Genomic DNA, 126,357 nt, shown 5'->3' with positions numbered 1-126,357 from the left:
AAAAGATTCTGGTAATTTTTTTTGACAAATAAATTCCTTACTAGGCATGTTAATACAGAACTTTGAGTAATTCATTTAAACTACAATACAGAAACATATTTCCTACAGCTGTCAGAAGTAGTGCAAAGGCTTGGGGGAGTCAGGGGTAATGGAGGAGCTGAGGGAGAGGGAAGGAGCCTGGAGTGAACTTGGTGGATTGTTGGGTATGGGTTGGAGAAGTATGGAGCAGGTTTTTTGGGGGGTGGGGGGGCAGAGGAATTGTTAGGGAGTTGGGTAGCCTCCCCCGTGGCTGACCCCAAGCCTCTCCCATTCAATCAGGCACATCTGCCCCTGTCCCCACACCTTCCATACCCATGTGGCCCTACACACCCATTCCCATTCAGCCCCTGGCTCAATGCTGTCACCCCACTAGCTCCTGAGCCCACACCCTAATCTATTCCCCTTACTAGCCGTTCTGAATCCCAGTCTGTGATCCCCACAGCAGCCCTGTGTGTCCCACTCTGTCTGACCTAACCTGGCTTCACGGGCAGGGTGCTTTCAAGAACTTCTACTCCTGGGGGAATTCTGCGCCACTGCGGATAGTGCTATCCATGTGTTTACACCCCCCCCACTGTCCATTTCATGAAAGGTCTCCTCAGTACCTTCCCAACAGTAGTCAAGCCCACACCCCTGTCGGACAGAATATACTCTGCCCAAGAAGTGCTGCAGTTCCACCTTTTACCCACCAGAGGCTGCTGTGGTGCCAGAACAGCCATTCAGTTGGCTGCATTCCTCTGCCTGGAATGGGCCCTCTGTGGAGCCAGGCTGGGAGCTGCAGCCACACACAGAGCCTGCCCATGAGATGCAGATAGGAGGTGGGGTGGCCCTAGGTGAACAGGGGTATGGCGACCAGACAGCAAATGTGAAAAATCGGGACAGCGGGTAGAGGGGTAATAGGAGCCTATATAAGAAAAAGACCCCAAAATCGGGACTGTCCCTATAAAATTGGGACATCTGGTCACCCTGGAACAGGGGCGGGTGCTGCTGCTGATGTGGTGTCTCTCCAAAGCAGAGTGAGCCTGGTGCTCCCCACCCTAAGCTGTTTTCATTTGTAAAAAGTGGGAGGGACTAGTGCTCCCACTTTTAAAAGTGAGGGGGGCATGGCCTCCTTGAGCCCTCCATTCCAGTGCCCCTCGATTGGTTGGCAGTGGCTACAAAGAGTTTTGGCAATGTGCAAAAGGCGCAGGTCCTATGGAGGCAGAATGCCATTTCATGGCAGACGTCAAGGGAATGCAGCATCCTGTCTATGTGGGAGGTGTGAGGTTTTGGACAGGAGACATGTAAGTGGATGCACTGATTTAGGTGGAACTCTGACATTACCTTCGGGAGCAATTTAGGGTGTAGCTGTAAGGAAACCATCCACCAGCTCACTGACCTGTCTGGCTGAGCTAATGCCGCTAAGGACAGCACCTTTATGGAGAAATGACAGAGGAAGCCCGTTGCCAGTGGCTTCATGAGGGTGGAGAGAATGAGATTAAGGTCTCACGGGGGTGTGGGCTTGAGTACTGGTGGGAAGGTATTGAGGAGACCTTTCATGAAATGGACGGTGGTATTGTGTGTAAACACATGGATGGTGCCATCCACAGTGGGGTGAAAGGCACTAAGTGCTGCCAAATGGACTTGTAAAGGCTGAGGAAAGGCTTGATGTTTAGAGCTCGAGAAGGTAGTAGATGACAGGTACAGATATCGGTGGTGAGCCCAGGAGGTGAAACATTTCTATTTGGCTTGGTAGCAGGCCCTGGTGGATGCCCTGATTTTGGATAAGGATGAGTCACACTGGGGAGGAGCATGTGCTGTATACCCCTGAGCACCATCCAAAAAGACTGTGAGATGGGGATGCCAGATCTGGCCCCAATCTTTGTGAGGAGATCCAGGAGCATTCGTGGGTGGAAAGTCTGAGGAGGTCCATGTACCAAAACTGACAGGGCCAGATCAGGCCTATAAGTATTATGGTAGCACAATAACAGCAAATCTTGCTTTTCATTTGCAGGAGGAGGGGGATGGGAGGGAAAGGCATAGTGGACGTTGCATGTCCAGGGGAGGAGGATGGGGGGAGAAGGTGTGGGTCTCCCCCTGCGGCACCTCCTGCTGGTCTCAGGGAATTAGCTCTTTTCCAGCCTGAGCGCCCTCTGCAGGCCGGTGTCCAGCTTGCCGCTGGCCCCATGTCCCTCCCGGACCCCGGTGCCCCTTTCAGGCTGGGATGTTTCCCCCTGGCAGTACCCCCACAGATCTGGGTCTCCACTTCCTAGGGAACCCCCAACCCTCTAATCCCCACTTTGCCTCAGTCTGGGCTACTGCCAGTCATCACCAAGCCCCCACTCCCTGGGGCAGACTGCAGTGTAAAAGCCACTCATCACCGGCAAGGGAGGTTTGGACCTGCTGACTCTACCTACCCTTAGGCTACCCCTGCAACCCCAGTACCTATTTGGCCTTATACTAGGCCTGCAGGGGTTTCCAGGCCAGAGCTCCCCTGCTCCTCTGGCGCTCCCCTGCTCCTCTGGCTCTCCCCAGCCCTGCTTCACTTCCACCACCCTTTCTGCAGGCAGCCAGGCCATAGTCTCTCCCAACCTGGAGAGAGACTTCTGGGCCGCTGGCTCACAGCCTTTTTATACAGGCCAGCTGTGGCCTGATTGGGGCAGGGCCCAGCTGCAGCTCCTTCCCCAATCAGCCCAGCTTAGCAGCTCTCAGCCTCAACCGTCTCCCAGGGCTGACTTTAACTCTTTTTCCGCTGGAGTGGGGGAGCCGCCCCACTACAGGGGGGAAGGCGTAGTGGAGGTCGCATGTCCAGGGGAGGAGAAGAGCATTGCCCTGTGAGTCCTCCCTTGTGGCTCCCCTGGAACAATAAAGGAGCAGCTTGCAGTTCTCTTGAGTAGCAAACAGATCCCAATGTGGGGTGCCACATTCATGGAAGAGGTATCAGAGTGTGGCAGTGTGCAGTTTTCATTTGTGGTTGAAATAGAATGTCCTTCTGAGTGCGTTGGCCAGGAAATTTTGAATGCCTGGGAGATACGTGGCTTGGATCATCACATTGTGTTTGCTGCATCAAATTCCAAAGGTGAATGGACTTGGAACAGAGGGAGGGAAACTTTGCGCCACCCTGTCTGATGTATACTACTGCTGTGATGTTGTGGGAGACTAATTCAATGTGTTGGGACCGAATGAGAGGGAGAAATGCCTGGCACACACAATGGACCGCCCTCAATTCCAGGACGTTTATACGCATCCTGGACTCTCAAGGTGTCCAGACCCCCTGGGCTGTGTGATGGTCCAGATGGGCTCCCCAACCTACAAGGGAGGCATCCGTTGTGATTGTCTGCGGGATGGGACGTTGAAGGAGGTACCAACCATGGCTTTGGAAGGGTCAGTCCACCAGGTGAGGGAGGCAGAGGAGGATTAAGGTTTTGTGGGGCCCTAGGCTAGAGCAAGTGGGGGGCCCCTCCCCACCCCACACCTTCCATCTGCAGTTCTGCCCTTTTCCACCCACGGACTGTTTGCTTCTTTCTGCTCCCCCCCGCACTGTGTCCCCAAGACTGGAGAAACTCTGTTCCCTGCCCCGCCACAGTCCTGGGGCCGCAGCAGGGAGTGAGAGTTCCCCCAGCCCCGAGGCTGCAGCAGGGAGCTAGAGCTCATCCAGTCCCAGGGCCGCAGCCAGGGTCTGGGGCTGGGACTTCCCCCCACCCCAGGCGCTCCTGCCGAGGAGTGGGGTTGGGGCACAGCGGGGGCTTCCCCCGCCCGCCCAGTGCTCCTGCCAGGGAATGGGGTCGGGGCATGGAGGTGCCTATTCTTCCGGGGCCCCCCAATTGGCCAGGGCTGTTGGGCACAGGCCCCGTCAGCCCAGTGACTAATCTGCCACTGGAGAGAGGCCAGAATCGTCTGGGAAATTATGACTTTAGCCTCCAAATGGTCCATGTGGGGTCTGTAGATGGAGAGGAGCTACTGCTGGAGGCAATGCATGTGCGTGCAATGTCACTGAGGTACAGGCTGCTTTATGTCCCAGGAGGGAGAGACAGCGGCGGACGATGGTTCGTGGCATAGGTCTATAATTATACTGGACAGGTTGTGTTTTGGGCTGAAAAAACAGTTTAGACTTGTTTTATTGAATAACAACAAAAGATAGTAGCCATCCCAGGAGAACAGGGTATATTCCTTTCTAAAAAGGTGACACAGGGAAAGAAAAAAAATTGATTTACTGTCTTTCTGAAAGACATATATTTTGACATATGTCATGTAAGGATTTCATTTCAGTTTAATAAGGTTAATAAAATACAAAGTGGTTATTAAATGTTTGTTCTTGTGATTAACTTTGTGACCTTTAAAAGTTTTAACTTGAGTAAAGTGCTTGGTTCTGTTAATTAAAGAATTTGTTTTATGCTAATGTTGGTTTTTAAGTGGTAGGTGGTAAACATGGCAAATAAGGGTGATTAAATAATGAACGTATACTGTATTTGTGATTTCAAGTATACTGTTATTTAAGTACCACTAAAAATCAGTAAATCCAGAAGATAGACCTATGCCTATTATTAATTAATAGTATTAAACCTTTTGCTCCCTCCCCAAATATAGAAGTCATACTACACCTGTCAAAGCATGTGCGGGTCAGTGGACACTGCTAAGAAAACCTTCCGGCACATGTGCAACCATGTTTAGAATACATATAGGGACCATCACTTGCAGAAAAACTATATATTAAACTTGCAGTCCTGCTGTTACAACAAAAAATATAAATATTGGCTGCAGTCTTTTCAAATGAGAAGTTGTAGTGCACTTTTTTCATGGGGGGGGGCGGAGTAGGACAATAAAATAGGGTCTAAGCCCTACAGCATGCATTTTTGACACATCAGATTTGCATTTGCAGCTATTTTAAATTATATTTTAAGAAGTATTTTAATTAAGCAGTATTTTAATTGATAATGTTGACATGCGCAGTATATTTAGAAAAGGATGTGATTTTTTTAAGCGTAATTATGTTTCCACGTGTTTTGAACAAATTGCTAGATGCTGAAATGTAGTAATGAAAGGTAAATGAGGATGTTACCAAATTGCTGCTGTTATGATTATGAAGCACTTAGAGCCATATTTTATGCCTTACATTAGTACAAAATTCCTATTGACAATTCCTTCTGTGCATGGTCAAAAGATTATGGTTTTGTCTCAATGTCCTGTTTTTAAAAAAAATTCACATTTCTTTTCTAGCATTTCCTTTTTAGCATGTCATGATATGAAATGTTTGTTTACATAAATTGTATACAGCGTGTGTGGTTTTTTTGGCATTGCAGCAAGTTCCCCACCATGTCACCCTAAACATGTTTCTCAAAAGCACTTGGCAGAGTTAGCTGACCCTGGTGTGGCCAGCTCTTGCACTCTAGTAATTTTGGGGTGGTTTTTATCATGTTTTCATGAGACAAGTAAAAGGCACCAAGTCACAATTTTTTCCTTATTCCAAATGGCTCTATCACCTATGACTGTCACTGGGGTTGAAACCAGAAAGATGGCTACCATTTCTCTACAGTCTATGTGCACATGGAATGAGGCTGCCCACTTAATAAAGTTGGCTGCCACCTCCCCCTGTTTTCAGGTGAGATTGAAGCCATGCCCATAGGCAAAATGGCTGCCACTCTCTGGTTCAGGAGGCTAAACAGGGACTATGTGAGGAGCAGCAGAGACACTGTGAAAGGTGGATGGGGAGAATGAGGGGCAGCAAGGCCCCTGGGTAGGGTTGCCAACTTTCTAATTGCTAAAAACCGAACACTCTTGCCCCGCCCTCTGCCCCACCTCTTCTCCTGAGACCCCACCCCTGTTCACTCCTCTCCCCCTCCCTCCATCGCTTGCTCTTCCTCCATCCACCCTCACTCTCTTCCGCCTCTCCCGGGACTCACCTGCTGCCTGCAGAGCCAGGCTGCGAGGAGCGGACGTGGAGCCTGCTTGCTTGCCCAGTTGGGCACAATGTTGGGCTCTGGCTGAGAAAAGGAGCATAGTTAGCACTCTCAGCCTTTTAACACTCCCCTTTCCCATTCTTTCCCTTTCAATGTACAACTGTATTGAGCTTTTCCTGATTTCACTTAATCTCCCCATTGACTTATAATTAAATTAGAGCCTGGTAACATAGTACACAGGAAAATGATGGTGAGATTTTATTTTTTGATTTGATCTGATCTGTGGAATAATATTTGCATAAACCTGAGATAGATGTTTAATTTTTTTTCAGGGATAACAAAAAAACATTAGAACAGAATCAATAAAGGTATATTGAAACCTAATCATTTATCAAATCTAGGTCCTTTAGACAAAACTTTTCAAACCTCACTGACTAAAATTAGGCATCTCAATTGGACACCTTAATAAAGCTAAGTAGGTTTATTAGACCCACAAAACCTTTGAAAAATCAGGTTGCTTTTTTGTGTGCACTTTAATGTACAGTTAGGTGCCAAGTTTTAAATTTTTGAACGTCACCAGATGCTGCATAATCATTTCTTCCAAACTTTGTATCTTTATATTTCAGAAGTTAAAAAAACAAAATAAAACAAAAATAGTGCAAGAAACTCCCTAGCACAGCCACAAAGAACTTTCATGAGAGTGGCAATTGAAACTACTTAAATTTATACTTCTGATCTTTTCTTGCTGCCCCCACAAGCTCCTTAGCTGCTTCTGTCTTCAAAAATCCAGCAAACTCAGCATGTCATTTTATAGTTGAAGTGCACGAATAGCTCAGCTTTTACCATGTCCACTTGGAGCCGATTCCTTTCATCAGTCCATGTAGTGGGATGGTCATCTGCTCCTGCCCTGAAGGGTTCAAAATCAGCCCTGGGACAGGGCTGAGGCTGCGTGAGGGCTGCGGCTAGGGAGAGCTGCAAGCCTCAGCTGATTGGGGAAGCAGAGTTTTTGCGGAAATAAACCACTTTTCCAGGTACTGTAGTACGCGTGTGTATGCCCGTTGGGCATCTCCAACAAATGTATTCTGTTCATCAGGCAGCAGAACTGTCACCTTGTACCCATAGAAGCCTCTCTCTTGTCGATTCTGAATCTCTTTTATGATAACCGGACTTTTGCTGTCCGCTCAATACTTCTGACTGCACAGGTCCTTTTAAAACTGGACTTTTTATATTATAATATTTTATCCTCTATAATTTGTCATAAGCTATTTTCCTGTTTTCAGTGGCGCTAAAGTTAACATAGTTGTTTTGACCAGCTTGTGTAACATCCAATTCTGCAAGGACATCACTGTATGTTTGGATCAGTTCAGTTAGCACCACCCTGGGAACAGCACTAACTGCTGCTAACTGCACATCAAACATAAAACTGCATGCTTACAATTTCACCATTTTTCATGTTTAGTACAGTTTTATTAAGCCATGACAAAACGATGTGAAAGCTATAAGATAACAATATAATTTATGGATACCAGCTATTCTCAAGAGTAACAAAACAAGGCACTAACATTGATATATTAAGTCAATTGTATTAAGATAATATATTCTGAATTTTGTGTAACTTTCGCACCCTCATGGCCAAGATAGTCTGCTCTGCAGGCAGCTCTGGCCAAGAGACGGCGTGTGCAGGAATGCAGCAGGGAAAGTCCCTTCCACCCCAGGCACACCTGTTCCAACGCCTCACCTCTCTTCTCCCCCCACCCCGAGTGAACACATACACACACACGAAAAGTACAATGAATATAGGAAAAGGAAATATTTATTTACAGAGGGATGAAAGGAGAAAAACAAAGGGGAAATGTAGGGGAGCTGTAAAACAGGGTTGTATTCAACACCAGGCCTCACAGGCCCCCTGGTACCACAGTCTGAAAGGGCAGACACCGAGCATGCTCTCTGAACCCCAAAGGGTTTTAACCTTTTAGACAATAAAAATCCCACCCAGCAGAGAGCAGGGTTTAAAAAATAGGAATCTGCCATATCGTTGTAAGATGAGGATTTTCAGTGGTTATCATCATGTCCTCTTTTGTATAACATTTAGCAATAACCACTATTCTGGTAGAGGTTCCAAATCCTATAAATTAGGGGTCACACGTCTCAAGGGCACTTTTGGCACCCATAAAAATAGCACCCAATTGCAACTGCCCATCACTAATATAGTCACCTCATCTCAAAATAGCAACATATTTGTGATGGGCAGTTGCAATTGGGTGCTATTTTTATGGGTGCCAAAAGTGACCTCGAGATGTGTGACCATACCAGAAATGGTGGTTTACTTGTACAATATGGAGTGAGGGCAACCCCTAATTTATAGGATTTGGAACCTCTACCAGAATAGTGGTTATTGCTAAATGTTGTACAAAAGAGGATACATTCTAAGTGGAGAAAATGCATGTAATATCAAAATAATTTTAAAAAGTCCAATTTTTGTACAAAAAAGCCATGTTTTAAAGGTCTTACATACATACAGATAAAGGAAAACAATAGTACCTGTAAATTTGGTTACAAATGGCCCTGGGTAGATTTCAGCAACATGAAACTGCGTTCTGCTAGCTAATTATCATTACTATTAAACATCTATTTTAGTGCAAAATACAGCTTAGGAGCTTTAGGACTCAGACTAATCAAGAAGCAAGATTAACCACTGATGCAGGTCATCTTTTCCGTAACTCAGTTGATACAAAGCTGCTACTCATTGCTTTTTCCCCACAGAGTAATTTATATTGGAAAAAATAAAAGGATACTATTCTCTGTTCTGAAATATTGGCATAATTACATTTTTATTATGTGGAGATCAGTCACAAGTCTCACTGTATACCCATTCCAGTGCAAAAACACTAGCTATATAGAGGGAAGAGAATTAGATTAAATCCAATGATATATCTTCTAGGCCAGTGGTTCTCAAACTTTTATTTTTGCAGACCACGTAAAAATTTCTGAGGATCTTGGCGGACCACTTAATGATCTTTCCAAATGTTGTTTGTACCATTAGCTAACTATTGTAAAGTGCTTTGGATAAAAGCGCTGTGTAAAAAAACCCGTAATAATAATTAACTTTTTTTGTTCTACAAATAAAAGCACAGAACTCATATGTTAATATCAGTAGTCTTACCTTTCTAATGCAATGGATGTGCCCTCTCTCCCCAGCTGTGGCAGTCCCTGAGCTGGGGCTGGGAAGGAAGGAAGAGGGTCTCTTCCTCTCTCCCCGCCACAGCAGCCCCCGAGTGGGGCTGGGAAGGAGGGGGGTCTCTCCCCTGCCACTGCAGTCACAGAGCTGAGCCTGGGAAGGAGGGCTGTCTCTCCCCAGCAGCTGCAGCCCTTGAGCTGGGGAAAGTCACAACTTTCTCTGGCTGCTGCAGCCCTACATGTCCCAAATTCCCCCACCAACTCTTCTCACCCCACTGCTCCCTCCCACGTTCCCCCTCCCACCTATCCCTTATTCCCCCCAAGGGCACCACCTCACCTTACATGTGCATCTTCTCCAGAGTTCAGGCACCTAATTAGTGGAGCCATGCCTGCATGGCTCCACTAATTAGGTGGGTGGCCCTTCATTCTCTTATGTGCGGCCGCCCAGGCACGCACCTTAGAGGGAACCATCCGCGGACCACCTGAATGGAGTTCGCAAATCACTGGTGCTCTGCAGACCACAGTTTGAGAACCTCTGTTCTAGGTTATACCTTTTATAAAAAGTGCTACATGGTTCCACCTTAAGTGCTCAACACATTTAAGTAACATTGTAAACATTATTTGTAGCATTTACACCAGACAATTGTGCTAAGCAATCTACACATATAACATACAGTCGCTGCCCCAAAGATATTACAGTCTAAATATTAGACAAAAGGAGGATCTAACAAACAAGCAAGCTTCTCCATGTTGCCATAACTAATATGCCTCAACTGTGCAATGGAGCCTCCCAGTCATGAGATATCTTGATGCTCTTGATTCACACTTGTAGCTCTTTGCTGGGAGTGCCAGTTATAACAAGAATGTGGGACTGAATCTAGAGCCTGATGCTGCAAACCCTTGTTCACCTGATTATTCTTATGGAACTGAATGAGACTACTTACTGGCCTACAACCTCAGCTGGATTCATACCCTTGACCTGGAAATGAAAGGGTCTGGATCCTGTTACCAGTTCTCTGAGCCATCTAGTCTCCCAGCCCTTCAGTGTTGTGAGACTGTTCTCCACACTAATATAGCATAAAAATGAAGAATGAACTTGCAATATGTCAACCATTTCTAATTTCTTTGTGTTCTGTTTTTCTGATTTGAAAGACCATTACAATCTACTTCTGAAGTTGTTGTTGCATCCATACTAGAGCCCCAGTGATTCACACACAAAAAAGCAACTGTACTATTTCTCCATTATTATGAAAAATATTGTCTCACAAGCTCACAAACTTTTTTTCTATTCATTTTTTTTGGTAAGTCATTAATAATTGATATTTATGAGCTGGTTCTCCTATCATTTCCACTGGTATAAAGCCAGAGTTGCTACATCAAAACCAATGGAGCAGATCTTCAACTGGTGTAAATCAGAAAAGCTCTGTTTTTTGGTGTTTTTGTTTTGTTTTGAGGTATGCTACTTTACAGTAGCTGAGGATCTGGCCCAGTGGCATTATACCAATGTAATACCATTGTGCGAGGAAACTCAAGCCCTTGAATACAGTTAGCATTGACACTTAAAAACTCTTCCCCTTTTTTTTAAAGCTATCAAATACTATGAGGTTGCACATACTTGCAAGGCCTGCTTAGCACAAATATACTTGGAGAATATCACAGGAAGTATATAAAAGGATCAAGACTTCATTAAGATTAGATGTCTAAAGATGAAGTTAGACATTTTGAAAATCCCACTAGGTGCCTCTCTCCATCTTTAGGTACCTAAATACCTTTACAAATCCAACCCTTACCTCCTCCAAGATCAAGACGGGGAGAGCAGGCAAGGAATTATGATGCAGACTCAGTTAGTGCTCCGGTTTGTTCTTGCACCAGTGCAGCTCTGCATCATCCTTCACTCTGGGCAGACAGTATCATTGCCATATAGCTCCGAGCAAACTGACAATAGGGGCTCTTGGAGGTAACTCCAGCCCAGGAAAAAAAATTCTCAGAAAAGGAGAAGGGTTCAGCAGTAGGATTGCCAGGTGTCTGGTTTTGGACTGGAACATCTGGTTGAAAAGGGATCCTGGCAGCTTATTAAACGTCTGATTGGCCGAATTAGGCTGGGGTCGGGCTGCACAGAGGGCAGCAGGGCTAAGGCAGGCTCCGTGCCCAGCTCTGCATAGCTCCTGGGAAGTGGTGGCAATGGGGGAGGAGGGAGGAGCAAGGGCATGGCAGGCTTGGGGAAGGGGTGGAGTGGGGGCAGGGCCTATGGCAGAGCCAGGGATTGAGCAGTGAGCACCTCCTGGCACACTGGAAAGTTGGCGCCTGTAGCTGCAGCCCCAGAGTTGCCTCTACAAGGAGCCGCATATTAACTTCTGAAGAGCCGCTTGTGGCTCTGGAGCCACAGGTTGGCCACCCCTGGTCCAGCTAATGATTTTTCATCTTTTCAGGGGGTCTGACTCATGATTTATCATCCTTTGAGGTTGGCAATACTGTGGTGCTGCAACTGTGTTGTGCATGCAGAGCTCCCATTGAAGAATATGAAAATCTTAAATACAGGTCAATTGCAGTGTCAGATAAAATCTTGCATGTCTTGCAGTATGTTATTGAATAGTTTGTTAAAACAACACTGTCAACTTGGGAATCACATTTGTCTGAAAACTTGGTATCTACTGTCCTTCCAATAACACCTGCAATTACTGTAACAAAAGAAATTAGTGGAGGGGAAATTTCTTTTTCCCCCCCTATTTTGTTTGCTTTGTGCATTTGACAGGACTTTGTGCATACTTAGTTTCCCTGTGTAATCAGTTAGAGGCTGACTCTGCAAATACTTAGTAGTTTTACTCATGTGAACTTTGCAGGAAAAGACCTTCCTAAACATCAAAATCGGACCAGAAAATCCCTTATAAAGAGTATTTTTAAAATAAATTTTAAAAATAAAGAAAACCAGGACATTCCATTTAAAAGCAGAATTTTCTTTGCATTTTGTCAACTTAAAATAAAAAATTCAAGTTGAGTTGTCCTTTTAAAACAGGAAATTATTCTAATCTTTTCAAACCTCAATTACCTAATCTAAAAGGACAACTTTATTAAGAATAAACTGGTTCTGAAGTCAGCCATCAAGTTCTAATTTATGGTTATAGATTATACGCGATGCTGTTTGCTCTATAAATGTCATCCTGGGGGCTTGTATGCATGTTCAGACATAGCTTTTGTTCTCTGTGTATTATATGCAAAATCTCCATTAAAAATATTCTCCCAAATCTCTACAAAACATGAAGGAGTCTGAACATCATCCTTTTAAAAATAACCTATGTACTTGAATGTGAATTTTTATAAATGATGTATAGATATATGTATTCAATGCTGCCAATAATAACATACATGTATAAACTACTATTTTATCAGAAAAAGACAGTGTACAAATGTGAATATACTGAGTAGTAGATGTATTACACATTCACAGTCATATTAACTCAGGATGGGGTTCCAAACAGTTTAGGGGATGATAGAGAATACTATTACACCTCTACCTCGCTATAACACTGTCCTCGGGAGCCAAAAAATCTTACCACGTTATAGGTGAAACCGCATTATATCGAATTTGCTTTGATCCACCGGAGTGAGCAGCCCCGCCCCCCCAGAGTGCTGCTTTACCACGTTATATCCGAATTCGTGTTATATCGAGTCACGTTATATCGGGGTAGAGGTGTATATGTATCTACTACAACTGCTAGAGCAGGAAAGATAAAGTTACTGCATGATTTTCTGAATCTGCACATCAAGCCTAATCAGCTATCTGTGAGATCCTTCATGCTTTTTTCAGCAGGTAGGATAACTTGATTTATGATTGCCACCAACAAACTCATTGCTTTAAAAACCAATACACATCCAGAGATTTTCAAGATATGAAAGAGTTGTGCCAGTACGAGTCCTGGGTGTAAATCAGAACAATGCCTTTCCTAGTATTGTGGTACATGACTGATCTTGCTATTTTCTGATCAGTAACATATTCTCTCATGTCACACGTAGAATGCCATGTGAAATTGAAAGTTTGTGTGTATGCTTAATTGTACATTGAAACAGTATAGAAGTAGGAATTACATACTGTATACTGAGAAGTGATGACATTGTGGCAAGGTTAATCTCTCTTCCCCTCCCTCCTCTCCCTCATTCCCTGCAGAACATAGGACCGTCACCAGTGCTTTCCATTTTTGTAGGTGTCCTGCTGCAGTCTTAGCTTCTTCCCATGTCGTTTAACAGTTATTATGGGTTAATAGGGTTAATGTATTCTTTCCAGGATTCATAGATACACATGAATACAATACATTTCTAACCTAAATTGTATCTCAGTTGACAGAAACCATATTAAAATACATCTTTTTATTGCCAAAGTACTGTTTATCCTGAAAATATTAATTGTGTTGGACTGCTCCAGTTCTACTGGCCCTTAGTTCACTCCATTCTGATTCTTGAGGTGTTGAGAAGGATTTTAGATTTTTTTAAGATTAGAAGGCTTTAAATTTTCCTAACATTAGTAGATCTGGATTTTATGAAGGTGCATAATTCTGACACTATGTATATTCTGTATCTGACTTCCTAATATGGAGCCAAATACTGCCCTCCCTTAAACTCTCTGCAACCCCATTAAAGGCCTAGGAATACATGGAGTTACAGGAAGGCACAAACTTAACCCATGATTTATTCATTTATCTCTCCCCGCATGGTTTTACTGTGTTGCATTTCCAGTTCACCTACAAGAATGCATGCCCTCCTCTGCTCTGGATGTGCAGTATTTATTCATGGCTGGGATTCCAGTGGTCCCCCCTCATGCTGGTATCCAATTGTGACAAAGTTACTCCTCTATCTTGGTGGGTCCTGCACTTATTAGCGGATTTTCTTGCCTCAGAGATTCACCATGTGGGTTGGAGAACAGCCCAGAGACCTTCCCCTCTGGAAGAACCCACAGTCCAGGTCAATTGGGAGGTTTGGGGGGAACCCAGGCTCGCCCTCTACTCCGGGTTCCAGCCCAGGGCCCTGTGGACTGCAGCTGTCTATAGTGCCTCCTGTAACAGTTGCATGACAGCTACAACTCCCTGGGCTACTTCCCCATGGCCTCCTCCAAACACCTTCCTTATTCTCACCATAGGACCTTCCTCCTGGTGTCTGATAACGCTTGTACTCCTCAGTCCTCCAGCAGCAAACCCTCTCAGCTCCTTGTGCCTCTTGCTCCCAGCTCCTCACACTCCCACCACAAACTGAAGTGAGCTCCTTTTAAAACCCTGGTGCCCTGATTAGCCTGCCTTAATTGATTCTAGCAGCTTCTTCTTAAGTGGCTCCAGGTGTTCTAATTAACCTGCCTGCCTTACCTGGTTCTAGTGGGTTCCTGATTATTCTAGTGCAGCCCCTTCTCTGGTCACTCAGGGAACAGAAAACTACTCATCCAGTGACCAGTATATTTGCCCTTTACCAGACTCCTGTACCCCACTGGTCTGGGACTGTCACATAATATTTCTGGAACTAATTCAACAAAAATCCTGTTTTGTTCCGAGGTCATTACTTTTTATTAAATATCAAAGTACATTTTAGTGTTTGTTGGAGTGTATGGATCTAAATTCAATGGGTGAAATCCTAGTCCTATTGAAGCCAATGGAAGTTTTGCCATTTATTTGCAAGGGGCAGGATTTCACTCCATTTGTTTTGTGGGGATGAAAAATAGATGGATTAACTTTGGCTGCAATGTACAAATATTTGCTTTTCTCTTACTTTGTTTCCCTTTCAATTTATTAAACATATTCTGTCTGCTGTATGACCAAACATGTTCCTGATTAAAAAGTTTAAACCAAAGCAGGGGTCAGCAACCTTTCAGAAGTGGTGTGCTGAGTCTTCATTTATTCACTCTAATTTAAGGTTTCGTGTGCCAGTAATAAATGTTAACATTTTTAGAAGGTCTCTTTCTGTGAGTCTATAATATACAACTAAACTATTGTTGTAGGTAAAGTAGATAAGGTTTTTAAAATGTTTAAGAAGCTTCATTTAAAATGAAATTAAAATACAGAGCCCCCTGGACCAGTGGCCAGGACCCAGGCAGTGTGAGTGCCACTGAAAACACTGCTCTACAGCCAAAATGCTTCTGAAATAAATGTAGTCAAACTTTACTAATTCTGGGTCACTGAGAACGAAAATTATGCTTAAAATTGTTGATTGGCTCTAGTTTTCAAGATATGCTATTGGGTCAGTATACACGACCCTTGACTTGGGAATGGTGGAGGATAAGTGAGTTATAAAGGGAAGGGATCTCAATTTAAACCAGAAATGACTAAAATACATCTTTGACTGGATCTATGAATAAATCTATGACTGGGTTTGGACAGTACTTGCTTTTTAGGCAAAACAATGAATGATGCAATCTGAAGCTGGTATTGCGTCATACATGATATGAATTGCATCATGTTATTCCTAGAAGTCATGGATGATGCAATCATAACGAAGCTTACATCACTCTGCTGAACAAATTGCCCTATATCAGCTCTAGAAATCATACAGTGTCGTGCTCTCTTATTTGTCGGTGTTTGATTTTGCAAAGGGACACATTTCTGTTTAGCCAAAGTGAGCAGAGATGCCTCGTACTTGTGTGAACAGTGCAGATAACTTCTGCTATGTTTGTGGTGAAGTGACTTTTGCATCACAAAAGCGCAGGATAACCACTATGGTTAAGAAAGCCTATCACCTTTATTTTGGCTGCAAAATTGGAGATCAGGACAAGAGGTGGGCCCCACACAAATGCTGCAACACTTGTGCAACAAATCTTCGCCAGTGGTTGAACAGGAAAAGGAAATCTATACCTTTTGCAGTGCCAATGATTTGGAGAGAGCCAACAAATCATACCAGCAATTGTTACTTCTGCATGGTGCCTCTAGGTGGGAAAGGTGTGTCAAAGAAGAAAAAGTGGACTGTGCATTATCCAAATATTCCATCAGCTATACGCCCAGTACCCTACGGAGAAGGACTGCCAGTTCCTGATGCACCAGAATCATTCTCACTTGAGTCAGACGAGGAAGAGGAAGAGGATGAAACTTCTGGTCCTGAACCATCGATGTCACAGGACCCACATTTTCTCCCATCCTCCTCCTCTGAACGACACCTCATAACACAAGGTGAAATGAATGACCTTGTCAGGGATTTGGAACTACCCAAGAGTAAGGCAGAGCTGTTGGGCTCCAGACTACAGCAGTGGAATCTCCAGACTACAGCAGTGGAATGGCAGGTGATGTTAGGGTTTCCATGTTCCGTGACCGTCAAAAGGATCTTGTCCCATTCTTCTTCATGGAAGGTGATCTTGTAGCCTGCAACAACATCGACGGTGTGATGGCAGCCCTCAACATCGTTCACGATCCAGATGAGTGGAGACTGTTCATTGATTCATCGAAGAGGAGTCTTAAAGCTATTTTACTGCATAATGGCAATGTTTTGCCATCAATTCCAGTTGGTCATGTAGTCCATATGAAGGAAACCTATGACAACATGAAACAACTTTTGAGATGCATAAACTATGACCAACATCAGTGGCAGCTTTGTGGCGATTTGAAGGTTGTTGCTCTCTTGCTTGGTCTGCAGACTGGATACACAAAGTACTGCTGTTTTCTCTGTGAATGGGATAGTCATGCAAGAGATTCCCACTACATCAAGAAAGATTGGCCACTCCGACAGTCATTGGAGCCTGGGAGGAAAAGTGTTCAGCATCCACCACTTGTTGAATCAAGGAAGATTTTGTTACCACACTTACACATCAAGCTGGGTCTGATGAAGAACTTTGTCAAGGCCATTGACAAAACACAAGCAGCTTTCAAGTACCTCTGTGGAAAATTTCCAAGGTTAAGTGAAGCTAAGATAAAGGAAGGTGTCTTTGTTGGTCCTCAGATTCGTGAACTTCTTCGAGATGATGCATTTGACCATGCACTGCGGGGCAAGGAAAAGACGGCATGGAAAGCCTTCCAGTTAGTGGCAATAAATTTTCTCGGAAACAACAAGGCAGACAACTACAGGTTGTTGGTGGAAAACCTCCTTAAGGCATACAAAAGCCTTGGTTGCAACATGTCACTAAAGATACATTTTTTTGCACTCTCATCTACATTTTTTTCCACCGAACTGCGGAGCAGTGAGTGACGAGCACGCAAGCGATTTCACCAGGAAATTGCAACAATGGAGAAATGCTATTAGGGCAAATGGAGCCCATCAATGCTTGCAGACTATTGCTGGACAGTGACAAGAGATGCTCCATTTAATGAATACAAGAGACAAGCCAAGAAGCGCCGAGTAGACACTGAATAGGACTAAACTATGTACAGAATAGTTTTTTGCCTTTTGTTTCATAATAAAATTTATTTATATAACCCTTTTGCTGACTTTTAAAGTGTTACATAAACAGGACAGGTGAAATATTATTATGTAAAGCAACCATAAACACATAAAAAGACCTAAGTTTACAATTTATGATTAAAACTCTATCTACACAATATACATAGACATAAAATGTAAAAACTTAAATATCTTAGAAACAGTAGCCAATCAGTTGTTTTAATTGTCATATTTGAATTCAGCACATCAAAATACATAATAAATAGCACATTTTATCTCTGAAGCAGACGACTTCTCAAAAATTGTAGACCAGTGAAATCAGCTCCCGTGCAGCCTTCGGCACGCATGCCACAGGTTGCCTACCCCTGAACCAAAGTAAATCATTAATAATAATTAATAAAAAGCATTAATAAAATACAACATACATATATAGATATTGGAGAGAAAGTGTTCATTCTACTAGCTCTCTATAATTGGAGGATAATGCTTTCATGTCTGGAAACCCTTTGATTATAACCAAAGATCTCTGCTGAAAAACTGGTTAGCCCACTGATCCAGATGTTGGAGGGAGGGATGAGGAGTACGGGGAGCCAAGAGAAATTAAAAGCAAAGCTGTACAAAATAAGGGAAAACTCAAACCATAGCTTGGCCTTGGCTTACATTAGGAATGGATAATTCTATAAAGCTTACTCTTTTCTATGCAACACAGTGCAAGTGATTTCTTAATATAAAGTATTAACTTGGTTTGTTCCTAAAACTATTTGATTCAAAGGTTTGGTAGTAAGGTTTGAATAAACCACTGAACATGGGGGTAGGGTGCCCATTATTGTAAAAGTCTAGGTAGGTGCTGTTATGTGATATGTTTGTGTGTGTGTTATATTTCTTCCTAAGGAGAAAAAGGACACTCTGCTATATGGGATCACTAACTCTCAATCACTTGGTTTTTGTGATTTCAGAATTTTACCATGTACATTCAGTCCATACATTCATATGGAATTAACATAATTGGGGGCTGTTTTTTCTCTTTATTGTGTCTGTTTTTGCCTTTGCCTGTTACATTGTGTGCTTTGTTAAACTCTTATTGGTTCCTTATTAAATGTGATGGGATTTTTTTTGTAAATGGGTAAGGTTTATTGCATTACATCTTACTCTACCTCATGGATCATCAACAGTATAGCCAGCTAAATTTTGTTTGTATATAATGACCAGCAATAAAGATTCTGCAAAGCAGTAGAAATACAGCTTGATTTTTTTACATATCAGGTTAAGCATGCGCTGTGCTGATGAGAAAAAAATCTTAATTTGTAAACTTGATGTGGAAGTCACTGATAGAAAATAAATATGGAATAGCAAGAGATCATCGTTACAAAGTCACTTTATTGACAGTGGTTTCATTTTAAGACTGACCTTGCTGAAGTCATGATCAATTTCCATCAAGCTAACTCTGTAAATGTGGGTTAATAAAAAATCCTGAAGCTCATTCAGTCCTTACATGCGTGTTTTAAATATTAGGACCGCAAGTTCTCAAAAAAGCATCAGTGATACATATTGTGTTACATCTGCACAACCTATTAAGGCCATTTAAAGACACAATTCTGAAGCCATTTTTAGGAGATGATATCGTAGGTTGGTGGTGAAATTCCTTATGTCTCAGTAACTGGGCAAAAAACCCTCAAACCTTCTCTCCCTTCAGAGGACTGGTTTAGACTGTTGTCTCAAATAATGTATTCTGGTTTATGGCAATGTGATGGTATCTCGCTATACAGCTCAATATGAGAAACTCTTATTTTGATACTTATACATTATTTGAGCAATACATTCAGTTTAAAAAAATGGGTAACTTTCTGAATCAGAAATACATAAAAACACAGGGCCAAATCCCTAAATTCTTCAAGTATGTGTTTATGTGGATCCCCTTGTATATGTGCATGCACCTCGTGCCCATGGGATCATAATCTTTTGAAAAGAACTGTCTATCAGGGTTGCACATGCATCCTGTGCCTCTTTGTGCTTCTCTATAAGGTCATAAATGGTGAGATGGCCCTAACCGTCCCTCAGTTCCTTCTTATCACTTGTGGTAGCATCATGGAACCTGGCAAGTGTCCAACCTACTAATCCTCTCAAATTCTTCACAAAATTTTCAAACTCTTTTGATGCACTGATTTGATGGCCGTGAACACTACTGACCTAGCTGAACTGAATATTAACAGCCAGACTTCCCCATATGGCTCCTCAACAAGGTAGATTCAAAACCTGTGGGCTACAAACCTGGCCCATCCTGCAACGGACTAATTCTATTGAAAGATTGGCAAAGCAGGTGCCCCTCATAGAATCATAGAATATCAGGGTTGGAAGGGACCTCAAGAGGTCATCTAGTTCAACCCCCTGGTCAAAGCAGGACCAATCCCCAACTAACTCATCCCAGCCAGAGCTTTGTCAAGCCTGACCTTAAAAACCTGTAAGGAAAGAGATTCCACCACCTTCCTAGGTAACCCATTCCAGTGCTTCACCACCCTCCTAGTGAAAAAGTTTTTCCTAATATCCAACCTAAACCTCCCCCACTGCAACTTGAGACCATTACTCTTTGTTCTGTCATCTGGTACCACTGAGAACAATCTAGATCCATCCTCTTTGGAACCCCATTTCAGGTAGTTGAAAGCAGCTATCAAATCCCCCCTCATTCTTCTCTTCTGCAGACTAAACAATCCCAGTTCCCTCAGCCTCTCCTCATAAATCATGTATTCCAGCCCCCTAATAATTTTTGTTGAGCTCCACTGGACTCTTTCCAATTTTTCCACATCCTTCTTGTAGTGTGGGGCCCAAAACTGAACACAGTACTCCAGATGAGGCCTCACCAATGCCGAATAGAGGGGAATGATCACGTCCCTCAATTTGCTGGCAATGCCCCTCTAGTTAGGAGAGTCTCATACTGTATAGCTGCTCAGTATGCCTAGCATTCTCCTTATATAACCTATAAGTCAAGAGATGCATGGTTGAAGTATCATCTGAAGAAATCTGTGAAGGTTTCTTTAGACCCCGAGGAGATGAGCATCAGAGTCCTGGTAGCAGACAAACCAGCTTCATTCAGCATCTCAACAAGCACACAAGTGACACAGAAGACCAGCACAGAGAAGAATGCCAAGAAAAGACCTGGTACTGACACAGACACCTCTTGCCACAGAAGCCAACTCCACTAGTGCCATAGACACCATTGTCACTAAAGCTGATGCTGACACTGAGAGGGACAGTTCTGAACACAGAGGCAAAGACTCCAGGCAGAGCTGAATGACTTCCTACTACAAGGACAGAACACTTATCAGGACATAAAACCATCAAACCTTGTTCAGTGGCTGGTGATAAGAAGCAACCTGCAGCACAGTGTGAGACTTCTCCGGCACCCACCTCAGCTCTACCGATGTATTCTTCAGCATTAACGCCTACAGCTGAAGATGTGCCTCTGGAAGAACCAGGACTATCATTGGTACAGAGGCACCTACCTTTAGACCCAAATACCGAGAATACCTTGCAATTGCCCCTAGATGAGGTTTATTCTTTCTGTCACTGGAGCACCTTTGAGTACAGAACCCTCTCCTCTGACATCCATGGCAACACCATAGAAAGTCCTGTTTGCTTTTGCTACAAAACCCAACTGCCCTCTCATTAGAAATGGCACTGCTCAATATCAAACAAGCTAGTCCCATTCCTCCAGCATGCTACCATGGCCCTACTGGGCTTACTCAGGTCTGCCACTGCATGCCTCTAGGAGCTAGTGTCCACTGCACTTAAGGAGTTGCACATCCCTCCACTGCACTTGCCCAATTTGCTTCTCCTGCAGAACAGACAGGAGACAGGGAGGACTACCAGGAAGAACCAGGCAACAATAGCATCCTGTGTCCACCACCAAAGGAACTTTCATTTTCATCATCCGATGAAGCACTGTCCTCCAGATGGGATGACTTCAAGGCATTCTAAGAGTTCCTTGTGAGAATTGCAGAGACTCCAGAGATAGAGACATCAGTCATATTAAAGAAATCTCACTAGCTGTTCAATATTCTGATAACTCCTGATCCAGCCAAAATCATCCTCCCCATAAATAAGGGGTTGTTTGACCTAGCTAAGGCCCTGGGCCAGACATTGGCTATGATAACACGCACTGCAAAACTGGTAGAGATGCAGTACCAGCCCCCTCAAAAAGGGGTTGAGTACTTTTATGTTCACACCAACCAGGGCTCCTTTAGTTGTCTTGATAGTACATAAAAAATCTAAATCAAACAAGAATACCCCTAAGACAAGGACCCCAAAAGTCTTGACCTGTTTGGGAGAAAATCTTACTTCTTGACTGCCCTGTAACTGTGAGTGGCAAGTTGCTAGGCCTGACTGGCTAAATATGACTTTCTGTCCCAGGCCAGAGTGACACCTTTTCTATTCTTTCAAAATTCCCACAAAAGAAAAGGAAGGAAACCTTTTGTTTATTTTCACCCCTAGCAGGTCTCTGTTGTGCAAACTGTATGGAGTATGTATCTCAAAGTAAGCTGGTGTCTGGGGGACTGGTGTCATGCCTGCAGGGGTGATGAACTAGAGGGGAAAAATCAGAGTGTCTGGTGCTTAAGAACCTGTGAAGGATGGAATTGGAGAGTCTCAAGACTGGAAGGGCTGTTAGTGTCATCTTGCAAGGAGTAAGGCTGGTGGGAGTCAGGGTGAGACTTTCTGCTTGTGGGCAGGCTGCTGGTGTCGGTGATCTGAGCCAAAGCAGCACAGCTTAAGGAACTCCAACGTTACAGGGCAGGCAGTGACAGAACCTTTTCCTGGCCTTGGGTGATCCCCAAAACATCACACCTACATCGGCCAGGAAGCCATCAGGCTTTGGACATGATGTCATTAACAAGGGGTAACCCCATTGGCTCTACATCTTCCAGGAGTCAGCAATGATCTAGCAGACTTCTTGAGCAGACATGTGGTGACCAACTACAAGTGATCACTGCAGAAGTCCATCACAGAGCTGATATTTCATCAGTGGGTGACTCACACAATAGACTTTTTTGTCACAGACAATAACACCAAATGCTTGACCTTCTGCTCCAGAGGAGACTTGAGCCTGGGATCACCACTGGATGCTTCTCGTCTTTGGTGGTCTCAGGTTCTCCTATATGCCTTTCCATTGATTTCCTTGATCCCCGGGATAATATCCAAGATCAGACAGGACAAGGCTATAGTGATCCTGAGAGCACCCTACTGGGCAAGACAGTTTTGGCTGTCATATCTATTGCAGATGTTCAGGCAGCCTCCCATACACCTCCCAACTGTCCAGACATAAAAACTCAGCACCTTGGTCACAGACTGCATCCAGACCCACAGTTGTTGCACTTGATGGCTTGGACAGGGCTGGCCTTACCATGAGGCGAACTGAGGCAGCCACCTCAGGTGCCAGACTGTGTGTGGGGGGGTGCCACTAGGACCCAGAGTATAGAAAATTGTGTCTGCTGCTGGTGCATATGTATTCTTGCAGCTCTAGATGCACAGAGATGGTGGAGTGCTGGGCCGGAGCTAGGAGGGCACAAGAGACATAACAGGCAGGCAGGAGAAAAGGCGAAAGGGAATAACAGAAAGCAGCAGGAGCTGCAGGGAGAGAGAGAAGGAGGAGCCTCTTATGTACCCCTCTAGCACCCCCAGGAGCCTGGACTGATTAACAGTTTCTCAGGGAGCTTCCTGTTTCCTGTTGCTTCCCTGAACCCACTTGAGGAGAACAGGCAGTCAACTGAAGTAGTAGGAGCCAGTTAGGCCCTTAAGACGCTGATATCTTCCCTCTCTCAGGCCCTATTACCAGCCTGCTTATTTGTCCCCTTCAATTGAGTGGTGAGAGCCACTATAGTTGGCACAGAACAGCAATCATGCGTGAAAGAAGAAAACGCCCCTCTGGGGCAGCATTCAGAAAAAGCAAGCAAGCAAAGGAAGCTTTTCTATCTAAGCAGGAAGGAGCTCTCCTGAGATACATAGACACAAATGTTCACGGTGAGCCTTCCAGCCCCAGTGAGGATGTGAGTGGTGAGGAGATGCCTGATTTTCCAATTAGTCAGAGTGCAGGTGATCTGGCAGCTACTGCAGCATCCATATCTCCATCTCAAACGGATGTAACCATGTACCTTCCTGAAGAAAAGTGTAGATCAGAGAAGAGTGTGGTGGAGGCACAAGAAACAGCTGCTGCTGAGTTTAGTTCCTTAAGTCTAGATGATCCAGGACTGTGGACCCACTTGAGCAGTAGCCTGATGGACTTCCTTGTACTGCATGGGCCACAGCAAGTGAAAAACTTCATGTTCCCCAAAGACAATGAAAATAGAAGTTTCCATCCAACACATTACTGGCATGAAATTCTCAATGGTGACAAAGTGGAGAGGCCATGGCTTATGTACTCAAAAACCCAGAATGCTACATACTGTTTTTGTTGCAAACTCTTCCAGTCTAATGTTCCAGCCACATTGGGTTCTTCAGGAACAAAGGAATGGAAAAATCTGGCTAGAAATCTGGCATGCCATGAGAAGGCAGCAAATCACCAGAGAGCATTCCATAGGTGGAAAGAGCTTGAGATGAGACTAAGGTTAAAGGCCACCATAGATGATCAGCATCAAGAGAAGATTGCATCAGAGTCTCTTTACTGGCAAAATATTCTGAAAAGGCTCATTTCCATTGTGAGAATGCTTGCTACCCAAAACCTAGCACTGCGTGGCACTTCAGATCAGCTGTATGTGTCAAACAATGGAAACTTCCTTAAAATTGTGGAGCTGATGGCCGAGTTTGATGCTGTATTCCAGGAGCATCTAAGAAGAGTCACCACCCAAGAAATGTACACACACCACTACCTTGTAAAAACAATTCAAAATGAGATCATACAGTTACTGGCAACAAAAGTCAAACAGAAGATTGTGGCAGATCTGAAGTCAGCAAGGTATTACTCTGTTATTCTGGACTGCACGCCTGACATCAGCTATATGGAACAAATGACTTTAATGGTGCGTTTTGTAACAACAACTGAACCTAGTGAAAATGTCCCTGCAATGGTGACTGTCAGAGAGCATTTTCTAGAATTTATTGACATTGATGATACTACAGGAGCTGGTATGACAAATGTGCTTCTTAAAAAGCTGGAAGATACGGGAATTGCGATAGCTGACATGAGAGGTCAGGACTACGATAATAGTGCCAACATGAGAGGAAAGAACAGACGGGTGCAGACATGGATCCAAGAGTTAAACCCTCGAGTTTTTTTGTGCCATGCAGTTCTCATTCATTGAACTTGGTGGTCAGTGACGCAGCATCAGCTTCTAGTGAGGCTGCTGAATTTTTTAATGTAATTCAAAGCATCTATGTATTTTTCTCTGCATCAACTCATCGATGGCAAATTTTGAAGCAACATCTGGGAACATCCTCTCTGACACTGAACCCACTTGAGTGCCACATGATGGGAAAGTCGAGTGGAGGCGATAAAGCCTATCAAACACTATATTGGGAAGATAGATGATGCCAGAGTTGCCATTATGGAAGATAATGCTATGACAGGAACTGTTCATGGGAGAACAGTGGCAGAGGGAAATGGAATCACTAGAAACATACATAACTTCAAATTTCTGTGAGGCTTAGTGTTGTGGTATGACATACTGTTTGAAATAAATGTTTTAAGCAAGAGACTCCAAGGTGTTGACCTTGATATATCTGGAGTAATGGAACATCTGGACAAAGCAAAGTCATACCTATCGTCTTACCGGTCAGATGAGGGATTTCAAAACGTTCTGAAGAATGCACAGAAGTTGGGAGAGCTATTTTCCCACCCATTCAAGAATACAAGAGTCACCGAAGAAGAAGACATTTTGATTATGAGGCACGGGATAATCCCATAAGAGACCCCAAAAACCAATTCAAAGTTGAATTCTTTAACCGGGTGCTAGACTGTGCAATACAGTCAGTTGAAGAACGTTTCATGCAGCTCAAGGAACACAGCAGTATATTTGGGATGTTGTATGATATTCCAAAACTCCTCACTATATCTGAAGAAGACCTACACCAGCAATGCAGGGCACTAGAGACAGTGTTGACACATGATGACATGCGCAATATTGATACGAGTGATTTAGGTGATGAACTGAAAGCCCTTTCAAGATACATTTCAGCAGGATCAACTCCAAAGGCTGTTCTGGAATATATGTGCCCCAATAAGATGACCACCCTCTTTCCAAATGCTTTTGTTGCTCTGCGCATACTTCTAACACTTCCTGTAACAGTTGCCAGTGGAGAACGCAGCTTCTCCAAGCTGAAGTTAATAAAAACATATCTATGCTCCATAATGACACAGGACAGGCCGGTCGGTCTTGCAACCATCTCAATAGACCATGAGCTGGCCCGGACTGTGGACCTTCAGGAAGTAGTTCAAATCTTTGCAACTAAGAAGGCATGGAAAGCACCACTTTGATTATTCAAACAGATAAAAATGCCAGTGTTTACTATGCAGGCAAGAAAAGTTACATTTGCTGTTCAGGTGTTTGAAAGTTAAGTGTTACTTAAAATTTTTGAACAAGGCATTTTAAGTTGTTAGTTCTCCTTTATTGGGGTAGGTAGCAGAGCAGTACCATGAGAGGAGCAGAACAGAAAGAAGGCAGAATTGAGATCTTTCAAAGTTTTGGCCCAAGCGAGGGGGGATGGGGGTGTCATTTGAGCTCCCCGCCTCAGGTGCCAAAATGTTGTGGGCCGGCCCTGGGCTTGGATTTTGGCTGGCTGAGCACTCCTGACAGAGACTGCTCCCTGCAGATTCAGTAAACTGTTTTACAGAGCAGGAATCCTTCCATTAGGAAGACCTATTCCTCAAAATGGAAAAGTTTCTCCCAGTGGGAAACCTAACACCAATCTAGACCCGGTAGAGGCCTTGATACCAAAGATCCTTGACTACATGCTACACCTGAAACATGCAGGACTAGCATTTAGATCTCTCATGGTCCATCTTGCAGCAACATCAGCATGTCATGCTCCAGTACAGTCGTACTTTACCTTCTCATATCTGATAGTATTAAAATTCCCCAAGGGCCTCTTTCATACTTACCCCAGATTAGAGACCCGATTCCATGTAGGAATTCACTGTTGTCCTAAAATTCAGAGGGCAGCTCTCAGATTGTTCAGTACACCACCTTAACCTCAAGACAGTTGTTCTGGCTGTCATCACCTTAGCATAGAGAGTCAGCAAGCTCTGACAGACACTGCTATTCAAAAGAATCTCATCTTGTGCACATGAGTGCATGTATACTTACCGTGGGATCCACACTGATCACAACATCCCAAAAATTCAGTTACCATACGGTGAGTAACTGTTCTTTTTCACTCCGTCCATATTAAGTCAAAACTTCCATTGACCTACAGAGTTTTGCTTGAGGAAGAACTGTGGAAGGACTTCAGGTTTGCTCACAGTGCACAAGAGGCAGAAGAATTAGATATGTAAATTCAAGTGTTTATACATAAACCACCACCTTTAAAAAAAGCAATGGTGCTCTTTAATGAAAGAGTACTATACTTGTGCTCAGTTCTATAAAGGGAGATCTCAAGCTCAGAACAGATAATAATCCAGAACTCCTACGCCAGTACTGGGAAATCAGAGCAACTAAATAAATGAATTTAGTTGCTCCAAGAGTGGGGAGCACAAAGTCGGGCAGGGAGCAAGAAGGATTAAGATGGGCTGGAATTACTTAGTTAAGTGATTTGGAATCAGTTACATAAATGCAGTTGCCCCTTTCAACCACATGAGGTCTCCTTTATCCATAATTCAGTAATAGAGCTATGATATTGTACATGACCAGAGCTCACTCTTGTGGAGCTCTGTTGTATTTCCTAAATTAAATCTTTTCAGCAGCATTATGTAAAACTGTTTTGATTATTTTTACCAGGGATTCATATCTGTAAATGATTGAGATCTGTGATTATTAGATTTTCCTGCATGTATTGTATCTCAATTCTCTGATCCATCCCTTTGTTCTGTTTCTCTGATAAGGGTGCTTTTCCCTAGTCAGTTCTCTTCATATTCTTAATTTAAAAGGTGTAGTGGTTTGTAGCCATATGGATTATGTTTCTGGCAGTCAAAATTATTTTTCAAGGCTGTCCTTTAGCAAAGCAAGATAAGCAAGTACTTTGGAGCCATATGGTGGCCTCAGCAATTCACAGCCTGATTCCCTTGGTCATGAATGGTTGACGCTACTAGGGACTCCTCCCCCTCCCAAGAACTTCTGCCTCAATTTTCTACTCCACATTTCTGGCAGCTAGAGGGAAGGTGAAGACAACTCGCAGTGTGATTTCTATCACCAACTGCAATTTGGCCAAGTACATTGCATAATATGCATTTTCCTTTATGTGCTTGTCATTTTAAGTGTCAATAAAAAAATAAAAGCAGCATGAACCTAAAAGGACAAAAGTCTTCTTTACATCTAGAGTAAATATCATATGGAGGGGAAGAGGGGTAAGCAAAAGAGGGGAAAATGTAGATAATTTTGCCACATGTTTCCAGAAAATTGAAGAATTTCCCAATTTCTGTCCTGTTTTTGTTTGCCCTACATGGTGAAGCTAATTCACACATTATAAGATTGATTTCCCATGCAATTATGGTAGACACTTTTTGCTTTTAATTTATGTAGAGTGAGGAGAAATCTGAAGAGAAATGTCAGAATCCACTAAGCTCTCAGTTAACGCACATTATAAAATATAAGGGATGGTCTCAAAGACTTGTAATGCCACAAGAGCCTTATATCTAAAATATAGTATTTATACAATAACAACCTCAGCAATGCAGAAGACCAAAGCTCTTGTCAGACTCAACAACTCCCACTCCTCAGCATGCAAAGAAGCTGGGAACCATAAAGATGTCTGCTGAGTCTCTAAAAACAAAATGCAGGCTTGATCAACCCACAGCACCTCTGCCTGGTAATTTATACAGCACTTTACAGCTATAATTAACAAAGGGGACATAATTCCAACCTGGAGGATGTGCATAAGGTGCACATTATGATAATGGCCCTTGCTCACAGGAGGCAGACTCTGAAAATTAAAGCAAGTTTTGACACACAGGAGGCAACAGAAAAGGAAGTCATTTCAGTGTTTATCTATGGGTTTCTTTTGCATTGCTAGTTCAAATTTTAGGGCCAGTACCTGAAGGGGGAGGGAGAGAGAGAGAGAGAGAATTTATGTATGTGTGTGTACACCAACTTGTTTAAACCATCTTGGATCATTGGGTACAGTGTCTAGAACATTTCAGAGGTTTTTTGGTTGATTTCCAGAATTATTTGCTTTATAGTTATAGAAAGGTCTAAGCCGCACAATTTTGATCTGAATTTCTCCAATATTCAAGGATAATCAGATCTGGGGATTACGATTCTGTCCCTCCTATCTAAGTAAGATATAAAAAGTAAGAGTTTGCTGGTTTTGCTGCTGCTTTTACTTTATCATTTGGCTTTTGTGTCAAGGTGGTGATGTAGCATTAATGCCAATTGCTAAGAGAAAAGGAAGATAGTGGGGGAAAATACTAAAGATAAAGGGGAAGAAAAATTCCAGTTTTGCCAGGCGTAGCAATATGGCAGAAAATCCTTGCGTTTACAAAGACTTTTATCCATGGGTATTTGGATTGTGCTCTGATTTCAGAGTTAATGTACAACATTGACCAACAAACATTAGGAATGCATATTCTGAAATGAAGTTTCTCTTGTGGTTAGTACAAGAAACTAGGAATCACAAGTAATGAGTTCTATTCCCAGCTCTGTCACATTCTTTGTATGACTGTTGATGAAGTTACTCAGCCTCTTGGTGCCGCAATTTCCCTCTCATTAAAAGGGAATTAAACTTAATCATGTTGCCTATGCAAGCTTATCTACCCTTTTGTGAGTCCAAGGATCTTGTGAGAAATCTAGTATGCGATCATGTAATTAAAGGTTGTATCATAATGTATATGCACAAGGGAGCAAAATTAAGGTTGCCTGGGCAACCATAAATCTGGTGTTTCCTACCTTTTGAGTCTGACTTTGTAAACTAAATTTTCTTTAACATTGTTTTTTTCTTAAGTAATTCCCTAAGATTTTTTTCCCCAATGGTAAAAACAAATTCTATGGTAGGTACAGCTATCTCCCCGGCCCCCATTATATATCACTCGCAGGCCTAAATCCAGAACCTTCAGCATTGTGGCTGTCTTCTTCCATTTGAGTTACAGGACTAACTATGTTAGCTGGTAGCAGAAGGCGGTTATGCCAGTGGGGCTGTGGGCCACTGGCACCGTATAGTGGTCTAGAAGGATGGGTGGCAGGCGTTTGGACTGCTGGCTGTCTTTCTCTCCCCTCCTCCATACCCAGAAATGGTGAGCTCCTTCCCCGTGTGTTGCCCTCAGAGGGCGTGGGGAATGGAACACTAGATCTATGTGTTGGAGTTTAGTTAGGGGAAGGGAGGATCGACCCTTGCTGTTTTGTTGGTCTTCAGATGTTCCCAGTACACTACCTACTCCTGCTTTGCAATATGCCTGACTCTAGCATGTTTGGGAGGGAGGGAGGGAGGGTGGGTCGGGCGGAGGGGTGAAGGTTGTTTTGACGGGCTGCCAGAATTTTACCACAGAACACAACAGGAAAAGGAAAATAAAAATTTTGAACAGCTTTTAAGTCAACTAAACCTGAATGATGTTTCATGAGACAAATGAATGGCACTCCTCTACGCCAAGGACTTTCTTCCCTGACACATTTCAAATGCCTGTGTTAGATTTTTTCCTCAAAAAAACCCAAACCAAAACAAATCCCAAAACAACCTACCTCCAACCAAAAAGCTACAATAATATTTTATAAGGGAAAATTTTACACAACCTAAATACAGGAGGTTCCTGAAGCAGGAATGGCTCCTGGTAGTTTTTGGCATCCTGTAGAGAAGCAAAGCCAAAAAAAAAAAAAAAAAAAAAGCTGAGCAGAATAGCAGTATGGCACCCCCTGGAGATAACACCCAGGGCAACCACCCTGCTCAACTGCCCCTAGAACAGGTCCTGTCTAGAAACTCCCATGTCATACTAAGGGCTTGTCTACACGTAGAGAGCGCTGCAGCTTATTGAAGACGCTACCTACACCGACAGGAGAGTTTCCTCTTGAGAAATATGTGTTTCTCCTGTTGGTGTAGGTACAGGGTATTCCACCTCACTAGTGAGATGGCACTATCTACACATGAGTTTTGGTTGGTATAACTGCACTGCTTAGCTATATGGATTAAAGATGGTCTCTTTAAACAATGTTGTCCTAGAGACGTGGATTACAGATGGTTAAATAATACAAGGAGGTACATTTATTGCCAGAAGTTGGGATAGTGCAAATTTTATTTGACATCTGAAAATTTTAAGGATACAAAATCTTGGCTTGCTCAATGTGCTGTTTGACCAAAGGTTAGCTCTGACTTGTAGGTGAGTGGGCTGTTCAGTCTCCAGGTTCATTTGGTACTATGTGTCTCTGATATTACAACCAGCTATTGCTGGCAGTAGTACAGCTATTTTTATATCCAGTGACCAGGAACTTATTTTAGGTATAAGTTATTGAAAACCAGTCACTCTTGTGCTGGCCCCAGTCATGTTCAGGCTGTTCACTTATTTCCAGATACTTTACTGCAGGGGTCGGCAACCTTTCAGGAGTTGTGTGCCAAGTCTTCATTTATTCACTCTAATATAAGGTTTTGTGTGCCAGTAATACATTTTAACGTTTTTAGAAGGTCTCTTTCTATAAGTCTATAATATATAACTAAACTATTGTTGTATGTAAAGTAAATAAGGTTTATAAAATGTTTAAGAAGCTTCATTTAAAATTAAATTAAAACGCAGAGCCCCCCGGACCAGTGGCCAGGACCCAGGAAGTGTGAATGCCACTGAAAATCAGCTCGCGTGCCGCCTTTGGTACGCGTGCCATAAGTTGCCTACCCCTGCTTTACTGGTATGACAATAAGTATTGCCAGAGTGGAAAGGACAGATTTCTGTCAGAGGTATGTACGATAACTCACCTAGTCTAACCCAAGGCAAAACTACACTATGAGGTTTTACCTCTGTAGCCTATAGGACTAACCTGCTTGCTTGTGTGTATATATATATTTATAGTTTAAGTATTTGGTTTATTGTAATAGGTTTATAAATTTATATTAAAGTAAGTTTGGCTGTAATGCAAGCAACCTACTGGCCATATCCTGTATGTTAAGCTAAGGCAAAGTTAGCATATCTATATCAAAACCTTTTACTCAAAAAGCAAAGTTAACCTATAGCTTGTTACCTAAATAAATGAGTACCTACGCCTATGTCTATAACCTTTTATCTAAACCAATAAACAATGAAAAATGGCATAGGGGTTTTTCCCCACAAACTTAACAAGTACACCACAAGAGACTGATGTGCCTACATACCTGCCATCAATACGCACATACATACTAGCCAATGGAGTAAGTGTACCTTTAACATTTCTGTGGGTGAGAAATAAAATTTGGGCATAAGAGGAAGGATGTCCGGCATTTGCCCTATAAAAAAGGTTACCCACCTCAATAAAGTATCTCCATTTCTCTCTTTGTTCTCCATTTTTCACTATCTCCATTCTCACTTTACTCTATTCTCATTTACTTCCTCCACTCTATCTATTTATGATAACTGCTACTATTTGTAGGCTATACTTGTTCTTCTTAAACTTTAAGTTTCAAGGGAACTAGGCTAAGCTTGGTTTCCCTAAATTTTATTCTTAGTTTGTTTATTAGGTTTTAATTTAAGTTAGTCAAGTAAACCCTAGTCAGCTTTGATAGCACTTAGCATTTTCTAAGCACTGCATCCCTCACTCAAAAATTAAAAAACCTAAACCCCAAGGCTGGTCCTGTGTCTCTTACCACCAGGTTATCAAAAAAGGGTGTAAGTATGTTAACCAAAGCTCTGTTGCATGTAATACTATATTATCATATGTATCTTTTAAATAGCAGTAATGCAATTGCAACTTTGTAACTCTGGGTATTTTACCATTTACTTACTATTATTAATTTTAATAAGTCTTTAAGGCTATATCTGTCTCAGTGTAAGCTTCCTGTCATACCCCCGAGGATCCTTTATAAGTTCTGTGGCGCCTGATTCAGGACAAAAACTTTTATCTTCTAATCAAACAAATTGGCAAGCCTAAAACCCATACTAATTAATATTGATAATAATTATTAATATTAATAAATTTAAATCAAATAAAAATAAATTAATAAATTAAATTCCCATATTATCCAAATTATTTTCAGTACACCCTAAATCAGGCTACACCACCTCATATGCCATTCTTGAGCATATATGCTGTAGGTATAGATGGTCAAGAATAACAAATGAACAGAAGGTGCGCGCCCCCCCCCCACTCTCTTGCTTTTTTGTCAAGTGATGCACAGTTGTTCCTTGCTGATCTTTCTTGGAAGTATCAGACATAAAACTTTCATACTTTCATTGAGTGTCAGAGCCTTCATTCTATTTTCGATTATAGCTTCTGTTGTCCCTAGTTCTCCAGTACTTTTTGTCCATTTGCTAAACATCAAGTTGTGGAGTGTTTTCTCTATGATAAATCATATTTCTCAAGAGGTAACTGACCTTTTCAGACATAAGATAGTTCTAGGGTGACCATGTTTCCGAAAGAGAAAATAGGATACCCCCAGCCGTTCTCCCGAAGCCCCTGACTCTTGCAAGGCTGTCGCCCTTTGTTGGAACCCTAAGGGGGCCCCCTCAGGAGGCTGCTGCCCTTTGCTGGAACTGTGCCATATGCCCCATGCTGGAATGCTGCCTCCCCCCTGTAGGGGGGCTGGCATCTCCACTCCCCTGCCACGTGTTCGCTGCACCCCATTTTTTTTGGCAAAAGTGGGCATGTCCTGTTTGCTCCTGCCAACTGATCAAGTCAGCAAGAGAAAATACCTCCTTTTGAAAAAAAAAGTTGGGATGGCCAGGACAGGACCAAGGCTGCCCGCAGGGGCGGGGAGGGGAGCAAATGGGGCAGTTTGCCCCAGGCCCCGCAGGGGCCCCCATGAGAATATAGTATTCTATAGTATTGCAATTTTTTTTTTATGGAAGAGGCTCCCAAAATTGCTTTGCCTCAGGCCCCCTGAATCCTCTGGGCGGCCCTGGACCAGGGCTGGCTCCAGGCATCAGCCCTCCAAGCATGTGCTTGGGGCGGCTCCTGGAGGGGGGCGGCGCTCACCCGGGGAGAGCGGAGCCGCGGCGGGCTCGCCGCCCTCCCCCCGCGCTCCGGCCGGCCAGGGAGAGCAGGTCCGCGGCCGGGCTCGCCGCCCTCCTCCCGGCGCTCCGGCTGGCTGGGAAGAGAGGGCCGCCCTCCCCCGGCGCTCCGGCCAGTTGGGGAGAGCGGGGCCGCGGCCAGGCTCTGCGCCCTCCCCTGCTGTGCTCCCTGCCGGGGGGCAGGAGGGGGGGGGGGGGCAGCAGGAGGCTTTTTTGCCTGGGGCAGCAAAAAAGCCAGAGCCGGCCCTGCCCTGGACTGGACTTAAAAAAGGGGCTTTCAGCCAGAATGGAACATATGCAAAAGCCCACAGGTAAGTGGGGAACATGGAGACCGGGGAGATGGGTCGGAAACGAGAGGGAGTGTGGGCTATATTGGCAGAGAGAAAGGAGGGTTAGGAGGGTCAGGACAAAACTGGGAGGAAAGATCAAACCAGTATCTTAGATGCCTATATACAAATGCGAGAAGTATGGGGAATAAGCAGGAAGAACTGGAAGTGCTAATAAATAAATACAACTATGACATTGTTGGCATCACTGAAACTTGGTGGGATAATACACATGATTGGAATGTTGGTGTGGATGGGTACAGCTTGCTCAGGAAGGATAGACAGGGGAAAAAGGGAGGAGGTGTTGCCTTATATATTAAAAATGTACACACTTGGACTGAGGTAGAGATGGACATAGGAGACGGAAGTGTTGAGAGTCTCTGGGTTAGGCTAAAAGGGGCAAAAAACAAGGGAGATGTCATGCTAGGAGTCTACTACAGGCCACCTAACCAGGTGGAAGAGGTGGATGAGGCTTTTTTCAAGCAACTAACAAAATCATCCAAAGCCCAAGATTTGGTGGTGATGGGGGACTTCAACTATCCGGATATATGTTGGGAAAATAACACAGCGGTGCACAGACTATCCAACAAATTCTTGGACTGCATTGGAGACAACTTTTTATTTCAGAAGGTTGAAAAAGCTACTAGGGGGGAAGCTGTTCTAGACTTGATTTTAAGAAATAGGGAGGAACTCGTTGAGAATTTGAAAGTAGAAGGCAGCCTGGGTGAAAGTGATCATGAAATCATAGAGTTTGCAATTCTAAGGAAGGGTAGAAGGGAGAACAGCAAAACAGAGACAATAGATTTCAGGAAGGCAGATTTTGGTAAGCTCAGAGAGCTGATAGGTAAGGTCCCATGGGAATCAAGACTGAGGGGAAAAACAACTGAGGAGAGTTGGCAGTTTTTCAAAGGGACACTATTAAGGGCCCAAAAGCAAGCTATTCCGCTGGTTAGGAAAGATAGAAAATGTGGCAAAAGACCACCTTGGCTTAACCACGAGATCTTGCACGATCTAAAAAATAAAAAGGAGTCATATAAAAAATGGAAACTAGGACAGATTACAAAGGATGAATATAGGCAAATAACACAGGAATGCAGGGGCAAGATTAGAAAGGCAAAGGCACAAAATGAGCTCAAACTAGCTACGGGAATAAAAGGAAACAAGAAGACTTTTTATCAATACATTAGAAGCAAGAGGAAGACCAAAGACAGGGTAGGCCCACTGGTTAGTGAAGAGGGAGAAACAGTAACAGGAAACTTGGAAATGGCAGAGATGCTTAATGACTTCTTTGTTTCGGTCTTCACCGAGAAATCTGAAGGAATGCCTAACATAGCGAATGCTAATGGGAAGGGGGTAGGTTTAGCAGATAAAATAAAAAAACAAGTTAAAAATCACTTAGAAAAGTTAGATGCCTGCAAGTCACCCGGGCCTGATGAAATGCATCCTAGAATACTCAAGGAACTAATAGAGGAGGTATCTGAGCCTCTAGCTATTATCTTTGGAAAGTCATGGGAGACGGGAGAGATTCCAGAAGACTGGAAAAGGGCAAATATAGTGCCCATCTATAAAAAGGGAAATAAAAACAACCCAGAAAACTACAGACCAGTTAGTTTAACTTCTGTGCCAGGGAAGATAATGGAGCAAGTAATTAAGGAAATCATCTGCAAACACTTGGAAGGTGGTAAGGTGATAGGGAACAGCCAGCATGGATTTGTGAAGAACAAATCATGTCAAACCAATCTGATAGCTTTCTTGGATAGGATAACGAGCCTTGTGGATAAGGGTGAAGCTGTGGATGTGGTATACCTAGACTTTAGTAAGGCATTTGATACAGTCTCGCATGATATTCTTATTGATAAACTAGGCAAATACAATTTAGATGGGGCTACTATAAGGTGGGTGCATAACTGGCTGGATAACCGTACTCAGAGAGTTGTTATTAATGGTTCCCAATCCTGCTGGAAAGGCGTAACGAGTGGGGTACCGCAGGGGTCTGTTTTGGGACCGGCTCTGTTCAATATCTTCATCAACGACTTAGATATTGGCATAGAAAGTACGCTTATTAAGTTTGTGGATGATACCAAACTGGGAGGGATTGCAACTGCTTTGGAGGACAGGGTCATAATTCAAAATGATCTGGACAAATTGGAGAAATGGTCTGAGTTAAACAGGATGAAGTTTAACAAAGACAAATGCAAAGTGCTCCACTTAGGAAGGAACAATCAGTTTCACACATACAGAATGGGAAGAGACTGTCTAGGAAGGAGTACAGCAGAAAGGGATCTAGGGGTTATAGTGGACCACAGGCTAAATATGAGTCAACAGTGTGATGCTGTTGCAAAAAAAGCAAACATGATCCTGGGATGTATTAACAGGTGTGTTGTGAGCAAGACACGAGAAGTCATTCTTCCACTCTACTCTGCTCTGGTTAGGCCTCAGCTGAAGTATTGTGTCCAGTTCTGGGCGCCGCCTTTTAAAAAAGATGTGGAGAAATTTGAAAGGGTCCAGAGAAGAGCAACAAGAATGATTAAAGGTCTTGAGAACATGACCTATGAAGGAAGGCTGAAAGAATTGGATTTGTTTAGTTTGGAAAAGAGAAGACTAAGAGGGGACATGATAGCATGATAGCAGTTTTCAGGTATCTAAAAGGGTGTCATAAGGAGGAGGGAGAAAACTTGTTCACCTTAGCCTCTAAGGATAGAACCAGAAGCAATGGGTTTAAACTGCAGCAAGGGAGGTCTAGGTTGGACATTAGGAAAAAGTTCCTGTCAGGGTGGTTAAACACTGGAATAAATTGCCTAGGGAGGTTGTGGAATCTCCATCTCTGGAGATATTTAAGAGTAGGTTAGATAAATGTCTATCAGGGATGGTCTAGACAGTATTTGGTCCTGCCATGCAGGTAGGGGACTGGACTCTATGACCTCTCGAGGTCCCTTCCAGTCCTAGAATCTATGAATATGGTCACCCTAGCTAGTTCTGCTTCCCCTGCCCATTCTCTGCTTCTGCGGTGGAAGCCTGTTCTTCCCCTTGCAGCCTTTCCTTGGGCTGCTGTAGGGAGGTCAGCGCTCAACAGCCTCTCGCAGGCCATCTCTGCGCAACTCCCTGCAAGACTAGCCTAGGGGTGAACCACGACCAGCTCCACATCTCCTGCGCCACCTCACCCAGCCTACCTGACCCAACCCCATTCACTGCGAGCCTCTGGTCTTTACTCTGTTCTCCTTAACCAATAAGAACAGGCCGTGGGCGTGGTCTATAGCCTCTAGGCCCAATCAGATTCACGGGAGACACAAAGTAGTGTTCTTTGCACGCGCTTTCAGAGCCAGAGATAATTGACATAGGCAAAGCCCAATCGGTATGGCGGGGAGGCGGTAATCGTTGATAACTATAACCAATAGGACGGTGGAGGTAGCCGTATCAGGTGGTGTGGGCCAGGCACGGGAGAATGACAGGCGGTTGGCCTAATAGCACAGTGAGGCAGGCGTTAGCGCAAGCCAGCCCCAGCCAATGGCGTCCATGTGTGGGCGGGGCAGGAGGCCCCGTGCCTGGGCTCTGTGATTGGGAGATCGAGACAGAGAGAGCCCGGCCGGGCAGTGTGTGCGCTGCACGAAAATGCACTCGGATGCCGCCGCTGTCAGTGAGTAGCGGCCGGGCCGGGCATCCTGCTGCGGGGCGCCCGCAGGGGGCAGGCTGCGGGGGTCTCTGCCTGCGGGTGGCGCGGCTCGGGGGGGGGGGGGGGGGGCGCGCCCCCTGGGGGCGCTGCCTGGGGCCGGGGGGGGGGAGTCCGTGGGACGGGGGCCGCGGGGGGCCTTTTGGGGGCATTTGCGGGGGCATCTGATAGGAGCCCGTGAGACCGCCCCGCACCTGAGAGCCGCGGCGGGGCCGGCTGGGCCGGCGGGGGAAGGTTGGGGGATCCCGCAAGTGCCGGGGGGCAGGCGGGTGCCGGCTCTGCGGCATCGGACATTCTGCCAGGGAGCAGGTTGTGCCACTACCCCGGGCGCTGACAGAGGCTGTGACGCAGTTTCTCCAACCTTGCCCGGGAGCCCCGAGTCCGGCCCCGGCCCCGCAGGGTCCCACTCTGGTGCCGGGCGTGCTGGGAGCGGGGTCCCGTCCGGGCGCCGCCGTGCGGCTCGTTCCACCGGCGGTAATTTAACGGGTTCAGTGTCAGCCCGGTGCGGGAGAAACGGGCTGTGAAGGGGAACGAGCCCGGTGCATTGTGGGAGCGGGAGTCTATCCTGCTGCACAGCGCGTTTGGCCTCAGCGCCGGGGGGGACTCCAACTCCCAGCATGCACCGCGCCCCAACTCTCCCCTGCTTGGGTGACTGCAAGTTGCTGCCTGATGCTCTGGGGCTAGTCCGGGGGCCCCCGCAGTGGGGGTCGGCCTAGGCACCTTGCGTGGGGAGCGCAGGCAGGGACGTGCTCCCCACACCGGCGTGGGCGTCTGGGAGACGAGGCTAAAGTTGTCCCAGAAATAGCTCTCTTGGGGTGGGGAGCAGGAGGGGAGGCTGGGCAGCACGCTGCCCATTGCAGGGAGGGCTTTCTCTCTGGGGTACGATGCCCTCCGAGGTAGGGTGCAGGGGTCCTGAGCACAGGCAAGGCTTTGTTTTAGGAACAGGTTGCCTGCTGAGGTGCAGGGGGGCAGGGATACTGAGCACAGATAAGAATGTGCTTCAGGATCTTGTTCCACCTCTAAAGGGTGGGTGGGAAGGAGGCTACAGTCCCAAGCACAAGACTGTCTCAGTAACATGAGGTTGTTGCCTGTCTCTGATGGGTAAAAAGAGACAACACTGAGAACAAGCACTTATTTATCTCATGGCAAAGGCTGATCTAGAACATCACTATTTCTTCATATGCTCTTTCTTATTTTGGGTGATCTCCGCAAGTCTGAAAATAGCTATTAGAAGAGAAACTGTGTACATCTTGGATTTTCTTAAACTCATCTTCTACCTTTGAAAAATTGGAGGTTGGAGAAAAGGAGCCTGGCATAGGAACATAGTGTATATTTAACCATATAGGGTTGTGTCATTGCACCAGCAAGTCTGATTATTATTAATTTGTATTGCCATAACTCCTGGGAGCTGGTAACCAGCACTTGTTGCTTCAAAGGAATGTAAAAATATACCATCCCAAAATTTACATAGCTAATGGCATAGTAAAATGTACATTGGTAAATAAAATTCTCTTGAGCCCTACCTACAGTGCATAGTTTATACCTTGAAGCTTGAGGTTACAATCACCCTGTTTTAATATATATAGTGCCATATATTTATCATAATATAGACAAATAGTAGGATAATTATCCCCCAAACACATTATCTGCAATACAGATACGGGCACATAAACGTGTTTCATGTTCTATTCAATCTTTTCAGAAGTTATTGCTAAGAAAAAAATGTGAAAACCCTTATTCTGAAGATATGTTAGCTGGATCTGATAGACACTTCCTTCTGCTCCCTCATTTGGGACGTTCTAGGTTATCCAATGCCCACTTAGGTCTTTTTTTTATTTCTCAGTAGGAAAGTTTGAGAGTACTGTTCCAGGTTTTCCAGCTGTCACTGGCCTTGGGTTCTCACTGTCTTTCTCTTCCACAGTGTGCATTGAAATGCAACTGTCCCTGACAGTTCTGTGGATTCTCTTCTCTTCTCACTTACATAAAATCATTTGGGTTTAAGAAATCTCTATGCCAACTAATCAAGCCATGCAAAACTTTGCTCCTCAAGTGTGAGTAACTCATTTTCAGTATAGATTTAAAAAATAACTTTTTTTTTTTTTATCATTAGTATTCTGGTTTGAGTAAGTAGATGTCCTGGGCTGGTAAGCTTTTATGGTAATTTTACAAGACTTAATCCTTTGATTTTTCTTCCCTCTTGCACCTAATCAGGAAGGACTTAATTATTTCTCAAGCATCTCTGATATTTTCAAGACTAGAGAAGATATTAAACTCTTTAGTGATGGCCATTCTTTAACTCCTTGCCAATTTATAACCTTGTATGTCTACTTACATATAAATATTTTCCAAAATTAACACACTTTGTTGTCTCTAGTTTATACTTCTATTCTCGTTGATTAAAGTGGATGATTGAGATAAGAATTAACTGTTCTCTTAATAGAATACCTGTACATATATTGATATGAGTCTAGAACAAGACTAAGATGAGACATGAACAATCCTCATTCTTGTATTCTTTCCTCAGAGCTTTGATTTTGCTAAACTCCATTGTTGCTCTCCGGTGATATGAACTCTGTCAATCCAGTTTCTAACTCTTCTCCATTTTTTTTTTTTCAATCCTTCTTTGAGGATGACTACTTGCTTTGAAACATTCCCTAAAAGATGTGAGGTATGCTTTCCCACCTCATCCCCCAAACAAACATGTCATCTCAAGATTTCTTGCTAGTTCAGTGAGTATAACTGGAAATCACTTCTGTCTTCTGTATTATAAGGCCACATAATTAGTTTCATTAATGGCAAGTGGAGTGGCTTTTTCTCCTCATCACCTGTCTCCATTCTTTCAAACTGAGGAGTGTTGGATGTGTGTGATTCTAACACTTTACTGTGGTTTGTTCTTGTGTGTGATCTTCTCTGACATTTTCATCTAGAGGTACCAATTCTCTATTTCCCTTCCTTTTTTGTCCCTCTCTGGCTTTGGGGACATTGAAAGAAAAAGATTTTTCTTGTTCTTCCTCTTTGGTCCTGTTTGAATTCTTATTTCTCTGTCTTAGTATCTAAGGGAGTCTTTCCCTATGTCTCCTATGCTTTTCTAAAGGCACTGGGCTACAGCTGGCGATAAGGGTGGTGATTTTGCATGAGTTTTGTGCTTGAGGAGGAAAGAAAACTACTGGAGGACCCATGACAATATGCAACTCCTATATCCATTGTAAATACTTGAGCATTCAACAGTACCACTGGTTCAGTCTGCCTATATAGTGATAACTAAAACTAACAAAAACTGTAAACAAAATGCATCTTGTGGGGTGAAAAATCTTTTTTTGTAGTTATACATTTTTTGAGGGGTGGAGGCTTATGTATTCAAATAATTTCTACAGTTTTTTTACCCTTCTATTTACATTCCTCTATCATCCTTTATAATTTGAACTGGAAATTATGCCTTAAATGCTAAATAAAAAAAGGGAATTCTACGTCATAATAAGATCAGAAGATCACTTGCAAATTATGCACTCTTGTTTATGACCAGTTTTCCAGTGGAGATGGTAATTGCCACTTGAGTTCTATATTGCTTTATCATTAATGAGTTACAACTGCTAATACTTCTTCAGCCTAGGAAGGAGTCTCTGAATATTCATCTAAGTAACATGTCACACACAACCAACTGAAACATTGTTTGAGCCAAAGTGGGTGGTAGAAATAGACCTTATTTATTTCCCCAGGTGTCCATTGTTGGCACTTACTTTTACTGAACCATAGCCAATATTTTTACTCCTCTTTACATTTTGTTAAGATTGTTTCAGTTAGGAATGTATACAACCATTTTCATATTTAATATGTGTGCAAGTCATGGCATATTGCAAAAACTCACCCAGTATTAGGCCTTGCCTATACATACATTTGCACTGGTTTAGTTAATCTATTTTAATTAAACATTGAATCCCTGTGGGGACCCTCTTATTTTGATTTAAGAGTGAATTATTTTGGGTTAGCTCAAACCTGTTCTTAATTAATTTAAGGTAAACTGAAAAGTTTGGTTTAAACTAAATAACTGTCCACATAGCCTTTTGTATTGGTTTAATTAAGGTGTGATGTCAAAATTAATTTTATGTTTAAAGTAGTGCAATGCTGTAGGTAGGCCAGCTGTTACTGTTAACATTTGTCAGCTACCTAGTGGAATAACTTTTTTCCTATGGAGAAAATCCTAATATTTTTTTTTTAACTTGCCCTTATATGCCACATGCAGATTGAAATAAGTAATCTTGGAATCCTGAGTTGTAGGTGACCTGTGAAACTGATTAGTAACACTTCACACTATAGCTGAGTTTAAAAATAACATATTATGCTTTGAGTCAGGTGTAAATTAGTGCATCAAATGACTCGCCTCACTGAATCAAATTTTGGTTCTTTTCTCTGCTTTTTAATGTTAATTTATGGCTGTATCTTTAAAACATACCAGAACAAAGTTTAATAGGATTCTTCAGAAAAAAGAAACCCTAATCTTCAGCTTTTTGTTTTCTGCCCTTGGTTATGAATATAGGGTTTCAAAGCTGTGCATTTTGGAAATTGTGGGTTTTAGGCCTTGTTGAAAATCTTGGTGCATTTCAGATCTGGGTTTTCATTTTAAAGTGTCTTTACAAGGTAAACTGAGACACTGTTACGAGTCTGTAGGCAGACCTAGGTTTTCTTAGTGCTGAAACTTAACTATTTTTAAAACTGATTCCAGTTAATGTGGTTTGCCTGAGTGAGGAGAGGTAATTTTTTTTTTTAAAGTGGCTTTGTTAGATAGGCTGGTATGAAATTTTGTAGTTTGGAATTTTTGTAAATAATTCTGTTTCTCCACTGTGCAGTCATACTCTTTTTAAACTAGGTTCAGGGAATAAAATTTTGAGCATACTCCCTCTCTTTCCTACCTTCCTCTTTTTCTGTTCCTCAGGGGATGTTGGCTTCAAAGTCAAATTATTATAATCTAACTGCTGAACAATGTACTGGGTACATCCAGCAATTGGATTGTCGTACGGTGTCCCAGTGTTTCACAGTACACGGTTGCCAATATCTGTGTTTTTGGTCTGGTCTACACTACAGAGCTAGGTCGATGCAAGGCAGCTTACGTCAACCTAACTCTGTAAGCATCTAAACTAAAATGTCGTTCCTGCCGATGTAACTTGGTCACTATGCTGACTTAACAGTGCTTAGGATGATGCACTAGGCACTGCATTACATACGTTGACTTTAGTAGCCTTCAGGAGGAGTCCCATAACTCCCCACCATGACCCCTCCGGCTGCCCGGTACACAGATACACGCCCCTCTCCTTTTAAAGCAACTCAAATTTTTGAAATTCTGTTTGCTGTTTGCTTGGTGTGGAGAGCTCACCTAACAACTGACTATGCTGGCTCCATGCTGCAGACGCACTACTGCCTGGTGTACACAGGAAATGGTAAGAACAGGAGTACTTGTGGCACCTTAGAGACTAACAAATTTATTAGAGCATAAGCTTTCGTGGACTACAGCCCACTTCTTCGGATGTAGTCCACGAAAGCTTATGCTCTAATAAATTTGTTAGTCTCTAAGGTGCCACAAGTACTCCTGTTCTTCTTCTTTTTGCGGATACAGACTAACATGGCTGTTACTCTGAAACAAGAAATGGTGGATCTCTTGGGTCTGTTGGGATAAGAGGCTGTGCAGGCACAGCTCTGCTCCAGCCATAGAAATGTGGATATCTATGAGCAGATTGCTCGAGGTGTGGGGGAGAAGGGCTGCAAGAGGGACCTGCATCACCTGCAACAATGCTGCGTGGAAGCCAAGGAGCTGCAGCAGGCGTTCCAGAAGGCAAGCAAGGCAAATAGTTGCTTTGGTGCGAGCCTCAGACATGCCACTTTTACAAAGAGCTGCATGCCATCCTCGGTGGAGACCCCATTACGACCCCCAAGAGCTCTCTGGATACTTTGGGGGAGATGGAATCACAGCCCTTGGAGTGAACAGCGAGGAGGAAGTGTTGGATGAGAAGGGGGAGGATTATGGGGGACAGGCAACAAGGGGATCTAGTGGTGCAGCGAGTCAGGCCCTTTTTTTTTGACTCCAGAGCAGTTGAGCCAGTCCCTACAGTCCAGCATGGGTGAGCTTGATGCAGGGGAAGGAACCTCTGGTAAGTATGCAGTTTGCTTTGGTATTGCAGGGACACATCTGTTCATTTACTTTTTTTTTTTTTTTTTTTTAATCATGTTAGAAGAGGTAGTGAAATAACCCATAGAGACAGTCACTATCTGCTTCTCATTTCCATGTAGAGTTAGGCAGAGGAGGCCCTGCAGAACAGTTTGTTTCTGTGCACCGGGATGTCCCGTGAATCCTCCAAAGAAATCTTGAGGAAACTTTCCTGAAGGTAGTCTGCAATCCTCTGGGGAGGGCTGCATTATTTCTTCCGCAGCCTTAGGATACTTTCCCACGCCACTTTGCAATTACTTTAGCAGGCACCATTGCAGCACACAGGGCTAGCAGCATATGGGCCCGGTCTGCAGCCGGACACATGCAGGGGCTATTCCCTTTCACCCTCCGTTACCCTCAGGGGTGAGATATCAGCTAAAATCACTACTGCCTGTGGAAAATGGTGTCAGTATTCAGTTCATTTTCCCTATCCGCATATACTGATGCCTGTGTGTTTCTCCCCCCCCCCCTGCATTGTCCCAATTTGCTCCCTTCCCTCTGGGCTGTACTCAGTATGGCTGGGACTGCACCATGCTCTGTGAATCCCAAAGGGAAGTGAGAATGTAGTGTTTGTAACTTGTGTGGATCAAGGGGAGTGACTTTAGTATACCAAGTTTGCATATATTTTGTGAATACACTCATAGTAGTACCTCTGTGCATTGTATCTTTTGCAGCTGAAACTGTGGCCTTGAGATCTTTCCATACACACTAGTGGAGTGGCTCAGCCAGATGAGATGGAGAAGGAAGAGGACGCAGGATGACACATTCCAAAAGATCCTGCAGGCCTCTGGTGCTTCGGATACCGAGCACAAGGCTTGGAGAATCCCCTAGCACAGGGGTCGGCAACCTTTCAGAAGCGGTGTGCCGAGTCTTCATTTATTCACTCTAATTTAAGGTTTCGCGTGCCAGTAATACATTTTAACGTTTTTAGAAGGTCTCTTTCTATAAGTCTATAATATTATAACTAAACTATTGTTGTATGTAAAGTAAATAAGGGATTTAAAATGTTTAAGAAGCTTCATTTAAAATTAAATTAAAATGCAGAGCCCCCCCCCGGATCGGTAGCCAGGACCCAGGCAGTGTGAGTGCCACTGAAAATCAGCTTGCGTTCCACCTTTGGCACGCATGCCATAGGTTGCCTACTCCTGCCCTAGCAGAATGAATGGACAGGGATAGTACGAAGAAGAGAAAAGCACAGGAAAAGGAGAGAGACATCCAGCAGGAGATGCTAGCACTTTTCAAGTAGCAAACAAACATGCTGGAGGCTCTTTTGACCTTCAGGTTCAACAGACCTGTGCTCTCCTCCCTCTGCAACCCATAGAGAACTGCATTCTGGGACCTACCTATGCACCCCCACATTCCACATGGTGTCTGGGGCTGCTTCAACTACCCCTACTGCTCCACTCTGGGGGAGAGTACAGGCAATCACAGCTGCCCATACACTGGCCTGTGAGAGAGACGGTCGATGTATGTGTTGTGAAATGGAAATGACTGTTCTTTCCCCTTCAAAGGTTCTTTCCCCGTATTTATAAAGTTTCGTTCAGTTATAAATATGTCTGTTTGCATAAGTTTGGAATAAGTCTATTTATGGAAACGTAATTCATCTTTATTAGTTCACAACATATGCTGGCTGGAGTTGACGACATTCACAGATAATAGCAATAGATGCATTTGCAATGTTTTAGTACTGCACACGCAACACTCCTTACAAGGTTCATACCGAGGTGCAAAAAAAAAAAAAAAAGCCGTGATCGGCGGCACTTTGGCGGCGGTCCACCGCGCCGCTTTCTGCGAGGGACCTGTTGCTGAAATGCCACCGAAGAGCCGCCTCTTCCCTTTGGCCTCCCCAAGCACCTGCTTGCTGCGCTGGTGCCTGGAGCTGGCCCTGCAGAGCACACTATACAGCAACACACATTACTGTGGCTCACTATTAAAAAGGTCTTTCAAAGCCTCCCTGAGCCGCATAGCTCCCTGTTGAGTTCTTCTTATAGCTCTGGTATCTGGCTGCTCAAAATCAGCAGAAACTTTTCCCCCTTTGCTTCATAGATATTGTGAAGCACACAACAGGCAGCTATAATCAAGATATTTTTTTCACTGAGGTCTAATCTCGTGAGTAGACGGCAACAGTGGCCTTTCAAGTGGCCAAAGGCACATTCAACTGTCATTCTGCACCTGCTGAGCTTGTAGTTGAAGTGCTCCTTGCTGCTATTGAGGTGGCCAGTTTACAGCTTCATGAACCATGGAAGTAAGGGGTAGGCTGAGTCTCCTAAGATCACTATTAGTATTTCAACATCCCTACTGTAATCCTCTGGTCTGGAAAGAAAGTCCCTGCTTGCAGCTTTCTGAACAGGCCTGTGTTCTTAAAGATGCGTGCATCATGCACCTTCCCTGACTATCCCGTGTTGATGTCAGTAAAACGTCCCCAGTGAGCCACCTGTGCTTGCAGTACCACAGAAAAGTAGCCCTTTCTATTTATGTACTCTGTGGAAAGGTGGTCTGGTGGCAAAATAAGGATATGCGTGCCATCTATCGCCTCACTGCAGTTGGGGAACCTCATTGCTGCAAAACCATCAACTCTGTCAGCACATTGCCCAGAGTCACAGTCTTTCATAGTAGGATGCGATTAATAGCCCTGCACACTTGCATCATAGCAAGTCCTACGGTGGATTTCCCAACTCCAAAGTGATTCCTGATTGATCGGTAACAGTCTTGTGTTGCAAGTCTTCCATACTCTGATTGCCATTTGATTTTGCACTGTCAGTGCAGATCTCATTTTGGTGTCACTGCTCCAGAGGACTGAGGCAAGCTCTGCACACACTTCCAAGAATGTGGCCTTGCCCATCCAGAAGTTCTGCAGCTACTGTTCATCATCCCATACCCACATAATGATGCGATCTTACCAGTCAGTGCTTGTTTCTCGGGCCCAGAACCGGCACTCCACCTTCTGCAGCTGCTCCATGAACATCGACAACAACCTTGAATTGTTTCTATGTCCCACCAAGGAATTGTCATAGACTTTAAGGTCAGAAGGGACCATTATGATTATCTAGTCTGACCTCCTGCACAATGCAGGCCACAGAATCTCACCCACCCACTCCTGTAACAAACCCCTAACCTATGTCTGAGTTATTGAAGTCCTCAAATCATGGTTTAAAGACCTCAAAGTGCAGAGAATCCTCCAGCAAGTGACCAGTGCCCCACGCTGCAGAGGAAGGCGAAAAACCTCCAGCGCCTCTGCCAATCTGCCCTGGAGAAAAATTCCTTCCCGACCCCAAGTATGGCGATCAGTTAAACCCTGAGCATGTGGGCAAGACTCAGCAGCCAGCACCCAGGAAATAATTCTCTGTAGTAACTCAGATCCCACCCCATCTAACATCCCATCACAGACCATTGGGCATATTTACCTGCTAATAATCAAAGATCAATTAATTGCCAAAATTAGGCTATCCCATCATACCATCCCCTCCATAAACTTATCAAACTTAGTCTTGAAGCCAAATATGTCTTTTGCCCCCACTACTCCTCTGGGAAGGCTGTTCCAGAATTTCACTCCTCTAATGGTTAGAAACCTTCATCTAATTTCAAGTCTAAACTTCCTAGTGTCCAGTTTATATCCATTTGTTCTTGTGTCCACATTGGTACTAAGCGTAAATAATTCCTCTCCCTCCCTGATATTTATCCCTCTGATATATTTTATAAAGAGCAATCATCTCCCCTCAGCCTTCTTTTGATTAGGCTAAACAAGCCAAGCTCTTTGAGTCTGCTTTCATAAGACAGGTTTTCCATTCCTCGGATCATCCTAGTAGCCCTTCTCTGTACCTGTTCCAGTTTGAATTCATCCTTCTTAAACATGGGAGACCAGAACTGCACACAGTATTCCAGATGAGGTCTCACCAGTCATGTTCCCCACTGTTCCTCTCGTGGCTCTGCAAATACTGCAGGATCAGGCGCATTGTGCTCGCAATGCTCATCACAATAGTGCAGAGCTGTGCAGGATCCATGCTTCACACAGAGATGGTGGATGTGTGGGTTTGCGGGGCTTTTGAAAAGAGATGCGACACATCATGGGGTGCAGATAAAATTATGGGATGGTGAAAACTGAATCATGGCACGTTCAAATCATGTTCCCAGTCACCCCGTTGCAGCTTGTTTGCTCCATGAAGCATTACAAACCATTCCCCAAACACCCAGCACTAGATGGTGTCAAGTTGCACAGTGGGATAGATACCCACAGTGCACTGTTCTCTGCACTGATGCAAATGCTAGTAGTGAGGATGTGCACCACCGACACAAGGAGCATAGTGTGGATTGGCAAAAGCGATTTAATTACTGTGGCAACTGTACGTTGACTTGACTTTGGTTGACTTAATTTTGTAGAGTAGACTTGCCCTCACTAATAGAAAACAATTAGAGGTGACTCTGATCTAGATTTTAAATCAGTACACATGGAGGGGAAAATAAAAAAAGAACAAAACAACCACATATGGGAATATTAGTTGGATACTTAACTTTTCAGTATAAACAGTAGATATGGCAGTTAATCTGCAAATCAGTTTAATGAAATACTTTAGACTCAATGGGTATGAATGAAAGAGAAAGAGGGTTCATGTAGATTCTCCCACACACCCAGATAAGCATTCCAAAATTTTAAGGGAGTTCTTATTTGTTTTTCAGTTACTAATCTCTTTAAATACCAGTGTTAATTGGTAGTGAATCAATACTGTGCGCAATAGTTATGGTTCTATTTTAGCTTCAGTTATGAGATTTTTAGTTACTCAATTTTGCAAACTAATTAGTTTAGCCTTTAATTTTCTACTCCGTTCAAATCCCGAGATGACTTTTTCTTTTTTTTTTGTTTTGTTTTTGAAAGCCCAAGCGAAATAAATCTGTTTGTAGTTCATGCAAGTGCATGTGGGTAATACTCTTGGCTGTATGTTCTAATCAAGTTTGCACTCAGGTAGTTTGACAACAACCAAAGGTAAGTTAGATTTCCAATGAGAACTGAAACACAAGCCAAGTTTGAAGAAAATTGGTTCAGTTTTAAACTTGAACACTTAAAGTTGGAAATTTCACAAATGCACAGTAGAATTTTACTATGTTTTAAAATCCATTCAGCCTTTTGGATTGTTTTTATGCATTGAGCTGTTCAGGCAGATCTTCCAGGGGGATCTGTAGTTTTAAACTGACTCTCACCTTGACTGTAATCTGTTTCTTCTAGAAACATGCCAAATATATTGCAGGTTCTTTTGCTTTGGCCGTGATTGTTAGATAGTTGATGAAGGGCATTTTGCAAACGCTATGTAGTTTCTTTTCTATCTTTGTTCTGTAGATTTTTGGTTTTGGTCACATAATGATTGATCATGAATAATTGACCTGCCCAAGCCAACTGTGTCAACTCTTGTTCTTAATTCAGGCAGCATTTTCTACTGACCTTCATACCAAAAAGGCTTGAAACGCATAGGCTTGAAACACTTCTTTTTCTCAACTCTTTCCCCCTTGTTACAGTTTTGGGATTGGAAAATGTTAGCAGTATTTCCCTCTTCATCTATATTACATAGTTCATTCTGAAGTGTCACAAAGTATTTTAGGAAATCTGGAGTCAGCAATAGCTTCACTCACCAGTGAAACACAGCACTAGGGAGGAAACCAATGGACAGATATACACAGTACCTCAGTTTTGGCAAAGGACACTAAGGCAAGCCCCATATCTTATTGAAAGTGCCATAAACTAGTCTTTTTAATGGCCACAGAGCAAGCAGACTCTCCGGTCAGCTACTTGCATTTAGATCTCATGCATTTGACCCCAACACAATACATTGCATGGAATTCAGCTACCATAGACTACCTCACTTTCCTGCAGGAAAAAAACTGAGTAGTGTCTGACAAATCGGTGTACTCTGGGATCCATCACTCATTCTAGTGAAGAATATCCTGTGCATTAGGTGTCTCACGTAAGCTTAAGTAGTGGGCTATTGTGTTAGCAGTCTTCTTCTGAATGTATAAAAACACTTTCACTATAAATTTCCTTTCTTGAAGGAGTGTTTCCAACTGCTGGAAATTAGTCTACTTTCAGTTAAGGTTTAAGTTTTGTTGCAGCTCCATCCATTGTGGGACCACTGGCCTCTCAATGAACCCTCCTCTTCCTTTTTCTGGGCAGAATGGGATGAGGTCTGACTGCATTTTAGCTTGTTCTCTCGATCCTTCCCTCTAATTTTGGCTACAAGATAATTGGCCTTGAGAAGGGGGAGGTGATAATAGTTGTGAAAATGTTTCCATCTCTGTTCATGTAGAGCTATAGTGTGAAATAAAATCGTTCTATATCTTGTCTTGCTTTTCACTTTTCTGAGATGTGGGATCAGTTTGAAAAGTGGTGTATAAAATCAATAAGTATTGATAAAACCACGGCCCATCCTAAAACTACAACACCGGGACTGGTTAGAGGCATGGTCATCTTAACAGGTTATATGATTCAAAGTGTGGATACAGCAAATCTTCTGCCATCACAGTCAGAGTTGCACATGCACATCCACACACAACCTTTTACCTTTTTGTATGCTGCGATCTGAGAAAATCTGGGCAGCTATCCCTAAATGCCTCTGCAAGAAATGAAGTACCCATTACCCCATATGATAAATAGAACCATTTATCATATGGGGTAATGCACTTTGGGGATGTCCCTCTCTACGTAGCTAGGAAAGAGGAAGATTGGTTAACTTGGTGACACAGTCATGCTTAGGGTATCCTGTTAACGCTCCTAGGCTAGCAAAACATGAGCTGCCATGATTATTACTAACAGTGTTTAAGTCAAAGGGTGAGCGGGGATCATGTATAAAACCAGCAGTACTATTAATTGAAAAATGCAGTTAAAGTTGTAGTGTGGACAGGACCTTAGTCTTTCAAGACCTACTTTTTTCCAGGTTTGGAAAACTAGTCAATGTTGACTTAATTTCTTTTCTTAAGATGTTTTCAAATGCTTTTAGATCCCCAACTCTACTCTTATCACTAGTTTTTCAAAGACACTAACTTATAGCAAATTGGGAAAATGGCATATAGGAGACCACCAAAGGAGAGAAGCATCTGATTGTGATCCCAGGTCAAGTCTCTTCTGGAGCAGAAGTGCGGGCATTTGGTATTATTGTCCATGACAAATAAATCTGTGGTGTGAGTCCCCCACTGATGAAATATTGGCTCTGTGATGGACTTCTGCACTGATCACTTGTAGTTGGTTACTGCATGTTGTTAACACGATGTCCAAAGTCTGATGGCTTCCTGGCGGATGTAGGTGTGATGTTTTGGGGATCACCCAGACCAGTAAGGGGTTCTGTCACTGCCTTCCTTGTAAGCTTGGGGTTCCTAAATGCTGTGCTGCTAGCTCAGAAGGAGCTTTGAGAGCCTTAACGTGGTTCCCAAGCCTACTGCTAGCCTTTACTTTTCATAATTAAATCCCTCCAAACTTTCTATTGTTTTGTTTTTGAATGTGTAACACCACTTTACCAATTAGGAAAAGATGTGATTTATTTTTTTTTATCTTTTCCCTTTTGATTGGAGTTAGAATTAAAATGTCATCTGTTTTCACATTATCATTAATAATGTTCACATGAATACAGAAAACTCGGGATGGACTAGGGTTTAACTGCTGCTGTTAATAAAAAACAAAACAACAACCTAGAAACATTTTTGTGTAGTTCCCATCAAATGTGATTGTTTTTAAAAAAAATTCAACCTTTCATTTAAAATTTCAAGACATTTCCATTAGACTATAACTATGAGAAAGTATATTCGATATTAGTATAAATTAAGTGTATTTGAAACCCCTAATATAACACATTCTTTCTTTTAGTGGGCACCATTAAATCCTATTTTAGATTGAAAATATTTTGCCTAGTATTGTTACAAGTACCACCCACAATTACTGTAACTCTTAGTTTAGAACAGAACAGTTGTTCAACTTTTTCAGCTCATTTACTCTATGCTTTGTTACTCTGGATACTCAATTTCATTCTGTGTAGAACTTTCACCTAGCAACAGAGAAAAGAAAAATATTTAGGTTGTGAAATCCTTAGGGTAGGGATTGTGTCTCACTATATTTGGACAGTGCCTTGCACATTATGGGTGCTACTATAATACAAATGATCAGATTTTTTTAGTAGGAAAACTGATTATAAAAGAACAAATTGTAAGGGGGAGGGCTCAAGAAAAAATTTAGTACCTGAAACTATTTTTTTACTCATTGTGATTGAAGTGTCCAGATCCTTTTTGAATTGACTTGCATTACTACTATTTCACATCTTTGGAAGGAAGGTATGTAGGCGATAATGCATGCACTTTGTGATGTACCGAAGGTTCTCCATCGCCATCTCATAGTTGCAGCAGTTGTCATTTCAGCAAATGATAAATGAAGAGATTCTTCTGAGACCTTCAGCAGCATTGCTTTCACTCTCATGGTAGCAGTGTGCTTCAGGTGCATGGTTTCAGTCCCTAAAGGTTTTTGGATTGAGACTTCTTTTTAAACAAGAAGTCAAGGCCAGGTCTGCTGTGTAGCAGTACGTGTACTTACCATCATGTCTCAAAAAGGTCCATAAATGTTATTGAATTTGGCTGTTGATATTTCAGCTAGTCTCTTTTAAAGGAATTTCTTCTGATTTTGCTGTTCTGTCCCTTTGTTTTTGGAATTATTGAATAGATTATTTATATAGCGTAACTCAGTTTTTGGCTTTCATAGTGCAATTTTTTTTATCAGTCTTATTTGGCTGGAAAAAATCAGGGTAAATCAAACAATGTGAGAGAATCTAGCCAGCATGGTTAATAGAGTATAGTAATAAGATGTGGTCTGCCCTTGAATTAAGCTATATCAGGTGTGGTGAGGAACAGAATTCTAGATCAGCAAAATTATTCCTTCAAGCCAAGGTACTGAGTTGAAAACTATGACTTTGTGTCTCTGAAATGTTAAAAACACTATTTTATCCACTATTATGAGAGAATTCCAAATCCAGGCATAATGTAGATTCTTAAGAAGTTGGGACTTCCCTCAACTACACCTTTTCTCTTACAGCGGTGTTCCTCCTATGAGAATAATTGGAATTGTACTGTACTTTTACATAGACTTAGTTTTTAATGTCTCACATACCTTACCTCTGCACTCTGTTTTCCATAGTGTGTGTGTTTTGAGGACTGTTTTGGAATATTAAAGATGGAGGTGTGGAAATTATATTTTTTTGCTTTTTTCTGTGACTGTCTTATTTGTTTAAAAGCTGGAGAGAGACAAATGAAATGTTTCTGTGCAGAAATGCTTTAATATAATGACTGGTATTAGTAGGGTGACCACACGTCCTAATATTAGGATCTTTGTCTTCTACAGGCAACTGTGCTCCCCCCTCTTCCCAAAAAGTCCCAATTTTTCATACTTGCTATCTGGTCACCCTAGGTATTAGTGGATCTTCCAAGTAAAATTCTTTTATACAGGAGAGCTATGCTGGTTATATGATTGATATTTCTTTGGCTGTTCTGAGAGGACTGTTCAGATAGTGTTACACAAATGTTCACTACCATTTTTGGTCTCATTTAAGTTCATAGAGCTACTTATCACTACATTTGGTAATGTTTGCATGATTAATCCCAAATATGATGCTTCTCAGGTTATGTACTTTGGCGCTGGACTGTGCTTCACTACTGACAAGGGTTAACTTTTGCTAGCTTTGGATCTTGGCATACTTTTATTTTTAGCAAGCATATTACACTTTACATACATGGAAGAATTCCATTGACTTAGTGTTGGACATGAAGGAGCCTTAGGCATGGGGAGGAGTTTTAAAAACCTAAATGTAAACTCAGGTTAAGAATCTTGCATGAGACATCAAAAGTAAGGAAATACAAAATTATTTTTTTCATTCCTTAGCTAGGTATTGCTGCTTTGTGCCTCTTGTATCTGTAGGCAAAAGTCAGCATGAGTCCTGTATAAATGTTTCCCATCGCTTTCGTTGGAGAATATGTATTTGCATTTATAGTAATCTAACTTAAAAATGTAATGTTTATGATAGTTAATCAAATTCTCCTAGAAGGAATGTGCTTTGGATATTAACTTACCATAGGGACGGATGGGAAAGTGATAGGATAGGTAGAGTGGAGGGCATCTCTGTTTCATGGATCCTGTTTTGGGGGGGAGAGGGAGGGTAAATTTGGCTTTATGAACTTAAGTGTATTCTGATTTTTTGTGAATTTAATTTTGCCGATGGTGGAGGAGATCTGTGTGTATGATAAAAATACATAGAATTTCTTTTAATGAGTTGCATTTACTAATTCCCATGCTGTGGCAAAATTGGTACAGTTCCTTTCCCCAAAGAGATGGGAGGGATTTTTATTGATGTTATGAAGCCTGAGTGAATACTTTTTTCATCAGAGCCTGGTAGTGGGTTTTTAAAAAAGGAAGAGAATACATAAAATCTTGTTTCTAGCCGTAAAAACTATATTCCATAGTGTAATTTAAACCAGGATAAGAGACACAACTAAATTTTATTTTTCCTCTAGATTTTCAGCTGAACTCTCATCTATCAACACTGGCAAATATTCACAAGATTTACCACACCCTCAATAGGCTGGTAATGACTTGCAATCTTCTCTTTATTTAATAGCTAGTTATTTACTTTTGAATGCATTTATTTGTGCTATGAAATATTTAGATTATTATACTTAAAAATTTGGGGGAATCCACATTAAGGTTTCACAGTTAACTGTCACTTTTTGTGCTTTGATTGCTTAAGGTTGCATGTGTATGCACAAGAGGTCAAAATTAAGATATGGCTGTGTCCAGTGGAGCCCTTGTCTCAGTATGTGTACATTATGGTATGCATGGAAGCATGTGTGAAAACTGCATGTTCCTTTTGCTTACAGTTTTTATCAGTGTCAGGCTCCTTACAGTAAATGTGGGAAAACATATACTGTAAACACATCAGTCAATTTAGAGCAATCCAAAGAATGTGAGGCATGGGCTGTTGATGATCCTTGCCTCCTTCACAGAACAGTCACAGTATTTTCCACAGCATAGTTAGCCATGCACACGCTTACAGTTTAGGGCAACTGCAGCTGTATTTCCCACAGTGGTCCAGCAAGGCCACCCATTCTCAGGCTTTCAGTTACCCAGTTGTTTCTCCTGGATGGAGACACATGTCTTTCTCCCTTCTGACCAGAGTATTTTTAGGCTGCACAGATGCTTGTCTTAACTGTGCAGGTCCCATCACAGATAGGTTGCTTGAGAACACCTGCTTGCTTTTCTTTAGAGATGGTTAACACGTTCAATTGCTGCAATTGTAAGGTGCCACACAGCACTTTCTGTGCAAGCCTACTTTATTTGTAAGGTAAAAAGCATTACAGAGAAAACATTTAGAACAGTGTAAGAACCCAAATGGGTGCTAATAAGCTTGCCAGAATTAACCACAGCCCTAACATGGATTCTGACAGGAGTTGTTCTTTAATCTCCTCACCTAAGGAGATTTCTTGTGGTTACCAATTTATTACAGCTTCAGCTCAGAACAAGCACCCAGTCTTATGTGACCTCAGTAGGCCAACTCCTTCCAAACCTATCTTGAGGATTGGGGTTTCTGTAAACCAAGGGCCCTGTCCATTTGCTGGATCAGGAAGAGGGTCATGAGCCAGTTTAAAACCAGGCTATTTATTTAAAAACCTTTTTTGGTCTGTTGGTTTCTGGAGAAAGTAGTTTGAACTAGTATATGTGAACTTTTCTGGGGAGGTGGCTTCTCTGGAAATGTTACAATCTTAGTGAATTTGCTGAATTATCCCCTGGTGTTCTCCTATTTACCTTCCTATGGAAATACACACAATTCCACAATAACACATACCTAATTGATTTTTAATGAAACAATGAACTCCAAAGATGTTAAAATGAATTCATTAAGGTTTAATTTAATTTAATAAGTTTATTTAGGGTATTGCAGGAAATTTAGAGCATTATATGTCCCTCCTACAGAAGTAGGTGTAATTAGGGTGCTGGCTGACACTCTAGGGGAACCCACTGACTGAATCAGGGGCAATGCATTCTTCCTGAAAGTGGGGGGGCCACGAAGCCCCACCGCCCCTGTGGCCCCGCCCTTGTCTCCCTATTTCCCCTGAGGCCCTGTCCCCTGGCCAAGCTGGAAGCCGGAGCCTGGCTTGGGAGCCTCCACTTGCCCAGAGTGGGGAGGAGCCTGAGAGCAGCCCCTGGCCTGTGTCTTTGCCCCCCGGACTCCTCACCCAGGGCAGGTGGAAGGTCTGTGGCATCCCACAGCTGCCTGGGCTACCCGGGCTCCTCTTACCGGGCCAGGCTCCAGCTTCCTGCCTGGCCAGGGGCGGGGCCTCAGGGGCCGAAGAGCTGCAGCCAGGCCATGGTAAGAACCGCTCTGGCAGCTGTGGGGAGCTGCAGACCCTCAATCTGCCCTGGATGGGAGTCTGGGGGGAGGGGCACAGACTGAGGGCTGCTCTCGGCTCCCCCATCCCAGGCAGGGGAGAGTCCCTGGCTCTCCACAGCTGCCTGGGCTGCTCTTATCTGGGCCAGGCTCTAGCTTCTGGCCTGGTTTGAGCGGAAGAGGAGGTGTAGGGGGCCAAGCCCATGACGAAAAGTGATGTGCCAGGTCCGTCTATTTTCAAAAGTGGGAAGGCCATGGCCCCTTGGCCCCCTGTACCCTGTTCTGGCGCCCCTGGACTGAATGCTTGGACAGATTTATTTCCTGGGTGGCGGTTTTGTTAGTACCTTTTATAATTTCACGATTAATTTGTTTAGGTAACAAACATTTTGCTAGCAAGCCAGCGTATTTTCTTTAAAAATTTGTACAGCGTTTTTGCATAACCGTTCTGCAAAATATATATATTTTTTTAAATCCTATGAGGCTGATCTTTTACATGCCCCTTCTTACTCTTGTTGTTCCACAACTTTTGGGTGTAAACTTGAGACCTAATTTTTCCCACTTACATCTCCCATGCACTTTCCTGGGAGTGTATATGGTGTCTCTTGGTTCCCCAAGTGGTCAGCTGCCTCAGTTCTGGATTGAGGTTCCCCAACCCCCTTGGGAATATTACAAGCAGACATTCTTTGGCTCAAAGGGACAAATATGTCAGGGCTGCCTCCTTGTGCAGTGGCTCTCACTTGATAGAGCTTTATATTTATTATAAAGGCTACCATATCCCTTAACTGCATTGATGAAAATGTCTTACTTACAGAATCTGACAGAAGACGTTGGTCAAGACGATCACCAGACAGGTACTTGATAATTACTTAGTTGAAATATACTGTAGGAATTTAAGCATGCATTCTAAGAGAAAACTAACTAAAATGATTAGTTCTAATACACCTCTACCTCGATATACCGCTGTCCTCGGGAGCCAAAAAAATCTTACCGAGTTATAGGTGAAACCGCATTATATCGAACTTGCTTTGATCCACCAGAGTGCGCAGCCCTGCCCCCCCGGAGCACTGCTTTACCGCGTTATATCCGAATTCGTATTGTATTGGGTCGCATTATATTGGGGTAGAGGTGTATGTTAAATGGCTAAAAGGGGGATATCTACTAGAAAATAATAAAAACAGTTTGTTTTCAAAAGCAGTGTTTTGAAAAACAGCTGTGCTTCTAATTTCAACTATGAATAGTTCCTATAGGTCTCTATGACATCTGCCATTTTACTGCTACTTCCTAACAGGAATTCACTAGACCAGTGTTTCTCAAATGCGGCCACCAGGGGCTTTTCTTGCAGTCACGGCCTCCGGAGTGATGATTGCAGGGGTGCGGGGGGGGGGGAGCAGCAGTTCCTCCCTTGGGGCTGCTAGCAGGGTTTGAGCCTTGTCCCCTCTGGAGACACAAATACTGGAGGATCAAGCAGCCCGTAAGTTCCCCGCCTTCCTGGGGGTGGTGGAGTCCGGCTTCAGTCCTGGGATGACGGGCAGTAGGCTCCAGCTGCAGGGCTTCAGATTCCATCTCCAGGCTTTGGCATCTGTCTCAGGGCTCAAGGCTTCGGGCTCTGTCCACCTGCACAGCGGTGGGCTCCGGCCCCTGGCCATGTGGCACTTGGCTCTGGCCCCGGGCTTACCCCCCACCCCCATCGCCTCAGCTCTTGCTGCCTCCCCCGGCCCCCATTCATTCCCCCTATCACCCTTGGCCCCGCTACCTCCCTATCTACCTCACCATTCAGGGCTTAATTTGTATCCTGGCATGCCAGGGTTGAGTAAGTCTGCTGTGAAAAGTGATAAATGTATGCTTGTTCATATCACTTTTCACAGCAGACTAAGGCTATATCTCAGGGTTTGGCAACCTTTCAGAAGTGGTGTGCTGAGTCTTCATTTATTCACTCTAATTTAAGGTTTTGCGTGCCAGTAATACATTTTAACGTTTTTAGAAGGTCTCTTTCTATAAGTCTATAATATATAACTAAACTGTTGTGTGTAAAGTAAATAAGGGTTTTAAAATGTTTAAGAAGCTTCATCTAAAATTAAATTAAAATGCAGAGCCCCCCCAGACCAGTGGCCAGGACCAGGGCAGTGTGAGCGCCACTGAAACTCAGCTTTTGTGCCGCCTTCGGCACGCGTGCCATAGGTTGCTTACCTCGCTATAGCTACACTAGCATTTTTGTCGGTCGGTGTGTGAACAAAACATCCCTGACTAACAAAAGTTTCACAGACAGAAGCACTGGTGGGGACAGTGGCATGTTTGCGGGAGATGCTCTTTCCGCCAGCATAGCTACCGCCGCTCATTAGGAGTGGTTTAGTTATGCCAGCGGGAGAGCGTCTCCCACCGGTATAGAGCAGCTACACAGGAGACCTTACAGCGGCACAGCTGCAGCGGTACAACTGTGCCACTAAGGTCTGTAGTGTAGACATAGCCTTAGTAGCTAGCTGGGAGGCTGTGAAAAGTGATATTAACATATAAGTATCACTTTTCACAGCAGCAGATTTACTAGCCAGCCTGTCTTAAAAAAAAAAAAAAAGACAACCAAAAAAGAAAAAGAAAAATCAACAAAAAAAGACAAGGGCGTGCAAAGCACCTTATTTGTATTTCTAGTCTGTTTAGGTCCAGTAAAGAATAGAAACAACTGTACATTATTTTTATTATTGCAAAAAACCCTACATAAATAAATTACAATATTTTGGACATGTGCATATTTATTCATTTTTTCTAAAGTTAATTTAGTATTTTAGGAAAAATTGTCAGAGCGGCCACCAGCAAGAGTTGGTGGCCGCACTCTGAGGCCACCAAAAATTTTGTTGTGATAACCCCTGACCTAGACTCTATCTGTACATGACTCTCACTTCTGGGATATAGGTTCTGAGCACAAGACTAGCAGAATCTCCCTTTCTGTTAAGGTGTTTGGACTCTTGTGAGCTGTAGTGAGAATAGAGCACAACTCAGGCCACCACTGGCCATTATGTGGCACCCCTTGTTGCACTTCAGACACTCCAGTAAACTTTTTCTTGACTGGGATTGAGGAAGGAATCTTGCTTTTACGGAGATGAACCTCTCTGTGTTGTTCGAGTTTTTCTCCATATTCCAGTGATATTTGTTGAGTACCACTTCTTGGTTCTAACTCTGCCTTCTAATTGGGTCCAGTAGAGTTCTTTGAATTCCCGAGCCCTTTGTTTTGAAGGCTTGGCACAGTTGTGACGTTGTTCTCTGTTAACTGGCACCAACGTTTTCTTACGTGGCTTGATGTCTTACAGTTTGGTGCCTGCATTAGTGCTTGTTTCTATTGAGCTGATGCTATCTTTGATATACAGTCCCTTTCTCTTTAATTTTAGGTATGGTATTTAAAGAGGATAACTTAGTGGCCTCACACCTTGATCATGTAATAGAACAGTAAGACTGACCATGTTTGTCATGTTATCTGCTTCAGAAGTGTTAGTTCTGTTTGCAGATGTCATTTTGAGCACTGAAGAAAAGTGGGGAGTGCCTGTAAGTTCTCAAGACCCCCCAAGAAGATTTTTGTAAGCCCAAGAAGTATGGTCAACATAGAGCAATTAAAAATGCAAACTCTTGAAGCTCAGGGTTGAGTTGGCCAGGACTGCTGAGTGCTAAGATTCAGAGCAGACCTGTCTTCCACCCTCCCTGGTAGGTCTAGTGGGATCACTTCACCACCGAAGTGCCTTGCACAATCAGCAGAGAAGGGCTTCACAAGATGTTGGCTCCTGAATGCACTCAGGGCTTGGCATTTGAAGTTGTTGATACCTGGCTGTGTCTCATCAGATGAAATGAAGCCTTTGTATGAAAGGTTGAGGCATGTGATGTTGAGGAATCAGAAGCTTCCCAATGTGCATATGAGAAAACCCATAACCTCATCTCCACATTGAGGTCTCAAGATTTCCTCCTGCATCCATATGCTGGAAGTGGAAATGGGTAGGTTGATTCCGGGTATTGGAGTATGCTCTGTAATTTGGCCTGGTCACTCCTGGTCTTTTATGTGGCTGTCGAGAAGCCCACAGTATCTGTTTTGAGGTAATTCTCTTGCTCTGCATCATCAAGGGTAGGAACTCTGCATGCATTTGGAACTTTTCTTCCTCCCAGGCTAGCGCTTGTATCTCGAGAGTCAGTACAGTAAACTCAAGCCTTAGTGCTGCTGCTGCTTTTGTGGTGGGGATTTGTGCACAGCCAGGGTTAGTCCTGCCAGTGTCACTTATGACACTCTAGGTTTCCTTGTCATCTACGTAGTTCTAGCCATTTGAAAAGTTGGGACAGGCTGAGTATTAAGGTGGTGAGAGCTGTTATTTGAACTCATGTTAGCTAAAGGAGTCTTCTGCTTCAAAATACACCTCCATTATGAGGAACATGACAATAGAGAAATCCTACCTTTATCATTTCTCACAGAAGCTCTCCAAGACAACTGATTTTGAGTTAAAATCAGGCTGGAAGTCTGCAAGGGTTACTTCTGTGCGGTAGATGGGCCAGTCATTTGTATCCAATAGATTTGCTATACTTTTGCATCCTTTTGTGGGTGTGTTGGTGGAAAAAGGTTTGCATATCTTTCCCAATCTTTCCCAGTGTGTATGGCCCCATGTTGTTAGATTCTTAGGGGTTTTGGCACTTCTGAAACATCCTGTTTAAAGAGGCTTCTAAAAATCTAATGAAAGTTCTTTTTGAACTACTCTGTTCCTGTGAGCGTAAGTTTCCTAGACGGAATGTCACTTTCCTGGTGGCAGTGACTGCAGTTGAGAACGTTTCAGGGCGTAATGACTTGATTGACCTTATCCCAAATTTCATAATGCTATAATTGGTGCTGTGAACTCCTCTGACATTCCACTCTTTGGTGGTGTTTGAGGTGCTTTTTTACCTTAATGAGTTTCACCTATCAAAATTCTCCCATGCTGGCATGCCCATTTTGGAGAGAAGATCCTTCTCTACAGTATGCTTAATTAACCCAAGAATCTTTTGACTCTTTGGAGCAAACAAAGTCCTTAAAGTCCATTCAACGTTTTGTTTCTTTTGAGACGAGTCTATTGGGCATTGCTGTTACTAAGTGGACCTTCTCCTTAGGATGCAGTGATTTAAAATCACTTGATTTTTTTTTTTTTTTTTCAACCATTGGTTGAGGTTTTGTAAAACTATTTGGAAATCTTTTGCTGTAGCAGTTTTAGATTAAAATTTGTAATGAACCAAATTATAAATACTTTTCTTAATACCACTGCAGATGGGATGTTTTATTTAAAATTTACAAATCTGATATAGACAAAAAACAAAATACTGAAAATTAATATTTGCAGGGTCAGGGCCTTAAGCAGGTACATAACTCTACTCACATGAATAGTCCCTTGACTTCAGAGAGACTACATTGTGCTTAAAATTAAGCATGTGCACAACTGTGTGCAGCCTCGGATTAAAATTGGATTTTTATTAAGAACTTTTCTCTTAGGCCAGGTCTACACTACCCCCCTAATTCGAACTAAGGTACGCAACTTCAGCTACGTGAATAACGTAGCTGAAGTTCGAAGTACCTTAGTTCGAATTAGTTCGAACTTACCTTGGTCCACACGCGGCAGGCAGGCTCCCCCGTCGACTCCGCGGTACTCCTCTCGGCGAGCTGGAGTACCGCAGTCGACGGCGAGCACTTCCGGGTTCGACTTATCGCGTCCAGACTAGACGCGATAAGTCGAACCCAGAAGTTCGATTTCCAGCTGTCGAACTAGCGGGTAAGTGTAGCCAAGGCCTTAGTGGCATAACATCGTTGTTGCTGCAAAACTAAATTACTTCAGTGTTAATTTTTTCATTGTTATTTAGAGGTTCAGAAGTATATTAACAAAGTTATTGTGAATTAATTTATATACAGGTCAAATTTTTCAAAAGTAGGAGCCTAAAGTTATATTCCTAAGGATGGAATTTGCAAAAGCACCTGAATGATTTGGGGTCCTAAGACCCATTGAATTCAAACGGCAAAACCTAACTAGGAGAGTATGGCCTGAGTGAAGCATTTTTGTTTTCATGATGTATACATTTGGAAGATAGTATTGATTGCAAAGATAGAATGGGCTTTTTTGCTTATCAATTTCATATGAGTTTGTGGCAGTTTTCATAGTAAGGATATTAACGAGGTGCCGGACTTGTCTCTTTCAGCATAGATGAGTATTAATTGTGAAAGTACTTTAGTTAAATAAGTCTCTGTAAAATCTGAAATTAAACTAGCAATTAAGTTGAAGTACATAATCATTTTAGCAATTTAAGACTCCAAGATGCGAAGAAAGTAAACTAACAGTGAGTTTTTTAATTTAAGCTATGTGTTAAAATCAAGATTTTTATCCACTCTCTCTAAATGAATGTGAGTGTACATTTCGTATTATGGCTCTTCTAAAACTAGATGACAAATGCACAAAGTTTCCTTGATCAAAGGCAAAGCTACATCACTCCCCATATTAGCAATGGGTCTGTTGCAGGCACCTGTAAAACAACAATATTATTTTGTCTCCACACACTCTTATTGCATGAATTTGATCTCCTGAAGAGAATTTGCAGGGGTCTGAAATTTTTCTGGAGCATGGAATCCAATGTAGGGAAGTCCAAACTCTCTCCTTCCAAAATAAACAAAGATGTCTTTTGAATATTCCTTATTTTCATTTGGCCTTTTGCATGTTTTTTCCTGCACTTGTGGTCTCATTCTACAGGCTTGTACACTGTATTTCATGTTTAGGTGGGTGTCTTAGTGTTCTCATCTAGTTTTTAAAAACATAAAACACCTTGCTTGTTATCAGCATTGGCATTAGTTTTGTTATTATTGCTCGCTGAAACTTTGCATTTATTTTATTTTTGAACATTCCTCAAGTTGCTTGGTCTCCATGAGTGTAAGGATTTGCACAGATGAAAGTAAAAATTATATATCTGTAATTCTGCTTTTCTGAAGACCTCCTTTGCAGATTCTCATTTCTTGCCCACTTTCCCTTGGTTCAGAGGTTTACCACACTCATTTTTTAATCTCATACCTTGTTTTTCATCTTTCTCTGGGGTGTGTTTAGATGTGAGGCTGATCATCTTGAGTTGGCTTTTTTTTTCCTGGGAACTTTAATCTCCTGCACAGGTGAAGGAACTGAAGGGACTATTTGGCAAGCAACAATAGTAGTTGGCTGTTCTTGGGTGGTGATGGCACATGACAGACATTTGGGGTATCTTCCTTGCAAATGTTACCTTTAAGTGTCAAAAGCCATTAAGATCTGCCAGTCTTGAGCAGTTTTTAACTCTCAGAGGCAAGAGTTTCTGGGACAGCCTTCTAATGGTGCGGAGGGAAGAGGCAAACAAACTAACTAGTGTTAAAATGGAGCTGGATATGTTTATGAATAGAATCATATGATGGGGTTGTCTGTGATAGCAAGGAATTAGACTTGATGAACTAGGAGGTCTTTCTTTTCCTATGTTCAAGATGATATTTGCAGAGAAGCAGTTATATGTAAGTAAATTTTCTGTCAGTCTCAAGCAACTCCTATTGAAGACAATGGGAGTTGTGGGAGTGCATTTGTAGGTGAGCAGACCTGTAAGTGATTATTAGTCAGGAAAAGTTGGAGATAGAAATTACCTTAAAATAAAATGATCTCCTAGTAAAATCTGTGCAGAAAATATTCATATTAAACCAATACTGAGCTAACAAACCTGTTAGAAATTGCCTTTATAGAACTGACAATCTTTACATTCAGATGGGCACACAACATAACTATATCTTGTTTCTTTGTGAATTTTCATTACAAAGAAGTATTTAATAACAGCTGTGTAAATGTATCATTTTTAAAATAAATGATACTTCTGTACTGTGGTTTTAGTTTGTAGACCATCATTCAGCAATTAAAAGTGCAACAAAAGATTTAATTAGAATGGAAACAGTAAAATCATAAATAACATACGCAGAAGATTTATACTTCTTGGAGCAATATTTGAAAATATATTCCCCTTTCAGGTGTCTGCCTGTCTTTCTTTTTTAAAAAATAGTCACTTTATAACTTCTGTGCCCTCTACTGTTCTTCCCTTTCACTCAGTGGCTATAAATCTGAATGTTGACAAATTCAAACTAGGAATAAAGTGCAAAATTTTAAATTAGGGTAATAAGCCATTGGAACAGTTTATCTGGGATATGATAGTTCTGGGCTTGATGCAGGAATTCTTGAGTTAAATTCTTTGATCTCTTTTATTCAGGAGGTCTGACAAGTTGACCATAATGGTCAATTCCGGTCTTGAAACCTATGAATTATAAGAATATATAGTGTTCTCCCCTCCCTCAATTGTAGGACCAGTATTATCTCACTTCTGCTCCCCTAAGCATCCACATTCTGAAAAGTCACAAATTGAATTTTGCAATCCCTACCATTGCTTTGGCAATTTACTAGGAACCCAAGGCCCCTGCCTGTGTTTCATATAAATATATATATTTTATATCAAACCCAAATGCCTATAGTCATATTTGTATGTTTATTTTTATATATAGTAATTGTTGCCTGAGTGACCTAAAAATAAAAAATCCACAATTCATCAGCTTTGTCTTTAAACTAAAGTTAGAGGGGAAGGAGTGGCCATGGCTATATTTAGCAGTAGCATGTATTTTGGGCAGTCACATTAAAACTTAGGGGTACCCTAGAATCCATACTCCATTTACTAAGTTGTTTTTTATTGCTCTAGTGTGTGTGTGGTGGAATCTGTAAATCTGCGCCTCTTGTCCTTCTCTAAACAACTGATCAGTCCTGCTATCACCTTAAGACTTTCAGTTTGTGCGAGTGTTTATCTGGCTATTCCCTTGCTATCAAAATCTCTAAAAACTTCACTTAAAAGGCCATAAAAAAAATTACAGACTCTCTAATTTATAGGCATTTCAAGATTGTGTAAATGGAATTCAGCAGATATATTCATGTGAACTTATCACTAATAAGATGACATAGTTTCTTTAATCCATTTTGTATTATGCACACTGAAGTATATTTTGGAGCTTTTGACTCAGTTTAAAGGTATGTTCCTCTTCTCAGATAGCTGTCACTAGGGCTCTCATCTTTTGCCTCACAACACCAGCAATGTACTGCTGCAATTGTCCCCAACAATGTGCTGCTTGGAGTTCTTATTGCTTAACTAGCTCCTTAATGTATATTTTAAGTCTGAGACAGTAATTTTAATATTTTAGAGCTCTTTTTAAAAAAAAAAAAACTAGAGTAAAAGAATTTATTATTTTGGATGCCTTCCTGAGAACATATTTAATATTTGCAGTGCACCTTCACTTGTCCCTTTCTTTCAATATTATCTTCTATTTTTCTTGTCTTTTCTGTGGTTTGTTTTCTTGTTTTTTCCTAACCCATTATTTGTATATTTCCATAGATGAGATTTTTTTTGTTTTTACCTCTTCCCACTTTGCACTCCTCTTCAGCATAGGCTTGACCACTCAGTACTTTCCTGAATAAAAAAGATACATGAATGTTGAGGGTTTGAAGAAGACTTGAACATCATAGGTAGGTCAGTGTTAGGGAGAATTCCTGAAATGGAGAGAACTGCCTTCTTCTTTAAAACAGTGTGGATGAGAGGGCAAGACCACAAATGGATAATAGGTAGGAGAGTACGATCAGCTAAACCAAAATTAGTTTGAACACCATACTCTGTACTTAATAGCACAAAAAATTATACATCTGAAGCTATCATGTGTAAAGAATGTATGTGCAAAATCTAATACAAACAATAGATCCTATGAAGTTATCTCAGTTGTGCATCTGAACTTCCTTCCTTATATTGCTTTCAGAGCACTTGGAAGAGATTTTCAATGGCACAGAAGGCAGTTAAGCACCAAACTCCATTGCCTTTTAATGAGAGTTGGGCACCTACCTTCAACCTGTGCCATTGTAATGTCTAAGAATGGAAAGTTTTATGGTTGGATTTTCTGAAGCCTCAAGCAGTGAAACATATTTAGAGGATTATATGGGGTTTTACTATATTAAGAATTATCTTGGATGCCATAGGAGCTCCACAGAAGGTGAATTAAAGGCTAACTATGAAGACTACCCTGTTCTGTAGTTCCTTGCAATTACCTTAACTTGGCTTCTCTGCCTTTTCTTACCCTTAACCTTCTCTCCATTTCCTTTTTAAGTTCTCTGCATACTATTCAGAGCTGTGCTGACTCTTCCAGATAGTCTTTATCCTGTGTTTTATACACAGCTTCTTCAGGGTTCTGCGCTTTGGTCATTATTTCTAGTTAAGGAGGGTTGGACAAAACTCTGTTTCTGGGATCAGTCGTTGTTGCTCCTAAGAGAGGCAAAGCAAAGTGACAAAGGTGCTCCCTACCAATAGCTGTTAAGTATGCCCCTCTCTGTAGAGCACCTCCTGTTCTTGGGCCAGAGAACAAGAAATTGGGTTAAGAAATCAAACAAGGGTGTCTATTAGAAGTATTGTGCTCTAATCACTGGGCCAGCCCTTTATTTTGACAAGTGATGGGCAAACCTCAAAAGTTCTGGTTTGGACAAGTAAGTAAAAGTTAGGATGCTTCCTGAGGCTCTAAAGCAGATTTTCTCAGGTTTCAGAGTAGCAGCCGTGTTAGTCTGTATCCACAAAAAGAACAGGAGTACTTGTGGCACCTTAGAGACTAACAAATTTATTAGAGCATAAGCTTTCGTGGACTACAGCCCACTTCCTCGGATGCATGTAGTCCACGAAAGCTTATGCTCTAATAAATTTGTTAGTCTCTAAGGTGCCACAAGTACTCCTGTTCTTTTTTCAGGTGGTTTGTGGCCCTTATTTATACTAGACCGATTGAAAATAGTACAAGAGACTGGTCTTTGCTCCTGTAGTATTTTTCAGTGCTTCCCGTCTTCACAGAAACCAGGAAGTAGAATGGCACATAAAAAGGGGTGGCGTTTTATTTTGAAAGGAGATGGAGGAATTTTGTTTAACTTCAAAATTTCAGTTCTTTTATTCGAATCAATTCACCAGTCTCTACTTTTTTGAGAAAAATGCACATGGTTTCACTGTCCTGTAACGATTTTTATTCCTTGTTTTTAATACCCTCCATAGGAAGTCTCCGATCTTGCAGTTCATCAGACTGCTTTAGCAAAGTGATGCCTCCAAGGAAAAAGAGGAGACCTGCAGCCGGAGATGATTTATCTGCTAAGAAAAGTAGACATGATGGGTATGTCATCTTAATGTGAGCTAATAATCAATAATGTTATTTCATCATTAAAAGTTGGGGTGATCATCCACTTATGAAATGGTAAAAATGGCACTAACTGTGGAAATCTATACTGGCACTAGAAAAAGTTTAGAGAAGGGCAACTAAAATGATTAGGGGTTTGGAACGGGTCCCATATGAGGAGAGATTAAAGAGGCTAGGATTTTTCAGCTTGGAAAAGAGGAGACTAAGGGAGGGGGGGATATGATAGAGGTATATAAAATCATGAGTGATGTGGAGAAAGTAGATAAGGAAAAGTTATTTGCTTATTCCCATAATACAGGGGCCACCAAATGAAATTAATAGGCAGCAGGTTTAAAACAAATAAAAGGAAGTTCTTCCTCACGCAGCGCACAGTCAACTTGTGAAACTCCTTGCCTGAGGAGGTTGTGAAGGCTAGGACTATAACAGGGTTTAAAAGAGAACTGGATAAATTCATGGAGGTTAAGTCCATTAATGGCTATTAACCAGGATGGGTAAGGAATGGTGTCCCTAGCCTCTGTTTGTCAGAGGGTGGAGATGGATGGCAGGAAAGAGATCACTTGATCATTACCTGTTAGGTTCACTCCCTCTGGGGCACCTGCATTGGCCAGTTGGTAGACAGGATACTGGGCTAGATGGACCTTTGGTCTGACCCGGTACGGCCGTTCTTATGTTCTATGCCTGTGCCTGAATGAGGAAGGATGGCTTTGTGATTATGACACTAGATTGGGCCTCAAAATCTGAGTTCAATTCCTGATTTTGCTATAGACTTCTTGTGTGACCTTGGGAAAGGTAGCTTAATTTCTGTGCTCCAGTTTCCCAACTGTAAAAATGGGTAGAATACTTCCTTTGTCTTGCTTGTTTAAACTAAGAACTTTTGAGTGTGTGTGTGCATAGTAGCTAGAGAATGAGGCTTGTGCTATGATGCTCTACTATATAATAAGTGGCTCAAAAAGCAAATGTACCCATAATAAATGTCCTCAAATGTAAAAAGATTTTTTTCTAATTGCCAGCCTGGAATCTCAGCATAATATCTTATTCAGACTGGGTTCTTTCCATTTTGTTCACTGTCACTAGTAATAAAGGTTCTCCAAGCCAAATTAGGCCCTAATTATGTCTGGGCAATTCCATTGTGTTTAATGGGGTTGCACAAGTGTAACTGACTTGGAACTTATTAAAATAAATCTGTTGATGCTGATGAAGGGAATAGAATCCAGCTCCCCTTTTCTTTGCTTTGTTGGCTATGCAGTACTAACAAGAACAAAAAGCAATATATATGTCTTTTTTTTTTTAAACAGTTTTTTACCAATTTTCAGAAATAATAAAATTTAAAAAGTAAAACAGGATGCACAAGGAATATTACAACATATCTATAAGAATGTGGCAAATGTACACATATAAATAGCAAATAGAATAATGAAGTGAGACCAGAAACAATATTTCTTTTTCACAAAACCTAATAGAAATTTTTATATTGAACATTTCCTCTGCCAAAACATTGAGACAGTACATGAGATCCAGAAAGCAGTGCTGTCTGGAAACAAAGGAAACTGACCTTAGTGCAAATAGTAAACAAATAGTAAAAAGCTAATTACATTTCTAACATTTTTCTGTTTTAATAATCTAAGGTAATGCTAGTGTGTGTGTTATACAAGTAAAGAAGTTAAAAATATTCTGCAGGTGTAATTTTAAGGGTCTTCATTGTGTCTCTCCACATTTAGATGTGTAACAAATAGCTCTTTTCATCTTAAACTCTGCAAATGTATTTCAATCGGCTTTTAGCTTTGGGGTAGAATCAGACCTGTCATTCACTGGTAGCAGGGGAATGTCCCATTCTTGAAGTTCTTTCCAGTTTTATCTGCACCCACAGCCACCAGTGGCTCAGCCAGACCTCCCTGCTTCCGAGCTTTTCTGAGGAAAATTTCATCTTTTAGTTCATATTTCTGACTATAAAAATGTGACTGACTAATTTGTCGATAATTCCCAGCTGTGTCCCAGGACTACGTCTGTCTTTTGAGGAGCGATTTCCATTGTCTGTGCTTTTCCTTCTGAGGTGTTTGTGGTAGGGTCTGTTGCCCCTGCAGGCTTCAGGGAGCAAGTTATGCTGAGAGGCAAAGGGAAGACCTGTCTTTCCTGCTTTTACACACTCTTTACCAAAGATCTCATTGGGGAGCTCAGTCTTCTCTGTCACACAGTTCAGTCCTGTTCCTTTTGACCCCAGCACAAGTCTAGGTGGGTTTGCCTTGCCTCTCTCCCCCTCCTTTTTCCCAAGCAGGAAAGGAGGCAGGCAGGATTGGCTCCAGGAGCAAAAAGCTCCTCACTCTGTCCGTCTGGAGTAATGCCAGAAGAGCGGTGTTAGGTGGAAAATTGTTCCTCATTGCCTAGAGCTCACTGTGGAACTCAGCTGCCTTCTGCCCCTCTATCTCCACTCAAGTTGCAGATGGAGGGCACTGGAGACAGCCCTGGAGAGTATACTAAAGGGGCCTTTGGGCCAAGTTTACTACCCCCTTGCCATCCTGGTAACAGACCTTCTGGTGTTCCTTATTGATATCCCAGACTAAAGTCTCTAGGGTAAACAGACCTATCTGGCCCATATAGACTCCATACAATAAAAACTACAGTCTCTGGGGAGCCTATTCTTGAATGCCATTACGTTCCATGAAAGATACAGAAAGACCCCATATAGAGGGTGGGAAAGACAAGAAGCCCAGCCTCTCTTAAGGCAAGGAGGTTGCTAGCCACTTAAAATATTTTGGAGCCATATCTGAGGCCAATTTTAATCTCTCCTCTGAAGTCTGTTCATAGGGACAAACTCCCAAAGTGGATATTAAATTAAGCCAGTGCTGGTCCCTTGCTTGTCTTCAGAATGCAGCATGGTGGATAATCCTCAGTGTCTTTTTCCCCTTCTCACCATGGAGTGTAGCATGACAGATTAATGCAGAAAAGAACAGATTACAGACATGCTAATTATCGGGTGCACATGTATATGCACACAAAAAAGGGGGATTTCTTCCTGCGTAGGGGAGGAAGATCAGCTGCCTGAATCAGAGCTACAGGATAGCATCACCTCAACCCTGGGTATGAAAGCTCTCAGGTGGCATCAGCACAATAACAAAAACAAATAAAATAACATAAAATTATGAGGTCTTGTTTGACACCATCCATGTATTTCACAAGCAATGCTAACAGTGGCAATAATATTATAAAGAGAGTCCCTCAGCCTAAAAATCCTATAGACTAAAGGCTTCCCCCTGAAAATGATAGTAGGAGCTGAATCTGTTTCATGTACATATAGTGGAATCTTGCTCACTGAGATCAGATGCTCAAATAAATGTCACTCTTTTAGTGCTACAGTGGGCAACTTCTTGAGGGACTCGAGGCTATTCAGAATCACTGGAAAAGTAGATTTACAACCCTGGCTTCTGACAGATTCTATAGAAAGGAATACAGATCGCGTGGCAAGCTGAAGTAATTCCTAAAAGTGCAACAAGAGAATGTCACTTTGCATCTGGTAGCTCGAGCAAATCCGGGGTGCTGAGGAAGGTCAGTAGCAGTATTCCCTCTAATTTTTCCCACCCATGTGTGGAATGAATTTTGTTATGTGCACCAATATGGAGGTGATGTGTGACACATCACCTCCATACTGGTACACATAACAAAATTCATGTGGCGGGGGTGGGGCTGAGGGGTTTGGAGTATGAGAGGGCTCAGGGCTGGGGCATAGAAAATTACAAATACCACTAACTTCCTTATCACCGATGGGCCACTCGAGACAGACTGATTACCACCACAGTACTGCAGGAATTCCATTTCTCCGAGGACCTCTTGGCCTCCGAAACACTGGAATCCCTACTACTCGGTACCAATGTAGTGGTACCAACCACATCTCAGACTCTGGAATACCCTGTGGTACCGAGATACTCACCACCGGCCTCTTTATCATCTCCACCTCTATTGAGCAAAGAAGAAGAGGGTGATGATGATCACTTATCTTCTGTCTCAGTGCAAAGCTTCCCAGAGCATTGTCAAGAGACATATCACCTAGAAACACAATACTGACAGGACAGACAAGGCCCAACCACTTGGTATGGACACCCTTGTGCACCACCACCCATGCCCTTTGTACCACCCCAATGGCTGTATTGGGACTCATAGAATCATAGAACTGGAAGGGACCTCGAGAGGTCATCTAGTCAGTCCCCTGCACTCATGGCAGACCTCAGTATTATCTAGACCAGTGTTTCTCAAACTTTTTTATTGGTGACCCCTTTCACACAGCAAACCTATAAGTGTGACCCCCCCCTTACAAATTTAAAAACACTTTTTTTTGTATTTAACACTATTATAAATGCTGGAGGCAAAGCGGGGTTTGGGGGTGGAGGCTGACAGCTCGCGACCCCCCCATGTAATAACCTCGCGACCCCTTGAGGGGTCACGACCCCCAGTTTGAGAACCCCTGATCTAGACCATTCCTGACAGGTGTTTGTCTAACCTATTCTTAAAAATCTCCAATGATGGAGATCCCAGAACCTCCCTAGGCAATTTTTTCCCCATGGGTATCCTATAGACACCAGTTCTCTAGGACCTTGAGTGTCTCCCATAGAGATAGAGGAATGCAGTCTCCCTCAGCTTCCCTTTCTAGACCCCAGATCCTCAAGAGGAGACCTTTGAGGACCAGGAGGCAAGGCAGGATAAGAAATCACTTCAGCAGCAAACATTTCATCATCCTCTCCAGATGAAGCAATAATGCCCTGTAGTGAGCCGGCCTGGGCCCCGACGGCCCCTGAGGGAGAGGAGCCTGAATTGGCACCCAAGTGGGCGGAGCCACCGCCACCTGTTCCCGCCCCCCGGAAGTCAAGGGGCGGGACAGGAAGTATAAGAGCCAGGCCCCAGCTCTCAGTTAGAGCCCAGCGGCCGGAGAGGCCAGACGTGCCGGTGCGAGCTCCGGCTAGACCGAGCCTTTCCAGAGCCAGGTACCCCGACGCGGACGGACCGAGCCTCCCCAGAGCCAGATACCTGGACGCCGGCCGACCGGACCTCCCCAGAGCCAGGTATCCCGACGCGGATTGGCCAAGCCTTCCCCAAGCAAGGTACCCCGACGTAGACTGGCCGCACTTGCCCCGAGCACGGTACCCCGAGGAGGGGCCCGAGCGCCCCCCTGACCGGAGACCGGAGGAGCAACCCGACCCAGACGACCCTCTGCGAGCTGAGGAACCCATGGTGTGGGACCCCGCTGTCGAGCCCGGCGAGGAGCAGGTACCAATGGAGGGGGAAATGGAAAGCAGCCCGGGGGTAGCTGACCCCAGTCTAGCTACAACAGAGAGCGAACCAATGTCGGTGTGTTGCGGTCAGGACCCCACCGACACAGCGGCAGACTGACTGCCGCTCTTAGGGCCCCGGGCTGGGACACAGTGGAGTGGGTGGGCCTGTGTCCCCCCTGCCACCCCACTTAACGGGTGGCAGCCTCCCCCTCCAGCCAGCGCTCTGGCACCGCAACTGAGCTATTGTTTGCTGCCCTGAACGAGTGCTTGTTGCCCCACCCTGACTGAGGGTCTGGGGCGTCCCGAGTTTGTCCGTGCTCAGCTCCTGATACCCAGACCTGAGCCCGAACCCCTGAACTATTATTTGTTGCCCCGCCCTGACTGAGGGCCTGGGCCTACTAACTCTGCCTGGGCTCAGCCTGCAGGAAGGTCCTGAGCCCCTGGACTATTGTTTGTTGCCCCGCCCTGATTGAGGGCCGGGCCTTAACTCCTGACTTTACTGCTCAGCCTGAAGGAAGGTTCTGAGCCCCCTGGACTATTGTGTGCTGCCCCGCCCTGATTGAGGGCCGGGCCTGAACCCCTGACTTTACTGCTCAGCCTGAAGGAAGGTTCTGAGCGCCCTGGACTATTGGGGGTTGCCCTCCCCTGAATAAGGGCCTGGGACGTCCTGAGTTTGTCAGGGCTCAGCTCCTGATCCACGGAGCTGAGCGCCCAAACTATTGTTTATTGCCCCGCCCTGAGCTAGCGCGGGGGCTTGACTGACTTTGTAATCCCCAGCTCCGGCAGTGAGGACCGGAGCCCGGGCCTGAGTTACTGCCGGACCCTGACAGAGAGCAGGAGCTCATTGCAGAGGCCGTGTACCTTTGGCCTAGCCCCTGCCAGAGGGGCGAAACCCTGAGACCGATCCAGGCCGTGTAGTGAGCCGGCCTGGCCCCCGACGGCCCCTGAGAGGGCCCGACCCCCGCACCGGACGTTTACACGCCCCCTCCACCAACTATGGCAGACAGACAACTTCAAACAATTTCAGGACCTTACCAGGAGAGTGGCGGACTCACTTCACATCCCCCTTGAAGTGAAGACGTTGCAACACAAGCTGCTGGACATCCTGCATACTTTAGCTTGTATTGCACTCCCGGTCAACGAGGACTTCCTAGACCTAGCCAAAATCATTTGGCAAACGACAGCCATGATAACGCCAACATGCAAACGAGCAGACAAAAAATATGCAAATTATCAGGCCTTGATGGCGAAATATAATCACATCAATTATGGGAAATTTAATGTCTTTATTGAACATCTCCCAAATGATCAGAGAGAGCAGTACCAAGCCATCATTGCCTAAGGCCAGCTTCTGGCAAGGACAGTACTAGAAATCACATTAAACACTACGGATGCAGCTGCCTGCTCCATATCAATGGTGTTAGTAATGAGGAGAGCTTTGGGGCTTCACCTTTCCAGTCTCCCAAGAGAAGTCCAAACAACTGTGGAGGACCTTCCGTTTGAAGGATCTGAACTCTTTGCGGAGAAGACAGATTCTTCACTCCACACATTGAAGGACTCGAGCCACGTTGCACTGCTTAGGGATCTACATGCCTGCACAGAAAAGGAAGTACAGCAAATCGCAGACAAAAGAAAGATTCTAACGGACCCAGTTCCCTCCACACCAGAGACATTATGAACCTCAGCAGAAAAGACAGCGGATGGAAAAATGAAAGCCGACAGCCTCCCAAACCTCAACTGTACAGTCCTCAATGTTGAAACATCAATTTTGAGACATTGATTGAAGCGCCAGGCTACCACTCCCATCATCAATTGCTGCAAAACTCAAACTATCTACCCTACAAACACCGTCTTGTTCTTTTTCAACAAAACTGGGAAAAGATAACATCAGACAAATGTGTACTGGAGATCATCTCCATTGGTTATTCAGTCCACTTTACCTCCCTCCTGCCTACCCATCCTCTCTCTCCGTTCCTCTTCACGGACCTTCTCACGAGAGCTTGCTGCTTCAGGAAATAAATAGTCTCCTAAACCTAAATAAATCTGTTAGTCTTTAAGGTGCCACCAGACTCCTTGTTGTTTGTGTAGATACAGACTAACATGGCTACCCCCTGATACCTGACACCATGCAAGGCACTAAATTTAGCTGTATGGAGTGGAAATCCATCAACCTCAACAAAAAACTTGCACAGATACAGACAGACATCATCTTCCTCTCCAAATGCAAACAGATGGACATCATACCAAAAGGACTGAAGGTAAAAAATCCATTGCAATCAACATACTACACTGACTATGGTGAGAGACTGTGCCACACACTCTCAAAGAAACTGAGGAACCACCTGATCAGCATCCTGTACAGCAGACAGGAGAAAATCAAGAATGAGCTCTCAGAACTGGAGACTCTCATACAATACCAACCTTCCACACAAACTTCCACATGGCTGGACTTTACAAAAATGAGACAAGCCATTTACAATGCACACTTCACTTCTCTACAGAGGAAAAAGGACAGTAATCTATCTAAACTAATACCTGCCACTGGGGGCTATAACAATGGTACCCTCAACTCATCTAACAACATTGTCAATCTTTCCAACCACACACTTAGGACAGACTCTTCTGCTGGGCTATCTCGGGGACTCTCTTTCTGTCCCACCATCCCCATGAACATGATAAAGTTCTGCGGTGATCTGGAAGCCTACTTTCGTCGTCTCCGACTCGAGGAATATTTTCAACGCACCACTGAACAGTGCACTGACCCACAGGAACCCTCCTACCAACACTACAAGAAGAAGAACTCTGTGTGGACTCCTCCTGACGGTCGAAATGACAGACTGGACCTCTACATAGAGTCGAAATTGTGGACAAACAATATCACTTGTCCCATAACCTCAGCCGTATAGAACGCAATGCCATCCACAGCCTCAGAAACAATTCTGACATGATCATCAAAGGGGCTGACAAAGGAGGTGCTGTAGTCATAATGAACAGGTCGGATTATGAACAGGAGGCTGCCAGGCAACTCTCCAAGACCACATTCTACAGGCCACTATCCTCTGATCCCACTGAGGAATACCAAAAGAAACTACACCATCTGCTCAAGAAATTCCCAGCTACAGTACGGGAACAAATCTACATGGACACACCCCCAGAACCCCGACCAGGGGTATTCTATCTGCTACCCAAGATCCATAAACCCGGAAACCCTGGACGCCCCATCATCTCAGACATTGGCACTCTGACAGCAGGATTATCTGGCTATTTGGACTCTCTCTCCTCAGACCCTATGCTACCAGCACTCCCAGCTATCTTCAAGACACCACCGACTTCCTGAGGAAACTACAATGCATTGATGTTCTTCCTGAAAACACCATCCTGGCCACCGTGGATGTAGAAGCACTTTATACCAATATTCCACATGAGGATGGACTACAAGCTGTCAGGAACAGTATCCCTGATGAGGCCACAGCATGCCTTGTGGCTGAGCTTTGTGACTTTGTTCTCACCCACAACCACTTCAGATTTGGGGACAACTTATACCTTCAAGTCAGTGGCACTGCTATGGGTACCCGCATGGCCCCACAGTATGCCAACATTTTTATGGCTGACTTAGAACAATGCTTCCTCAGCTCTCGTCCCCTAGTGCTCCTCCTCTACTTGCGCTACATTGATGACATCTTCATCATATGGACCCACGGAAAGGAGGCCCTTGAAGAATTCCACCTGGACTTCAACAATTTCCACCCCACCATCAACCTCAGCCTGGACCAGTCCACACAAGAGATCCACTTCCTGGACACTACAGTACAAATAAGTGATGGTCACATAAACACCACCCTATACCGGAAACCTAGTGACCGCTATACGTACCTACATGCCTCCAGCTTCCATCCAAGACACATCACACGATCCATTGTCTACAGCCAAGCCCTAAGATACAACCGAATTTGCTCCAACCCCTCAGACAGAGACAAACCCCTACAAGATCTTTATCAAGCATTCTTAAAACTACAATACCCACCTGGGGAAGTGAGGAAACAGATTGACAGAGCAAGACGGGTACCCAGAAATCACCTACTACAGGACAGGCCCAACAAGGACAATAACAGAACACCACTGGCCATCACATACAGCCCCCAGCTAAAACCTCTCCAGCGCATTATCCACGATCTACAACCTATCCTGGAAAATGATCCCTCACTCTCACAGACCTTGGGAGGCAGGCCAGTCCTCGCTTACAGACAACCCCCCAACCTGAAGCAAATACTCACCAGCAACTACACACCACACCACAGAAACACCACCCAGGAACCAATTCCTGTAGCAAACCTCGTTGCCTACTCTGTCCCCATATCTACTCTGGCAACAGCATCAGAGGACCCAACCACATCAGCCACACCATCAAGGGCTCATTCACCTGCACATCCACTAATGTTATATATGCCATCATGTGCCAGCAATGCCCCTCTGCCATGTACATTGGCCAAACCGGACAGTCCCTCCGCAAAAGAATAAATGGACACAAATCGGACATCAGGAATGGTAACATACAAAAGCCAGTAAGTGAACACTTCAATCTCCCTGGTCATTCTATTACAGATTTAAAAGTCACTATCATTGAACAAAAAAACTTCAGAAACAGACTTCAAAGAGAAACAGCAGAACTAAAATTCATTTGCAAATTCAACACCATTAATCTGGGCTTGAATAGGGACTGGGAGTGGCTGGCTCATTACAGAAGCAGCTTTTCCTCTCCTGGAATTGACACCTCCTCATCTATTATTGGGAGTGGACTACCTCCACCCTGATTGAATTGGCCCTGTCAACACTGGTTCTCCACTTGCGAAGTAACTCCCTGCTCTCCATGTGTCAGTATATAATGCCTGCATCTGTAACTTTCACTCTATGCATCCGAAGAAGTGAGGTTTTTACTCACGAAAGCTTATGCCCAAATAAATCTGTTAGTCTTTAAGGTGCCACCAGACTCCTTGTTGTTCTCCTAAACCTTGGTGCTATAGAACCAGTTCCCAATCAATACAGAGGGAAGGGTTTCCACTCCAAATACTTCCTGATACCGAAAAAGAATGGAGGATGGAGACCCATTCTGGATCTGAGGTTTCTAAACAAATATGTAAAGTCACAAAGATTCAAGATGGTTACATTAGAAGCAATAATTCCATCTCTGGACCAGGGAGACTGGTTCTTGGCCCTCGACCTACAAGATGCTAACTTTCATATCGTGATTCCACCATCCCACAGGAAGTTCCTGAGATTCACCTTGGGTCAAGACCATTTTCAATACAAGATGCTTCCATTCGGCCTATCATCCACACCCAGAATGTTCTCAAAGGTCCTATCTGTTGTAGCAGCCCATCTTTGCAAATCAGAGATCATGATTCATCCATATCTAGACAACTGTCTACTCAAGGCACAATCCTTCTATGATGCCCCGTTAACTACGCAAAAGACTATAGATCAGTGGTCCCCAAACTTTTCAGGGTCATGCCCCCCCTTACCCCTGTCTGTGCCTCCTCCGGGGCCAGGAGCAGGGCCGCAACTGGCGTGGGGGCGCAGACAGAGGTAAGGGGGACGAGGCTGGGCTGCAGCTGGGGGTGAGTTTGGGGTTAGGGCACAGGGCTGGAGCCGGAGCGAGTTTGGAGCGGGACTGGATGGCATTTCCTCCGTGCCCCCCGAATATTCTTCTGTGCCCACCTAGGGGACCACACAGTTTGGGGACTTCTGCTATAGATGTATTCACACAGTTGGGACTATAACTGAATGCTCAAAAATCGGCTCTGACTCTAGTACAACAGCTAGAATTCATAGAAGCCTATCTCAATGTGGTAAATGCCAATGTCTTCCTACTACTACACAGATTCAGCACCTTAACCATCTTAATCAATCATTCACATCAGCCCCCAGACCTTGGCCAGAAATTGCCTTCAAATACTCGGGCACATAGCAGCAGACCACCTTTGTGATAAGTCACGCAAGGCTCCACGTGCGTTGCCTTCTGGCATGACTCAAAATGGTATATCCACCAAAAAGAGACAGACAGAACAAACTACTGTCAATGGCCTTGATAGCCAAAGACTCTCAAAAGGTGGAAAGATCTGCAGAACGTCTGCACAGGGGTACCCTTCACGCAACCACCTCCAGTGTTGATACAGACAACAGATGCATCTTTACTGGATTGGGGATATGCGATCACATGGTTCAAGGCAAATGGTCCCCCTTAGAATCAACACTACATATCAACCTATTGGAGCTCAGAGCAGTTAGAAATGCTTGCCTACCATTTGATGAAGGCAAACATGAAAGTCATGACTGACTACACAGCATGTATATTCTACATAAACTGCCAGGGAGGAGTGAGATCACCATCTGTTTGTGCAGAAGCAGTGACACTATGGAACTGGTGCATTTGGCAGAGCATCATTATACCATCAGCCTACCCGCCGGGTGGAGAATACCACTGTGGACACGCTCAGCAGAACATTGTCGCAGAAACACGAATGGGAAATGGACCCTGTTGTTCTCCACAATTAATTTTGGTGTCGTGGAGTCTCAAAAATTGACTTATTTGCCATGACCCACAACAAAAAATGCTTTCAGTACTTTCCTGAAATATGCCAGGAATAATATGATGGGGAAGGAATAATGTGGCACCCCTGCTATTTTCCACTGTTAGAATTATAGAGCAAACACAAAACAGTGAATCCTCTGCAGTTCTAGACCAAAATATTTTTCACCTAGTATCAGGAGGGAAGGATGAAGAGCTTACTTTTGGCCATGTTGAGTTTCAGTTGACAGCTGGTGGACATCTGTCGGGAGATGTTAGAAAGACTGGGCTAAGATTTAGTCTGATTGGAGGGAGACGAATCCAGAGCAGAGAGAGAGAGAAGGCTCAGGGATTCTGCATTAGCAGATCTTAATGGAGGATCTGACTTCTATTGTGGTTTTTTTTTAATTGTAAAGCATTTAGCCTGCTTTTGTAGATAAGTGTTAGTAATCTGTCCTCTTCCTAGAGTTCTGAGGAGGTTATATCAGGGGTGAGCAAACTTTTTGACCCGAGGGCCACATCTGGGTATGGAAATTGTATGGCGGGTCATGAATGCTCACAAAATTGGGAGTTGGGGTGCAGGGGGGGGTGAGGGCTCCGGCTGGCGGTGCGGGCTCTGGGGTGGGGGTGGGGATGAGGGGTTTGGAGGGTGCGAGGGGGATCAGGGCTGGGTCAGGGGGTTGGGGCATGGGAGGGGGTCAGGGATGCAGGCTCTGGGGAGCGCTTACCTCAAGCAGCTCCCAGAAGCAGCTACATGTCCCCCCTCCAGCACGGAGGTGCAGCCAGACAAATGATTTCCATCAAATTTTAAAATAAGTTTGGGGAGAGGTCTTTGCTATGTAGTATAGTTCTGGCTCTTCAGAGTACTCCCGTTGACTCATAAGTAGCAAGCACTAGTGTGGTGCTAGGTGTTTTGTAGGATGAAGACCTTATTTGCAAGCTCTTTAAAGCAGGGTTCTGTGCAAACTGTGAAGCCTTGTATTTCTGTGCTCCAGGGCTTCTATGCTTGAGTTTTTGAGTTGGACACTCACACTCACTCTCTCTCTGCCTGTTTCTACAGGGCTCTGTTGAACTTGCACAGCGTAGGTCCTAAACACTAATGTAAAATACCCATAACCAACCACTTGATGTTTTACTTCCTTTCATAGTTTCAATGTTGTCACTTGTTTGTTTGTGGTTTTGCTTGCTGTCTGTGTTGCTTTATTACTTTTTTTTTACTGTTCTATGTGTGTGCAGTATTAATCAAATTAAGAGTTGACATCCCAGAGAAATTGCATAAGCCGAAGTGAATGCCTTTTACTCTCCTTTCTAATATCAGAAAATATTGTATTAATATTTGCGATGAGAGCATGACTATTTCTAGTTGACTCATAGGTTTGTTTAGCATCTTAAAGCTGAGCTATGTCTGCAGATAATATGCACGCAAGAGGGATAGTTTTGTGTACTGCAAAAGTCTGTAGCATGCTAGTGTTTTGGCAGATGCTTCATTTTTTGAGAGCAGCTTTCCCTGAAGATTTAATGGTCTATGGTAGGAGTAGGTTATTAAATTGGGCCTCTGGCGCATATTTTTTATCATAGTCATCACTCCCATAATCACATTGGTCGTTGGGGCATCATCATTGATGAGCAATCAACCAACTGTCTCCACACCTAGTGATTGTGTGTCAGTGCTCGAGTCTCCGCAAAGTCCATTCCTGTCCACTCTTTTATGTTGTCAATCCATCTCTGCTTCTGTCTACCTCTTCTTCTCTTCCCCTGTACTGTCACCATATGATGAGCATATTTTTTATGCTTTTACTTAATGCCCATGACTTTGTTTTATTTATGTAGCCGTTTTCAGTATGCCACATTTTGGTGTGTTTACTAGCTTGAGTTGTTAGAAAGGATGATAAAATACATGTACTCAAAGGGCAGTGTTAATTTTCTTTTTATTTGATTTCATATTAAATAAACATCTTAAGCAGTGCACCTTGTTAATTATCCCTTGTTTTAATAGTCTTCCTTCTTCTTCCATACCTATGAACTGTTTAAGAATATATATTTTATATCTGTTTGTTGTTTGTACTGGTGCACATCTGCACATTACCTTGATATTAGTGCTGCACATAACAAAATTCATTCTGCACATGGATGGAAAAAATTAGTGGGAACGTTGGATACCACTAACCTGTATGGGGTTTGATTACTTCTACACTCCACCGCAACCTAGGCTCTTTAGTTGTATCAGCCATACAAGAAAAGTTGAGGTTGAACAAAAGTACATAGAAGGACAAAGACCCCAAATGCTTCAGCCTGTTTGAGAGGAAATTGTATTCCTTGGCTTTGCTAAAAATGATGGTGGATAATTGCCAGGCAGTACTGGCTAAATATGACTGGTTGACACTCTTCTCTGCAAAGCTGCTTCATGACAGCAGCGAATAGCTTAAGGCTATAATTAAGACGTCTTAGACAGGTCTATGGCCATCACAGTGACCATGCACAATGTATTGTGACTTCAAGTTTTGGACATCCTGAGAGAGGTGTAGGTCATGATTGAAGACTTGCCTTCTGAGGACTCAGAGCTGTTTAGGGAGAAGACAGTGATATGCACATGCTGAAGGACTCCAGAGACACTCTACATGCTCTCGGGACTTATACCCCTTCTCTTGCATCTGAAGAAGTGAGGTTCTTACCCACGAAAGCTTATGCTCCCAATACTTCTGTTTGTCTTAAAGGTGCCACAGGACCCTCTGTTGCTTTTTACAGATTCAGACTAACATGGCTACCCCTCTGATACTTGATACCCCTTCTCTGTAATTCAAACAGTAGCATCTCCAGCTACAGCCCAGACACAGTGCACACTGTCTTACCACCACTACAATGCAATATCATGCCAAAAAGAGCCCAAGATATGAGATTGCCAGTATTTCTCTTCCTCGGCAATGCACTTTGCTTCTTCGACACATGAACAGATTTGATGACATGTTTGAGAGCTGCAGCAGACTCAGTCCAGAGAGCACAACTTTCAGAAACCCCTTCATTCCTTTACACTGAGCACAAGTTGTCTTGATATCAGACACATGGGGGTTTAGGCCTGGTCTGCGTTACAAAGATTTGCCAGCATAGATGTGTTGGCTAGGAGTGTGGGGAAAAAAATCACACCCCTTCTGACAACTGTCAGCTAAATCCATGATGTAGCTGCAACTATGCCAACAGGAGAGTGCTTCTGTCGGTTTAGCTAATGTCATTAAGGGATATGGGGTAGCTATGCCAGCAGAATTTCTCCTTCTGCTGGCTTATGCAGCATCTACACTAGGGGACTCTGCAAGCATAGCTGTACTGGTCCAGCCTCTGTAGCAGTAGTTCTTGACCTTATTTACCTTTGTGGGTTGCATATGCAGCTCTCTATGTGTTACTGGGCCTCATCTACACAATATATATATTATCTGTATGGTCCTGAGGATGTCACATGGGCTGCAGCTGTGTGCTGATTGGGCTGCAAATGGCCCGTGGGCCACATATTGAGAACCACTGCTCAGAGCTCTAGGGCCAACCTGCCTTACCCATTCTTTTACAGAGAAAAGGTGGTGATGAAGCTACATCCCAAAGTCATCCCAAAGATGGTTTTGGAAATCTACATGAACCAGTCCATCACCATACCTGTCTTCTCTCTTGGCATTGAATGCAGTTTTGTGAAGAAGCTGCATAGTTTCAACGTCTCCAGAGTCTTGCTCTGTAACCTCAACAGGACTGCCTTTCTGTCCCTGCCTCCTTGTGGCCATATTTAACACCTTGAAAGGCCAAGCTCTCTCTTTGCAAAGAATCTCAAAGTGGATCCCACTGCATTTTCACCTCCTATCAATTGGCTGGTGAGTCACTCCCTCCAAACGTCAAGGCACATTCCACCAGGGCACAGGCAGCATTGTTGGCCTGCTTCAGAAATGTCCCAGTCTCTGAGATCTGCAAGGCAACTACATTGAGTAACCTCCCAACTTTTGTTAAATGTTATGCACTTGACATGGCAGCTAGGTCATAGGCTGAAAGGTAGAGTGGTTGCTTACCTTACAGTAACTGTGATTCTTTGAGATATTCTACTCATTGGGGATCCCATGACCCGCCCTCCATCCCCACTTTTCAGAGTCCTCAGCAACACAGATTTTGAATTGCAAGGAAACTGTGGGAGCATGGTATAGCCTCCATTCCTCCCCCCCATTTTGCTCTTGTATGAGAGCATGAGGAGGCATACTGTGCATGTGTTGCCCTAACGGGCACTCTTAATCAAACAAAAAAAGTACTCGCATCTACAGTGAGATACACACTGACAACATTATCTCCCAAACCCCTCATCTTCCCCCTCCCATAAAAACCCTAGTTACTTAAGTGTAACTAACCGTTCTATTTTAGCGTTTGTGATGGCTTTCCTGTGTCACCAGTAATAGAAATTCATGATACTCTTGTTTTGCTGCTGAACAAATACAGTAAAGATTAAGACACTTCAAGTTTTTCTATATTTCTCTACCCAGAGTCTAGAGAGTTTCTGTTTAGGAGGCAGCGAAGTTAGTTGTGTCCTTGGCTGCGGACTTTCTGCAGAATTTGCCATTATTGCGTGTATTGTTACAAGGGCAGTTCAGGAACTGAACTGAGACCACCAACTCTGTTAGGAGTGCTAGTGATAATGCAGGATTCAGGCCTGTATATTCACATGAGATAGAATTTTGGGTCTTGTTTGCCTGTTTTATTTTTGATACATCCATATCCTTACTAATATGTGTGAACAAAGACACTGTGTGTTGCTTCTGCCTAGCCAGATGGATTTGATAGTATAATGGGAACAGATAAGAACAGTTAAAGTGTTACTGGGGATGGTGGGAGTGTATTAGATGAGCATACGCTGGAAGGCTGGCTGGCTCCTCTCTCAAGCCAAGGTCAAGCCGTCCATTAGGAGGGGAAAGGAGGTTTGGTGGGGAGGCATAAGACACACTAAGGGCCAAAGAAAAAAGCCTGGCCTTGGTCAGTGCACAACCTCACTCCATATCCCTCCAATGGTATACAAAAGAGGTGGGACGAAGACCCCAGACTCATGACCATCCAAAATGGAACATGACCATAAGTTGTAAGAGGTGGGACCAGGGCATGCATTGCAGGTATATATGGGGCTGCTAAGAAGGCGGTGGGGGGAATAGGAAACAGGGACACAGGCAAAGACTCTGCGGTGTCAGAGCTGAGAACAGGGACATACGTAAATGCTCTGTGGCATCAGAGCTGGGAATGGAATTTAGCTAGTGGGCCACAAGCTAAATATGAGTCAACAGTGTGGTGCTGTTGCAAAAAAAGCAAACATGATTCTGGGATGTATTAACAGGTGTGTTGTGAGCAAGACACGAGAAGTCATTCTTCTGCTCTACTCTGCTCTGGTTAGGCCTCAGCTGGAGTATTGTGTCCAGTTCTGGGCACTGCATTTCAAGAAAGATGTGGAGAAATTGGAGAGGGTCCAGAGAAGAGCAACAAAAATGATTAAAGGTCTTGAGAACATGACCTATGAAGGAAGGCTGAAAGAATTGGGTTTGTTTAGTTTGGAAAAGAGAAGACTGAGAGGGGACATGATAGCAGTTTTCAGGTATCTAAAAGGGTATCATAAGGAGGAGGGAGAAAACTTGTTCACCTTAGCCTCTAAGGATAGAACAAGAAGCAATGGGCTTAAACTGCAGCAAGGGAGGTCTAGGTTGGACATTAGGAAAAAGTTCCTAACTGTCAAGGTGGTTAAACACTGGAATAAATTGCCTAGGGAGGTTGTGGAATCTCCATCTCTGGAGATATTTAAGAGTAGGTTAGATAAATGTCTATCAGGGATGGTCTAGACAGTATTTGGTCCTGCCATGTGGGCAGGGAACTGGACTCTATGACCTCTCGAGGTCCCTTCCAGTCCTAGAATCTATGAAACACTTGGAAACAGACTCTGCCAGTGTGTAGAGCAGGGGTCGGCAACCTTTCAGAAGTGGTGTGCCGAGTCTTCATTTATTCACTCTAATTTAAGGTTTCGCATGCCAGTAATACATTTTAGCGTTTTTAGAAGATCTCTTTCTATAAGTCTATAATATATAACTGAACTATTGTTGTATGTAAAGTAAATAAGGTTTTTATAATGTTTAAGAAACCTCATTTAAAATTAAATTAAAATGCAGAGCCCCCCAGACCGGTGGCCAGGACCTGGGCAGCGTGAGTGCCACTGAAAATCAGCTCGCGTGCCTCCTTCGGCACACGTGCCATAGGTTGCCTACCCCTGGTGAAGAGCTATGGATATGCTTGCTTGAAATTAACCCCAATAAATATTGCATTGCCTGTACTTCGGATTTCTGGTCTTCTGCTTTCTGTCTGTGTAACAAGAACCAGGGAGGGCATAGGCCCATGGGGTGCTCGACCCCCCTCTCCGTCCCAGGTCCCGCCTCTACCCGCCCACTTCCTCCCAAGCCTCCACCCGCATCTTTCTGCCCCTGCTCTGCCCCAGGCCCCATTCCATCCCTTCTCCCAACTCCCCTCCCTGTCCCACCTCTTCCCACCCATTTTCACCCCCTCCCCTGAGCATGCCCCATCATCGCTCCTCCGCCTTCCTCCCAGAGCCTCCTGCACACCCCACTGATCGCAGGAGGCGGTAAGTGCTGGGAGGGAGGGGGAAGAGTTGATTTGTGGGGGCTGCCAGTGGGCGGGAGGCACTTGGGGGAGGAGTTGGCTGCCAGTGGTTTCTAAGCACCCGCTAATTTTTTTCCATGGGTGCTCCAGCCCTGGAGTTTCCACGGAGTCGGCGCCTGTGGGTGTGAAGGGAAAGCTCTCTAACAAACTCACATAGCATTTGGTTACCCTGCAGGTTTTTTTGGTGGTCACTTATCAGCCTGAGCTGGATTTTAAACCAATGATCTGTAGATGAAGGTCTGAAGAGCTCATTACAGTTCCTTGAGCCATCTAGTCAATGTTGCTGAAAAAGTTCCAAACTTTGAAAGAACAAGCTTTATTTGTACATTCAGTATTTCTAATATTTAGTTTTATGGTACTTATTTACACAACTGCTTAACAGAATAAGTGGATATCTGTGGGCAAGATGTTAAGTAAAATGCTAAAGATTAAATAGGGCTTCTGATTTGAGATTTTAACTGGTAAACACCAATAAAACACCCGATTCTGGAAGAGAAAAGAAAAGAAAACAAACTGGTGTTCATGCAGTAAACCTGGAAATGGTTACTAGTATCTAAGGGCTTGTCTACATGGATCAGTAGTGCACGCTGTCAGAGAGTGATTTCTAAAGCGCACTCATATGTTGCGCATTAACTGGTCGGTGTAGCCCCTATTGATGTGCATTGAAACTTCCCTAGTGTGCTTTAATGTAGTGCTGGTTGAAACCGTACTATGTTAAAGTGTGCTAAAGAACGTTACAGAGAGATTACTCATTACAGTATATAATATTATAATGACTAATATGTATAATATACAAACTCATTACAGTATATACAAATTTTTGGACATCTACATAAAGCTCAAAAATTTCCAAAAAATAGACTCCCCCAAAATGAAATTACCGTAATAAACCCTGAAAAACAGAAGCCCTAAGATTAAACTATCCATATTAGGAAAATGATATTGCATTTGTATTGGCTAACTGTATCTTGAGTACAAAGTTGTTTTTTTAAATGTAAATTACTTATTTATTTTCTCCATTTTTAGCATGTATAGAAAATATGAGTCGACTAGAATAAAGACAGAGGAAGAAGTTTTTTCAAGTAAGAGATGCTTAGAATGGTTCTATGAGTACGCAGGTAAGCTGATATGTACCAATGCCTAATCCTGACAACGGTCTAAATTTATACTGAAATTTAAAGACATTATTAAATGAGATTTTTCCTAGAAATTTAAATGTGAATACAGAGGTTTCTTGGTAAAGCAAAGAGTTTAAAAAAGAATCCTTGAATAAAAAAGAATCCTGTTTATAGACAGATGCCAAAGAACTTAAGATGTGCCAGTGTCGGAAAGAATAATTAGCACACTGAAGACAATATTTTCCCCAAACAAGAAACATTTCAAATGCAGATAATAATATATCACTATTTTGGTTTTAAGTTGCACACAATTACAAATAAATTAGTAACTGTACATTAAACAAAATCAAGCTTTAATTGTGGTTTATTGCTAAAATCTATACCAGAATTTATTGCTAATATCTGTACATTAAATTATGTTTCCAACTGAAGTTTGTTTAACTTCTTGATTTAGAGCTCTGGCCCCTTACCATTGAGAAGCGTAGACACCTGCTGACATAGGCCCCATTTTAAAAGGGGAAGGAGGTTAGCCATATTTAGTTTGTCACTTCTAAATCCGGTTCCAATTCTAAGCAGAAAATGGAACTGATTACTGAGATCACATTTCCCCAAGGAGTCTTTCCTTAGAATTATTTTTCATCACTGAACATAAGGGTATATTTTAGCCTCGTTCTCACTATTGTATATTGAACAGGACTTGACTTGGCAATTTCTTCTAGGACCATTATTATAATATACTTCATCGTCTGATAACATACAGGCAGTGACCTGCTATTTTTGCTGTATAATACACAAAACTCTCCTAAAGGAAGCTATTTGCAATGGGAGAAAATAATTCTATAGTACAGTACTGCAAAGAACACTGAAGGGGAAACTGAATAGCTGGTAGATAGAGAAATGGGGACCTTGGGCAGTTTCTCTGAAAGCATACCTAGAACTTTAGGTAGTAAATGACGTAGTCTTCTTTTTGCAGGTGCTGGTTTGGATGCATAATATTAAATATTCTCATCTCCATTCCTTTTTGGCATCTGTGCAGCTAATAAATTACCACTTAATTTTTGATGGTGATGCTATTAAAGCAAAACATGATTTATATGAACTAAACTAGTCTGAGGTCTTTGTGTCTGGCAGGTTGGGAGAAGAGAGACAGTCGAGAGAGAGAGAGAGAGAAAGGCAGGCACCCTATTGCCAGATTCTGTGCCTTTCTTGATGGCTGTGTGGATTTTCTATTCTTGTTCTGACTACTGGAATAACTCATTCTTGGCAAGAGTTCAGTAGAAAGAAGGATGAGCGGATGGCGGTGTGTGAAAGAACTTTGGTTTTCCACTTGCTGCATCTGCAGAGGTGCTAAGAAGAAGGCAGGGAGGAGGGGGTATAGTTTTGTTCATGGTGTTATAACACTCCTAGATAACAAATTTTCAAATGAGGATCTTGTATGTTTACTTCATAGGTTTTTCTCTTTTACACAAACCCACTGTTGATACTGCCCTTTTCCTAATGTGACTTTCCCTTACAAAATAGCAGAAATCTTTTTAACTGTTGTATGTTTTGAGGTGGCTGAATTGGGGGGGAGGGGGATAATGGGAAGATAGGGAAAGAAAGATGGGAAATGTGTATAATTAAAAGCCTGTTACTTCTAAATTGAGTACTGAATATTTAAGACTGATATAAGATTGACTATAACACAATAGTGAAGGATCAGCTGCTGTTCTCATTATAAAACTTTGTTTTTTCAAGCCTGTTTGACTATTACTAGTATATGCCTCTAGTAGTTTTCACACAGCGTATTGCAGAGATTGTGAAGTAGAGTCTTGATTTGATTGCTGCTCTTCTTGCTGTTATATTTTCTGAAGCCTGTTTACATAGCAATTACTTTGCAGGGTTTTATGGGGGGGGGGGGGTGTATGTGAAGTCTCCATAATGTGGTGTGATATGGTATTGTTGCAGTGCAAATAAAAATGGGCATGAGAATCTTATTTCAGATTTTTTTTAAATGACCCGGAGAAGATAGTTACTGTTAATATAAAGTAGTCAATTGTGCATTAGGTTCTGGGGGTGTCAATCCCATACTAGTATAATATATATTCGTTAGCTGTATTCTCTCCTTTTAAAAAAACTTATTGCATTCCAATAAAACTAAGATTTATTGTCTGCTTACTATTAAGATAACTTTTAAACCAATTTGTTTCCTGGCTTGAGCCTTTAGAAAGTTCCAATAACCACTGTGTTCAGTTCACCCAGTATAGCAGCACTTTGGTACTGAGCCAGTTTCAGAAGTCTTTGTCCTGCAGTACCTTCCTTATTCACTTTTCACAATTGCTGCAATTACTGGGTACCGTGGTACAAGTTAAAAAAGAAATGAAGGATAGTGTTGATATTTTCTTTCTCTCTTCTTACACCTGGCCAGAGGTGTAAACTTTTAGCATAGTTTAATATCTTCTTGTGAAGGGTAAATATTTGTGTATGTCAAAAAGAAAACTGAATTCTACAGAAGTTCAGCTTATGTTGCATGAACACTTCTCTTTTACAGCAGTGATGTGCTTTCAGTAAATTTTAATTTAAATAACAATATTGTGAAATGTCATTTGCCTGCAGGGACTGATGACGTTGTAGGTCCTGAAGGCATGGAGAAATTTTGTGAAGATATCGGAGTTGAACCAGAAAATGTAAGTTTATGCTTTTCCCAAAATATGCTTAAGACACCAAAGTTAGCCTGGCTTGTATCTCTTAATCTTTTATCATCCAAGTTTGAAACATTTTGAAATGGAAAATTGAAGAAACCATTGTTAAATGGAGGAGCATAAACCAAGCAGGTTTATTTTGTTGCTTTGGCATGGCACACCTTAAAATTACTTGCCTTCACTGAAAATGGGTAAATTAACCTCTGAAAGCTCAAACCTTCCAAAAAGTTAGTGTTTATTTTAATTGAAACTATCCTAGAGTTTTAATTTAGAAATGAATTGGGTATGCACATTATTGGGCTCATATATTTGTTTCATATTTCTGAGGGGGGAAATATTGTCCTGTTTGAAAATTTGCTAATCTCATCCACCTGATTTTGAAACACAAGTGATACAGAAAACATGTATATCTTACAGTCAGGAATGTCTTGTGAATTAGAAAAGACCTTTTAAAATTCATAAATAATATACCTGTCATGTACAAGAAAACGGGACAGTCTGGCTTCTTGACTTGACTTTTGTGGGATTTTTAAAGCATGAAATCTGGCTAGATAAAATTATAATTTTGTACTAAGAGATTTGTGTAAAATACAAGACACAACTCAATTTTGTAGTGTAATAACTCACTAAATCCTTGTGGTTCATGGTGGGACTCAACTTTTGAGCTCTTGGGGAAAATATTATTGTAATTGTAATTAGCAACAGAGTCTTTAACTGCATTAATAGCTTTTAGAAAAGGCTTTAATGGCTGATCTTCCTTCCACTCTGTTTCCCAGGGACAGTTGCCCTTCACCTAATCCAAATGTATCTCAAAAGTGGTGTCTGAGTTCCTGAACTAAATCTCCTGGTATTTTTTTTCCAAACCTTCTTTCTCACCTGGGGAATCTAAGCTTCATACCAGAGATCTCAAAAAGGTCTTGAGTTTTTGTTTGGGCAGGACTAAGCTATTTAGGAATTAGGCTATGTTTTTTGTATCTTTTGACATTCATTCCAAAGAGTGCCGTTTTCACTCAGCATCTATGCGTAGGCCTACACTTCAAGCTGGAAGGTCTCAATTTCAGCTCAAGGAGACATACCTGTGGTAGCTCTGATAGAGCTTATGTACTAAAATTAGAATGTAGCTGGGTCCTGCAGGCGGCAGGAGGGGCTAAATACCTTAGCTCAAAGGGCAAGCATATCCTAAATGGATTAGACTGTGTACTCAGGTTTGTTATATGCTACCTAGGGTGACAGTACCTGAAGTTCTTAGGGCTAAGGCAGCAGCAGGTGCAGCCTTGAAATATTTCCATTTTGAAAATCTGTAGGACTGATTTAGACATTAACTTGACACTACTCTCTAGATTTGGTATCTAGATTTCATGCATGTTGTAGAAGAACAATTCTGCAATCTTTGTTTAATTAGAATTTACCAGCCCATGTTCCTGTGGTGCATGGTAGACTCCCCCAAGTGGGAGTATGCAGTGACCACCATAAAGAAAAATAGTAGATTAGCAGTTACTATGATTTTTGAGGATGTTGGCTCTGCATAGTTGTGTTACCAGTACACTATTCTTCAGAGCTTTTCCCTCATGAGACCCTCTGATTAAGTGGAAGGAGTTGGGGCCACATGGTCCTTTTATATAGCCTTTAGCTCCAAATGTTTCATGTGTGAGAGCATTTGATTGAGCCACAGCTGTAGTGTTTATAAGCTTTCGTGGGTAAGAACCTCACTTCTTCAGATGCAAGTAATGGAAATCTCCAGAGGCAGGTATAAATCAGTATGGAGATAACGAGGTTAGTTCAATCAGGGAGGGTGAGGTGCTCTGCTAGCAGTTGAGGTGTGAACACCAAGGGAGGAGAAACTGCTTCTGTAGTTGGATAGCCATTCACAGTCTTTGTTTAATCCTGATTTGATGGTGTCAAATTTGCAAATGACCTGGAGCTCAGCAGTTTCTCTTTGGAGTCTGGTCCTGAAGTTTTTTTGCTGTAAGATGGCTACCTTTGTTGTTGTTATGGTGCGGTGCGTGGTTGCATCAATATGATGTCATCAATATAGCGTAGGTAGAGAAGGGGCCAGGCGGGTGCCCATAGCGGTGCCACTGGTCTGGAGGTATATATTGTCACCAAATTTGAAATAATTGTGCGTGAGGTGACAATATATACCTCCAGACCAGTGGCACCGCTATGGGCACCCGCATGGCCCCTCAATATGCCAACATTTTTATGGCTGACCTGGAACAACGCTTCCTCAGCTCTCATCTACTCACACCCCTTCTCTACCTACGCTATATTGATGACATCTTCATCATCTGGACCCATGCGAAGGAGACCCTGGAAGAATTCCACCATGATTTCAACAGCTTCCACCCCACCATCAACCTCAGCCTGGACCAATCTACATGGGAGGTCCACTTCCTAGACACCACCGTACAAATAAGCGATGGCCACGTTAACACCACCCTATACCGAAAACCCACCTACCGCTACGCCTAACTTCATGCCTCCAGCTTCCACCCCGGTCACACCACACGATCCATCTTCTACCGCCAAGCACTGAGGTACAATCACATCTGCTCCAACCCCTCAGACAGAGACCAACACCTACAAGACCTTCACCAAGCATTCTCAAAACTACGATACCCACACAAGGAAATAAAGAAACAAAATCAACAGAGCCAGACGTGTACCCAGAAGCCTCCTGCTACAAGACAGGCCCAGAAGAGAAACCAACAGAACTCCACTGGCCATCACCTACAGTCCTCAGCTTAAACCTCTCCAACGCATCATCAGTGATCTACAACCCATCCTGGACAATGATCCCTCACTTTCACAGACCTTGGGAGGCAGGCCAGTCCTCGCCCACAGACAACCTGCCAACCTTAAGCATATTCTCACCAGCAACCACGCACCGCACCATAACAACTCTAACTCAGGAACCAACCCATGCAAAAAACCTCGATGCCAACTCTGCCCACATATCTACACCAGCAACACCATCACAGGACCTAACCAGATCAGCTACAACATCACCGGCTCATTCACCTGCACGTCCACCAATGTTATATATGCCATCATGTGCCAGCAATGCCCCTCTGCTATGTACATTGGCCAAACTGGACAGTCACTACGCAAGAGGATAAATGGACACAAGTCAGATATCAGGAATGGCAATATACAAAAACCTGTAGAACACTTCAACCTCCCTGGCCACACAATAGCAGATGTAAAGGTTGCCATCTTACAGCAAAAAAACTTCAGGACCAGACTCCAAAGAGAAACTGCTGAGCTCCAGTTCATTTGCAAATTTGACACCATCAGATCAGGATTAAACAAAGACTGTGAATGGCTATCCAACTACAGAAGCAGTTTCTCCTCCCTTGGTGTTCACACCTCAACTGCTAGCAGAGCACCTCATCCTCCCTGATTGAACTAACCTCGTTATCTCCATACTGATTTATACCTGCCTCTGGAGATTTCCATTACTTGCATCTGAAGAAGTGAGGTTCTTACCCACGAAAGCTTATGCTCCCAATACTTCTGTTAGTCTCAAAGGTGCCACAGGACCCTCTGTTGCTTTTTACAGATTCAGACTAACACGGCTACCCCTCTGATACTTGCAGTGTTTAATAAGCTTTAATAAGCCACAGCTGTAGTGTTTAATAAGTTTAATAAGAAGTTTTGCAATACTTGGGAGGCACAATCCACAAGTGAGATACACAGAGGTAATGCTTTCTTGAAGAACCATAGTAACTGAGAAACTTTATATTCACAGGAGAGCCTTTATGCTGTAATAAATCCTACCTACAGCTAGGTAAAGGAGGGTTTCAATCACCTTAAATTACTTCAGAGTTGGAGTCAAGAGTTGGACCACTCTTTATGTAAATAGTCATTGCTGTTTGTATTCCAGCAGAGTTTTAGGATATGTCTACACTGTGATAAAAGACCTGCGACACAGCCTCGGCTGATCCAGGTCAGCTGGCTTGGGCTATAAAGTTGCAGTATAGCCTTTGAGGATCGGGCTCGAGCCTGCACTCTGAGACCTCACTAGAGGGGAGGATCTCAGAGCCTGGGCTGCCTACGCCCGAACATCTACACTGCAGTTTTATAGCCCCGTAGCCCAAGCCAGCTGACCTGGGCTCTGAGACTCAGCTCTTCTTGTTTTTTATAGCAGTGTTGTCATACCCTTTAGGGCCCAGTCATGTTAGATGCTGTACAGACAGTTCCTGCTCCAAAGCTTAAAGATGTAGTTTGATGGGCTTTGTACATAGGCTTAACAAATTGAAAGGTAGGCTAGAAAGGGTAATTTAATATAGAAGTGTTTCTGAATAAATGAGTGGTGTACTCAATTTGTAGAACTTTTTAAAAAATTATTTTAATTTTTCAGTAGTAGGAGTTTCAACATCCTGCCTGTTTCACTCATATTTGAATGGCTCTTACTGTAAACTGAATAAAAGGATTTGGCAAGCAAATAGTAATAACTGTTCAAGAAATCTGTTGTCCCCCTCCATCCTAATATTGTCTCCTTTTTAAATAGGTAGTTATGCTTGTTCTAGCTTGGAAATTGGATGCACAAAACATGGGTTATTTCACATTGCAAGAATGGTTAAAAGGAATGACATCGCTGCAGTAAGTGTCTTTTAAAAGGTTCTAAGTCCTAATTTTGTTGTTGTGAATGTAATAATGTGAAATAATTTTTTGTCCAAAAAGACGTGTTGGTTTAGCACACAAAGTGGAAGACTCTGCTCTGGAGAACTAGACATAAATGTTTATTCTTGACTATCTACAGCAAGCATGGCTCACTTGCAGACATCTTTAAAACAATGTGTTCTTGCAGTTATGCTGCGCATACTTTGCGGACTTATGGCTCATGGCTTAAACTGTCTGCACATTGGGCAAAATGCTCATGTGAAGAGAGGGTTTAATATGTTCCAGACTGAAGGAACAAGTTATCTGTAATCAGGCACTCTTTTGCCTCAGCCCACTTCAAACTCTTCAAGTCTTAACCAAAATCACCTCTCCTTGAAATTGCTTTATTCATACAACGCCGAATCTCAAACATAGTGACTGTTCTGGATTCTAGTCTGTTCACACAAATTATTCCCACATGCAGACTACTTGCAAGGAGTCTGTCACTCCTTGACATTCTTGGTTCCTTACAGTACCTACTTCCAAATGCATTTCTGTAGGAAACCCTTCAGCTAAGCTTCTTCCCCAGGCCTTTTTCCTCTTGGGGCTCCTCTTGGGGCTACTCTTGGCAAGTCTGGTTTATCCCACACCCCAGGTATGTTTCTGTCATTTTAGAGTGGACCAGTCTGTTCAAGCCCCAAAGTTTTCAAAATCAATGTGGATGTGTTAGGCCATATTGCCAGGCTGTTACAGCATGCAGGGTTTAACACATGAGTAGCAATAGGCATCTTCAGTCTCGTGAGATCATGCATATGCGTCCCTGAGAGGTAAAGAATTTACTCAATTGGTTTTATGGCAGCTGTCGCCGAAGAGACCCACTTGAGAGAAACAATCTCTGACGCATCTCTCACATTTAAAGGTGATGTTTTGATCCTTTGGGCTCCGCTTTCTGTGAGTTCTTTTCTCCTTAGCTAAGCCGGACTGCTTCCTCTCGTAACTGTGAGACCTTTGTTAAGATTTTGTTTCCAAAAACTGCGGTCCTGAGTGTAATCTTCCCAGTTATCCACATCCATGTCCATTTCTTTGAGGTCTCGCACACGTCCTTGAAACACAATTGTGAGCGTCCTTTGGGTCTTTTTCCAGATGCCAGTTCGCTGTAAAGGATGACCTTTGGGATGCGCTCATCATTCATTTAGCACACATGCCCAAGCCAGCAAAGACGTCTGTGTTTGCATGCTGGGTATGCTGGTTCGTTTGAGCATCTCAGTGTTGGTGACTCTGTCCCTCCAGGAGATTCCAAAGATTCAATGAAGGCAATTCATATGAAAGCTGTAGAGCCTCTTTTCCTGATGAGAGTATAAGGTCCATGCCTCGCTCCCATACAAAAGTGTGCTGATAACACATGCACAATACACACAGATCTTTGTGTATTCTGTCAGTTTATTGTTTTGCCATATCCACTTGCTCAAGTCTCGACATTTTTGTGGTGGCTTTTCCAGTGTGGATGTTGTTGAGTTCCATTTCAAGTGAAACGTTGACAGCGATAGTGGACCCCAGGTACATGAACTTGTTCATCGCTTCAAGTTCATAGTTGTTGATCTTGATGGAGGGTGTTTCTTCAACTCCTTGGCACATTATGTTAGTTTTTTAGACTTATGGTAAGCCCGAAGTCTTGGCAGACTTTGGAAAAACTGTTCTTGAGGTTTTGGAGATAGGCTTCTGGGTGGGTGGTCATTGCTGCGTCGTCAGCAAAGAGGAGGTGTTGGATGAAGACCTCCCAAGTCTTGGTTTTAGATCTGAGTCTTTCAAGATTGAACAGCTTTCCATCAGATCTTGTGTGCAAGTAGATTCCCTCAGTTGAGGAACCCAAAGCTTGTTTCAGTAGCAAGGAGAAGAAGATCCCAAACAGAGTTGGGGCAAATACACAACCTTGCTTGACCCCACTATGAATCTGGAAAGCCTCAGAGACTAAGCCGTCATATTGGACTGTGCCATACATGTTTTCATGGAAGGACCGAATCATGGTTTGGGGGGCATCCAAGCTTTTCTAGAAGCACAAATAGTCTGCTTCTACTGACAAGGTCAAAAGCCTTTGTGAGATCAATGAAGGCTTTGTAAAGGGGCCTTCTTTTTTCTCTGCATTTCTCTTGTAGTTGTGTCAGTGAGAAGATCATATCAGTAATAGACTTTTTGGCTCTCAAGCCACACTGTGATTCAGGATAGATTTTTGTCTATAAATAACTGTCAAATAACTGCAATATTGTGATACTAGTCAAAGCCTTGTAAGGACAGGAAAATTGCAGTGGTGTAACTTAAATCAGTTTTTAAATTGGTGCAAACCCTGTGCAGATGCTTTTACTTCAGTTTGACTGGCTTATTTAGGTTTAACTTAAACCTGCTCCCAATCAACTTAAACTTAAAAAAAACCCCTGCTCTTTTAAACCAAAATAAGTGTATCCACACAGGGGTTTGCACCAATTTAAAGAAATCAATTTCCATTCACACCTTAGGTTAAACTGGTGCAATGTTCTTGTGTAGATAAGCCCACTGATGTGTATTTAACTTTCACGGAGGGAGCATATAGAGGTGGGGGAATGAAGACAAAGCTAAGGATATTTGGGATATCTTTTTCTAAAAGTTCAGATGAAAATCTAGTGTTGGATTATTACAATCTTTTCTTTTTTGTAGATGTGATGCAACAGAGAAACTGAGAAATTCCTTGGATTACTTGAGATCCTTATTAAATGAGCCTACAAATTTTAAGCTAATTTATAGATATGCATTTGATTTTGCACGGGTGAGTAGTTCAGGACTCAGTCTGACTTTTATTTTTATTGCTTTCTGTGGGTTCACTTTTACATACAACAGCTACAAGTCTGGGACTAGTTGTTCTCAGGATGCCAAGTAAGATTGCTTCCAACGCACACAAATCTTCACTCTTTAAAGTTGACTTTGTGTGTTTCCAGATACTATGTATGCCAAATATCAGCATTGCAGAGGGAAAAAAGGGGGGCGGTGAAGGACAAGTCCAGTGGCTAGTGTTCATTTTGGGTGCGGTAGATTACAGGTTCTATCCCCTGCTTCACCAAAGACTTCGTTTATGATCTTGAACAAATCAATTGGGTCCTGATTCTGGGCCTATTGAAGTAAATGACAGTTTCCATTGACTTCAATCACTCAGGATCAGTGTCCTGGTCTCTATGCCATAGTTCCCCTCTGTAAATAGGAATAGTACAGTAGAACCCCATTTAACCAAGCCTCTATTATTTGGCTTTCCATATTAATCAAACCACCAGCTACCTGGGGCTGACAGCAGGAGTCTCAGGCTGTCAGCCCAAGCCCCACTGCCCATTCTCCGTTTTATCTGGATTTTTGGTTATCCGATCTGGCCCCAGTCTCAATTAAATTGGATAATTGGGGTTCCATTGAACTTCCCTACCTCACAGGGATTTTGTGGGGATAAATACATTAAAGATTGTGAGGCACTTAGATACCAGGGTAATGAATACCTAAGATAGACAGATATGTTGCATATGATTGGGTTAAACCAGTGGTTCTCAAACTTTTGTACTGGTAACCCTTTTCACATAACAAGCCTCTGAGTGTGACACCCCCGCCCCTTATAAATTAAAAACACTTTTAAAATATATTTTAAACACCATTAGAAATGCTGGAGGCAAAGCAGGGTTTGGGGTGGAGGCTGACAGCTCGTGACCCCCCCATGTAATAACCTCGCAACCCCCTGAGGGGTCCCAACCCCCAGTTTGAGAACCCCTGGGTTAAACTGTAACTTACTGATTCACACACCAGTCCTTAAAAACTTGCACACTTATCTGAGAAAATGTCTTGAAGGCTTTTAGAGTCTTCACCTATCTTATTTAGTATAGCAGTTGACAGCTATATTGGTTAAAAAAATCTGATAAAATACTTGTATTTCAAAAGAAATTCATAATTGCTGTTTCTGAACCTGTGTCTGTTGTCTGACTTTTTTGCAAGATAGTCACTATTTGTGACACTGAGCGATAACGGAGTCCAAAATAAGTTATTTTTAAACTGTTAAAGCAGGCTGAGAGCTGCTCTTCAACCAGGAAAAAAACCCCTAATCTTTAAATGTACAAAGTCTAATAGTAACATTCGTTACACTCACAGGAATATCAGTGTCCCCAGTGATACTCTTCATAAGGTTGATACAAGACTTAGGAATGCCAGTTATTTTTCTTCTCTATGTTTTCTGTACGCTTATCATCATGGAACTCCTCAATTGTTCTATTCAACAAAATGGGCTACAGCTTTCCTTTAACACTTAAATGAGGAGGAGGTACAGTGTCATCACAATGAACTTTAAAAGCAGAATGATGCCAAGTCCGTTACAGTACATGAAGGAGGGGAGAGAACATGTGACAAAAACCTCCAGCGTAAAGCCAGAATTTCCTTCACTGAGCCACATATTAATCTTTGTCAAGACAAGCATTAGATTTTTTTCTCTTAAAACCACACACCCATCACACAACCCAACAACCTGATGTGGCAAAAGCTGGCTGTAATATAAATACTGATTCATAACTCTTTCAGAAGATTATGAATTGTGTTCTCAATACTTGTTAGATAGGCATCCTGATCTGATTTCACTCTTCCAAATACAAAATCTGTACTGGTAATACTGTGTTTGGTATCAGGACTCATAATTGATGGAATGCTATTCCCACGCAAAAACGTAGATCAAGTAACTTGGAACTCCTCAGAGTCACCAGGTATAAAGCTGGTTTGGAATTTTTTTTGACACATTTTTTCCATCAGAAAATGCTGACTTGACAAAACCAAACTTTTTGCATAAATATGTCTGTGTTTATTCATTGGACCACAAAAGGAGAGTGACTGTATAGCCAGTCGATCCAGGGTCAAGTCCCTGCTTTGTCTGATTCAGAGCAGGAGCTTGAACATGGATTTCCCATATCCCAGCTGTGTGTCCTAACCAACAGACTACTGGCTCCTGTGTCTCTGAAATAGTTGCAAAAAGGATCTTTTTCTTTCCAATGCAGAATGAAACCGTAGTTTTTCACAAAATGGAATTCTTGTTTTCTGATCAACCCTAACCAGGAACTAGAATGATCATATATGCATTGTAAGGGAATTTAGATCAACTCTTTGATGTTAGAACATACATAGAGGAGCTTATATCTAAAGTGATCAGTTTGTGTGGCAAGACTGAAGATCAGATTCAAGAAAAACAAAAAATTCCCAAAGCACCGGATCTAGCTCGACATCTAGGGGAGCATACCTTTGTGATAGATGATCCCTTACATCAAGAATCATAGCAATATTCAGGTTACTCCCAGCCCCAAAGGACCAGGCACTTACACCAGGTCAATTGCACCTTAGATATCACACCAAAGACAATGCTTGTAACCAATCCTATAATGACTATATAAAAAATTATGAAATAGGAAAAGGAAACAAGAGTTATTTACAAATTAAAGCAGGTTAACATATATACGCAAATGAGTTAGTCTTAAGTTTCAAAAAAATAATAGACGCTTCTATAATAAAGGCTGTATATGTCCTTTAGGGCTAACCCAGGCTCAGCAGCTGAGGATCTCTTGCTTATACCTGGAAACACGTAGCCATCCCAGAGTCCAAGTATCATATAGATAATCAGTTACTTCATGGTAGGGGTTTTGTTCTCTTCTTCTCATATCCTCGGAGCTGCAAACACAGCTGATGGGAGGAGTCCATTTGCATTCCTCATCTTCACAGGGAGGAAAGCAGGACAAAAGACTTTTGTCCTCTTCTTGATGATACGTAGGGAAATTCCGGTTGCAATGTCCCACAATAGATCATATGATATTGAGGGAACTTTCCTTTTGGGAAGGGTGTAACATCTTCTCTTGAATATCAGCCCTTCATGCTAATTAATGTCTCTCTCCTGTCTGGTCATTTACAGAGTCACAGGAGCTCACAATGTAACTGTTCAAATATTGCCTTACAACATGGGATACAGATGTTATAAGTGAGATTAATGCATGTAGAACTCAAAACATCCAATAAAATCTAAACACTAAATACATTCTTAGAATTCTAATACTTGTTTTAATAATTCTAACAAACAGGTGACCCAGACTGATTCCAGCTATGTATTTGTCAGTGTTCAGTTGAGACATGGGGACGTTGACCTGAGCTGGCACCTAGTCTGCCAGGAGCACACTCAGAATTAGAGATAACATCTCATGGCACAAAGTGAAAGACAAAATAAAAAATATAAAATCTGAGGAAGCTACAGGCGAAGACCAGGTCTTCCAGGAAATGTTGAAAACTTGTGATAATGACCATTGATAGAATTACCCAACTTGTCAACATTGTAATCAAAATATCAGAGAGGTGACCTAAGCAACTGCAATAACAGGAAAGTGCCCTTTAGCAAAATATACTGGGACTTTCAACACAGAAATTTTCTGCACTGCTACTAAGTCTAAACTCTGAAATTTAACCAAATTTAATGAATCAGAAGAGAAAAAACTCTGAATTACATAGGCATACATGAATCTTAAATTGGTCCTGTAAACACTTGTTTGTCACTGAAAGAAGGGTTCTTCTTCGAGTGCTTGCTCATATCCATTCCATTAGGTGTGTGCGCGCCGCGTGCACGATCGTCGGAAGATTTTCTACCCTAGCAACACCGGCGGGTCGGCTGTGGAGCCCCCTAGAGTGGCGCCTTCATGGCGCTGAATATATACCCCAGCCGACCCGGCGCCCCCCTCAGTTCCTTCTTACCGCCCCTGACGGTCGTTGGAACTGTGGAGCGCTGCTTAGCTGTTCTCCACTCTCCCTAGCTTTGTTGGTTATTCGCAGTTATAGTTATAGTTATAGTGTTTATAGTTAAATAGTTAAATAGTTTTTAAAAAGTTGTTATAGTTGTTCTAAGTAGTTCAGGGGATTAAGGGGGTCGTCTCCCCCTTTCTTCCCCGGCCGCGGGGCCGGGCTCATGCCCAACGCTCCCGGCTTCAAGCAGTGCGCCTCCTGCGCTAAGCCTATGCCCACGAGCGACCCGCACGACTCCTGTCTGAAGTGCCTGGGAGAGTCCCATCAAACAGATAAGTGCAAGATCTGTAAGGCCTTCAGACCAAGGACCAAGAAGGAGCGGGACTTTCGGCTCCGGCAACTCCTGATGGAGGCGGCACTTAGTCCGGACGCTCCATCTACAAGTCAGGCCCCGGCACCTAGCGCCTCGGTGCGCAGTGCCCCGGCGGCACCGGCCATGACGACCACGCGAGTGGCGTCGGACAAGCCTCCCCGGCACCGGACCTCGTCGGCACCGCAAGCACAGCAAGTGCCTCGGCGCCGGTCATTATCCCCGGGGCATAAAAAAGCCCATAAGACGGGGACCTCCGTGCCGAAGACGCCGGCTCCCCCAGTGCCGGGGGTAGAGCCGCGTCCGCCGGTGGAGCACCGGAAACAGGTGCCTCCAGCACCGTCGACTCCGGCGCCGAGGCCGTTGAGTCCGGTGCAGATAGCGTCTCCACCGAGGCCGGCGGTGATACAGTGCCTCCCGTCGACTCCAGAGACCTTCACGGCGGCGAGAGACTTAATAGCTCTCACGGAGCCGGCACCGCCTCAACCACCGGCACCGACGGCACCGTTGACTCGCCCGGTCCAGTCGAGGGGGAAACCTGCATTGATGCGCCCTCCATCGCAAGGGCTGGAACCTCGGCACCGATCCAGGTCCCGAAGCAGGTCCCCACGCCGCTCGCAGTCCCGGCACCGAATATCGCCTCGGCACCGGTCGTACTCGCGGCCAAGATCTTCTTCGCGGCACCGCTCTACGTCTCGGCACCGCTATGATCGTCGGCACCGATCAACGTCGAGACGTAGTTCTCGGCACCGCTACGGTCGACGCTCGACGTCGAGAGGCCGCTCCCGGCACCGGGCATACTCCAGGTCCTCGTCGAGGTCCAGATCTGACTCCCGGCACCGACGAGGTCATCGGCACCGGTCGCGGTCCCGGCACCGATCGCCGGCACCGCGTAGAGATAGATCATCTCCGGACCGGCACCGTGCGGCACCGCAGCCCACGGGAATCGTCTCGACGCTCTCGGCACCGCCGTGGCCATCGAGATCGGTGTCCCACTCCTCGGAGGACCTCTCGAGATCGGCATATCCCCCTCAAGGGCAAGCCGAGGAACAGGACTTGGGCCATTGGCGGGAGATGACAGAGGACCATTCTCATGGCCCATCTCACTGGTCGTTCTGGACCCCGTGGGCGTACCATCAGGAGCAAGGGGCTCCAATACCCTCGACCTCTCGCTCGAGTCACTCCGTCAGAAGGGTCCCGGAGTCCACCATCTCTCGGCCTCCACCAGGGGACATGGAGGCTTCCGTGTCCGCACCGCCTGACGCCCTGGACCCAGGCGCAGGTGATGCTCCGGCCCAGGAACAGGGAGACCAGGACCAGCCCTTGGATCCTGTTCCACCGGAGGCATCTTCCTCTTCTTCGCCGGACGAGGCAGTGGCGGGCACATCGTGCACGGGCCCACCTCCAATAGATCTTCGGGCTCACCAGGATCTTCTGCGCAGGATGGCCCGTAATATGGACCTGCAGGCGGAGGAGGTAGTGGAGGTGCACGACCCGATAGTGAATATCCTCGGAGCGGATGCCCCATCGAGGGTAGCGTTACCCCTGATCCGCACGATACAAACCAATGCGGATACGATATGGCAAACTCCTGCCTCTATCCCACCCACAGCGAGAGGGGTGGAACGGAAATACTTTGTCCCGTCGAAGGACTACGGGTACTTGTATACCCACCCCCAACCGTGTTCACTGGTGGTGGCATCAGTGAACGCACGAGAGCGCCACGGCCAGCAGGCTGCAGCGCCAAAATCAAAAGAGGCTAAGCGGCTCGATTTGTTTGGCCGTAAGGTTTACTCAGCCGGAGGGCTGCAACTTAGAGCGGCGAACCAACAGGCGCTACTGAGCCGCTACAATTTTAACTCCTGGAACTCTATGGGGAAGTTTAAGGAGTTGATTCCCCAAGAGTCCAGGGAAGAGTTTGGAGCCATGGTAGAGGAGGGTAAGAAGGTGGCTCGGACCTCCTTGCAGGCCTCCTTGGACATAGCAGACTCGGCTGCGAGGACCCTGGCTTCGGGTATCGCTATGCGGAGGATCTCCTGGCTTCAAGTTTCGGGTTTGCCTCCGGAGCTGCAGCAAACCCTACAGGATCTGCCCTTTGAGGGACATGGATTGTTCTCGGACAAGACGGACTCTCGCCTGCAGAGCCTCAAGGACTCGAGAACAATCATGCGCTCCCTGGGGATGCATGTTGTGGGCCCTCAGCGCAGACCATTTAGGCCGCAGCCTCAGCGCTTCTACCCCCCCCCCCCTCGTCAGAGACAAGACTCGGCCCGGAGGCGAGGGCGAGGTGGTAGGAGAAGGTGGACCGGCCCTCAACCCGGCCAGAACCAGGGGCCACCTAGACCACCTTCAGGCCCCAGGCAGAACTTTTGAAGGTGCGGTCGAGGACGGCGCCCCAGTCATCCCCCAGGATCCAGCCCCCTCCTTTCGGGATCGCCTCTCCCACTTCCACCGTGCTTGGTCCCTTATAACTTCGGACCGTTGGGTCCTCCGCACGGTGGAGAGGGGATACGCTATCCAGTTTTCTTCTATCCCCCCCTCCCACCCCCCCTCCCCGTCCCTCTTCAGGGACCCTTCTCACGAGCAACTTCTTATACAGGAGGTTTCTACGCTCCTGGCCATGGGGGCCATAGAGGAGGTTCCGATAGAGTTAAGGGGCAGGGGATTTTATTCCCGTTACTTCCTGATCCCCAAGTCCAAAGGAGGTCTGCGGCCCATCTTGGACTTGCGCGGACTCAACAAATTCGTAGTAAAGTTGAAGTTCCGCATGGTCTCTTTGGGGGCCATTATCCCTTCCCTCGATCCTGGAGACTGGTTCGCCGCCCTCGACATGAAAGACGCATACTTTCACATCTCAATTTACCCACCTCACAGACGCTTCCTGCGATTCGTGGTAAACACGGTGCACTACCAATTTGCAGTCCTTCCCTTCGGCCTATCCTCGGCCCCAAGAGTGTTCACGAAATGTATGGCTGTCGTGGCAGCGTACCTTCGTCGGCAAGGGATACAGGTGTTCCCGTACCTAGACGACTGGCTGGTGCGCGGTCGCACCAAGGAGCAAGTTCAAGCTCACGTCCACAGAATAGTGCACACATTCAACGAGTTGGGCATCCTACTCAACAAGGACAAATCCACTCTAGAACCTACCCAGAGAATAGAATTCATCGGCGCAGTTCTAGACTCCAGACGTGCACAAGCCATCCTGCCAGACAACCGCTTTGGCACCATCACGAACCTCATTCAAGGGCTCAAGGCCTTCCCAACTACCACGGTGAGGTCGTGCCTTACCCTGCTGGGTCACATGGCTTCCTGCACGTACGTAACCAGGCATGCCAGACTTCGGCTTCGCCCACTTCAAACCTGGGTGTCATCAATATACCGTCCACATCGGGACAGCCTGAACATGGTGGTCACGGTCCCGAACTCGGTCCTGGCCTCCCTCACCTGGTGGCTAGATCACAATGTGGTCTGCGAGGGGATGCCATTTCACGCCCCACAACCCTCTCTGCACCTGGTCACAGACGCGTCATCTCTGGGTTGGGGCGCCCATCTCAACGAACACCATACCCAGGGCCTGTGGACTGCACCCCAGTTAGCCCTGCACATCAATGTTCGGGAACTGATGGCGGTGCGCCTGGCGTGCCAGGCATTCCTCAATCTCCTACGTGGCCGCTGTGTGTTAGTTCTCATCGACAACACCACGGCCATGTTTTACATCAACAAGCAAGGAGGAGCACGTTCGTCAATTCTATGCCAAGAGGCCATTCGCCTGTGGGACTTCTGCATCGCCCACTCAATCCATCTCACGGCATCGTTCCTCCCTGGAGTCCAGAACACTCTAGCGGACCGACTCAGCAGGTCCTTCCAGACGCACGAGTGGTCTATCCGTCCGGACATCATACATTCCATCTTCCAGAGGTGGGGGTTTCCCCAGATAGACCTGTTTGCATCTCGAGACAACAGGAAGTGCCACGTGTTCTGCTCCCTACAAGGTCGAGCTCCGGGCTCCCTCTCGGATGCGTTTCTCCTTCCCTGGAAAGACCACCTGTTTTATGCCTTCCCTCCGTTTCCTCTGGTCCACAAGGTACTGCTCAAATTGCGCAGAGACCAGGCACAGGTAATTCTGATCGCTCCAGCGTGGCCGAGACAACATTGGTACACCACACTGTTGGAACTCTCGGTTCAGACACCGATCCCGCTTCCATTATGTCCGGATCTCATCTCTCAGGACCACGGCCGGCTGCGTCACCCCGACCTGCAATCACTCCACCTCACGGCGTGGCTGCTCCATGGTTCACCCAGGCAGAGCAGCAATGCTCGCACTCTGTCCAACAGATTCTGCTGAGCAGTAGGAAGCCCTCAACACGCACCACGTACCTGGCCAAGTGGAAGCGGTTCTCCTGTTGGTGCGAACAACGAGCCACGTCCCCGTTGCAGGCACCCATTCCTCTCATTTTGGAATATCTCCTCTCCCTAAAACAGCAGGGGTTGGCGATATCTTCAATTAGAGTTCACCTGGCCGCTATATCGGCCTTTCACCCAGGGGAACTCGCGTCCTCGGTATTCTCTAACCCGATGGTCGTTAGATTCCTCAAGGGCTTAGACCGGACGTACCCACAACAACGTCAGCCCGTCCCGACGTGGGACCTCAACCTGGTTCTCTCCAAGCTCACAGGTCCTCCATTCGAGCCACTGGCCACCTGTTCACTTCTGTACCTATCCTGGAAGACAGCCTTCCTCGTAGCCATCACCTCAGCAAGGCGCGTTTCTGAACTCAGGGCGCTTACATCTGAGCCCCCTTACACAGTTTTTCATAAGGATAAAGTGCAGCTTCGTCCACATCCTGCCTTTCTCCCTAAGGTGGTTTCTCCTTTTCATATCAACCAGGACATATTTCTCCCGGTCTTTTATCCCAAACCACATGCCACTCGCCAGGATCAACGTTTGCATTCCCTGGACGTACGAAGGGCCCTGGCCTTCTATATTGACCGCACAAAGCACTTTAGAAAGACGACGCAACTCTTCGTTGCAGTGGCCGACCGAATGAAAGGCTCACCGGTCTCCTCACAACGCCTATCCTCCTGGATTACGTCTTGCATCCGGACTTGCTATGACCTGGCAGGTGTCTCAGCACCGCACCTCACCGCTCACTCCACGAGGGCCCAAGCCTCCTCGACTGCTTTCCTGGCACATGTTCCGATACAGGACATTTGTAGAGCGGCGGTTTGGTCATCAGTCCACACGTTTACAGCTCACTATGCACTAGTGCAGCAGTCCAGGGACGATGCTGCATTCGGATCAGCGGTTTTGCACACAGCAATGTCTCACTCCGACCCCACCACCTAAGTTGGGCTTGGGAGTCACCTAATGGAATGGATATGAGCAAGCACTCGAAGAAGAAAAGACGGTTACTCACCGTTGTAACTGTTGTTCTTCGAGATGTGTTGCTCATATCCATTCCAAACCCGCCCCCCGTCCCCACTGTCGGAGTAGCCGGCAAGAAGGAACTGAGGGGGCGCCGGGTCGGCTGGGGTATATATTCAGCGCCATGAAGGCGCCACTCTAGGGGGCTCCACAGCCGACCCGCCGGTGTTGCTAGGGTAGAAAATCTTCCGACGATCGTGCACGCGGCGCGCACACACCTAATGGAATGGATATGAGCAACACATCTCGAAGAACAACAGTTACAACGGTGAGTAACCGTCTTTTTCTGCAATATCATCTTAAGCAGTATAAAGGAGGTGGTTGAAGCAAAGCTAAGGCAAGAGCAGGCTGAATTTCCATCCAGAAGACCATGTGTTGACCAGATTTTCACTCTTAAGCAGTTGCTGCTTTCCAGAAAGTTCTGAAATTGTACCCCAAGAGTGGCTGCTTCATCTACAGTAGGGATCCTTGAACTACAGTTAGTATGAAAAGTAACTGCTCTTTCTATAGCATGGCCAATAGCAGTAAAGAAACAGAGTTTTCATTGGGAAGTCTTACTTTGTTATATATGTTAAAACAATACAGTGCTTAATATACAGGTTGCCTGCAATTTAGCAGTAGTTTTCATGATGTGCCAAGAGTGAACAGTGGTGCAAATGAGTAATATTGAGATAACTTTGTTTCTTCCCTTCCAACAGGAAAAGGACCAGCGCAGCCTAGACATAAATACTGCCAAGTGCATGTTAGGACTTCTACTGGGAAAAACATGGCCTCTTTTTCCAGTATTCCACCAGTTCCTAGAGGTATACAACAAAGTTTCAGTTTGAAACAGATTCACGTTTTACTTGTTTTTTCTCTGAAATATTAATATTTTAATGATGTTAGTACTAGTAGACTACTGAAATACGACTCAGTGCTTATTTTCAAAATTGTCATTTTGTAAATTCAGAACACTTAAAATGCAGTGTCCAAGCCCTAAAATTACACCTTCCATTGGTTTAGAGCTTCAATCATTATCCTTTATTGCATTTGAGTTCTGTTAAAAACCTGCAGATTCGAAGTGATTTCTTTCACATTGTAAACTCCAAATTTGTTTTAGTAACTTACACTTCTTATCTTAAACAGCAATCAAAATACAAAGTTATCAACAAGGACCAATGGTGTAATGTGCTAGAATTCAGCAGAACAATTAACCTTGACCTCAGTAATTATGATGAAGATGGGGCATGTAAGTATTCCTTCGGTTTTCTCCATATGCCCCTACTCCTGCAGCCCCTCTTCCAAGATTTATGTAAAATATAATTATTTGATATCTCCCTACAGGGCCAGTATTGTTGGATGAATTTGTGGAGTGGTATAAAGGGAAACAGATGACATAGGAGTTTACTATGCACAGCCGCTCAAGAGTCACTGTTACCACAGTTGTCAACCATTAGCCATAAACTGCTGTTTGTATCAAAGCGCATGCTGCTTTTCTTGCACTGTATCCCTTTTGCAGGGAACTTTTGGTGTTTGCTATTTAACAGGCCAGCTATGCTTGCTGTGTAGCATTGTTCTCTTTGAAGGCTGCTTTGCATTTTGTATTTACACTACAGATTGGTGAGCTTGCCAGCATCCTCACTGTGATTATGTGTATATTGCTGTCTAAATTTTGTATATGTGTATAAAAAAGCTTCACCTAGGGATTATTTCTGGAGAAATGTATTGTAAAAATAATTTTGTGGCATATTTCTAGTCACCTTCAATGAACATGTAACTTCTAGTTTTTGTTTTTCATTCGGTCTCAAATGTAGTGTTTCAGAAAACAAAATTAAGTCTGTTTGAACATAGTTATCATGAGGAGGAACTGTTGGCAGTTCTAATTTTACTGTTTAAGATGCCAATTTTTGAGACAAGGAGAGGTGCATTATGATTTTCTTCACAGGCATATGTCAAACATCACTTTTGTTTAGTAAGAAGTATTGATGTCTTTTTATTATTATTATTATTAATAATATTATTATTATTAAAATTGTAATAGTTGTACATGCCACAGATGATTTCCACTTGGAGAAGAAAGTCCTGGCTTTTTAATGTCAAAACTGCAGTAGTTTGAATATAGGTACAAGTGAACAAATTAAAGTACCTTTTAAAAATGGGTTTTAGACTTTTGTAAATTGCCTTTGGCATATTCCTTTTATTTTTGGTGTACCAAGACTGTTCGAACTATGTTGCTATAAAGTGAAATTTAAACTTTTTATCTAAAATTAGTGTTTAGCTGCGGAATTAAGGCTCATTATTCCCAGCCAACAGTTAAACCTATGTTTAGTTTTTGTTTGTAACTTTAGTTAGTCTTTCCCATGCTATAATTTTGTGTTTCTAAGTAAGTAAAAATTATATTGAATAGTGAAAGCCTAAGTACTTTCATGCTGGGGATTGGATTTTCCTGGCCAAATGTCCATTGCAGGCAATGGGCACATTAAACACCAGCATTAAGGAGTTAAATATACAATACCATTAGTAAGGGCCACTTCTTAATTTCATTAATTTGATTATTTGTATAGGAAAGTTTTAGCCATTTATTTGAAGAAAATGAATGACTGGGATGTGTTTTTAAGTTCTGTATTTTGTCATGTCATCTTTGACTTCCGTTTCATAAAATAACATCAGTATTAATTTTTTTTAAATAGATTGTCATAGTTTCTGGTGCTATTAAACTTATACTTTGGTCCCTAAGGATTTGTGAGCATGGTCCCAAAATGGTATATTTTAACAAAGTCAGCCACTGAATATTTTGGAATAAAGCAGTAACATTACTTCGCTGCAGAAATATTTTTAAAGGTATTAGCAGTTTTGAAACCTTTCTAGATTGTGATCCTAAAAAGTACTTTATGTTGAATGTGAAATTTTCAGCTGTACTGAAGGCCCTATTCTGCTCTTACTAAAGTCACTGATAAAACTCCTGTTCACTTCAGTGTGTGCAGAATTAAGCCTAGTTGACCAAAAGCATACTAATCTTGCTGCTCTGGACCAGAGTCACAGTTCCTTTGCTATTAGTGGTCATTTTGTGTTTAAACTTGTTTTTCCCTAATTCAGTCACCTAAGACAAAAGTTACGTATGTATATCCAGTATATGCGCATATACAAAATCTATAATCATGTTATGGTAAAATGCATATACTGCCTCCCCCCACCATGTTTTGTCATGGGATTAAAAAACAAATAGAAATCTTAAAATTTCATAGTGACAAAGCGTAAATAATTGTTGCCTGTTTGTAAACTGTTACGTTATAACATGATTTACGTGTTTGATGCCAGTTTGCACAAGTCAGTAATTAAATGGTGTGTGGTATTTAATGTTTACAATAAGTCTCTTATTAAAACACATGTGTTTTAATAAGACTTCTAATGTAAATGTATATATTACAGTGAGTATAGCCATAGGGAAAATATCTGTGGAGCTACTGGTTTAGTTCTTTTAAAAAGTAAACTTGGAAGCAATATAGCTTGTAAAATTAGGCTAAATAGTGGTTGCTAGAAAACTAGGTAAAACCCTATAAGTGTTCTTACATGTTAGGCTAGTTACAATTCCAGACAAGTTTTTAGCACAGTGGCACAGTTAAAATACAAGATTTGTTGCATAATTAATTTTGTATGTCATGAATAATCTGGCTTCCAATAATGGAGGCAGAAGCCAAAGAAACTTGTAATCATTATAGATATTACTGTCATAATCAGGGTCAACAGAAATCTGTTCAGATCATCCAGATGTTTTTTGCAGATTTTACTTTAACAGAATCTAAAATTTAATTAACCCCTCCCCTCACACATGCACTTTTTACGGTTACTTATGCTGGGTAAATTGATATACTGCTCTTATTTGCTTTGCATACAGTTCACGGGGAGCAGGGCCCAAGGAACTGGTTTGAATGTGAAACAGGTTAATAGTGACTGAAAATACATACTTTTTCATCTGCTTCCAGTTTCCTATATGAGTCTCCGGGGAGTTTCTAATAGGTGTCCTCTTAAATCAAATCACTAATATATCTGCAGATAATTTTCACTTTTGTTGGCATTTACAGTGTAGAGGCCAAAAAAAGAAATGGACCCAAGACTGAACTAAGCCAATCCATGTTGACTAGTTAATGTATGGAAACTTGCACTCCTGTTGCTTGAGCTGTATCTGGTCTGTGGATAAACAGAAGACTTCATGGCTTTCAGTGATAAATCTCAAAAGCACTACCCTTTTTTTTTTTTTTTTTTTTTAAACAGTGGGAACTCCCTAAACAGTTCACTTTTGCTTTTTGTTCTGTACACTTTTCTTTAAATGTAATGAAATGACTGGCACTTCAGCTTATTCCTTGTTTTGCAGGAGAAGATGCACAAAATTTGCCAACTTCTTGGCCTCGAAGCAAAATCTGAGACATAGATCATTGTGGCAAAGTGTTGCAAGTTCTGTACATGTTTTTCTGATGTAAAATAATTGTGTAGTTGAGGTTTAATGATCTGTGTGTTAACTTCTTTTGGTATTCAAGAGAAATGAGACAGTGAGTTGGTTAGTGAGGAAATTAGTACCCAGATACTACAGTGTTTGGCATCCTATAAATACTTAAGATCGATAGATGATGGGATTTGTTAGAGTTCCTTATTTAATAGATTTTAAGGATAATATTAATTACAGGAAAACGTAACAATATCAAATTTACACATATGATTCCTTCTATTGCCAAATAGACTAAAACAATCTAATACTAACAGACAGGAACTTGCTCCATTTAATCCTATGTATTACCTTTATTACCTAGTCTAGATCAACCTCCCCCTTTCTTTCTTTAAGCAAGTCTATTCAAGAAAGTGGCAACTCCAGTTTTCAGTCTAAACAACCTATTTTAATATTTTTTAAACTACAATACAAATTTGGAATGAATGCATGTAGTGTATTTTAACACTTTAATCATTAAGTTTCTGACTTTTCATAGAGAACTGTAGTTTTCCCTGTAGCCTCACAAACTCATTGTTTCATTATTTCATCACAGATGTGCCTAGTGCAATCAGTTAGTGAGACCTGGCATGGGGCTACTGACTTAATGTTCTGCAGCCTTGTTTTTGGAGGGGTAGAAGTATACCTCAGTTTTGCTAGGATTTTTCCAGATTTCTGTTGGCCCTTGGTCACAAGCCTAACAAATTGTTAAATACTCTTGAAGTTTATACAGACAGCTTTAAAAGTTAGCTTGTGCCCCTCATTTTAATTATAACTGCTAAAATACCTCTTATAAGCCTTATACTTTCTCCTTTCATATTGTTGTATAAGTGTATAGACTCCATCCACCAACTAAACTGTAGGTTGTCTGTAAATGAGACCAAAATGTGGGTTGATTTTGTGTTATCACAAAATAGTTTCTACTGACACTGCTGTTACAGGAACAGCAGTTAACTTATAACTGTGAATGCTTTTATGTCTTAGGTATTTGCATCTTATATGAGGTGTGCTAAAGTCCTGTGACTCACAACCTGACTAAAGAACTGTTATGCCACCTTACCTGAGTTCAGCTGATTGGTTTTTAGGTTTTGCTGGAGTTAATGTAAAATGATATCCCACAAATAAACGGTATTTGTGTTGGTTTCAGAAACTGACTTCAGATTTTTCTGTGGCTCATGTTTCAAATATTCACTCATCTGAACTTGCCACACAAGGTGTTGGTCTAGAACCGCTGCTTAAATTCATTTTAGCTGAGTTTAATTTCTGTTTACAACACCAAATTAAGATGCATTTATGCCTATGTAATTCAGAGTTCTTTCTCTTCTGATTCATTAAATTGGGTTAAATTTCAGTGTTTAGGCTTAGTAGTAGTGCAGAGCATTTCTGTGTTGAAAGTCCCAGTATAATTTGCTAAAGGGCACTTGTGCAATCTTATTATTTTTAATACTGTTCATGTAAAGGCAAATCGATTTTAAAAGGATATACTGCTATGCTAGAATGCTGTATGCTTCAAAAGATATGTAAGGGGCTAGTGTAATGCGAAAGTTTTTTTTATGCAGAGACAATTTCTCCAAGCTCATCTGTTCAAGAGGAACTGCACAGTGAGTATCTTTCGAAACTGGTCATTTCTTAAATCACACATTATTCAGGGAAAGTCCATAAATGATTTTAGGGTAACATTGGAAGAAGGGGTTGTTCAAGTAAGCTTAAATTTATTCCTGGGGGAATTCTGTGCCACTACACAGGTGCAGAATTCATGTCTCCTGCAGATTCCTTCACCCCTCCTCAAGAAAAGACATTCTGCTGGAGGGACGCTGCAATTACACCTTTTGCCCACCAGGGGCTGCTGCGGCACCAAAAGGGAGGCCAGCCAGCTCTGGTCCAGAATAGCCAGCCATGGAAAGGGACGGGGCAGTGGCTGTGTTCCTCACAGCACCCTGCCCATGGGGCCAGGTGAGGAGGCACAGGATCTAGGGTAGGGGGGACAGAGTGGGGCACATGATGCTGCGGGGGTCACATAGACTGGGTTTCAGAAGGCTAGTTGGGGGGACAGACTGGGGTGAGGGCAGAGGAGCTAGTGGGGTGACAGAATTGAGCCGGGGCTGAATGGGAGTGGGGGTGCAGGGCCATATGGAGATGGGGGAGAGGGTGCAGGGACACATGGGGTCAGGGGCAGGAGGGGTGGGTGAGTGGGGGTGTAGGGACATGTGGGAGGGGAGTGCAGGGACACAAGCTGGGGGGAGGAGATGTGGCTTAGTGGGGGTGCAGAGACACATGGGTGATGGATGGCGGAGTGGGAGTGCAGGGACACATGGGGGAGAGAGAGGATTCAGGGACACATGGAGACAGGGACAGATGTGCCTGACTGAATGGGAGAGGCTAGGAGTCAGTCAGGATCTGCATGGGGGAGGCTCCCCAACTCCCTAACAATCTCTCTCTCGCCCCCCAAAAACTTGTTCCATACTTCTCCCACCCATACCCAATAACCTCCAGGTTCACTCCCAGGCTTGTTCCCAGCAATTAATCCCTCTCCTTCAGCTCCTCCATTTCCCCTTACTTCCCCAGGCCTTTGCACTACTTCTGAGGGGTGCAGGAAATACATTTCTGTATTGTAGTTCAAATTAATTATTACTCAAGTTCTGAATTAATATGCCTATAAAGGATTCTATTTGTCAAAAAACATTTCCTGAATCTTTTTTGTTGTCTGTATTGTTACAGACATACTTGCTGACAGGTATTTTGAAATAAATTATCAAAAGTGGCATGGTTATATTGTTTGTTTTGACAAATAAAATGTGCAGAATTTTGCAGAATTTTTAATTTTTTGGTGCTGAATTTTTAATTTTTTGGCACAGAATTCCTCCAGGAGTATTAAATGTAAGTGATACTTTATTTTAGATGCTGTGTGAAAAGTCAAGTACGTACATTTGTCTGTCTTTGGAAGGAACCACTTTCAAACAGAGTATTTGCTTGTTGTTAGGCTACAGTAAAGTAAGATACATTTTTTTTAAAAAAAATCTGTTTTTACTATTGAAGTGCAGTTGCAAATATGTTTTTGAGTTAGTGACCAGAATAATAACGAATAAGGTTGAGGCAGCTTTGAGAGCTCGGTTTGTCCTTGACTGGATCTTTAGCAGCTTTTTAAGGTATGGTTCCCAAGCCTCACCACTTATCAAACTTATTTTAAAAGTGACTAAACTTGTTCCAGAGAAGCAGTGCCTCAGATATATTTGAACTAAATAACCAAGGGTGGGTTTGTTTTCTACAGTTTCAGAATGTAGGCTACTGCTTATATTTACTCGCTAACTTGAGCCTTGGTCCTCTGTAGCAACAGTATCTTCATGCTACTTCCCAAATAGGCTTGGGGGACAATTATTTATTACAAGCATTTATTTTACAATAAATCCCCTGTCAGGGATAGTCTAGATAATACTTTGTTCTTCCTCAGTGCATAGGATGAACTAGATGACCTATCAAAGTCCCTTCCAGTCCTACATTTCTATGATGCTGTGGTTACTTTCTTCATAATATCTGGATTCACTGTATGTAGTTTAATTTAAGGCAAAAAACCCTCTCATATATGAGACTATAATGATACACCATATTGCCTATCAAGCTCCATGACTTTAAAGAGATTGATCAGAGAGACCTTGTACGTAAATCAAATTATCAGGGAAACCTAGCTGGCAGTTATCAAAAACCTAGGACAAATAGGTGAGTGTTCAGAATGTGGCACGGTTATGGTGTGTGAGTGCTGGTGGCTGTCTGTATTCTGGAGGAAACCTACCCTCAAACTCAAAACTCCAGTGCTGTTCATAATGAATAAATGCATGACAGGGAGAGCAATGGCACCTTGTCTCTTCCACCTCTTACCTGAGCTCAGAGAATCCTTGTCTGGCTGCATCACTGGAAAAGGGTAAGTCTGGAATAATAGTCTAAAATAGAACTGCAAGTGCATCTAATAAAGTGAGATCTCCTCCATGCCCCCAGTGGATAAGGCTTCTGTTTTCAATTAAGAGTTCAGATGGTTAATGCTCATGCTGCTCTTAATGGAGCCTTTTTGTGGACAATCTATTTATCCAGTATCAACAGTGTATACAGTGACTTACAGCTTGTCTAAACATAAAGGCACAGCATTAATTATGCCAGTATAGTTAACAGTTAAAGCAGTACAGCTCCCATATTCTGGCTACAGTTATACTGATACAAAGGTGCCTTATTCTGGTATAGCCTATTATTGTACAAGGAGGGGAATAAGCTATACCAGTATAACTGTATCCACATTGGCCGGGGGGGAGGGAGAGGGCTTACTGGTATAATTTCTGGTAAATCATCTCTAACTGAAAGTTATACCAATACAATCTTCAAGGTAGATCAAGCTTTACTGGGCAAGCAAGGCTTGAAGACTTCTGATTTGGCAGATTTAATGTAAGATGGGAAGAAGAAGAGTTTCAGATTACAAAGGGATTCTGTTCTGAATAGAAGGGTAGTATAGAAGAAAATGAGTGGAAGGAAATGGAATAAATATTGAGAGGGTTAGGCTAAATGAAATGGTGGGGGGAGGAGTAAGCTATAGGAAAGGACAGAGTTCAGGACCTTGAAGAGTGGGGAAGTAGCTTGAACTTGATATGGAAGGCAAGGGAATGTGAGTGAGAAGAATCTAAGGGAGCCTCATGTTAATATGGTCAGAGCAGCTAAGGAAGAAAATGATGTTAGTGGCAGTATTTTGAATTGATTGATGAGGAAAGGGGAGAGGCAAATAAGGCTGTTGCAGTAATTGAGTGCAATGTATAAACAAAGGTTTTAGTAGTAGGGATGGAGAGGAAAAAACTTAGCCCTTGTCAACACTACGAGTTTAGGTTGACTTTAGCAGCGTTAGATTGAGTTAACCCTGCACCTGTCCACACAATGAAGCCATTTTTGTCGACTTAAAGAGCTCTTAAAATCAGTTTCTGTATTCCTCCCCGATGAGGGGATTAGCGCTGAAATCAATCCTGCTGGGTCGAATTTGGGGTAATGTGGACACAATTCGATGGTATTGGCCTCCGGGAGCTATGCCAGAGTGCTCCATTGTGACCACTCTGGACAGCACTCTCAACTCAGATGCACTGGCCAGGTGCAGGAAAAACCCCGTGAACTTTTGAATTTCATTTCCTGTTTGGCCAGCGTGGCGAGCCGATCAGCACAGGTGACCATGGAGTCCCAGAATCACAAAAGAGCTCCAGCATGGACTGAACGGGAGGTACTGCATCTGATCGCTGTATGGGGAGACGAATCCGTACTATCCGAACTCCGTTCCAAAAGACGAAATGCCGGAATATTTGAAAAAATCTCCAAGGGCATGAAGGACAGAGGTTATGACAGGGACCCGCAGCAGTGCCGCATGAAACTTAAGGAGCTCAGGCAAGCCTACCAAAGAACCAGAGAAGCAAACAGCCGCTCCAGGCAAGAGCCCCAGACTTGCCGCTTCTATGATAAGCTGCATTCCATTCTAGAGGGTGCCCCTACAACTACCCCCCCCGGTGCTTCCCTCCTCTCCCACCCCTCCTGGGCTACCTTGGCAATTATCCCCCCATTTGTGTGACGAATTAATAAAGAATGCATGAATTTGAAACAACAATGATTTTATTGCCTCTGCAAGCGGAGATCAAATGGGGGAGGGGAGGGCGGTTGGCTTACAGGGAAGTAGAGTGAACCAAGGGGGTGGGTTTTCATCAAGGAGAAACAAACAGAACTTTCACACCGTAGCATGGCCAGTCATGAAACTGGTTTTCAAAGCTTCTCTGATGCACAGCGCGCCCTGCTGTGCTCTTCTAACTGCCCTGGTGTCCGGCTGCGCGTAATCAGCAGCCAGGCGATTTGCCTCAACCTCCCACCCCGCCATAAACGTCTCACCCTTACTCTCACAGCTATTGTGGAGCACACAGCAAACAGTAATAACAATGGGAATATTGGTTCTAACCGAGTCAGTAAACTGCACCAGCGAGCTTTTAAACGTCCAAAGGCACATTCTACCACCATTATGCACTTGCTCAGCCTATAGTTGAACTACTCCTTACTACTATCCAGGCTTCATGGGCCATGGGAGCAAGGGGTAGACTGGGGTAGGTGCAACTGCGCAGTGCTGCCGACTCGGAGAGCAGCCTGAGGCAGAAGCCTCCAGCTGGCATGATATTCCAGGCAGGATTGAATCTCCATTAGACAAAACTTAAAGAAGAGAATGACCTGGAGTCATTCCCATTTTTGACCAGGCGCCTCCAACCGACCTCACCGAGGCCAACCAGGAGCACCCATGTCTCCCAGACGCCCCTGACCAACCTAACCGAGGTTGGCCAGGAGCACCCACGGGACGACGACAACGGTTAGCAGTCATACTGCACCGTCTGCCATCCGCAAGGCAAGCGGATGCTGCTGTGTAGCACTGCAGTACCACATCTGCCAACAGCACCCAGGAGAGACATACGGTGACAGTGAGTTGAGCGGGCTCCATGCTTGCCATGGTATGTCGTCTGCACGGATAACCCAGGAAAAAAGGCGAGAAACGATTTTTTTGCCGTTGCTTTCACGGAGGGAGGGGGGCCTGACGACATGTACCTGGAACCACCCACAACAATGTTTTTGCCCCATCAGGCATTGGGAGCTCAACCCAGAATTCCAATGGGTGGCGGAGACTGTGGGAACTGTGGGATAGCTACCACAGTGCAATGCTCTGAAAGTCAATGCTAGCCTCGGTACTGTGGATGCACACCGCCGACTTAATGCGCTTAGTGGGGACACACACAATCGACTGTATCAAATCGATTTATAAAAAATCAACTTCTATTAAATCGACCTAATTTCATAGTGTAGACATACCCTTAGAGATGTAGAAGACTCCACAGGATTTGGCAACTACCTGGATTGGTTTGGAGGAGGAGGGGAGTATGTAGTTTGCAAAATAAGAGGATGGGAGGATTAGTGGGTTTTTATAGTGAGGGACAAAGATTCAGGCAGAAAATTTCAGTTTGTGGTAAACTAAGCTTGAGTTAGTAGTGGAGTGTCAACAATGAGAAGTTGAATGAGAGACTGAAGAAGGTGGTGAAAGTCCAGAAAGGAAACCTGTATTTGAATCATCGGCATAGAGATATGGTTGAAGCTCTGAGAGTGGATGAGATTACTTGGATAAAATGTAAAGGAGAAGGAAAAAAAAGACAACCAAGGGCAGAATCCTGAGGGATGCTACAGTGGAAGAGGGGAGAGCCAGGAATCACTAGAGATACTAAAGGAATGATTGGAGAGAGATAGGAGAGAACAGCATCATGGAGCATGGAGAGGTCAACTATTAGAAGTGGCAGAGTGAGAATGGATGAGAAGCCTTCATATGAGGGAGGTCACTAGTGTCCTTGATTTCAAAACAATTTCAGTGGTGCGGAAGGAAAATACATTAGATTTCAGGGGATTCAAGAGAGTATTAGAGAGGAAAGTAAGCAGTGAGAGTAGATTAGTGCTAAGGTGGTTAGTGCTAAAAGTTAGCTGGACTTTTCTTTTAGTTCTTTATCATTTTAAGTGTTTAGTTTTGATTTAGACCTTGTTTTTGGGGTCTTCCCAGCATGGTGGGTGTCTGGACTCTTCCCACTACCAGGGACACATAAGCCAAAGTCCTCAGGGAACAAACCTTGTGCAAATAGCAGGAAGCCTTTAGTTGATAGTGCCACTCACTCCTGCTGCCTCAAGTGTTTGGGTGATGGCCATGTTAGAGATCGGTGTTCTGTTGTGGCTTCAAGAGTAGGACTATCTTCAAGGCCTCCTCAGTCATCTAAGGGAGGCTCTTCCAAGACTCCTTCCTTAAATGCTCCACCAGATACGTCAGCTGAAAGAGGTCACAGAGGATCCCCTGTCTCCAAGACTTACCTCTTTGAGGTCCAGGGAATTGGAGTCCCAGCCTCAGAAGCACAAGCAAAAGACTGTGTCTGGCTCCTTAAATCTTAGGATATGGGACTCTTCCTATAGAGGTTCCTTCAGATACGAAAAGTAGAACATGCACTTTGGCTTACCACTCCCCAGCATCAACTTGCTCAGGGAGACCTGGGCTGTTGACTCTTGTACCCTCAGTTACTATTAAGATCTAGTTACTTCTACAATGGTGAAAGATCAGGCTTCTCTGATCACTGCAGGTCAGCAGCCCATGTCAGTACAGACTATGCCAGAGGCTTACACCACAGTTAGAGAGTTATTATGCCTGTCAGTATCGCCACTGTCTTTGCTCCAGGGTGAGGACCCTTGCGCTTCACCAGTACAACCTTCTAGATTGTTGGCACTGATCACTTATCCATGCCTCCACTTGCCTCAAGCTCGGTATTGCCACCTTCCCTGGGGCCAGCTCAGGATCCCTTGCACTGAATATTACTGGCAGCCAGGAAGTCATCCATGCTGCCTCCAGTACTGTGCTCCGACATAGGTCCCAAACAAAGTCACAGAGGACTCCTCTCCTGGCACTGCGTGATCTAGTTTTCTGGGTACTCCAAGTTATCATCGGACGCTGAAGTTGACTCTCAGGTTTCCCAGTACTGAGAATCTAGAGTCCACTGTCATCACTGTTCTCATTGTCAGGGCTTGGATAAGGGTCCCCCCAGGCTTTTGGGAGACTTGGGCTGGTCAAGCCTGGAGCCTAGTACTGTACCAGCCCTCCCCACCCATCTCCAGTGTCTCTATTGGTTGCTTTGGCGGGAGCCTCTGGCATCTAGATATACATCAATATGGTATATAGATCAAACATTTTCTCATTCAGTTCTTTCTAAGTAGACCTTATAGAGAACAATTAAGTTTTCACTACAAAGCTTTCAACTGTGTCGCTGTCCTGTTTTTTTCAAAAATACCAAAAGCAGCTGTGATAGCAAAGTTAGTTTATCAACTTATGTAAAAAAAAAAAAAAAAGTTTCATCAGAGGAAGACTGTGTCTGATTCAGTGGCACGGTGCCTGTGGCTCAATGGCTAGGAATTGTAGCAGTGGAAGTGGAATCAATTACTGCATTCTTGACAACTTTTTAGCTACCAGCTTCCCACTTCCAAACCTAACAGTGGAGAGAGAATGGGTTCTGATTATTGATCTGTTCTCCTAATACAAATGCAAATGGGTGATGAAAAAAAGGATTCCCTACTACTCAAGCCTAAGCAAATACAAGGCTTGTGAATACAACTGGAAGAAAGGCAAAAGAAACTAACAGTACAGTGAGATGGGAAAACACCTCAGTTGAAGCTAAGAACTGATAACAGCTGGTGGAAGCCACCAAGAGTGATTACTCCCAGCTGAGCCACAATCATATGCTGTGAAAATAAAGGCACCAGAGAAACTCAAAATACCTGAGACAACCCAGGTATCTGTGGATACTGTACAAAAAAAGTTAAAACTCAGTTCTTCATGGGCCATATGGGGGTGCAAGAGGATCTGTGTCAATGTCTGTAGAATCACTGTTCACAGTGGCATAGTAGAGGTCATTAAGAGCAGTTATTTGTGGATAACTTAATTACCAAAGTCAAATTCAAATAATACTTGGCTGAAACTACTACATAACCTGTCTCAGGAATAAATCATGGTAGTGGTCATGGCTGAGAGAACCAGCCAGGTAAATACATGAATGAAATAAAGTATGACTGAGAGACAAGTGGATGAGGTAGTATCTTTTACTGGACCAACAGAAGTTCATTGAATAAAAGAGATTACCTCACCCACCTTGTCTCTCTAATATCCTGCATCTGTAACTTTCACTCATGCATCTGAAGAAGTGAGGATTTTACCCACAAAAGCTTATGCCCAAATAAATCTGTTAGTCTTTAAGGTGCCACCAGACTCCTTGTTGTTTCTCTAATATCCTTGGATCAACACAGCTACAACAACTCTGTGTTTGTCTGAATAATTTACTTTGAAAAAGCATCTCAATTTATTGATCAGTTAGATTAGAAGTACTGTAGTGGAATAAAAGCAGAGATGAAGGGAATATTTTCCAAAAATTTACTTTGGGGACCTAACCTTTTCCTTCATTCAGCTTAGGTGTCTTCACATGTACTGGATTCAGTGATACTTTTTATAATACTGATATAGTTCAAGTTGGGCAAAAATATCTGCTAGGCCTTTTCAGCAGCTGTTGGTTTTCTCCAAGCTATTATTTCAAATAAACCTACAAAACCTTATCAGTTTTCTATGCTAGAAGTCTGGCTTCATTTTTGATTAAGGTAAAGCCTTTCCCTTCTGCATGACACACACCCCCAGTGACTAATAAAGGTAAATCCCTTCTCCTTTTTAACCATCTTCTCAACAAAGCATTGAGAATCTGATGTTCTCCCTAGATAGGGTGACCAGATAGCAAGTGTGAAAAATCGGAATGGGGGTGGGGGTAATAGCCCATATAAAAAAAAAACCCCAAATATTGGGACTGTCCCTATAAAATAGGGACATCTGGTCACCCTATCCCTAGATAGCTGTTCCAACTTGTGCAACTGGAAGCATTTCAGAGAAAGCTATCCACAAAGGTCCTGAACCTTCTCTTTCCCCTCCCCCACCCCCTGTCTACATTTAATTTCAAGGCCTTCTCTCATACACCTCCCTACATGAATGACACCAATGTGGAATGACATTAGGTCCTCTTCAGTACTCACTAAAGTTTATCTAGTGTCTCATGAGATCTGTTGCCTTTGTACTTGGAAGGAAACACTATGCACCCAGCTATCAATATGCTATTGATTGAATCTCTGTTTTACACAAATTGTCTCACATCTGTAATCACATCTGCTGGAATGATACTTAGGTCTGAGGACTGATCTGCTGTCCTCTTCCTTTATGGGATATGTGGGTCCCAAGTAAGTGAGTGTGTTCCTTCATTCCATGTTGAATGCTTCTAAAATGAATACCATGTATAGTTTTCTTTCAATCCTCCAGAGTTTTCAGTGACGCTTCGAAGAGCGGTTTAGTAAGATCATTAGCTTTTTTTTTTTTTTAATACTATAGGATGAATGTCATTTGGACCTGCTGATTTGTATATGGGTAAGTGCATATTTCCAAGCATACCCTTTTCTTTATCACTATTTTTACAAGAGCTATGTTTTAATTGTACAAGCTTAGTTAACACAAAACAGATTTTATGTATAAATAAAAATAAAAAATAAAGATTTCTGTACTAAAAAGGAGGAAGGCAACCAAACAATGCTTTACACTTTGAGATTTTTGAATGAAACATACTAAGTGCTTTACCAACCATTAATTAATCCTAATAGCAACCCGTAAGGTAGGGAAGTACCCTTTATAAAACAGTCAATTAAAGATGCCATGGAAAAGATAAGAGCTGATAAAAGTCATCTTAAATTTGTTTGAACTTATTTTTATCTACTATTATTACCAGTAAAACTTAAAATTGCTATATCTATAAAAGATTAAAGGGGGAAAAAATACCTTCTCCAGTTTTTCCTTTGTTCGTTTGACAGCATAGCCACTTCCACTGTTTTTCTGTTGGTTTGTTGCACTTCTTTCATGAACTAGGATAATATAACTTTCATGCAGTGCTGTGGCCAGACCTCACTTTTGTGCTCTTCCCTAGGCCCTGCAATAAATTCAGTAGTAGCAGCAGCAGCAAAGCTGTAAATGAAAAAGTAAGTAATGAGGGAGGGAAGGAGGGAGGGATGGGCCTGAACATGCCTAAGCTGTTGCTTTCAAGCCTGCACCCCCATGTCTCCCTCCCCAAATCCACCCAAAACCTACCACCCTAAGCATTAACCAGAAAGCAGAAAAACCTATGGTTGCAGCCCTAGCTGAGCTCCCTCTTGAGAATACTAAACACGCTGCTGTACTAGACCTAAATCCTTGGATCCCTTGGGCTTTTAAGTTTGCTGAGTCTGAGCAGTATTTATACATTCTCTCCCTGTCGGGTTTTAGGCACTCCCTGTATACAGACTCTGTCATACTCCTGAGGGAAATCTATGCCAAAAAATAAATTCTGTGCATAATATTTTAAAATTCTGCAAATTTTATTTGTCAACAAATAAGTGTGGAGGCTCCAGCATGGCAGAGGGGGAATACAAGCCACTGGTGGCACGAAGGTGGGAGATCACCCTGCAGCCCTCCCTCTTCCTCTGTGCCATGGACTCAGTGGTGAGGCTGCACCCAACCCTGACACAACGCAAGGACGGTGCCTGGCCCAGAAATAGCCTGGGGCCCTGCACCATCCCAGGTGCACCAGGTGTGGGTAGGAAGGTTCAGTCCAGTAGGATCCAAGTGTGGAGGGGTTCAGTGTGGGGTGAGAGGGTTCTATATGGAGAAATCTGGGTGAAGGCAGCTCATTGGGGGCACCAGTGGCAGAGGGATCTGGATGCACAAGGGCTTATTGGGGGGTTCTGGGTGCAGGGGCAATAGGACTCAGCGGGTGGCGGTGAGTGGTGAAAGTGATTGGGGCCTGGAAGGGAGGGGCTGGGTGCTGGGGGAGGCCTTGGTGGGGCTGGGGGTCCAGGTGCAGCTGAATGGTGTTCAGTGGGGTGGGGATCTGGATGCAAAGAGCTCATCTGAGTGGCCCAAGTGTAGGGCGGTGGGTCTCATCGGGTAGAGAGTCTAGTGTGGAGGGATCAGTGGGGGATGGTCTGGGTGCAGGAATGGGGATCTGGATGCAGGGGGTAAGGCTTGGTGGTGTGCAGGGCTTGATGGGGGGGGTCCAGATGCACAGGAGTTGAGTGGATGGGGGAGCAGCTCCTCGTACAGTAATCTCTCCCCTTAGGCTGAGGAGCAATGGGGGCCAGAAACGGGTGGGGGGGAGGGTGTGGCGCTTTCCGCAGCCAGGGGAAATTTCTGGGGGTGGGTCTGACCCGGCCCCAGCTGCTCCTTGCAGGGGAAGAGGAAGTCCTGCCTGGTCCCAGCACGACTAGCAGCTGAATCCGGCGCAGAGTAGGAGCCACTGACTGGGCCTCCCCAGCCCTGCCCTACCCCCAGCAGTGATTTACCCCTCTGATGGCTGCTTCAGGTGCCCAAAACGACATGCGCTGCTGGGGAGGGGTGTGTGACCGCTTGTGTGGTTCCTTTTGCTTCCCTGTCAGAAAGTCTTTTTTTTGAGGGGAAGCAAAGAAATCTACAGGGACATGAATTCTGCCCATGTGTAGTGGCACAGAATTCCCCCTGTAGTAACATCTGGTACAGCTTCCTGGGATGTAGGACCCTGTTGTCCAACTACCCTATTCCCCAAGATCAGTCCTGACCCCCTCCCCCCCCAAGTCTCCCCAGTGGCTTTTGCACACATTCTCCAGAGCTACACCCTCATGTGTACTTTGGATTACCGTTTTACTTTATGATAGTTAAAGCAAGAGCCACACAGATATAAAGTAATTTCTAAATCAGTCATACTTTATTCATAGACAAAGCATACAAGATATAAAAATTTATAGAAAAACAACTCTGTGCAAGCAGGTCTATGCCCATTACTAGATGGTAATGGTAAAATTGTTAATAACAATGCAGAAAACACAGAAGTGTTACATATTTCTGTTGGTGTTTGGAATGCTGTACTCATTTCACGTAAGGATGATGTCGTACTCCAGTTTAGCAGTAATGAAGGAGGATATTAAACAACATCTCATAGATTTCAAGGCCAAAAGGGACTTCTGTGATCATCTAGTCTGACCTGAATAACACTGGCCATAGATGGACTCAAGGAGCTCAGTCATTATCATACATGTTTTCTAATCATTCTCTTGGCTCTTCCATGTACACGCTCCAATTTATCAACTTCCTTCTTGAATTGTGGGCACCAGAACTCAACACATTATTCCAGTAGCAGTTGCATGACTGCCAAATACAAATGTGAAATAATGTCTACTTGCCTATTCAGAATTCCCTTTTTAAGCATCCAAGGATTGCACTAGTCCTTTTGGCCACCATGTTCTGCTGGTTGTCCACCAAGATCCCCAAATCTTTTTCAGAGTCACTGCTTCCCAGGATAGAGTCCCCCATCCTATAAGCATGGCCTACATTCTTTATTCCTGGATGTATACGTTTACACTTAGCTGGATTAAAAAAATCTTATTTGCTTGTGCCTAGTTTACCAAACTATCCAGATCACTGTGTATCAGTGACCTGTCCTTTTTATTATTTACTATTTCCCCCAATATTTGTGTCATCTATAAACTTTATCAGTGATGATTTTGTGTTCTCTTCCAGGTCATTGATAAAAATGTTAAATAACATGGTGCCAAGAACTGATATCTCTGGGTCCCCTCTAGAAATACACTCACTGGATGGTTACATATTGAGACCGATCAGTCAGTTTTTAATTCATCTAATGTATGCCATGTTCATTTTGTATTGTTCTGGTTTTTTAATCAAAATGTGTACTACCAAGTCAAAGGTCTTACAGAAGTCCTAGTATACTACATCAATACTGTTATCTTTACTAACCAAACTTGTAGTCTCATTTAAAAAAAAAAGATATCAAGTTAGTTTGATTGCCAGTCTAAGAATAAACATTTTAAAATCAGCAGGCCTGGATAATTTGCACCCAAGAGTCCTAAAAGAGTTGGCTGAGGAGATCTCTGGCTTACTGGTGTTAATTTTTAATAAATCATGGAATACCTGAGAAATTCCCAAAGACTAAAGAGTGCTAATGGTGTGCCAATATTTTAAAAGGGCAAGCAGGATGATCCAGGTAACTATCAGCCAGTTAGCCTAAAATCAATCTCAGGCAAAATAATAGAAAAACTGATATGGGATTCACTTGATAAAGAATAGGAATATAGTTAATGCCGGTCCACATGGTTTTATAAAAAATAGGTCTTGTCAAACAATCTTGATTTCATTCTTCGATGAGATTATAAAATTGGTTGATAAAGGTAACTGCATAGATATATTTAGACTTTTGTAAGGTGTTTGGCTTAATACTTCACAACATCCCGATTAAAAAATTAGTGCTATGCAATGGAGCACACATTTAAATGCATTAAGAACAGGCTAACTGGCAGAACTCAAAGTA

The 126,357-nt window shown here is 43.4% G+C and overlaps 1 protein-coding gene across 6 annotated transcripts; it reads left to right on the top strand.

Moving 5' to 3' along the window:
* The first annotated feature begins 37,516 nt into the window (after window positions 1–37,516).
* Window positions 37,517–112,536, top strand: DCUN1D4 (defective in cullin neddylation 1 domain containing 4). Of its 6 annotated transcripts, XM_034770979.1 has the most exons (13): window positions 37,552–37,635; window positions 43,746–43,808; window positions 44,539–44,723; window positions 54,389–54,459; window positions 57,071–57,110; window positions 67,342–67,471; window positions 86,996–87,087; window positions 89,683–89,753; window positions 94,282–94,373; window positions 97,062–97,170; window positions 107,622–107,726; window positions 108,049–108,151; window positions 108,247–112,536. In XM_034770979.1, the coding sequence occupies exons 6-13, from the start codon at window positions 67,386–67,388 to the stop codon at window positions 108,300–108,302; spliced, it is 714 nt and encodes a 237-aa protein (XP_034626870.1). In that variant the 5' UTR covers window positions 37,552–37,635; window positions 43,746–43,808; window positions 44,539–44,723; window positions 54,389–54,459; window positions 57,071–57,110; window positions 67,342–67,385; the 3' UTR covers window positions 108,303–112,536. The 6 variants fall into 6 exon arrangements, 5 of the variants coding, with proteins under 5 accessions (XP_034626868.1, XP_034626867.1, XP_034626869.1 ...); XR_004645788.1 differs by lacking the exons at window positions 43,746–43,808; window positions 44,539–44,723 and having other exon boundaries at window positions 37,517–37,635; window positions 108,247–109,743; window positions 110,798–112,536; XM_034770981.1 differs by lacking the exon at window positions 43,746–43,808 and having other exon boundaries at window positions 37,551–37,635.
* Window positions 112,537–126,357: the final 13,821 nt, after the last annotated feature.

The sequence above is a fragment of the Trachemys scripta genome, chromosome 5 (assembly GCF_013100865.1).
Source record: "Trachemys scripta elegans isolate TJP31775 chromosome 5, CAS_Tse_1.0, whole genome shotgun sequence".
Lineage (NCBI taxonomy): Eukaryota > Metazoa > Chordata > Testudines > Emydidae > Trachemys > Trachemys scripta.
The sequence above is the reverse complement of the archived record's forward strand: the minus strand, read 5'-3'. Positions and strand labels throughout refer to the sequence as shown.

What these genes read in the sequence shown, in the direction of transcription:
- DCUN1D4 (XM_034770976.1), top strand. Translation starts at nt 37,611, where the DNA reads ATGCACTCGGATGCCGCCGCTGTCA. An exon ending in GATGGGTATGTCATCTTAAT is followed by an intron (nt 67,472 to 86,995) that starts GTGAGCTAATAA and finishes CTCCATTTTTAG; the next exon opens with CATGTATAGAAAATATGAGT. An exon ending in TATTCCACCAGTTCCTAGAG is followed by an intron (nt 107,727 to 108,048) that starts GTATACAACAAA and finishes TATCTTAAACAG; the next exon opens with CAATCAAAATACAAAGTTAT.